General features: G+C 40.9%; 2 protein-coding genes and 1 pseudogene across 2 annotated transcripts; 1 reads left to right on the top strand and 2 right to left on the bottom strand.

Moving 5' to 3' along the window:
- Positions 1-13083: 13083 nt before the first annotated feature.
- LOC139457179 (uncharacterized) lies at positions 13084-25125 on the bottom strand (annotated as a pseudogene).
- A 2388-nt stretch (positions 25126-27513) lies between these two features.
- LOC139458251 (uncharacterized) lies at positions 27514-50541 on the top strand. The gene is made up of 8 exons (XM_071239620.1): positions 27514-27600; positions 33264-33446; positions 34419-34478; positions 36711-36836; positions 42479-42608; positions 45078-45178; positions 46993-47175; positions 48442-50541. The coding sequence occupies exons 2-8, from the start codon at positions 33264-33266 to the stop codon at positions 48481-48483; spliced, it is 825 nt and encodes a 274-aa protein (XP_071095721.1). The 5' UTR covers positions 27514-27600; the 3' UTR covers positions 48484-50541.
- Positions 50542-84736: 34195 nt separating this feature from the next.
- Positions 84737-107260, bottom strand: LOC139458253 (sodium-dependent glucose transporter 1A-like). The gene is made up of 4 exons (XM_071239622.1): positions 107129-107260; positions 88978-89152; positions 87257-87542; positions 84737-85999 (listed from the first exon to the last, which is right to left on the bottom strand). The coding sequence occupies exons 2-4, from the start codon at positions 89146-89148 to the stop codon at positions 84945-84947; spliced, it is 1512 nt and encodes a 503-aa protein (XP_071095723.1). The 5' UTR covers positions 89149-89152; positions 107129-107260; the 3' UTR covers positions 84737-84944.
- Positions 107261-144179: the final 36919 nt, after the last annotated feature.

Raw genomic sequence — 144179 nt, 5'->3', positions numbered from 1 at the left:
CTCGTTATACCATGAAATAATGTGAATGAATGAATCATAATGAGTGCGTCTTTTAATGTTTCGGCTCCAGCTCAGATGCGTGAAACCCTATCATGATCAGTTCGTCTCGTATGTTTTAGCTTCAGTTGTGACATCCCACTTCCTATACTAACGAGTTAGTCTTTTAATGTACAAGTTCCATTTAAGACGTGCCACTTCCTATTAAAATGAATTATACTTTTAATGTTTTAGCTTAAGTTGAGATTCAGCTAGATCTCGTTTTCAATTTTATGGTTCTTAAAATGAATTGGTCTTTTAATGTGTCAGTATCAGATGAGTCGCCCCATTTTGTATTAAATTGACTGCATCGTTTTTAGTTCCAGCTAAGACGCGTTACTTCTATAATAACTAGCTAGATTTTTTTGCGAAACGATCGTAGCCCTAAAATTAACGTTAAGTTATCGTAAAGGAAATCGTAGGCTATCGTAGCCTATTTTCGAAACTATGGTAGCCCAAAGATATCTTAAGTTTGTCATAAATCTAGGATAGCCCTATACCTGTCGTAAGTTCATATTATCTTCATCCAAGATGGCGGCATACTTTGCCATAGATATTTTTCAAACAAATAATCTGCTTTACGTTCAAAGATTGACATTTCATTTTGTTAAACTGTGTGATTCAAATTGATACTTCGAAAAGACGCGAAGAACGCATCGAAGATATTACGTTAGAAATGTTTTTAATCGCGACAGCGATCCACATAACTATGGAGTCGATAGCTTACAATATATTTCTATCCCAGTCCATGCTGAAGAAGTGTGAAACAACATAACTTTTCGATAATTTGGATTAAAACGGAAGGTGTCGGCAGGCTCTATAGTAATGATCATGACCTTATTGATAACTCAGGGGCAGCTAATCATATTGATTTAACAAGGAAATCCACGTGATCAAATATGCGTATAGTATATTTGTATAAAGAGTATAATTAATGTTTTTTTCTAGCAAAAGTAATTGTGTTTGGTTTCCTTCTCAAAACAACACCTGGGTTATTAATATTACTGAAAGACAAATATTTGACAAGTGATTAAATATGTCTATTGAATAATAGCATTCTTTAAAAACAGGTGATTAACGACATAGATGTATTCCATTTAATATAGCAATTTATTGATATTTTGAGAGCAAAAGTTAAGCACATTTTTTCGAGAATGTCGATTTGAAGAATCAAGTAAAAGATGGGTTCCAAATGGGGTTTAAAATGTCGTAAAGGAGTAACATATTTTGAACATTGTACACAATTCACTTTCCAATATATTTTCGCAGAAAATGTTTATTGAACGAAATTTACTGATCAATATGAAATAGACATTTTCACCACAATAATCCTTGAATTTTGCATTCAATGGACCGTCTTTAAAATAATAATTGATGTTGGTCTTTTTAAAATTTAAGTGTACATTTACCCGTTTTATATTCACAAAATATAGATACTCGAAATCATTCAAACAATAATATCATTGTAAAGGATAGGGTCACCGGACAAATGACTCTCAGCAATGCTGCATTGTCAGACAAGCCAAGCGTCTTGCAACTACGTTCTGGATTAGATTTTACACATTGACAATGCAGATATTTCGCTGCTCAGCCAGATTTGAATCAAATCAGACAAATCAGTTTGTTTATTAGCCCTACTTAATTTAAAAGGATAGAAAAGGACTACATTATATGTTTGTTTATGTTAACTTGTGGCGTGTTCCATGAGACAGCATAACTTGACAATTCCTAAATTATCTCCCTTTGTGAACGAAAGTGTCACTTTCAAATTTTGGTAAGAATTATGGATCTAGATAGGTTAAAAAAATACATCATCTAAAAACAAACAGCTTGATATTGTATTTGAGTCCTTTGTTTATTCGTGAAATATATTGGATATGTCAATAACAAAAGAAACTTACATTGTCATTGTAACTCGCTCGTTGGTGCGCTGCTTCCTGAACAATTTTTGTTTTGAGTGTTTCCAGGTATAATGTTATTGATTTCTCTATAAACTTGACTTTTGACATAAACACAAAAACAAACATTGTTCTGAAACTGACCCAGCATACATAACATAACATCAGACCTGAACACGCATCTTAAATGCTGAAAGCCAGCTATTAGATCATAGGTCTCGTGATTGTCATTTAGAATACCGTCCATTGATTACTTTCTTCTTTGTCTTTGTACGCGATGTGTTGACATAAAGCTCTGTTCTCTCGCGAGAGGATCATTAGATCATTCAATTCTAATAACTATTATGTGGTAACACTACACTTATTGATTATAACATTTATTGGGCTTCAAAAATGCCTTTGCATAGCACAGCGTTCGCTCGTCACGCCGAAGACCCGGGTTCGATTCCCGAAATGGGTACAATGTGTGAAGCCCATTTCTGGTGTACCCGCCGTGATATTGCTGTAATATTGCTAAAAGCGGCGTAAAATCATACTCACTCACTCACTTTGCATGGCACACGAATGCTATTTATGTTCGGGTAGTCATGGTATCATTTATCATAAGAACAAAACGTCTACATATTGGACATATGTAGCATTGAACGGACTGTCACTCAAATAGTGTCAAATTCCGTGTCACTTCTCCATGTTGTTATTGTCAGCAGCTGGGACATACCCGTGACATCACTGGAAAGCACCACTTTTTCAATCTCTAACAGAAATGAGTTCTCTGATAGAGATCGTAACTTTATACGATCTGCGACATATTTAAGATAGTTTCGAAAATGTATCTGATCTTAAATTTGAGATATCTTATCTTTGAACGCTACAGGCGTGACGTACCACTCCTAATAATGAGTTGGTCTCTAATGTTTCAGCTCCCGTTGAGACATCTGTTATTATGTGATGTTCTCTCATGTTTTAGCTCTAGTTGAGATATCTCCTGTCATAATGCGCTGTTCTCTAATACTTTAGCTCCAGGTGTGTGGCACTAGTTCATATAATAGGCTGGTCTCTAATACTTTAGCTTCAGGTGTGTGGCACTAGTTCATATAATGGGCTGGTCTCTAATACTTTAGCTCCAGGTGTGTGGCACTAGTTCATATAATAGGCTGGTCTCTAATACTTTAGCTCCAGGTGTGTGGCACTAGTTCATATAATGGGCTGGCCTCTAATACTTTAGCTTCAGGTGTGTGGCACTAGTTCATATAATGGGCTGATCTCTAATACTTTAGCTTCAGGTGTGTGGCACTAGTTCTTATAATGGGCTGGTCTCTAATACTTTAGCTCCAGGTGTGTGGCACTAGTTCATATAATAGGCTGGTCTCTAATACTTTAGCTCCAGGTGTGTGGCACTAGTTCATATAATGGGCTGGCCTCTAATACTTTAGCTTCAGGTGTGTGGCACTAGTTCATATACTGGGCTGGTCTCTAATACTTTAGCTCCAGGTGTGTGGCACTAGTTCATATAATGGGCTGGCCTCTAATACTTAAGCTCCAGGTGTGTTGCACTAGTTCATATAATGGTCTGGTTCTCTAATACTTTAGCTCCAGGTGTGTGACACTAGTTCATATAATGGGCTGGTCTCTAATATTTTAGCTACAGTTGAAATGCGCCACTTCCTAGTATAATGTGATGGTCGCTAATGTTTTAAATCCAGTTAAGAAGCGCCACCCCCTAGTTTAATGTCATGCCCTCTAATGTTTCAGATCTAGTTGAGATTGGCCAAATCCTATTATTATTATGTGTAGGTCAATTAATGTTTGAGCTTAAGTTAAGACGCGCCACCTCCAACTATTGTGAGCTGTTTTCATGATTCATATCATGTTTAGACGCATCACTAAGACGAAGCAGCTTATGGTTCCAGACAGAATCATTTTCTTCAATATAATGAGTTGGTCTCTATAGTGTTGTAGCTCCTGTTGTGACACGCCACTGCATATAATGACTTGGTCTCTAATGTTCCAGCCCCGATCGTGATGCGCCACTTCATAAGCTCGTTTCGAATGTTAATCTCGGCGCCACTTTACTCCATATAGTTTCGTTATAGTCACTGTTTGGTGACGTTGTACTTTTAATAATGTTTTAGCGCCAGTTATGACGCACCACTTCATATAATGTAATTCAGCAATATTAAGCGAAATGGCCCACTTGATAAATCTACCGTAACATATAATCTTAAATCTAATTCCAAGCATATCAAAGTATCCTATGTACATCATGTGTTCACTCTCATCCATCCATTCATACACCCGCATTCAACTTTACATAGTCACACTAAGTTAAAATCATAATATTAATCAATATTAATCAAACATTCCGTGATAACTTACCACCCTTCACTTTATGATACGCAACAAACACAACGAAAACACGTGGCCTTGTTGTCAAACAAATTCTTCCGCTTGTTATCGTCTTTGTTTTGTTTCTCAAGTGACGTCATAATACGTCATTTTAAAAACACTCACTTCGATCGCCATCTTGTAACTGCTACGGTACGGGATTATACTTTGATAACAATTAGGCCTAGTAGTAATCAGTACTAGATCTAGCAATGCCACCAAAAAGGAAAGCATCGTTAGCTCACAAGTAAGACAGCAGCCTGCAGCCAAGAAAACCACAACGGCAGCGGGGTGAAATGCAGCAGTAGCTTCAACAAATAACCACTCGGAGCTACTCAGTACGGGTATGTTGTCTCAAGGAGCAGGTGTAGATACAACAGTAAATATTAATCCAGACTTACTTGTATCAAGCTTACCACCGGTTCAATCAACCGGTGTGCACCCTACTACAAATAATGAGGTACAGCGCGCGTTAGCTGTTTTATCGGTGTCTAGCCGGTTGAGCCACATTTCTGAAATGACTATTGCCGAATGCGCCACATTTTAGCTGTGTGCATTTCACCAACTCTAGCCGGTAATTAATTAATCAGATTACCGATACCTTTAAACGAGTGTCCCACATTTAAATTGAGTAAACTCACCTCAATTAGCTTGTAGAGATTACTAAGCGTGGTGTTCTTTAGAGATCAATGGCGGTAACCTGTTAGAATCACAAAGCATGTTTTGACAGCATAGCCACGAGAGCCATATTCCACAATCACGCAACCGTAACCATTACCCTGCGAGCCACATCAATGTTGGCTATCTATTTTCGAAATGTGGCTTAGGCGGCCTGTAACCCTTTAACCACAGTTCGCGGCTCGCATTCGGGTAGCAATCCTTGCTTACTCACATCACTTCAGCTCAATTTGACAATAGCCCACTGCAATCAGCGCATAATGCAATTTAGGCGCAGCTACCGCGCAACCTGCTGGGTCTCACAACGCTGTTGATTCTCGTGGTGCCTGGCAAGATATCAGTAAATTCCGTAATAAATGTGAAAACGGCTTGCCATCTCGTCTCAGCATGTATTTCGAACTTGGCTGCCTCACTTAGACCTTTGCTCAAAATATACTTGCACGGTCAATCCTTGAAATACAACTTTTTGTTTCATATTGTTCTATAAATGCGACTTTAGAAGTGTAATTTACACCTAGGTATGTCCATGCACATTCAAAGACATTGGTGATAGTTTATTTCCAATACAGTTTTCTATTTGGTGAATGAAAGTAATGGAATTATTTGTCATATATTCTTGGTATTGAACTTCGAAAATATAACTAACACAATCTTTAATATTAATGGTTTTCAGCTATTATGGCTTTCTTTTTTTCTTTTGGCCTAGCTAAACTACAGCTAGGCCAAAAGAAAAAATATTAGAATCTCGCATGGTTCAAATTATAAAAAAAACAGTAAATATCATTAGATCTAGAATTGTGAAAAAAGAACCAAAATAATAATATTATTTGGAAACTGAAATCACGTGTATCCATTATACGACCACAACATTAGATCAGCTGTTTGACGTGACGTCATCCACGTCACAACGCGCGAGGTCAAATCACGCGCACCTGTCCAGACGGCAAAATTACAGCGGCGGGAAATCACCGACCGTCTATTTAGTCTACACAAATAAAATTGAAGATTGTAACGTCATTGAACGAAAATAATATAGCGTTTACTCACTGCTGACTTTTCAGATAACATATCAAATAAGAGTTGACGACTTGCAATAGGTTATCATACGTTAATCGAGAGTGGAGTCTACATCAATAATTTGTTAATTTAATATTAATTGGATCTAATATCCATGGCAGAATGTTGGAAATACGATCAGTCAGTCGTCCTATGATAATATATTCCATTTTCTGAGGATAATTATGTGTATTTGATGATGTATATACATACATAACTGATGATCAGTTATCTTGTACAATCACAGCATGTACCATGACTCACGGAAAATACCTTTTCAGCAAACCAATCATAGCGCCATTATCACAGTTTCAATGAAAGGAAAAACAAATCGAAATCGAACCTTACAGCACATTGTATCCATATGCGGTTAACCCAAATGCAAAAAAGGTATTGCTGTCATTATCTTAAAAGATCCGGGGTAAAATAGGTCTTCAGAAACCCATGCTTGCCGTAAAAGGTGACTATGCTTGTCATAAGAGGCGACTAACGGGATCGGGTGGTCAGGCTTGCTGACTTGGTTGATGCAAGTAATCGTATCCCAATTGTGTGGATCGATGCTCATGATGTCAATCACTGGATTGTCTGGTCCAGAATCGATTATTTACAGACCGCCGTCATATAGCTGGAATATTACTGAGTGCGGCGCTAAACAACAAACAAACATACACTTCATATCATGACTTTGGTTTCAGCACCAGTTGTGACGCACCACTTTACATAATGAGTTGGTCTCTAATGTTTCAGCTCCAGTTGTGACGCACCACTTTATATAATGAGTTGGTCTCTAATGTTTCAGCTCCAGTTGTGACGCACTACTTTATATAATGAGTTGGTCTCTAATGTTTCAGCTCCAGTTGTGACGCACCACTTCATATAATGAGTTAGTCTCTAATGTTTCAGCACCAGTTGTGACGCACCACTTTATATAATGAGTTGGTCTCTAATGTTTTAGCACCAGTTGTGACGCAACACTTCATATAATGAGTTGGTCTCTAATGTTTCAGCTCCAGTTGTGACGCACCACTTTATATAATGAGTTGGTCTCTAATGTTTCAGCACCAGTTGTGACATACCACTTCATATAATGAGTTGGTCTCTAATGTTTCAGCACCAGTTGTGATGCACCACTTTATATAATGAGTTGGTCTCTAGTGTTTCAGCTGCAGTTGTGACTTGCCACTTCCTACTAGTATGAGCTGATTTCTTATGATTCATATCCAGTTGAGACGCATCACATATACAAAGCAGATTATTTTTTCCAGACATCCAGATCATTTTTCAATATTATGGTTTAAACACGGTGCTGATTTAACTCCAAATAGTTTCTATAGTCACAGTGACTTTTACTGAATGTAAATATGTCTACTACAATATTGTAGGTTATACCTAGACGACCAAGGTGCCTGGACATGGGTTACACATTGCAACTGTCCGTGGTCATGTGGGCTCCATTCTGAGAAAGCCATGCTATGCTGGACTTTCCCTGTGAAGAATGTGGTCAGTAGATATAGGGGTGTATTTTGCTGGTCCGAATGTTCCGAGTAGTAGGGAAAGTATAACCTTCCGCATTCATGGTGAAGTGTAAGAATGAGTTGCGGGTGCTGTCCACACCCAATGATACCCCAGTTACCGTAGAAAGGCAGTTGTAGTGTCAGCTGAGGTCGTCTGGAAGCCTGATCTCTAGAGCACATATACTGATAGATATTTAAAAGCCCTCAGCTTCAGGTTCAAATTAACAGATACATTGACTCTGTTTGGCAATTATTTAGCACAATAGTCAATGCAAAGATTTCGTGTTATGGACCTCTGTTGTGCTTACCCATTCCGGCAAGTAACTTTTGTAGAGTTTTATAACGTTTTGGGTATCACTACCAGAGGATCATTTCGGAAACAAAATCAAGACTAATAGTCTATACTGAAATGTACCACATCCAGTTACGATGATTTAGTCTTTCAATGTTTCAGAACCGTTTGAGAAGCGCCCACTTCCTGGTATAATGGGCTGGTCCCTAGCGTTGTAGCTCCAGTTGTGATACGCCTCTTCATGTAATGAGTTGGTCTCTATTGTTTCAGATCAAGTTGTGAGCACCACTTCATATAATGAGTTGGTCTCTAATGTTTCAGATCAAGTTACTTACTTACTTTGGAGATTTAACGTGCGCTTTCCGACTGATGCGTATTTCGCACACGGGCCCGGCCAGGCCATTTAATGTGTTTCCGAAAGGGGCGAGGGTGGTCTGTGCAACCCAAGAGGGGGCTTTTGGGGTTGCTTATATAGAATTTGGGAATTTTGAGATTTGGAATAGATGCTGATGGGGTTGGGGAGGAGAACTAAGGGAGCTGGGTATGGTGGATGATTGTTTGTTTATGTGATTTTGATTTGGTAGGTTATTATGGTTTTAGATGCGTTTTATTAGTTCCGTTTTTATTAAGAATACGCCTAAGGCCTTGAAGTTTTCTAGTTTATTTTGTGGGTTTAGTATTGCTTCTAGAGTGAGAGCCTTGTTAAGATTGAGGGTGGTTTGTAATGCGGTTCGATGTGTTAGGTAGTGTGTGCAGTGGATGAGCGCGTGTTCTGGGGTTTCTGGTTGTTTGCAGTGTGGGCAGTTACCTGTAGTGTGTTTTTTAAATTTTTTTAGGTGGTTATTTAGGTTGGTGTGTCCTGTTTGGAGTTTAGTGATTACTCTGTCGATTTTTTTTGATGGATGGAGAATTTTTGGTTTGGTTAGTGGTTTGCTGAGCACTCTTTTGATTTTGCTATTTGAGTTTAGATATAGGTTATGCCATTTTTTTGTGATTTTTTGTTTGTTTACACTTTTAATTTCTGATTTTGAGATGGGTAAGTTTAAGCTTATTTCTGGGATTTTAAGGGATAGTTTAGCTGCTTTATCGGCGTTTTCATTACCGTATATTCCTACGTGGGCGGGTATCCACAAGAAGGTTATTTGTTTGCCTGCTTTTGTTAGGTCGTTGGAGCTTTTAAGTATTTGATTTATTAATTTAGGTCGGTTTTTGGTATTTTTGTTTTGGAGGGCTTGTAGTCCACTTAGGGAGTCAGTAAGTATTAGGATGTTTTGGTTGTTTTTGGATTCTTGATTGTGGAGGGCTGAGGCCATGCCCATTAGTTCGGCCGTGAATATTGATCAAGTTGTCATGCTCCACTTTATATAATGAGTTGGTATCTAATGTTTCAGATCCAGTTGTGAACACCACTTCACATTATGAGTTGGTCTCTAATGTTTCAGATCAAGTTGTGAGCACCACTTCATATAATGAGTTGGTATCTAATGTTTCAGATCCAGTTGTGAGCACCACTTCATATAATGAGTTGGTATCTAATGTAACAGATCCAGTTGTGAGCACCACTTCATATAATGAGTTGGCATCTAATGTTTCAGATCCAGTTGTGAGCACCACTTCATATAATGAGTTGGTATCTAATGTTTCAGATCAAGTTGTGAGCACCACTTCATATAATGAGTTGGTATCTAATGTAACAGATCCAGTTGTGAACACCACTTCATATAATGAGTTGGCATCTAATGTTTCAGATCCAGTTGTGAGCACCACTTCATATTGGTTGGTCTCTAATCTTTCAGGCCAAGTTGAGAGCACCACCTCATAGCAGTTGGTCTCTAATGTTACAGATCCAGTTGTGAACACCACTTCACATTATGAGTTGGTATCTAATGTTTCAGATCCAGTTGTGAGCATCACTTCATATAATGAGTTGGTCTCTAATGTTTCAGCTCCAGTTGTTGAGCACCACTTCATATAATTTGGTCTCTAATGTTTCAGCTCGAGTTGTGATGCTCCACTTCAGATTAGTTGGTCCCTTATGTTTCAGGTCCAGTTGTGAGCACCACTTCATATTAGTTGGTCTCTATTGTTTCAGATCCAGTTGTGAGCACCACTTCATATCAGTTGGTCTCTAATGTTTCTGCTGCAGTTGTGAGATGCCACTTCCTTCTGGTATGAGCTGATTTTGTACGATTCATATCCAGTTGAGACGCATCACATATACGAAGCAGATTAGTTTTCTAGCCATCCAGATCATTTTTTTCAATATTATGATATAAACACGGTGCTACCTTAACTCCAAATAACACCGTGTTTACATCATAATATTGAAAAAATGATCTGGATGGCTAGAAAACTAATCTGCTTCGTATACTTTAACTCCAAGTCCCGTGAAGATTCCGGGGTAGAATAGGTCTTCAGCAACCCATGCATGCCGTAAAAGGTGACTATGCTTGTCGTAAAAGGCGACTAATGGGATTAGGTGGTCAGGCTCGCTGACTTGGTTGATACATGTCATTGATCCCAATTGCGTGGATCGATGCTCATGATATCAATCACTGGATTGTCTGGTCCAGACTCGATTATTTACAGACCGCCGTCATATAGCTGAAATATTGCTGAGTGTGGTGTTAAAAAACCAACCAACCAACCAAGCAACTTTAACTCCAAATAGTTTCTATAGTCACAGTGACTTTTACTGAATGTAAATATGTCTACTACAATATTGTAGGTTATACCTAGACGACCAAGGTGCCTGGACATGGGTTACACATTGCAACTGTCCGTGGTCATGTGGGCTCCATTCTGAGAAAGCCATGCTATGCTGGACTTTCCCTGTGAAGAATGTGGTCAGTAGATATAGGGGTGTATTTTGCTGGTCCGAATGTTCCGAGTAGTAGGGAAAGTATAACCTTCCGCATTCATGGTGAAGTGTAAGAATGAGTTGCGGGTGCTGTCCACACCCAATGATACCCCAGTTACCGTAGAAAGGCAGTTGTAGTGTCAGCTGAGGTCGTCTGGAAGCCTGATCTCTAGAGCACATATACTGATAGATATTTAAAAGCCCTCAGCTTCAGGTTCAAATTAACAGATACATTGACTCTGTTTGGCAATTATTTAGCACAATAGTCAATGCAAAGATTTCGTGTTATGGACCTCTGTTGTGCTTACCCATTCCGGCAAGTAACTTTTGTAGAGTTTTATAACGTTTTGGGTATCACTACCAGAGGATCATTTCGGAAACAAAATCAAGACTAATAGTCTATACTGAAATGTACCACATCCAGTTACGATGATTTAGTCTTTCAATGTTTCAGAACCGTTTGAGAAGCGCCCACTTCCTGGTATAATGGGCTGGTCCCTAGCGTTGTAGCTCCAGTTGTGATACGCCTCTTCATGTAATGAGTTGGTCTCTATTGTTTCAGATCAAGTTGTGAGCACCACTTCATATAATGAGTTGGTCTCTAATGTTTCAGATCAAGTTGTGATGCTCCACTTTATATAATGAGTTGGTATCTAATGTTTCAGATCCAGTTGTGAACACCACTTCACATTATGAGTTGGTCTCTAATGTTTCAGATCAAGTTGTGAGCACCACTTCATATAATGAGTTGGTATCTAATGTTTCAGGCCAAGTTGAGAGCACCACCTCATAGCAGTTGGTCTCTAATGTTACAGATCCAGTTGTGAACACCACTTCACATTATGAGTTGGTATCTAATATTTCAGGCCAAGTTGAGAGCACCACCTCATAGCAGTTGGTCTCTAATGTTACAGATCCAGTTGTGAACACCACTTCACATTATGAGTTGGTATCTAATGTTTCATATCCAGTTGTGAGCATCACTTCATATAATGAGTTGGTCTCTAATGTTTCAGCTCCAGTTGTTGAGCACCACTTCATATAATTTGGTCTCTAATGTTTCAGCTCGAGTTGTGATGCTCCACTTCAGATTAGTTGGTCCCTTATGTTTCAGGTCCAGTTGTGAGCACCACTTCATATTAGTTGGTCTCTATTGTTTCAGATCCAGTTGTGAGCACCACTTCATATCAGTTGGTCTCTAATGTTTCTGCTGCAGTTGTGAGATGCCACTTCCTTCTGGTATGAGCTGATTTTGTACGATTCATATCCAGTTGAGACGCATCACATATACGAAGCAGATTAGTTTTCTAGCCATCCAGATCATTTTTTTCAATATTATGATATAAACACGGTGCTACCTTAACTCCAAATAACACCGTGTTTACATCATAATATTGAAAAAATGATCTGGATGGCTAGAAAACTAATCTGCTTCGTATACTTTAACTCCAAGTCCCGTGAAGATTCCGGGGTAGAATAGGTCTTCAGCAACCCATGCATGCCGTAAAAGGTGACTATGCTTGTCGTAAAAGGCGACTAATGGGATTAGGTGGTCAGGCTCGCTGACTTGGTTGATACATGTCATTGATCCCAATTGCGTGGATCGATGCTCATGATATCAATCACTGGATTGTCTGGTCCAGACTCGATTATTTACAGACCGCCGTCATATAGCTGAAATATTGCTGAGTGTGGTGTTAAAAAACCAACCAACCAACCAAGCAACTTTAACTCCAAATAGTTTCTATAGTCACAGTGACTTTTACTGAATGTAAATATGTCTACTACAATATTGTAGGTTATACCTAGACGACCAAGGTGCCTGGACATGGGTTACACATTGCAACTGTCCGTGGTCATGTGGGCTCCATTCTGAGAAAGCCATGCTATGCTGGACTTTCCCTGTGAAGAATGTGGTCAGTAGATATAGGGGTGTATTTTGCTGGTCCGAATGTTCCGAGTAGTAGGGAAAGTATAACCTTCCGCATTCATGGTGAAGTGTAAGAATGAGTTGCGGGTGCTGTCCACACCCAATGATACCCCAGTTACCGTAGAAAGGCAGTTGTAGTGTCAGCTGAGGTCGTCTGGAAGCCTGATCTCTAGAGCACATATACTGATAGATATTTAAAAGCCCTCAGCTTCAGGTTCAAATTAACAGATACATTGACTCTGTTTGGCAATTATTTAGCACAATAGTCAATGCAAAGATTTCGTGTTATGGACCTCTGTTGTGCTTACCCATTCCGGCAAGTAACTTTTGTAGAGTTTTATAACGTTTTGGGTATCACTACCAGAGGATCATTTCGGAAACAAAATCAAGACTAATAGTCTATACTGAAATGTACCACATCCAGTTACGATGATTTAGTCTTTCAATGTTTCAGAACCGTTTGAGAAGCGCCCACTTCCTGGTATAATGGGCTGGTCCCTAGCGTTGTAGCTCCAGTTGTGATACGCCTCTTCATGTAATGAGTTGGTCTCTATTGTTTCAGATCCAGTTGTGAGCACCACTTCATATTTGTTGGTCTCTAATATTTCAGGCCAAGTTGAGAGCACCACCTCATAGCAGCTGGTCTCTAATGTTTCAGATCCAGTTGTGAACACCACTTCACATTATGAGTTGGTATCTAATGTTTCAGATCCAGTTGTGAGCATCACTTCATATACTGAGTTGGTCTTTAATGTTTCAGATCCAGTTGTTGAGCACCACTCCACATAATTTGGTCTCTAATGTTTCAGGTCGAGTTGTGAGTACCACTTCATATAATGAGTTGGTCTCTAATGTTTCAGCTCCAGTTGTGATGCTCCACTTCAGATTAGTTGGTCTCTAATGTTTCAGGTCCAGCTGTGATGCGCCACTTCATGTAATGAGTTGGTCCTTTATGTTTCAGGTCCAGTTGTGAGCACCACTTCATATGACTTGGTCTCTAATGTTTCAGGTCCAGTTGTGAGCACCACTTCATATTACTTGGTCTCTAATGTTTCAGGTCTAGTTGTGAGCACCACTTCATATTTGTTGGTCTCTAATATTTCAGGCCAAGTTGAGAGCACCACCTCATAGCAGCTGGTCTCTAATGTTTCAGATCCAGTTGTGAGCACCACTTCATATTTGTTGGTCTCTAATATTTCAGGCCAAGTTGAGAGCACCACCTCATAGCAGCTGGTCTCTAATGTTTCAGATCCAGTTGTGAGCACCACTTCACATTATGAGTTGGTATCTAATGTTTCAGATCCAGTTGTGAGCATCACTTCATATAATGAGTTGGTCTTTAATGTTTCAGCTCCAGTTGTTGAGCACCACTCCATATAATTTGGTCTCTAATGTTTCAGGTCGAGTTGTGATGCTCCACTTCAGATTAGTTGGTCTCTAATGTTTCAGGTCCAGCTGTGATGCGCCACTTCATATAATGAGTTGGTCCTTTATGTTTCGGGTCCAGTTGTGAGCACCACTTCATATAGTTGGTCTCACATGTTTCAGGTCCAGTTGTAAGCACCACTTCATATCAGTTGGTCTGTAATGTTTCAGATCCATTTGTGATCACCACTTTATATCAGTTGGTCTCTAATGTTTCAGGTCCAGTTGTGAGCACCACTTCATATAATGACTTGGTCTCTAATGTTTCAGGTCCAGTCGTGATGCGCCATTTCATATAAGTTGGTTTCTAATGTTTCAGGTCCAGTTGTGAGCACCACTTCATATAATGAGATGGTCTCTTATGTTTTAGGTCCAGTTGTGAGGACCACTTCATATTAGTTGGTCTCTAATGTTTCAGGTCCAGTTGTGAGCACCACTTCATATAATGACTTTGTCTCTAATGTTTCAGCTCCAGTCGTGATGCGCCATTTCATATAAGTTGGTTTCTAATGTTTGAGCTCCAGTTTATGAGCACCACTTTATATAATGAGTTGGTCTCTATTGTTTCAGCTGCAGTTGTGACTCGCCACTTCCTAGTAGTATGAGCTGAATTTTTATGATTCATATCCAGTTGAGACGCATCACATATACAAAGCAGATTATTTTTTCGAGACATACAGATCATTTTTTTCAATATTATGGTGTAAACACAGTGCTACTTTAACTCCAAATAGTTTCTATAGTCACAGTGACTTTTACTGAATGTAAATATGTCCTTCTACAATATTGTAGGTTATACCTAGACGACCAAGGTGCCTGGACATGGGTTACACATTGCAACTGTCCGTGGTCATGTGGGCTCCATTCTGAGAAAGCCATGCTATGCTGGACTTTCCCTGTGAAGAATGTGGTCAGTAGATATAGGGGTGTATTTTGCTGGTCCGAATGTTCCGAGTAGTAGGGAAAGTATAACCTTCCGCATTCATGGTGAAGTGTAAGAATGAGTTGCGGGTGCTGTCCACGCCCAATGATACCCCAGTTACCGTAGAAAGACAGTTGTAGTGTCAGCTGAGGTCGTCTGGAAGTTTGATCTATCGAGCACATATACTGATAGATATTTGAAAGCCCTCAGCTTCAGGTTCAAATGAACAGATACATTGACCCCGTTTGGCAATTATTTAGCACAATAGTCAATGCAAAGATTTCGTGTTATTGACCTCTGTTGTGCTTACCCATTCCGGCAAGTAACTTTTGTAAAGTTTTCTAACGATTTACATATCACTACCAAAGGATCATTTCGAAAACAAAATCAAGACTAATAGTCTATACTGACATGTACCACCTCCAGTTACGATGATTTAGTCTTTCAATGTTTCAGAACCGTTTGAGAAGTGCCCACTTCCTGGTATAATGAGTTGGTCTCTTAGTGTTGTAGCTCCAGTTGTGATGTGCCTCTTCATGCAATGAGTTGGTCTCTAATGTTTCAGGTCCAGTTGTGAGCACCACTTCATATAAGTTGGTATCTAATGTTTCAGATCAAGTTGTGAGCACCACTTCATATAAGTTGGTATCTAATGTTTCAGATCAAGTTGTGATGCACCACTTCATATAAGTTGGTATCTAATGTTTCAGATCAAGTTGTGAGCACCACTTCATATCAGTTGGTCTCTAATGTTTCAGATCCAGTTGTGAGCACCACTTCATATATTGAGATGGTCTGTAATGATTCAGGTCCAGTTGTGAGCATCACTTCATATTAATTGGTCTCTAATGTTTCAGCTCCAGTTGTTAGCACCACTTCAAATAAGTTGGCATCTAATGTTTCAGATCCAGTTGTGAGCACCACTTCATATTTGTTGGTCTCTAAAATTTCAGGCCAAGTTGAGAGCACCACCTCATAGCAGTTGGTCTCTAATGTTTCAGATCCAGTTGTGAACACCACTTCACATTATGAGTTGGTATCTAATGTTTCAGAGCCAGTTGGGAGCATCACTTCATATAATGAGTTGGTCTCTAATGTTTCAGCTCCAGTTGTGAACACCACTTCACATTATGAGTTGGTATCTAATGTTTCAGAGCCAGTTGGGAGCATCACTTCATATAATGAGTTGGTCTCTAATGTTTCAGCTCCAGTTGTTGAGTATCACTCCATATAATTTGGTCTCTAATGTTTCAGGTCGAGTTGTGAGTACCACTTCATATAATGAGTTGGTCTTTAATGTTTCAGGTCCAGTTGTGATGCGCCACTTCATATAATGAGTTGGTCCCTTATGAACAGATACATTGACTCTGTTTGGCAATTATTTAGCACAATAGTCAATGCAAAGATTTCGTGTTATGGACCTCTGTTGTGCTTACCCATTCCGGCAAGTAACTTTTGAGTTTTATAACGTTTTGCGTATCACAATGTTTCAGGTCCAGTTGTGAGCACCACTTCATATTAGTTGGTCTCTCATGTTTCAGGTCCAGTCGTGACGCACCACTTCATATGATGAGTTGGTCTCTAATGTTTCAGGTCCAGTCGTGACGCACCACTTGATATGATGAGTTGGTCTCTCATGTTTCAGGTCCAGTCGTGACGCACCACTTGATCTGATGAGTTGGTCTCTCATGTTTCAGTTCCAGTCGTGACGCACCACTTCATATAATGAGTTGGTCTCTAATGTGTTGGTCCAGTTGTGACGCAGCACTTCAGATAATGAGTTGGTCTTTAATGTTTCAGCTCAAAGTTGTGATGTGCCATTTCACATAATGAGTAAGTCTCATATGTTTCAGCTCCAGTTGTGATCACCACTTCATATAATGGGTTGGTCTCTTTTTTTGCTTCAGCTCCAGTTGTGATGCGTCACTTCATATAATGAGTAGGTTTGATATGTTTCAGATCCAGTTGTGAGCACCGCTTCATATAATGGGTTGGTCTCTATTGTCTCAGCTGCAGTTGTGATGCCTCACTTCATATAATGAGTTGGTTTGATATGTTTCAGATCCAGCTGTGACGCGCCACTTCCTATTAATATTAGCTGTCTTTAATGATTTATGTCAAGTTGAGACGCATCACTTAGACCAAGCAGACAGAATATTTTTTTTAACATTATGGAGTAAACTCGGTGCTACTATAACTCAAAATAGTTTCTATAGTCACGGTGACATTGACTGAATGTAAGCAGGTCCTTCTACCGTTGTAGGTCATACCTAGACGACCAAGGTTTGTTGACATGGGTTACACATTGCAACTGCTCCATTCTGAGAAAGCCATGCTATGCTGGACATTCTCTGTTATGAATGTGGTCAGTAGATATAGGGTTGTATTTTGCTGGTCCGAATGTTCCGAATAGTGGAGAAAAGCAGTTGTAGTGTCATGTAATGACTTGGCCTCTAATGTTTGAGCTCCAGTTGTGATGCGTCACATCATGTAATGACTTGGCCTCTAATGTTTGAGCTCCAGTTGTGATGCGTCACTTCATGTAATGACTTGGCCTCTAATGTTTGAGCTCCAGTTGTGATGCGTCACTTCATGTAATGAGTTGATCTCTAATGTTTGAGCTCCATTTGTGATGCGTCACTTCATGTAATGGGTCGGTCTCTAATGTTTGAGCTCCGGTTATAGCGCGCCACTTCATGTAATGGGTTGATCTCTAATGTTTGAGCTCCGGTTATAGCGCGCCACTTCATGTAATGGGTTGGTCTCTAATGTTTGAGCTCCGGTTATAGCGCGCCACTTCATATAATGGGTTGGTTTCTAATGTTTGAGCTCCGGTTATAGCGCGCCACTTCATGTAATGGGTTGGTCTCTAATGTTTGAGCTCCGGTTATAGCGCGCCACTTCATGTAATGGGTTGGTCTCTAATGTTTGAGCTCCGGTTATAGTGCGACACTTCATATAATGGGTTGGTCTCTAATGTTTGAGCTCCGGTTGTGGCGCGCCACTTCATGTAATGGGTTGGTCTCTAATGTTTGAGCTCCGGTTATAGCGCGCCACTTCATATAATGGGTTGGTTTCTAATGTTTGAGCTCCGGTTATAGCGCGCCACTTCATGTAATGGGTTGGTCTCTAATGTTTGAGCTCCGGTTATAGCGCGCCACTTCATGTAATGGGTTGGTCTCTAATGTTTGAGCTCCGGTTATAGCGCGCCACTTCGTATGAGTTGGTCTCTTATGTTTCAGTTCCTATTGTGATGCGTTGCGTCATATAATGAGTTGCTCTCTAATTAGGATATAATTGCTATACATCCATTGGCTAATCATTCTGTACAGCCTTTATATTTTAGGGGGATATTCTCTCCAACTTGGTACACTCAAGAAGTCCTAGTCAAAAGGGGATGTAGGAGAGGGTTAGGGGAAGGCTCCTAGGTGAGGTGTTCCGGGAGCCACAAGATAGTGCCAGTCAGAGTGAACCCCGGGAGAGTTGGGTTACATAGACTGTCGGCAAGCCTCATATAGCTAGAATACTGCTGAGTGCGGCGTTAAACAACAAACAAATATTCATCAATAATCATCATTTGTCACCATGCATTTGGTGTCGTCTCTAGCCCGTCTAGCGTAAGGGCCAGCGCAGAACCATTAACTGGGATGCTGAGAACACCACAACCCATGTGTAAAAAGCTTTGAAATTCCCCCAACATTTGAGAGAATTACCGCGTCGCATCCGCATCACGCATTCATGCAAGGGGCTTTTGACATTCAATGTGTACAGTGTCGTACAGTGGAATATCTGCTTTGGACTTCATTGCGTCATTGTTTTGACATCCAGGCGAAATGAACGTTCTATTTGTTGTGGGGCCGAAAGTAAGTCTGATTTTTACAGAGGCCTGTATTTGGAATATAACGGAGGATAACAAATGTAAATAGAAGCAAGATTCAAAGAAGTATTATTATGAATCATAGTATATTCGGCATAATTGACATCGCCTTGTATTACAAATGGTGATTAGTCACAGTCCTATCTCGACAGATTCCACTGAGTACGATAATAAATTATGTGTGAAGGAAATATGTCCATAATAGCAGTTAGGTAGCCCATTGGCTCAATCACGTCTTCTGTCTCTCCGAAACGGCCGAGTTCGATTCCTTACATCTGGCTAGTGTTTCGTATGAAGCCCATTCCTTAGCGTATAACACCATACCCATGCATTTAGTGCACACACAGAACTCAAACTATGTGGAACATAATAACAAAGACATTTATATGATAACGGAATAATAAACACATATAATATATCCATTGTAATTAAAAGGGTGTTCTGGGTGCACTTGCTTCAAGTAGCTACGGCACCAGCAAATATTAACACGCTCGGGGTACTGTTACACAATCAACCAAGCCACCGAGTCCGATCACCCAATCCAAGTACGTCGCCTCTTTCGACAAGCACATGTTACTTCGGGCAACGCCTACTTCGGGCTCCCCGGGATCGGGTGGTCAGGTTCGCTGACTTGGTTGATGCATGTCAAGTGATGTGCCACTTCATATAATGAGTTGGTCTCATATGTTTCATCTCATGCGGCGTTAAACAACAAACAAACAAAACAAAGCCACTTCGGACTCCTCATAGGGTGACATCAATATTTAAAGCCATTGAAACATTTTTGTTTGTTTTTCAACGCCGCACTCTGCAATATTCCAGCTCAATGACCACGGGTCTGTAAATAATCGAGTCTGCACCAGACAATTCTGTGACTGACATGGTGAGCATCGATCACACAAATGGGATACTATGATATACATCCCGTTAGTCGCCTGACTCCAAGCATGGGTTGCTGAAGACCAGTACTAAAATTATATGAATGGATCACTGGAAAACAACAGAGATAAACATGCCATTGTAAAAGTTCCAACATACTACTATTCTGTTGTTGATGCATGCCAAACAAGACCCTTTAGTATTTCATGTCATCTAACTTAGACATGGCACAGAATGCATGCTAAATCACGCTGCATGCATATATGTTAGGTACATGTATATATATCAACATGTTAGAAATGAATAGTATCAATTTACCTTTTTCCTCTGCATTATCCATCTCTGGAAAGTAAAATGTCACTTTGGAAATGAAATATGACGCTTGTGCGTACGAACTGGCGTAAATCGTCAAAATAATATAAACCTATTATATTTTATTACCCATATGGGCAGGCTCGCTGACTTGGTTTATGTGTGTCATCGTATCCCGATTGCGTGGATCGATGCTCATGATGTCAATCACTGGGCCAGACTCGATGACTTACAGACCGCCGTCATATAGCTGGAATATTGCTGAGTGCGGCATTAATCAACAAACAGACAAACAAAACGTTAACCCATATGGGCGAAAATATGCAGTGTAATATCTTTTTTTATATCTGCACAGTGTGCAATTACTGATTCGAAGCTGATTGGTCAGTAAAACAGAGATAAATTTTCATTGGACAACGAGACTATTTCTCTCTCATTCCATTCATTAACAAATCCACGCCATTTATTTAAATGTTTTACTTCGAAAATCTTACTGATTCAAGATTTTTAAGACAAGAAACAGTTTCATATCAACAACATGCCTTTACATTATTTATTTTTCATTTATTTCACATGATTTTCTTTTTACAGTAAAACCCCAAAATACGTTGCGTCGTTTGTAAACAAACAGCGATGGCCATTTGACACCTGTCAAAGTAAATGATCTAGTGAAAGCGGACGGAAATCTGACTGACATGAAGAGTTATTCGTATTATTCAACCTCTGAACAAATTTAATGCCTTAAGCTTTGTTGTCAAAACTGCATATGGCCAGATAGAAGTTCCAAGATTCAGATTGCGAGTGTTGCCAGAAACTGTTTCTCGTGCGCCAAGATCAACACCACCAAGTCCGGGTTTGCGTTTGTGTTAGAGGACTTGCTGCTTGACGACAGGTTTGCCTTTTGTGAACGACGATGACATCGAAAAGAATCTTAACTGCAACTGAAAATGAAAACACAATGAAAAAGACTTAACTTGACAAGTTGACATGAACTTAATTCACAAAATTTATACAGGAAAGAAAAACACGAAAATTAAGACTACTCACACTTTCAACAATGGCATCAGAATGTAAACAAACTCATTTTGCAACAACTTTTAGACATTCCGAAAGACAATATTAAGATCTATTATTTCGTAGAATTGTGTAACGTTGTGTGAACAAATAGGCTGTGTGACGTCCAGGCACCATGAGGGTAAATGACACAGACAGTTCAGAATTCGAATTGTCTACTATGAAGGGAATCAAAGGTAGCATAGAGTGTTACCTTAGCGACATGATTACCAACATCTGCTCGCGAAATCGATGCACTTTGCTGAAGTCGGAGAGGTTGTGAAATAAGAACAAAAACACTTAAAAGTTCAAGGAACAGGAAACTTACCCGAACAAGCTGATCCTGTGTCCGATATTGAACTAAATAAACTTCGTGAATGCGGACAGCATGGCACCTTGTCTCCAGATACGGTGTTACTCTATCAACAGCTATTCGACCATTATGAATCACATCAAAATTTATCATACCAAACTGGCACCCATAGGAGATATCGCGTGGGTGAGATCAAGCGATATCTACATTGTAGATATATAGAACACTAAACGAGCTCCCGTGTAATACCAATTTTATGAAACGAGTGAATAGTCTGTTGTTGCGAGGATTGCTCTGCAGACGGAGGATTTACTCAGACCGTGGATATCGGCAATCTCACTGTAAAACCTTCCCTTGGAGAAGTATCTCAGAGCAATTAAAACACTAAGGTAAGGTAACCGCCTCCGTGGTCCTGTGGTAGAGCGTCCGCCCGGAGAGCGGAAGGTCCGGGGTTCGATCCCGGGCTGCGTCATACAAAAAGACGTTAAAAGATTGTACTTGTTGTTACCCTGTCTGGCGCTCGGCATTAAGGGGCTAAAACAAGGACTGGTCGGCTCGGAGTCAGTATACTGTGTCTGAGTGGGGTATTCATGTTAAACTGCGGCATGGTATCTCAGTGAGCTAGCACTATAAATCGGCATCAGTCCGGACTAGTACAAGCAGCCACACACACACATACACGTGCATGCACGTCGCTATATAAGTGCAATAATCTTGGACGCGACGTTAAACCCAATTTCACCTCACCTCACTAAGCGTGGGAACGCTGGGTTTGATGTTCAAGTCTGTCACTCACTTAACCAACAATAGAAAATATCATGTGTCGTATTATGCGGTACCTCTCGATGATGTCATGATCATCCAAATCGTCGAAGGGTTCGACCTGTCGCGGAAAACACGTTACATACTTTTTCGGCAATCTCGTCCGTGTTTAGATTGATCGCCATCTTTATCGCTTGTGTAAATATTTACACCACCCAAGACCACACGTAGAGTTTACGCCAATTTCACACGGACGTAATATTACACTAGCTTTGTGAAACGCCCCTAGTTCAGTATTTCCGAGTTACGCCAGTTTTACACGCACGTAAGACTTGCGACTACTTTGTGAAACGGTACCCTGGTATTTGGCGAGCGAAAGCGATTCAGATACCAGAACTATTCACGAGTTTCATAAAATTGGTATTACACTGGAGCTCGTTTGGTATTTTATTTATTATTTATTTACGATATTTATACTTACCATTTATAACTTTTTTTTAGAATATCACTGTCGTGTATGAATAGGCAGACACCTACACGATCCACAACGTAGTCCAATTGAGTTTAACAGAATAATACTTCAAACACGTAAAACATTGACACATATTAATTTAATACCTGACAACCGCCCACCTTTAGAATTCAGGCGTCCGTTACACAAAGTTATCGTAGCGCTATGGTTATCGTAACTCACATACTTTAACATAGACGTACGACTGTTGTTGCGCTACAGTACGATCGCTTTGTGGAACGGGGCCCTGCACCACAAAGTTCACAATCACGTCACAATATCCGATGACGTAATTATTGGATTTTTGTTGCAAGATCCATCGGCGAAACAATGCCATGCGACGTCAGCCTAGCAACAAGGTTGCTAGGGGTCATTGAGAGTGCATAACCTCTCTCGGTGATCTATCATTTCCAAACGCAATGTCGTTGAATAAGACAAGAGATGCTGATAGCTTTCAATGGTCGTTAGTGAAACTTGTTCCCGCAGTACATAAACACGCGCTTTGGTATTACACAATGTGTAATACAGCTGTATGTTTATAAACAGGTGATCTCTTCACGGGCAAGTAATAAACCGCTGCATTGAAATTTTATCACAATGCTTTGCAGACACTGTGACGTCATTGGTTACCATGATGTCACAATCAAATGACATCACTAATGGCTCTGCTACTAAAGCTGTGAGCAGTACTTTTTACACTAAGACACGGCTGAAATATTACTGTCTACAAACTGAAAAAGTTGGAAAAATGATGTTGGATGATAAATAAAATCTCACCCTCATGTCTTTTGATATCAAATATATCAACTCGTGCTGATATATTTAATATCAAAAGACACTCTGGTCAGATTCTCTATATCAACAAACTCCTGTCATCCACTAGGCTGTGTCCACTCCACAAGTGTGTTTGACAAGTCCTCCTAAAATCGCACATGCACATGTTCCCGTCAGTCACACTTGTCTCAAATTACACACGATGTTCATTAAACATGTCCGGATTAAACTGTAACGCCGGTTCTCTTGTCATTCCTGGTTTCGGCTGTCTCATATCGCGGGTCATTCATTCCGACACTATGACAGCAATCGTACTTTTCGTAACTTTCCGACACTGTGACAGCAATCGTACTTTTCGTAACTTTCCTCTAACAAACATGACTTCTGTACATTCCGTTTATGTTGTTCTTATGGGTTTTGGCATTTTTGTCGAATGACACATGAAAAAATTGACAGTTTTTCCGTGTTTCCTCTTCTCAATGTGAAATGCATGCCTTTGCTTATGCACGACGGGGGCTGTCTGTCAGTGACGAGATCTTGTCAAAACAAGCCTTGATTAAAAAACCCAATGAACCTTTATTAAAATTTGTCTTCTATTATCAATGCTAGATAGTTTACGCTGTGTAAATCAGACAGAAATATAACTGCAATAAGTGATCTTCAAAGGTATTTAACAGAACTATAATTTTCATGCGTAACAACACGTTAAAATTGGAGTGTGTTGGCATTGTTGACACAAACATCTGATTCTTGATCGGCGACACTTTTTTCCCCTTGAAACACGTCTTTAATATGATTATGGGTAATAAATAGAATAACCCACTCGGTACGAGTGATTACGGAAAATATGTCACTCGTGAAATTAATGTTTTAAGTTCCTCGCTGAAGCAATATTAATTTCACCTCGTTATTCTATACGTATTTCATTTCTCCATAGGGTCGGTGGGGTAGCCCAGTGGTTAAAACGTTTGCTCGTCACGCTGAAGACCAGGGTTCAATTCCCCACATGGACACAATGTGTGAAGGCCATTTCTCGTGTCCCCCGACGCAATATTGCTGGAATATTGCTTAAAGCGATACCATACTCACTCCTCCATAAAAGGTCAAATATGATCATGTCACAGAATGGCATCTATAAGTTCTTACCTGAAAGTTGCAGGCGACCAAACTTGTCAGGGCATTTTTCACCATACGAAATCTTTGTGTTCAGTTTTCCTTTAATTGCGTCTGTCATTTTCTTGCTGTTTCTTGTTTGTAGGACGAACACGTGGTTTCCGGGCGACATCTCATCCAGGAAGTAGCTGTTGCGGTTCATCTACCTGTGTAATTGTTCTTCTACTTGCGAATTTATTGTGCCTTTCATTTCGAGAACAAACGTTATACGCCTTAGCAGTTCCTCTTCCGATTTTGTATTTCCTTCATGAAATCTACCAAACAAACAACGTTTCCTTTAAGGGTGGCAAGTCAGTGTCGGAGTCAAGAGCATTGACTGGAGCTTCTGTTAGCCATTCTTTCATGCAAGGAATAAATACTCTTGGAAAATATCCCTTCATTAGCTTTCTGTGTTTTCAGCAGTTGTTTCGGCCAAGCGTTCCTCGTTGGGAGAGAACATGTTCTTCCGCTGCTTGTTTCCATGGCGTGACATCATAGGGGGTATTTACTTATGATGACTGGCGATTTTCTTGACATAGATCATGTGGTCTCTCACGCTTTCAGGCCTGTTTGTTTGTTTGCTTGTTTAACGCCGCAGTCAGCAATATTCCAGCTATATGACGGCGGTCTGTAAATAATCGAGTCTGGACCAGACAGTCCAGTGGTTAATATCATGAGCATCGATCCTACAATTGGGATCGATGACATGCATCAACCAAGTCAGCGAGCCTGACCTCCCGATCCGGTTAGTCGCCTCTTACGACAAGCATTGTCGCTGGGTTGCTGAAGACATATTCTACCCCGGATCTTCACGGGTCTATAAACGTCTTTTGGTATGACGCAGTAGGGGTTCGAACCACCGTCCTTCCGCTCTCCGGGTAGACGCTCTATCAACCAGGCCAAGCTTGAATCACTTTCCGAAGACTTCTGAATGCGGTGTTAGCCCTGATTCACTCAGGAGAATACACCTGAGGAGTATATGACTTTGTTATTCACAGGTGGCTGTCGGATAGCCTAGTGGTTAAAGCGTTCGCTCGTCACGCCGAAGGTCCAGCTTCAATTCCCCACATGGGTACAATGTGTGAAGCCCTTTTTCCAGGTGTCCCCTGCCGTGATATTGCTCAAATATTGCGGCGTAAAACCATACTCACTCACTCACTAATTTCATGGTAACAGCAGGGACAGAACAGGAGGGAAGTAGGTTACATCTTCCTGATGCACGGGAGTTAACTGACAATAAAAGTCCACTTTCAACCCTTGCCGAACTACGCTGGAATTCCGGATGTACATTTTGGCTGGACTAACGAGTCTGTACATAGTCAAAATCAAAATCGCCTAACGAATTAGACATCGTGAACAACATGGATTTCAACGTGCAGATTTCAGTCGACTACAGGATTTGCAAACTATGTGTTCAGCCAACTCGGCGTCAACAGATATTGTCCAAATCTTTTAATGTTTTTAGCCAAGGTGCTCAAGTGATTTTATGCACTTCGCGGGGAAAGACTCGTCTTATCACAATATAGATCTTGATTATCTATCAGATCGTGTTGACTGGGTGCCGCCATTTTGTTTGAAGCAAATGCAAGTGATATTATAGATGGAATCTGATTGGTAAATAGGAGGGACACAGAAGGGACATAACTCGTAATTGACACTGGACACCACGATCGAGCCTGGAAATTCCAGCCTAGTTCGCCAAGGTTGGAAACTGGTCTGGACTTATAAAGTCAGTTAACTCCCTTGCCTCTAGAAGATGGTATTAAATGTCATTTTACAACCCTGTGGAATCGAGTGAGTGAGATGGGTTTAACGCCGCTTTTAACAGTATTCCAGTTATATCGCGGCGAGCCAGCTTAATGTGGGAGGAAAGCCCCAAGTGATTCAGGTCTCAGACATTTACCACTTCGGTGAAACTCACGAGCACGGGTATGGTGCTGACAAACCTAGAAACATAATCGGGGCGAACCGGGATTCGAACCCACAATCATAGGTTTCTGACGTGCCCAAGGGACGCAACTCTGTGGAATGGAAGAACATGGTATTTTCACAGGGAAACTGTGACATATCTGAACAAGTAACCAAGTGCCAACAGGTTGATGAATCTGTAATAATTGATGGTAAAAACATAGAGGGTTCTCATGATATGGGACTCACCTCCAAGGCTTTTCTTAAACTCGAGGGGCGGTCGGGTAGCCTTGTGGTTAAAGCTTTGGCTCATCACGCCGCAGATCCGGGTTCGATTCCCGACATGGGTAAAATGTGTGAAGCCCATTTCTGGTGTCCCCAAATATTGCTAAAAGCGGTGTAAAATCAAACTCACTCACTCTCTCGCTTAAACTTGAAATGGGTGTTCCACTTCATCTTATCACAGTCAGGAAAGCAAGTAGAAATTGGGAGTCCAGTCCAAAGATGGATTTGTGAGAAGCAATTAGACTGGTCATTGTCTTAATCGTGATCATAGTAACAGGAGGGACAATTCCAGCAACAGCAGAAAATGTCCTTTTTTTATTTGACAAAATAATATTATAGCATTACATTAGTAAATGCTTGTCTTATATATCAATTTGTTACTCTTTATAAAATGATATATTGTAATTGCTCTCCAAGTGTGTGTTTTTTAAATTATAAATTCAATATTTGAAGTTTCTGCAAAAGTAATATTATTACCAAATTCTATTCTATAATCTATGATATTATTTATTACCCTCTGTTGGCAGAACGGGAATTCAGACATTTTCTGAGAATGACTCAGGTATCCTTGTCGATGAGACAAAATTGCGATTTAGCAAAACATGTTCTCATTTAGATGAAACAAATCGCTCAAACACATTCTTCTACACACCGACAAAAGGACTCGCTATGCTGTGTCAGCGCTTAAACGCAGTGAAAAGAGCTGCAAAAGACGGAAGTGTGTGACAATCCGTCATTCATATTTTCGATCAAATTCGTGCTTAATATTTCGTGAAAGGTGAGTTGTTTATTGCGTTTTCTAAATTCTCTGTTTGGTAATTAGTTCTATTCGCCCTGTTTAGTCTTAGTTTGAAAGTGAGATCTAACGACAGTCGAGACGAAACTTTGTCGATGTCTTGAAAAGTGTAGGCGCGTTGTCGCTCTCTGCTCAAAGTTGACAAGCTTTGAAACTGATCTCATTTTTGGCATCTGTTGAAACCTGTAGATTCCAAAGTAGTAATGTTGATAGATATGGGGTTTTTTTGTCTAAAAAGCGTCATTGACGTCCTTGAAGGAGCAAGGCCTACGAAATACAGAAAATCATTCATCGGCATGTATAGACCATGATAATGATTCATTGCTTGGCAAGGCCGATATATCATGTGTACAGAGAAACGGGTCAAGTGATCTCGGGGCATTATTGCGTGAAAAGGGATGGGTCAGGTGTGAGAAATGTAGATCCATACGATAAAGGTTATTTACATTACGGAGATCAGTGATCGATGTCATCACAGTATTGACAAGTCTTTTGGTGACATTTGTCTGACCTCCGGACCTTGTAACTAATAGGCCTTAGTAATAACAAACCAACTCGGAGACTTCGTCCTCGCCTTCAATTTTTGGGGCATTTTGTTTATTATTATTATAGTTACATGGTCCTGTGGTCTGTCTCTGAGATGATTCAATATTTGGAAGGACGAGGATAAGTTGCTTTCTCACAAAATCTATTCGATTCCTCATATGGGTACAAAATCTAGACATTTTAAATACCGTATTTGAAGTAATTAATGCCCCGCTCCAATAAGCGCCCACGGCGATATTTGCTAATATATTGGCTAGTGAACAATCCCAATTATCACCCCTTCTGATTGAACAATGTACACAAGACTTATTTATTCGTGTATAATATGCACTCGTGTGTTATATGCACCCTTAATTTTGGGCAATTAAATTCTGGAAAATATATCTGTCGTGTATGATACGCACTGACTTTTCTTTTGTATCATTTCTGGCTGTCAGCATAAACCATGAAATTTACAATCTTTCAACTCTGTTTTTTCTCTCACCAAAATTATATTCTAATAAAGAGCCCCCTATTTCTAATTTTGAGAGTGCTCCGGGTGCTTATTGCATCAAATACGGTACATCAAGAGTCTGTAATGAGCTGTGGACTAGTTGAATATGATCAGTGGTGTCTATAAGACAGTGTATTTTGCTTCTGTATTAACGTGATATTGTGAATATGTCCTAGAAAACTATACATTTGTTTTGTTTGTTTTTGATACATGTTGTCAGAGTCAGCAATATTCTATATATTCTAATAATCAGGTCAGGACCAGACAAACCAGTTGTTGACATTGCTGGAAATGTTCCATCCTGTCAGTTCACGATGACACACATTCATACAGATCACGGAGCCTGACAGCCCAATCCATTTTACTAGAGTCTTATGACAAGCATGCAGGTTACTGTTGACGAATTCTAGTAATAATGATGATGATAATTTATAATTGTGTCGTGTGTACATTTGTTTTGAAACATCATATCATATGTTAGTCAGACACAAAGTTGAATTTTATTACGTTGCACTTGGTGCATGTTGACATAAATATTAGGAAGCATTTTTCAAAAATAGGTTGCACTTGTGTATGTTTTATGTAACTAAATCAGGCCTTGAATGTACTATTGTTTAAACCATTTTGTAAAAGGTTTTGATTCAAACAGAGAATTAGTCAATGACTATTATGTATGTTTAATGGTGTTCTTGATGTTTGACTGAAAACACATCTGGTCAACCTCCCTGCAGTTCATAATCATCATTATTGATTTATTGATCAGCTTTTTAAGTTTTGGGCTGATACTTAGGCTACCTATAAAACCTTCATCCCGAGTGGTAATTTTATATGGCTCTGTCTTTTAATTATTTTATACATCCATGTCAGAGTGTTGAGATCTGATTGATTCATGTGATCAAATACTATGTATCTTGACTAGGAGGGAAAAATATTTTTGAGTGGGACAATAAATCCTTATACCCCGCCACCAAGAAGACAGGCTGCATGTGGATTTCTCAGCAGGAGAATAAATCCTTTATACCCCGCTTCAAAGCAAAAGCCGCACGCTTTTTCCGAGTAAATGAAAATCACGTGACATAGCACATGATAACTTCAGCTCAATCCAACTGCTAAATTTGTTTTAATTATTTTACAATGGAGAATTATAACCATTTGGTGAGATAAATTCATTGTTGTCATATCACTCAGGGTACATGTGGTTTCATGCGTCCCCCATTAGGTTTAATATCACGAGCCAGAGGCCACATGTACCCCCTGTGATACTGCTACAACTTGGAAGAATTGTCTTGAAAGATATAGACATGAAAAATTATAACGATAAATGGCCTTGTTTGAAATAATTTTAAAACCAACCAGACAAGACAGTAGGGCAGGTGACCCTTAACTGTTGTGGGGGCACGGGTGGCCAAGTCGTCTAAGGCGCCGCGATTTACTGTGTAGAGTTGCGTCCCCTTGGGCACGTCAGAAACCTATGATTGTGGGTTCGAATCCTGGTTCACCTCGATTATGTTTCTAGGTTTGTCAGCACCATACCCGAGCTCGTGGGTTTCACCGAAGTGGTAAATGTCTGAGACCTGCATCACTTCGGGCTTTCCTCCCACATTAAGCTGACACGCCGTGATATAACTGGAATACTGTTAAAAGCGGCGTTAAACCCAACTCACTCACACACCGAGGATACAGCTGGTAATATGTCCCATCAGGTAAGTGAGGAAACCATGGCAACCGTTGACTGACACTGGGAGACAAGGGGAGGCCCTCAGCAGTTGTTCTGCTCCCTGCAGAGTGTGGAGCTTTTGTCCGGCTGTGTCGTCATTCACCCCGCCCTGGCCTCATGTGGTCCCTATGCATGAAGGAGGTAGAGAGTCAGGTCTATTCAGAAAGTCAGTAAACCCGGTCATGATGAACAAATTTTGAAAGTCCTTGTATAATCATGATAATCAGTAGAGAACGTCTCGCGTACAAGTGACCACCTCAGAGGGGTCACTCGTATGCGTGATGGTCTGTCAGTGGACCATGGATTTCTGCATGTTGCACATAAATGTCTCTACAAGTGTTATTTGTGAAAATAATAAAACAAAATTGTGTGGAGTCATTGATCATCGTATAATCATGATAATAGTGCCAATTAGAACTGTTACGATTCACTCGCGTATTCTGTGAATCAAACCGTATCCATTGATGAATTGAATTCATATTTGTGGCCACTAGAATCGAATATTTATGAATATGCTATCATGTATATAAACATAGCCTGTACCTAAAAATATCTATAACAACATATTATATGCATAGATTTCTTTCAATGACATCACTCTAATAATATTTAATTTGACAGTAAAACTGTATTGTGGTCACTGGTCATTGTCGCTTAGAGCAGATACTAGTACCTTGATAAGTGCAGTATATAAATGTGTAATATATTAATAATTAACATGATTAACAAACCATGTCAAATAATTTATGTTCTTAATATTTCACTCAATGTAACAAATACATCAACTGCTGACCTGTTACTGTGTTCATGAATTAATATTCATATTCGTTACCCTATAATCGTGATACGAATCATATTCGCCTCATAGTGTATTCGTTGTAGCCCATTCGCTGTGCAGAGTTGCGTCCCTTGGGCACGCCAGAAACCTATGATTGTGGGTTCGAATCCCGGTTCACCCCGATTATGTTTCTAAATTTGTCAGCACCATACCTGTGCTCGTGGGTTTCACCGAAGTGGTAAACGTCTGAGACCTGCATCACTTCGGGCTTTCCTCCCACATTAAGCTGACACGCCGCGATATAACTGGAATACTGTTAAAAGCGGCGTTAAACCCAACTCACTCACTCACTCGTTGCAGCCCGAGTGCCAATAGTACAGTCTATTCACCACAAAGCCACAGTTGAAACTATTTCCTGGTGCCTGAAGGCCATATTTATTTTATTCATGTGATGATCTGTATTATTCCAAAGCCAGTGATAAATGTTCTTTCTTTAAAAATAACAAACGTGTTAATTAAACATTTAAACAGACTTTGAAATTAAGGGAGAGATTGAGGTCTTCTCCAATTTTAATTGAATGCAGGGATTGCTTAAATCTTAATCTTTAATTCAGCTTATTTAATATTTGACTTGTTAAAATGTAGTGAGTGAGTGAGTATGGTTTTATGCTGCTTTTAGCAATATTCCAGCGATATCACAGCGGGGGTCACCAGAAATGGGCTTCACACCTTGTACCCATGTCAAGAAGTGAACCCGGGTCTTCAGTGTGACGAGCGAACGCTTTAACCACTAGGCTACCCGACCGCCCCTACAATGTAGTAACTGAGGACTGCCTCACTTGGATTTAAATACTGGTATTGTAGCAGCAAGCCTTAGGGACCCCAGGAGCTAGGGCTGGGACGGGTAACTCGGGTACTCGGGTCAGGTGGGTACTGAGTCGGACACCGATACCCACAGGACTACCCGTGGTTGTCACGTGATATGTTGTTTAATGACAAAAATGATCCAGAACTATTCCAAACTCAGTGCCAATGGCAGGCAAATTGGGAAAATCGATTATTTTGTTCAAAATTCAAATGTTTTTAAAAGGTTCTTTTTTTCTAAACTCTGAGGTATTTTGTCATTAAATTTGAACTTTGCATTCACTGCAATCCTGTTAAAAATTGCATTCACTGCCATACTGTTACAATTGCATTCACTGTAATGTTGCTAAAATTGCATTCACAGTAATACTGTGAAAAATTGCATTCACTGTAATACTGTTAAAATTGCTTTCACTGCAATATTGTTAAAATTGTATTCACTGTAATCATGGTATTGTTAAAATTGCATTCAATGCAATATTGTTAAAATTGTATTCACTGTAATATTGTTAAAATAGCATTCACTGCCATGTTGTTAAAATTGCATTCACTGTAATACTGTTAAACTAAGCATTAAAACCTCTTCAAGCTTCCTCTTTCGTCCACTCATCAGTGAAATACAAGTCACCTGTAGTTGTACAAAGACACAATGTCAGTCGTAGCAGGATCACGAGGGGTACATGGGGATTTATGCGCCATGCGTTATGTTTTATACTTTGAACCTAACGAGGGACGCATAAAACCCCATGTACCCCTTGTGATCCTGCTACAACGAATTTATCTTACTGACATATTTTGATATGACAATGTAAAAATCTAAAAAAAAAAATCAAAATTGATAGAAAACAGCCGTTGGATAGAGCTGAGATTAACTTGTGTTATGTCCCGTGGCTTTCATTGACTCGGAAAAAGTGTGTGGCTTTTTGCTTAGAAATTAGGAAAGATTTATTCTGCCTCTCAGAAATCCATGTGCAGCCTGATTTTTTCTTGGCGGGGTATAAGTTTTTTTTCTCCAGCTGAGAAATCTATTTCTCTCCTAGGCAGAATGCATCTTATTTTCTCAAGATCACATGGGCCAATCAGATCTCATCATTCTGACGTGGAGGTAGATAACATTAGCAATTAGTTGTAACTACATGAATTGGGAAATATTTAAATCCAATTTTTTTTCTGGCATTTGCTTCAGACTTTGGTCCCTTGTCAACCATGTAAGTCCTCCGATGTTAATGTCACATCTTCTGTTACAGATGGCCGGCAAACAGCCTTACCCACCTCCTGGAAATTACCCCCAGCCTCCTGCCCCTGGCTACCCCCAGGGACCACCCCCAGGATATCAAGCCCCACCCCCAGCCTACCAGGCTCCACCCCCAGGCTACCAGGCTCCGCCCCCAGGCTACCAGGCTCCGCCCCCATACCAGCCTCCGGGTGCAGTAAGTATGTTTTTATGTATATTTAAGATAGATCTTGCATTGGATTTTCCAAATTCCAAGGTTCGGATCATCCCATCCTCCCGAGGCAAACGTGTCCACTAGCCTGTATCAAAGCCTGGTTTCTACCCTTTCCACATCAAGGCCATTTTTCTTGGCTCGATGCTGGCGCCACTTGCTTGGATCACGAGTCCTTCTGTCAACCTGTCCGTCACATTGCGTTTCCGGAGCACAACTCGGAAACAGTTTCATATTTTTCATGAAACTTTGCCTATGTATGAAACACATGCTGAACTGAGCCTTTTGATATTTTGGTATTTCTAAAAATAACTTTTTTTGTATCTTCCTTAGACGCAAATATGTGTTGCATTGGTTTCTGAAGCATAACTCGGAAACCGTTCAATATTTTATAATGAAACTTTGCCTTTGTATCAAACATATGTGCCATTTGATGTTTTGGTATTTCTGAAAAATATTTTTGTTTGTTTCTTGTTTTATTTAAATATGTGTGGGGCGGTCGGGTAGCCTAGTGGTTTAAGCGTTCGCTTGTCACGCCGAAGACCCGGGTTCGATTCCCGACATGGGTACAATGTGTGAAGCCCATTTCTGGTGTCACCCGCCGTGATATTGTTGGAATATTGCTAAAAGCGGCGTAAAACCATACTCACTGACACTGACTGACTTAATGTGTAGTGTCTGAATTTGGGACTTGCTTTCTCAGAGATTACTAAAGTTACGTGAATGAAACTTTCAAAATCATCTAAGAGATGAAATTAGTGTCATAAATATTATTTTTCCCAGAGTTACTTCCCTTGGGTTGTTACAGAGTTAAGGTCATTACATCAAGCTTTCCAATATTAGCCTCATATTATTCACTGCTATATGAACAAACTAAATTCGAATGTGCCAAATGTCGGGGATTATGATAACGCCGCTATTGTAGTTTCCATGGTAACAAGATATGTATTTTTGCAGACTCACCACACTGTCGTTGTGCAGCAAGTTCCCCAGAAGACCGTGGTGCAGAAACCCGCTGTGAGTTGAACTCCGCAGTCTGTTTATGACAGAGCTCCAGATAAACTGTGTATCTGCGTAAAATACGCATCAGAAATGCAGAAATATGCAGTAAAATAAAATCCAAGTGTATCAAATACGCAACAAACATTACAGATACGCTACAAAAATAAAACTTGTGCGTATCATCAAAATATTGTGAAGAAACCCTGCGTATTCGATTAGCAACTCAGCAACTTATTTTGAAATTATAAACGGGCATTCCGTCAGCCTTGCCAAACTCCACGATGACAGTTACGTCATGATCATTTGCCATCACACTTTCTTGTGGAAGTATCGTGATATTTTTGAGTCCTATAAAGCTCTCGAACCCACACGACACCAATTTGCAGGGACTAGATGAATAGTGTTTTTAAATATTTAACTTAAATACCCACATGTGTAAAATCTAGTGGGTAACAGAAATTTGAATACCCAGATAGAATTACTGATACCCTATGATTTTAAAATGCATGGGTAAAATACCCACAACACCAAAAGCTTATCTGGAGCTCTGAAGTACATACAACAGGCCTCAAAGTTGTGACTAAAACGGCCGCCAATGCAACCTTAAGTTGTCTACTGTCTAAATTTCAGAGGTAGCCAAATGAATACCTTGAAAAATATCTTGTGGTGACTAAATTCTATTGCTACACATCTGTAGACACAAAAACAAACATGTCTATTGTCTGCTACTAATTGTACTTGCAAATAATTCCTCCTCAAGTCAACAATGAACGGAAATGCATATATATTAATGTAATTAGTATTTTATTTTAGTTGATAGTTTATTGGATAAGCAAGGATATACCTATATAATCTAGTAACATAAATTGCATCGTTGTTCGATGCTGTTGTGGGGGCTTGGCTAGTAATGTCCAAAGCGACCTATGCTAGTTGGGACTTGGCTAGAAATGTCCTCAGCGACCTATGCTTGTGGGGACTCGGCTAGAAATGTCCTCAGCGACCTATGCTTGTGGGGACTCGGCTAGAAATGTCCTCAGCGACCTATGCTTGTGGGGACTCAACTAGAAATGTCCTCAGCGACCTATGCTTGTGGGGACTCGGCTAGAAATGTCCACAGCGACCTATGCTTGTGGGGACTCGGCTAGAAATGTCCTCAGCGACCTATGCTTGTGGGGACTCGGCTAGAAATGTCCTCAGCGACCTATGCTTGTGGGGACTCGGCTAGAAATGTCCACAGCGACCTGTGCTTGTGGGGACTCGGCTAGAAATGTCCACAGCGACCTGTGCTTGTGGGGACTAGGCCAGACTGGTCGGCTCGGAGTCAGTATACTATGTCTGAGTGGGGTATTCATGTTAAACTGCGGCATGGTATCTCAGTGAGCTAGCAATATGAATCGGCATCAGTCCGGACTAGTACAAGCAGCCACACAAATACACACACGTACATGCACGTTGCTATATAAGTGCAATAATCTTGGACGTGACGTTAAACCCCATTTCACCTTACCTGTGACTTGTGTTTGGGGGTCATATTACAACAACCACGTGGGATGCTGCTCAATATCAGTCTCTGGTTTGTCTGGTCTGGAGTCGATTATTTATGGGCAGCGGTCATTCAGCTGAAATATTGCTGAGTGTGGCGTTATAATCACTTGCGCCACTGCTTCAGATGGATAAATGCTGTTTCAGAGAGGCTTGTTGGGGTCGTTCATGAGGTTGAGATTTACGATTGTTGTATTGTTTCAGAGAGGCCTGTAGAGGTATTTGATGAGGTCAAGATATACGACTGTTGTATTGCTTTAGAGAGGTCTGTTTGGGTATTTCATAAGGTTGATATGTACAATTGTTGGTATAGCTTAAATATTGCTGAGTGTGGCGTTATAATGGACCCTTGAATAGAATAGGTCTTGAGCAACCCATGCTTGCCGTAAAAGGCGACTGCTTGTCGTAAGAAGCGACTAACGGGATCGGGTGGTCAGGCTAGCTGACTTGGTTGAAGCATGTCATCGATCCAAATTGCATGGATCGATGCTCATGATATCAATCACTGGATTGTCTGGTCCAGACTCGATTATTTACAGACCACCGTCATATAGCTGGAATATTGCTGAGTTTCGCGTAATAACAACAAAAAAACCCCTAAAAACAACAACTTGCGCTACTGCTTCAAATGGATCAATGCTGTTTCAGAGAGACTTGTTGGGGTCGTTCATGAGGTTGAGATGTAAGACTGTTGTGTTGTTTCAGAGAGGTCTGTTCGGGTCGTTCATGAAGGAGGTCGACCTCCTGGCCAAGCAGGCAGGACGGGAGATTGACTACTGTGCTGGCAAGGTCAACCAAGCAGTGGATCAGACGGCAAACAATCCTGTGCTGGTCAGTGTTGCTATGGAAACCTAATCAGGGCCCGACAAATATAATTATTCATCACCTGAACTTATAGTTTATGTGAGCGTATGTCGTGTGTCATTATCCACTGAATGCAGACATAGCACTATGTATGTGCTGATAAGAATGTATTTGGCATTGTTTTTATAGGTTACACACAACCAAATGTTTTCCCATAGACTTCTATAGTAACGTTATGATTTTTTTTTAAATAACTAAGCATTCAACAGCTATTACCTGTACGTGTGTGCACAGTTTGGCCTTAGAGCAGCAATAAAAAAAATAAAAATGACTAGCTTAGCCAGCTCCTTTTCCGAGTACCGGAAGCTAAACACACCACCCCCAGTTTCGCACCAAATGTCACCTACTTGAAAATAGCTGTGGTCACATTCAGCATAAGTCATCATGTTGAAAAAGACAGTACTAAATATAGAAAAACATGGTCAGTTTTAATAACTGGATGGATGTACATTTGAAAGACATAAAAATCTTACAGAATATCCTCCAATCACAGCCTGCAGATATCTCTCGATCTGCACTGAAGGCTCCCTACGAAAACCGCACTCTCCAAACTGGTACTGATTTGGTGTAGTAGAACCTGTAGACAAATCAGAATATATTTGCACTTGTCAAATCTGTGATTTATATGTTGTATATATATGTAGCTTCTCAGAAAAAAAATGGAAATTGGATTAAGCTTCACTACTTGTTCCTATCCAGCATGTCTATATGGCACCAGAATACATAGTTTTGATGCACAGAAAGAGTTGTGAGAGTTTAATGATGTACACTTCATCAATGTTTTACAAAAGGCATTTCTGTATTAATAAAGAAGATTTTACCTTCATGCACTGACCATGGAAGTTCATTTATATTTCATAAAAGATGGTGGTCAGGGGTCAATTCTATAAATGATTGAGGCTGCATAGATCATATCACCCTAAAATATTTTTTCGACTAAAAAAATTGAACAAATCTTTAAACCTCAAAACCAGTTACAATACATATTTAAAATTGAGTAGTGGTCTGTTGTTTGCCTTCCTTTGCTGACATCATCAGAACATAGCAGAGTCTGCTACATTCATGGAATATGGTTTTGACACTCATGACATGATGCGATTGATATTGTTTGAGATTGCTCGAACTTACACCATCCATTGTTTATATAATTAAACACTCAAATGGCTGTCAGCATTTGGTAAATCATCTATGGAGGGGCTATCACAAATGTTTGTGCTTTCATATACTCCAAAAATCAAAAGTATAATCCTCTATGATATAGGCTGATGACATAAGTACACATGGAAAGGAATCAGAAAAAAAATCTCAAAATTGGACAGAGAGCATGGAATTCAGGCCAACAATAAGCAAGGGACACGTTAAGCAGCTTTAAAGTCATCATATATGTAAGGCTGGATAATGAACTTTACCAGAAAATAGGAAATAAAGGGGTGCATTGTTAACAGCAATCTCACACACTGACCAGTGAACCATACCGCCTATTAAAGCCGAGAAATTGAAATGGACCCTCAAGTAGTAAAAAGCTTTTTGAAACCACAGCATGGAAGGAAATTACACTTAACTCTATTGATTTATTTAGTTAAGACTTTAAAATACTCACAGGACATCAAACATTCTTACTGTTTAATGTTTCAAGGTGGCTAAACTTGCTTATTTCAGTTATTTGCCAGTTTCAATGAAACAAAGTTAAAATTCCATATAATTTTGAAAATGTACAGCTTATTCTGACATAAATGTAATTCTTTTTATTCACAATTAACAGTGTCATGCAATACCAGCTTAAAATAGTGTTTCTCTCCAATAATTTATGGGTTTATAGGGGAATGAAAGATACAATGCATTTTACTAAACAGGGGAGATAATTTAGTTTTGTCGAACACTATCACATTCTTTACAGATGATTTCAGAACCATAATGTTACATTCCAAAAGAGCCAGTGGGTATTATTTTCATCTAAGCAGGTTCTGGGACTGGTGTATAGCCCTTACTTCATGTTTGCAAACTAAAAAACTGCACAGTGAGGCATTAAGGGAGCACTGTCAGAAATGTCTAGTGCATGAGGGTCATCTTATTATGGCACTTGATAGTGAGCAACAGAGGGGCCTCAAGTGGACTGGGGTTCTTAAATGTACTTACTGTACCTACATGTCCAAGTTCCACAACTTCTACAAGGTAATAAAGCGCAGCGAGGCAAAACAAGGGTTGTCGATCACACACTGCCAACACCGGACTTCGGATCAGCTTCTCCAAATGCCAAATTCGATGTCGAAACTCCTACTTCTTCTGCATGAGTGCACATATACCTCCCCAGTCAACATCAGGCATGTGAAAAGCTGAAAAAAGTGTTCAGACAATATCAAATGGCAAACCAGTTTGGATATAACAGCCAGGAGTCAGTTCTTGAGGGGACAAAATAATTATTTGAAAGTTATATGAGTGAAAAATAAGTCTGTTTTAAGAAACTTAATAGAAAAATAGCATCATTCATTCACACAAGAGCACCTAACAGAAAGACATATTGGTATGCTACATTGTTTACTATAAATAAGGGGATGTTTGACATATTCTGCTGTCAGCAGTGTACATGCTTCATATTCAAGATAACGGCATCGCGTAACTTGACTGGCAAGCGATTGACACAAGGCAGAAATTGTTGTGGCAGTGGTGACTTTATCCTAATTTGTTGTCAAATTCATCAGTTTCAACAAATTCAGAAGGCAGGAGGAGGGTTTGTTGGACAGAGGTACCCTGGGGGGTCCATGCTGAGATCGACCACAATGCGAAGCAACATTCATTTCCAGCCCATCCAAATGCTCCATTCAACCCAAAATGTCCCCAACTTCACTGTCATTATTTTTAAATTTGCCTCCATGGTGTATCCATGGTGAAATATAAACAGAAAAGCATGTAAAGTATGAATTACTGAAATGTGCACTCACCCTACAGGTTACACACAACCAAATGTTTTCCCATAGACTTCTATAGTAACGTTATGATTTTTTTTTAAATAACTAAGCATTCAACAGCTATTACCTGTACGTGTGTGCACAGTTTGGCCTTAGAGCAGCAATAAAAAAAATAAAAATGACTAGCTTAGCCAGCTCCTTTTCCGAGTACCGGAAGCTAAACACACCACCCCCAGTTTCGCACCAAATGTCACCTACTTGAAAATAGCTGTGGTCACATTCAGCATAAGTCATCATGTTGAAAAAGACAGTACTAAATATAGAAAAACATGGTCAGTTTTAATAACTGGATGGATGTACATTTGAAAGACATAAAAATCTTACAGAATATCCTCCAATCACAGCCTGCAGATATCTCTCGATCTGCACTGAAGGCTCCCTACGAAAACCGCACTCTCCAAACTGGTACTGATTTGGTGTAGTAGAACCTATAGCTACAGTCAAGTCCCGTTAATCCGACATTGTTCGTTGCATATGATTATGTCGGATTAACGAGTATGTCGGATAAAGGAAATTAAGAAGTATATACGTCTGTGATTGAAAACTGGACAACTACACGATAGATAAGGATTCAAACACGTAATAAAAAATATAAAATGAATATTCATATTGTTATGTTACATTGTTGGCAGTAGGGCTGGGACGAGTCCAAATTTACTACCCGGGTACACATCCCCTTATTACCCGTCCCTACCCGGGTACCCACTGTAGGTCTCAGGAGATAGGTTTAAAATGTCCGATTGGGATTTTTTTACCATAGCCCTGGCAAAATGTATTTAGATACATGTGTTAAACGATAGGTCATGCATACACTGAAGTTGACTGAAGTATTATCTTTATTCAACCATATGAATAGTCAGAAGGAATGGTGCATAGTCAGAAAGAAAATTAGTGACTTGTAGTGTAACCATAGAGTTCTAGATAATCTTTGTCATTTCAAAATATCACGTGACTAACCAAGGGTCCGGGTAGTCATATGAGTACCCGGGTCCGACACAGTACCCACCCGACCCGAGTACCCGAGTTACCGATTCCAGCCCTAGTTGGCGGAATATGTTTTCTAATCATGCAACCTCTAAAGTTTAACACAAAACTACTGTTACGGACTGTATGACTGATTCAAAATTGACTGATTTTTAAAGCATGGTCTGGAATGGAAGTCGCTAATTTGAAACTAGTGCCGCAATGCTTAAGAAAGCTGCTTTCTTAGTGGCTAATCGTCTAAGGCGCCGCGATTCACTGTGCAGAGAGTTGCGTCCCCTGGAAACGCCAGAAACCTATCATTGTGGGTTCGAATCCCGGTTCACCCCGATTATGTTTCTAGGTTTGTCAGCATCATACCCGTGCTCGTGGGTTTCACCGAAGTGGTAAACGTCTGAGACTTGCATCACTTCGGGCTTTCCTCCCACATTAATCTGACATGCTGTGATATAACTGGAATAATGTGAAAAGCAGCGTTAAACCCAACTCACTCAATCACTCACTCTTAGTGGCTAATGTTGACTTCCTGTTAGTAATTTCATTGGTCGGTCAAAGTTCGCTTTGTTTAACAATTCTCCAACCCAAATGTTATGAACCAGGAAAGTGGAAATAAATATTTACCTTTTGAATTATTGTATAGTGACGCAGAGCGAGATAATAATGCTTTGTTGCCATTGTTGCCTTAGGACAGCGGTTCTGTGACCTGTGTTCGGTAAAAAACTCCAAACTGTGTGGCTTTTTTATAGGGCTGGAACGGGTAGCTCGGGTACTCGAGTCGGGTGGGTACTGAGTAGGACCCCGGGTACCCACAGGACTACCCGGACCAATGGTTAGTCACATGATATATTGTTTCATGACAATAATTCACTAATAGTATATGGTTACACAATAATTTTAAGTCTCTAATGTTCGCATTTCTTCATGTCTATGAACATGTTGCTTCTGACTTATGTGTGTTTGAACAAAGCTAAAACTTCAGTCAAATTCAGTGTATGCATGACCACATCGTTTGATACTTGTATGTAAATACATTTTGCTTGGGCTACTGTCAAACTATTCCCATTTTGTACCTATCTCTTGACACCAACAGTGGGTACCTGGGTAGTGAATTTGGATTTGTCCCAGGCCTACTTTGTTGCCATGGGAACACATAAAATCTTTCACAAATATGTCAGAAGGGAAGTAGATAATTAAAAATAGAAATTCTCATCATGCTGACCTTATGTTCTTTCAAAAAAGTATTGAAGGTCTAATTGTATTTGTGTTTTGATTTCTACCGCCGACCAAGTAAGTGAGTGAGTTAGGTTTAACGCCGCTTTGAACAGTATTCTAGTTATATCGCAGCTATCGGCTTAATTTGGGGAAAAAAGCCGGAAGTGATGCAGGTCTCAGGCATTTACCACTTCAGTGAAACCCACGAGCACGGGTATGGTGCTAGAAACCATACCTAGAATTTAGAAGAAACTTAGAAACCTAATCGGTGTGAACTGGGATTCGGACCCACAGTCATAGGTTTCTTGCATGCCCAAGGGACGCAACTCTGCACAGCGAATCGCGGCGCCTTAGACGACTGGGCCACCCATGCCCCCTGCGGACCAAGGGTTTGAGAAAAAGAAATCTGTTAACGTATTACAATAAATGAGTCCCTTATATTTGTTCCAGAACTACTTCCAGACAGGAAATGTGGTGCAGCTCATATCGCGCGTGAGCGGCCGAAGTCTGCAGATAGTGGCGACCCCTGCTGGACAGCTGGTCGTGGACGGATGTGGTCCCACTGACCACCAGCAACACAGTAAGTTTGTTTGACAATCCGCAACAGACAATCCAGTGATTAACATCATGAGCATCGATCTACGCAATTGGGATACGATGACATGCATCAACCAAGTCAGTGAGTCTGACACCCAAATCCCCTTAGTCGCCTCTTACGACAAGCACAGTCACCTCTAATGGCAAGAATGTTCCAACAAGTAACTGAACTTTTATTTGAAAATAAATATGATTAACCTTGCTCATGTACAATAACTAGGTATGTTTGAGTGGAAATGAATGAAACTTGTGATGGCTAAGGTATGGTCTCAACTTAAGGCCTCTGGAGGTCAAATTGTGAAAACATGGTGAAATTTTTATGAAATATTGTATTAAGTGCTGAAAAATCAAGGCAATTTCCAATCGGTTATGGTGGCCTTTCAATGGATGATTTTTAAAGTCGAGGTCAATTGGTATGAAGTGACATCCCCAAAAGCTTGTGAATACAGTATCCTGATCATTTATGTTATTTGACAAAACTTTACATACATGATCTCAAACTTACCTGTCTCAGATGTACCTAACACCAGGTGTCACCCTTGTACTCTCCCTAACCCCAGGTGTCACCCTTGCACTCTACCTAACACCAGGTGTCACCCTTGTACTCTACCTAACACCAGGTGTCACCCTTGTACTCTACCTAACACCAGGTGTCATGGGTATACTCTACCTAACACCAGGTGTCACCCTTTTACTCTACCTAACACCAGGTGTCACCCTTGTACTCTACCTAACACCAGGTGTCACCCTTTTACTCCACCTAACACCAGGTGTCACCCGTGTACTCTACCTAACATCAGGTGTCACCCGTGTACTCTACCTTAAAACAGGTGTCACCCTTGTACTCTACCTAACACCAGGTGTCACCCTTGTACTCTACCTAACACCAGGTGTCACCCGTGTACTCTACCTTAAAACAGGTGTCACCCTTGTACTCTACCTAACACCAGGTGTCACCCTTGTACTCTACCTAACACCAGGTGTCGTCCTTGTACTCTACCTAACACCAGGTGTCACCCTTGTACTCTACCTAACACCAGGTGTCACCCGTGTACTCTACCTTAAAACAGGTGTCACCCTTGTTCTCTACCTAACACCAGGTGTCACCCTTGTACTCTACCTAACACAAGGTGTCACCCGTGTACTCTACCTTAAAACAGGTGTCACCCTTGTACTCTACCTAACACCAGGTGTCACCCTTGTACTCTTCCTAACACCAGGTGTCGTCCTTGTACTCTACCTAACACCAGGTGTCACCATTGTACTCTACCTAACACCAGGTGTCACCCGTGTACTCTACCTTAAAACAGGTGTCACCCTTGTTCTCTACCTAACCCCAGGTGTCACCATTGTACTCTGCCTAGCACCAGGTGTCACCCTTGTACTCTACCTAGCACCAGGTGTCACCCTTGTACTCTACTTAAAACCAGGTGTCAGGGGTATACTCTACCTAACAGAAGGTATCAGGGGTATGCTCTACCTAACACCAGGTGTCATGGGTATACTCTATCTAACACCAGGTGTCAGGGGTATGCTCTACCTAACACCAGGTGTCATGGGTATACTCTACCTAACACCAGGTGTCAGGGGTATACTCTACCTAACACCAGGTGTCAGGGGTATGCTCTACCTCACACCAGGTGTCATGGGTATACTCTACCTAACACCAGGTGTCAGGGGTATACTCTACCTAACACCAGGTGTCAGGGGTATACTCTACCTCACACCAGGTGCCAGGGGTATATTCTACCTAACACCAGGTGTCACCCTTGTAATCTACCTAACACCAGGTGTCACCCTTGTAATCTACCTAACACCAGGTGTCAGGGGTATACTCTACCTAACACCAGGTGTCAGGGGTATACTCTATTTAACACCAGGTGTCAGGGGTATACTCTATCTAACATCAGGTGTCACCCTTGTACTCTACCTAACACCAGGTGTCAGGGGTATACTCTACCACCAAGTGTCAGGGGTATGCTCTATCTAACACCAGGTGTCAGGGGTATACTCTACCTAATGACAGGTGTCAGGGGTATACTCTACCTAACAGAAGGTGTCAGGGGTATACTCTACCTAACACCAGGTGTCAGGGGTATATTCTACCTAACACCAGGTGTCAGGGGTATATTCTACCTAACACCAGGTGTCAGGGGTATATTCTACCTAACACCAGGTGTCACCCTTACACTCTACCTAACACCAGGTGTCAGGGGTATATTCTACCTAACACCAGGTGTCACCCTTACACTCTACCTAACACCAGGTGTCACCCTTACACTCTACCTAACACCAGGTGTCACCCTTGCTTTTTTTACCAGACACAAGAAGGAACTCGTCGTTTTGATTCCATAAAAAGACTGGAGAAAAAATCTACCAATTTCAACCAGTTAGCAGTAACCAAGTTACGGAGTTACTTATGTCTGACCTGGCCATGTCTTTATGTCTTCAGCTCTGTGGACTGTCGTAAACGAGGGAAGTAACCAAGTGCGTCTCCACAACAACAACAACTACTTGACCATCGTCAACAACAACACAACACTTGTAACCATGGTATGAGATACATTTTATTCATGCAGAATTTCAGTGTGTTCTCTCAGTTTATATATGTATAAAATCCTTATAAACCTCCAGTGATGTTAAACCTCACTCGGATTTTATGTAATATCCTGGGGATTGTATCAATACAATTTCCATTTATATTGTAACATATGAATGTTTCTCGCCAGAAATTCATTTTGCATTTGAACACAATGTAATGACATGTAAAATCAAATGACAAATGTTTTCTTTATATTCCCGACGATTGAACACGCAACCTTCATATCTGTAGCCCAGTGAGTGTACCAAAGGCTACAGAGGTGCTGATAAATCACAATGTTTTTAGGATGTCCTTTTCAAGTACCCTCAATCTCATTAAAATCAGATCTTAGTCCTCGCTACCGCTAAACAAAGATCTGAGGACATCCCATTACGGGTCACGTCAGCCCGACCTTGCTCAAACTTTCACCGACCAATGGAATGACCAATCAAAAGTCAGCTTTCTCATGCTTTACGGCACTAATTTGAAATTGGCGACTACGCTTCGAAACATATTTTGACAAATTCTTGATTAAAAATTTGAAACCTGAACAAAAAAACATTCTGGAACAGGTAATAGATAGTCTAGATTGTATGGATTCAGTCGTTTAACCCGTAACTATCGTTGGGAATACGCGTGTTAAAGTTTTCGAGGATGCATGATTAGAAAGCACATTCCGACTAATTTTCATGATCTGGAATGTGTGATGTTCTGATTGGTCGGATGAAAGGTCATTCTGATGTGACCTCTACTGGGATGTCCTCAGATCTTTGTTTAGCGGTAGGGAGATCTAAGGTCTGATTTTAATGAGATTGAACTACCGTATGAGAGCAACAGATATTTTACACCCGTTTCCTAAGGTTCATGGAAAGAAAATTTGAAACATAAAAATGTTGTTAAATATTGTTTTAAGTTACTTTTTTAACTTTTTAAGTTAGATAAAACATTTCCCTTCGTGTATTTATGATATTTAAAATCCTTATCCTTGGGGTAAAACCTCGGGGCTGACACCCCTCGGTTTTATCACGCAGATGCAGGGCTTTTAAGTATAGGAGAAACCATTTCTACGAGGGATTACCAGCGATTGTAAACCCTGACATGAGGTGACATCTCGAGGAGAAATGGTTTGTTCAACTTATAAACCGACTCATCGCATAGACAACGTTTTTAATTAAATAACTGTAATATAAACTCTCAAATATATAACCTGTATCGGAGATGAAATATCGCCTGCAGTCGTGAACTCGGTTCAATGAAACTGGTGACCTCAGCATGTGGGTTTCGCAACGGTGCGAAATCTGCATGTGCGTCTCGCAATGGCACAAAATCTGCATGTGCGTCTCGTAGGCTCAGACTATTACACGTTTTGCTTTGACTAACGCGCATTCATTGTACAGCCTGTTGCTGGCGTACGGATCTTGAAAAGGACATTCTAAAAAGCAGTGCTGCTTATGAACACGTCTGTAGCCTCGTGGTACACTCACTGGGCTACAGATATGAAGGTTGCGAGTTTGATCCTTGGGAATATAAAGAAAACATTTGTCATTTGATTTAACATTTCATTACATGTTACAATCTGAACGGAAGTTATAATGATTGTAAGCCCTCCTGCGAGGTGTTACAATTGTTGTAATACCTCCTGCGAGGTGTTACCGCAATTTCAAAAACTCCATATCGAATTACACAAACAGCCAGTAGGTTTATAAATATTTAAAAAACCCTCGGCCGCGTTTTGTCCTACACATACAAGCGGAAACCCGCTGAAGTCAGTTGTTAAATATTGCAGCCCCCCGGCAGTGTCCATGGGGTGGAGACAAAGCTCCAGCTGGGCGTCGCCCAAACCCAGTTTGTCATCATGCAGTCTGTGAAGGACCCTCTCTGTCATGTCGGAGTACTCCCTACAGGGTTGATGAAGCCTGCCAGAGCCACTGGCAGAGAAAACAGTGCACAGTTTGGAGTTCGACTTGTCGTAAGTGCTGTATCACTGAGTTGCGATTTGGACTTGATGACTTATGTTTCTTATGCATGTTCTTTTTGGAGATGAACATATGTTTTATGTTTGTGTCACATATTTTTTGAAGATTTGAAACCTCCAAGTGACAAATATTCAGTACTTTTCATGAATGAAAGAGGGGAACAGGTCACAGTCATCTAAGAGTTTTGCCCCTTAGATATGTCTGGATCCTATGACTGTGGGATCAAATCCTGGATCCGCCCTGATTTTGATCCTTTGGTCAGCAATGAGGATTTTTGTATGTCCCAAATTTGTATTGTATGTGTAATCACCAAGTAAAGACCTGTGAATATCTGGGTTGAAGTTGATCTTAAGCAACCCATGCTTGCCTTAAAAGGCGACTATGCTTCTTGTAAGGGTCGACTAATGGGATCGGGTGGTCAGGCTCGCTGACTGGGTTGATGCATGTCATCGTATCCCAATTGCGTAGATCGATGTTCATGATGTCAATCACTGTATTGTCTGGTCCAGATTCGATTGTTTACAGACCGACCTCATATAGCTGGAATATCGCTGAGTGCAACATTTACACTTGGCACTATCTCAAAGTTCAAAGGGGTGGTGGGGTAGCCTAGTGGTTAAAGAGTTCGCTTGTCATGCTGAAGACCCGTGTTTGATTCGCCTATTTCTGGTGTCCCCCCGCCGTGATGTTTCTGGAAAATTGCTAAAAGCGGCGTAAAACCATACTCACTCACTCCAATTCGAAGGTGTGGTGGTAGCCCTGTTTTTAAAATGTTAGCTCATCATGGCACAGGCCTGGGTTTGATTCCCTAACTATTTTATATGCAATTCTTACTGTTCTTCCGGCTCTCTACTCACGGATGTTGATAGTTTTACCGTATTCTGGATCGAGGCGAGGGTCATTTCGACTTTATTTGCAGAAAATATTCAACTTTATTCAAGGAAAACAGATACAAATCATGTTTATGTATGGAAATAGTTATTGGAACAGTTATTTAGGACGAAATGCGAAGTATTATTGTCAAATGCTGGGCCGGCTATCGAACACCGGCTGACATCGCCAGTGGAAGCTGAAAGTAAAACACCTGGAAAAAAACGTGAGATCTTCGACTCTGTGTATAAGACGACCCCCGTTCTTAAGCCCCTCATTCTAGGTACGAAAAACTTGCCTTATACACAGCGATATATGGTATATTATATCCTGCTTGGATATTCGTGACAATATACCACCTATCATGTGACCTCTGAATCTTGTTTCAGTACACTCCATACGGGCAACAAGTGACAACAGTCAAGAAATAGTTGTCTCCCTTTGAAGAAGGATATTTTGGAGTTATCTCCCATGTACAGCAATATGGAAAAAAGAGTAGAAGCTTGAACAGGAATACTCCAGAATATTTGACTGTAGAATATCTCGTATAATGAGATATCTTTCTGAAATAAGAAGTTACTTCTTATGTGATATTGACAATCGGTGTATAGTTTTTTGCAAAGTTTTAGCTTAATATACAGGCAAGTGTACCATATCTTTGTAAAGAAGTCAGATTTTGTATCATCACATTGTAACAATCAAATCATATTTCTGGGCTGGAACCATGGATTTCTTAATTTAAGTCTCTCATTTCTCAGCTTTTTATCAACAAAGATGTTTATTTGATACCACTATAAAATTCATAGACTTAACAAGAACTGATGAAACAATTTGAAATGTCTACCATATTTACTCTATTATTAACAAATGGGCTCGCTTTATAACACCATTCACAACAGAAGCTTGTCAGGGCGCTTATAAAGAATACTTGAAGTTAGTCAAGGCGTGCTTGATGGAGCAGGGTGTTTAGGCCAGCGAATACGGTATGTCAGAGACTACATGTTTTATTTGCCATAAATACAAATTCAAACAAAAATCAATAAAAACTCGAAATATTTGAAAGGGTTTTTTTAAAAATAAAAATCCTGTGGTCCTTGAATCTAAATATTGATGTTTGAGCACTAAGGGCCCGTTTCACAAAGCAATCGCAGCGCTACGACTACCGTAACTCCTATACTTTAACATAGACTTACGACCGTCTTAGCGCTACGATCTCTTTGTGAAACGGGACCCTGGTTCTTATACAGAGTATGTGTTGAAGATCTGATTTATTTCTCAGCCAAAACAAATTTCATGGAAATGTTTATGTACACAAAGCAGCGTTAAACCCAACTCACTCACTCACTCACTCTTTGACATCAGACTTCAAGTAAATAAGTCACTGACATCAGTCGTTAGTATTTCAGTCTCATTATAATCAGATCTTAGTACTCGCTATCGCTAAACAAAGATCCGAGGACGTCCCGTTATGGGTCACATCAGAACGACCTCCACCCCTGCAAATATTTCCTATGATGTATATATGACATGCATATCGGATTGTTATACTGTTGAATTGAAAAATTCCGTATTCAACGTAATAATCGCCCAGGGCGCTCTTGAAATTAGAGATAGGGGGCTCTTATTAGAATAATATTTTGGTGAAAAAAAACAGAGTTGAAAGATCGTAAATTTCGTGGTTGAAGCTGATAGCCTGAAATGTTTATAAGCGACAGATATATTTTTCCAGAACTTAATTGCCCATAATTAAGGGTGCATATAACACACGAGTGCATATTATGCATGAATAAATAAGTCTTGTGTACATTAGGGGTGCTAATTGGGATTGTTCACTAGCCAATATATTAGCTGTGGGCGCGTATTAGAGCGGGGTGCTTATTATGTCGAATACGGTAGGTGTTACTCATTTATTTTCCAGGATTGTGTGCTCTTGATAGCCGGTATGCTTCCTCCTTATTTATGGTTGATGACTTTTGATTTTGAAGAATGTTATGTTAGAGATGAGAAAATGGAGGTGTTAGGGACCCATATTCAGGCACTTTACGAACAACGGGTGGTACAGTCGTCTAAGGCGCTGCAATTCGCTGTGCAGAGTTGCGTCCCTTGGCCACGCCAGAAACCTATGATTGTAGGTTTGAATCCCAGTTCGCCCCGATTATGTTTCTAGGTTTGTCAGCACTGTACCTGTGCTCGTGGGTTTCACCGAAGTGGTAAACGTCTGAGACCTGCATCACTTCGGGCTTTCCTCCCACATTAAGCTGACACACCGTGATATTACTGGAATACTGTTAAAAGCGGCGTTAAACCCAACTCACTCACTCACTGACATGTATAAATTATTGCAAACCAGTTTTGGAAGGATGATCTGCCATCTATGCTGAAGGCTTTTTCCAGTTTGGGACATGGTGATAATGAATCTATTTTTTGTTCTTATTTTACACATTTTCAAGGTCAGTGTATCAAGATGCAGTATAAATCAAAACTATTAATATTGTCAGGGTTGATTTTAATATTCATTTGCTATGAAGTATATGAAATATGACATCAGGTAATTTAGGCCAATCACATTAATATCAATCACTGGATTGTCTGGTCCGGACCCGATTATTTTCAGACCGCTGTCATATAGCTGTTAAACAACCAAAAAACAAAAACAACATTGCTCTGATCAGTGATATTAGCCAATCCCTGCTCACTGAATGTAGTTTGTGTATCGGCAACAGAATACACACACATATACACATCAACAGCAACAAGGATATTTAAACCGAGTCATTTTTCAGTTTTTAAGCATTTCTGTATTCGGACAAAAGTAAGATGTTTTGCACCCTGTTTCAAGTATCGTAAATGGATGGTGACTGGGATTGAAAACCACCCACTTTATTTTTTAGATGTCTTAGGGACCTACCATTAAATGTTCTGGAGGGCTGGGATTATTGTTTTGAGACAGGATATTTTTCCAGTCAGCGTGACGAAACCATCTTCCTGAGGCAAGGAGGGGTGGGGAGCACGGGTGGCCCAGTCGTCTAAGGCGCCGCGATTCCCTGTGCAGAGTTGCATCCACTGGGCGCGCCAGAAACCTGTGATTGTGGGTTGGAATCCTGGTTCGCCCCGATTATGTTTCTAGGTTTGTCAGCACCATACCCATGCTCGTGGGTTTCACCGAAGTGGTAAACGTCTGAGACCTGCATCACTTCGGGCGTTCCTCCTACATTAAGCTGACACGCCGTGATATAACTGGAATACTGTTAAAAGCAGTGTTAAACCAAACTCACTCACTCACTCACTCCTGAGGCCAGGGAGTTAACTGACTGTAGAAGTCCCGTTTCCACCCTTGCTGAACTATACTGGAATTCCGAAGTTACATTTTGGCTGGACTAACATAACTAGTTAAAGACACGCACACACGCAAACACACACACACACACACGTCGCTTTATAAGTGCAATAATATTGACCGTGATGTTAAACCTCAATCCTCCTGACATTTTCCCATACTAAAGCATGCAGCCATTCACGGGAATTTTTATTGTTGAAAACGTTTGTTAACCTTATGTTACGGTATGAAGTCGAACTCGAGGATATGTTAACCTAATGTTTCGGTATGAAGTCGAACTCGAGGATATGTTAACCTAATGTTACGGTATGAAGTCGAACTCGAGGATATGTTAACCTTATGTTATGGTATGAATTCGAACTCGAGGATATGTTAACCTAATGTTACGGTATGAAGTTGAACTGGAGGATATGTTAACCTAATCTTATAATATGAAGTCGAACTCGAGGATATGTTAACCTAATATTACGGTATGAAGGTGAACTCGAGGATATGTTGTTATTGTTAAACCATTGTTTTAACTGCACTCTTTACGTCTTTCATGAATATCTTGTGATTGACCCAGTGAATCAGTGCCTTGCATACATTACCTGTTTCTGTGAAATTTCAATGAAAAGAATTGGAAATAATTTAAATTTTCTATCTTTATGGATGTCATTTTGTTTAAAGGAAAATACAAATCTTCTGAAAGTCATCAAAGTTTTGTGTTAACTTTTGAGTGAGTAAATACCCATATTTGGTCATATATCAATATTCATACGCAACCAGATTTTGCAACCGGTTTCAGTTTGGTCTGTCAACGAACAAAAGTTGTTATGTATTTACACTTACATACATATTTAACGTGGGTAATAAATAAAATACCACACTCATTCTCGAAAGATACCGTTGTTACGAAACTCGAAACTTTCTATGTTATCTGACCTCACTTTCAGATACCATATAATGTCCACTCGTTTCGTAAAAATGGTATCTAACGAGAATTTGTAGTATTCTCTATTTATACCGGAATACTGTTCAAGGTGGAATATATGTACAGAGAATACTACACACATTCTCGTTAGATACCATTTTTACCAAAACGAGTGGACTTTATATGGTATCTGAAAGGGAAAGCGAGAATCAGATAACATTGAAAGTTCACGAGTTTCGTAAAAACGGTATCTAACGAGAATGAGTGTGGTATTTTATTTATTACCCACGTTAAATATGTATGTAAGTGTAAATACATAACAACTTTTGTTCGTTGACAGACCAAACTGAAACTGGTTGCCAAATCTGGTTGCGTGTAAATATTGATATTTGGGGTGCGGGCTAAAACGGCACCTCAGCAAAACGTCACCGATTTCTCTGGCGAAAACGGCACCGCATTTGGCGAAAACGGCTACTATGTGCTATATGTTCCTGGTTCCTATCAAAACAAAGGAGAGGATGGCTGGTGGGAAAATCCTTCCGCATCTGAGGGAGAGAACATCCCGTCACTGATAAGGCCAACATATACATGTACACCAAGATTTTACATCCTTGTTTTACAGGATCCTTTTTTTTTTTTTTGTTTAACGCCGCACTCAGCAATATTCCATCTATATGACGGCGGTCTGTAAATAATCGAGTCTGGACCAGACAATCCAGGAATTAATATCATGAGCATCGATCCACGCAATTGGGATAGATGACATGCATCAACCAAGTCAGCGAGCCTGACCACCCGATCCCGTTAGTTGCCTTTTACGACAAGCATAGTCACCTTTTACGGCAAGCACGGCTTGCTGAAGACCTATTCTACCCCGGAATCTTCAAGGGTCCCTTGTTTTGTTAGTGAGAATATATCAGAAAGAATGTTTCAAAGTCCATGTTTGTGTCAGATGGCTACAAGGAAGTTCTATTTCATCCCTGCGAGTGAGTGTTTTGACGACGCAGTCAACAACGTTCAAGCCAGATCAGGAATCGAATCGTAGAAGTGTGACAGAAGTATTCCGGTCGTGGTAGTTCTCTTGCACACCTGGATTTTGTTCAACAAGTTATAAGAGTGAGTGAGTATGGTTTTACGCCGCTTTTAGCAATATTGCAGCCATATCACTGCGGGGGACACCAGAAATGGGCTTCACACATTGTACCCATGTCGGGAATCGAACCCGGGTCTTCGGCGTGACGAGCGAACGCTTAAACGACTAGGCTACCCGACCGCCCCACAAGTTATAAGAAGATCGTTAGACTCACTGAGAGGGTCCTCGCCATATCGCTCCGAGAAATCCACACAATATCGCGCGACAAAGCTATGATACGAAACACAATGACAAAACAATAGAATTAGACATGCAGCGATAGTACGACACGACAAGTTGATAGCGTGACACGACTGAGGGACAGAACATGTTAAGGTGATAACATGACATGTATCACAATGAATTCGAAGCAAAAAAGCCATAAAGCGATATGGTCACGCGATACGATGATATGGCAAAAGAACAACATGGTAATAGAGGTGGCGGTCGGGTAGCCCAGTGGTTAAAGCGTTCGCTCGTCACGCCGAAGACCCGGGTTCGATTCCCGACATGGGTACAATGTGTGAAGCCCATTTCTGGTTTCTCCCGCCGTGATATTGCTGGAATATTGCTAAAAGCGGCGTAAAGTCATACTCACTCACTGGTAATAGAGTAATATTTTGATATGACAATTTGATGGTATGACAACAGACCGATATTGTATAACAATGTGACGACATGACAAAACTTTTAACTGAAACTGAGGCTGATTGGCCAATTGCAAATGCAAGGAGCATAAAATTATAAAATTAAATATGGAAATGACCCAAAGTAGTGGCAGACCGACATCATTACCAGAACCATAAAAATATACATGATACATTTCATACCTTGTTGTCTTCATATAAATACTTAATGATTAAATTGTCATTGTTTGAATCGTTCAAAGCGCACCAACGACCACATGCATATTGCAAAAGTAAGAATGGTCACACCACATTACAATAGGATCAATGCACGTTCATGGTCGGGTGGTTTTGACTGGTAGCTACTGTTTCACCTGTGACGTCGCGCCACGTCTCACTGAATCTCAACGGAACAACCTCGTAGGTCGATTGGAAACAGGAGACTTGCAGTCAGTTGCAGCCAGGATATTGAAATGTGTGCAAAGACACCATCAATTCCTCTAGTATCGATACGAAAAGCATGGCACGTCAACTGACTAACCCAGGTCGAGCCGTCCCCGTGTTACAATGGCTACCAAGGTCTGCTTCATACGGCTACGTTATTTGCAATTCTCAAATTGCGAAAGATATCTGACCAGACTGCGTCGAAACACCTTCGTAACGCAGGTCTTAGAGCTCGACGGCCTGTGAGACAAAAGTGTTGTTTTGACGTCAACTGAGCCGCAAGCAGTATATGCCTCAAACAGCGATGGAACATTGTTCAGCGACATTTGGGGAAGCGATTTATGCCGCACTGAGAATATGGGTAAGCAAGGGTGCACTGACATCGGCAGATCGACAGATTTGGCTTCTGCGGCAAAATAACGTAGGCAAATTTCTCTCACACTGGTAGAATATACCTAGTGCCAGGCAACTGAACGACCCAACGCTATTGTGATGAAACTCTTCAGCCGCATGTTGTTTCCATCAAGTTATCCTTCAACACGACAATGCTAGTCTGCATACAACATGTGTAACTGTTGATCTAACTTCTATGAAATCAAAAGGCAGGAGAAGTATTCTCATCATTCAGGAAATAAAACATGAAAGAGAAAGAGTTTGAAAGAAAAAACCCGCTCACTTTTGAGAATTTATTTTTTGCTGTCCCCAATAGTACATAGTGCTTTTTGACGATATCTACTTGTACTTTAGGGAACAAAAAAAATTGTACTTACCGCGAGCTCCCACTTTGATCTTGTCACTTCCGACAACGAATCGTAAAAGACAAATCCTGTATATAAACGGACATACGTATTATGTTAACAGACGCGTTGTACATGAATAGCGAGTGAGTGAGTATGGTTTTACGCCGCTTTTAGCAATATTCCAGCAATATCACGGCGGGGGACACCAGAAATGGGCTTCACACATTGTACCCATGTCTGGAATCGAACCCGGGTTTTCGGCGTGACGAGCGAACGCTTTAACCACTAGGCTACCCGACCGCCCCACATGAATCCAAAAGAAGGCGTCAAAATCATTATATTTACAACCTCGATCAACTTCTATTCCCTCTTATCAAAAAAGATTCCATACATATATCTTACATAATACACAAAACGTGGACTGATAATTTATTTTTAACAATTAACTATAACCAAGCAATGATTATTTTCGACGTTTTTCCATAGAGCTTGGGGGGCGGAATAGGTACCAGATTTGGGCACAGCATCATTGTTGCCCTACTAACTAGTTTAAATCAATCAGACGTAGCATTTAATGCTATTTGGTTGATATCTAAGGTACATGTGCACTTGCTGCACATGATTTGGTTATTATGTGAGACTGATACCCTACATAACATGTTATTTTAATTACAGCCCTATCAAGTTAGTGAGCACATATTGGTGGCAAAAATTCACATACACGGCTACAATTACATTGTAGAGTAGTAGTAGTAGTAGTAGTAGTAGTAGTAGTTACTGAGCTAGAGTTTCATTTCATTCCTTTTATATTAATGTGTATTCTTTGCAAACAGACAGGCACTATATTCGTAGAGTGAGTGAGTGAGTATTATTTTACGCCGCTTTTAGCAATATTCCAGCAATATCACGGCGGGGGACACCAGAAATGGGCTTCACACATTGTAACCATGTCGGGAATCGAACCCGGGTCTTCAGCGTGACGAGCGAACGCTTTAACCACTAGGCTACCCGACCGCCCCTATATTCGTAGGTCATGATGCCCACAGTACAATTCACACTTACGACTAATTAATAAACTATCTAAGAACAAAGGAAATGTTTTTCTTCTTTTATCCATCTAGTGCCCACTAAAATGGTTGTGTTGTCTCTAATAACATTGTCTTATTTACCATTACTTAGAATGAGACCGTGATATGACAAAACCTATCCGCTCACTGGGATACGCTACAGTCTCTGGTGCAACGAACCATGACCAGTGTTTTTAAAACTTTGTTCTTTGTTCTTACATGTATGTTGTGAAAGAACACTATTTATCACCAATACTTGTTTTGCTGTCAGATGTGGATCTATGCCACCATTTTAATTATTCGAATACCTTTTGAGGGTTTTTCGGTAAAAAATACAGAGTTTATGTAATTTTATAACAAGGTAAAGATGAAATATGATTTGTTTCAGCATCTTGTGGTTGCTCAAACTGTTGAACAGCGAATACAACTCAACCGTCAAAGTTCATATGATCATCTCTCTACTCGTTACTCGAGAGAGCAATGTCCTATCGAAGCCAACCACATTTCAATAAACTATTGCTGACTTCTTGAACAGAGCGTGTGCCATTGTATGGAATACCAAGACCATGATTAACTCCATGCAGACGCCAATCTATATGTGTTGAAATAGCGAATTCACCACACATATGTTCATATGCCCGCTGACTGTATTGATTATTTGATGGATTCCATCCTGTGGTAATGGTTGACTTATATCTGCAAGGATACGTCTAATCTGATAGTATATATGAAAAAAGAAAAAGAAATTTCTGTGCCTGTGATTTCGGTATAGTCTGTTAAGGTATTAGAAAACCAAGATGCATTCGTGCATTTACTCTAAAGATATTTCTGTCATGTTTCCCGTTCAAGTAATTAGTGTTTACAGGAGTACAATAAACAATCTCAGTCTTGTAACTATTTCGGTCTGACAGTACCAGTATAATATAATACGGATTTTTAAACCGAATCAACATATTGTTGCTGTGAAATTCGTCATTATTAATAAATAGGACAAACTGAATAGGTTATTACAGACAGGTGTTCTAAAGTCCCAATGGCCATGGATACTCGTTTTGTGTTCTATGTCACGTTCATGTCGTCATTTATGTCAAGTAGGCAGCACATTCTTGGTATCAATAATCGTGTATATGCTCAAACAGTTTTTGTTTTCACATTGTCAGTTCAAATTGAAGGAACATTATCACGGCCCCAAACGCGAACGTTCACTTCTGTCTCCCAAGTCTGTAGACACATTCTGGTTCTACTAGACGGTTACTGTAAAATAACTTGGTTTATCAGGGTTGTGTTATGTACTCCAAGTTGTGGGGAAAACTGATGAAATATATGGCTGACATAATGAAAGCTTGCTGATCCTTTGTTTGTCATTGTAGACCGCCTCCGTGGTCTAGTGGTAGAGCGTCCGCCCGGAGAGCGGAAGGTCCGGGGTTCGATCCCCGACCGCGTCATACCAAAAGACGTTAAAAGATGGTACTTGTTGTTACCCTGTCTGGCGCTCGGCATTAAGGGGCTAAAACAAGGACTGGTCGGCTCGGAGTTAGTATACTGTGTCTGAGTGGGGTATTCATGTTAAACTGCGGCATGGTATCTCAGTGTGCTAGCACTATAAATCGGCATTAGTCCGGACTAGTACAAGCAGCCACACACACACACACATACGTACATGCACGTCGCTATATAAGTGCAATAATTTTGGACGCGACGTTAAACCCCATTTCACCTCATCTCACCTTTGTCATTGTACTAATGATTCACTGATTGTGGCCAAATGTACTAACAGTAGCCTCTGTCCCGCTCAGAGACAAACATCAACTCATGGAGGTCAGGAAGTTATGTAACCGTCAAGGCAATGAGAGACATGAGGTGGAAGGAAAAGCCTTGCTGTGGACTTACTGACCTCATGATCAGTCTGACCTGTATAATTGGAGCGCCATTTTATCTCATTTTGCTGTTAACATTCCGTTTAAATATGTTTGTCCTATGAAGTAGGACGACTACGTCACTATAATTTACAAGCTTCGGGTAATCGGGCCACAATAGGTATATCTCATGTGTTAACAATATAGACCATACACGGAGACAGTCCTTGGTTAAAGAATAACACCCGCTGCAAAGACCTTGACGTGCAACTTGTGTGCAGATGTTTCTACCACTACATATTCGTGTAACACGCATTTAAGAAATAAAATCATATCTGGAAGATTATTTCGGTATGAACTGCATGTCACCTTATGAAAAATCGTCAAATTATATGTGCGCATAAAGTTAAACTGAAGCAATTTGAAATAATACCACAGATATTGTTTAGGTTTTAAGTCTATGTTGTAGTTATGAATTTAGGACACTGAAATATAAATAATCAGTCAGCAGTTGCGAAGGGTAAAATAATTTGGAACAAGAGGTATTTCACTGGATTTTGTTTCCAAGATAATTAATATGATACCTCACAGATATTGTCATAAGGACAAAAAAAACATTTTAGCCAAATATAGGAAGAGTAATCCATGTCAGCATCTGTGCTGTCGGTGTTTCTGTAAGTTGTTACAGTGGATTTGTATCACAGCATGAACTCAACAGATCATTATTATATCCCAGTGTTTTTTTAGACTTATTCAATCTGGTGTTCCTTTTTAAAACTTACAAGGTTCTTGTAAACTCAAACACACATACAAACACATACACACACACGCGCGCACATACACACCAAAATTTGAACATAGCACAGCACCATTGGTAGATCCCGATTGCAATTTTAACTAAACCTATATATTAAGTAAGCACAGGTCGTTCACCCGAAATTCCCATATACGACTACAATCACATTGCAGAAAAGTGTTAGTTTGCTAAAGTTTGATATAATTTCTTTTATATTGATGCATATTCGTATCAGACAGACATGTATTTTATCCGTAGAACAATTCACAGTTACAATTAATTTATAAACTACCTCAGAACAAAATGAAAAGTTTCATCCTTTAACCTTTCAAAATTGAGAAGCCCCCATGACGTAAATATTATAAAAATAGTTCTCTTGTCTCTGTCCAATAATTAAATTGTCTTATTTATCATTACTTAAATTGAGACAATGTTATCATAAGGCCTATCTGCTTACTGGGGTAGATTACAGCCTCGGATGAAACAAACCATGACCGGTATTTTCAAAAATTGTAGTTCTTAGTTTGTATAGCCTCAAAGCAGTGGTGGGGTGGGGGTGGGGTGGTGTGTGGGGTGTGGGGTTTGTGTGTGTGTGTGTGTGTGGGGGGGGGGATATATCAGTAATACGTGTCTTGGAGTCAGATATGTATCTACGACAACGTGTTATTGTATTATCGTATGGTAATATAAGATATTATTCTTTTCATATCGAAACCAGAATGATTTTGTTGCTATATTAGTATCAAAATAATTTAGATATTAGTATCAAAAATAATTTAAATGTAATGAAGACTTATTCAATCACAAATCTCTTGGTGTTTATAAATATAAGATAACTAACATAGGAAATGCTAAATGTGTCATATGTACATTAAAGAATGTCACCAATTGTAAAATCATGATTAAAGTAAGCATCAGTTCTAAAAGTTTGTACTAATATACATTCGAGCATAAAAAGTTTAGTATCTTCAAATGGGTCTCCACATGGACAAGACGGATCGGGGAAGATTTGCCATTTGTATCGCCGTACCTTATTTCACAATTGCAAGTTGTCTGTTAAGATACTTCAATTATATGAACTATATGATCGCTTATGATACTGTGTTATAGACTACATGAACACACAACAAATGTTAAGTAATTATATGAAGGTGATTTCATGAACATCATTTTATCCACAGCTTATTCTGACAGTTAGTTTAATTCCAACGGAAATGTTCATGCATCAATGTTTTATGAAGTTGTGTACAAACGTAGATTTGTACCCTTGGTAAATGCATATAGCTGTACATCTTCCGTCTTTGCAAACAGACAAAACGATTACTTGTTACACTGAAGCAGATGACATCTTTACTACCTTTGCGTTACAAGAGAAACTGAGCATATTCTATCCCAGTAGATGGTGAAGAGGATCCCATTGTTGTTCGTTCAATTAAGAGAGGGGCGGTCGGGTAGCCTAGTGGTTAAATAGTTCGTCACGCCGAAGACCCGGGTTCGATTCCCGACATGGGTACAATGTGTGAAGCCCATTTCTGGAGTTCCCCGCCGTGATATTGCTGGAATATTGCTAAAAGTGGCGTAAAACCATACTCACTCAATTAAGAGAACTGTTACATGAGAATCATTTGCCAGACATTCTCATTCACAACAAACCAAACACGAATTTAAATATTATATTTACTAGATAATGCAGCCATAATATATGATAAATACGTCAATTAGAAGTGAGGCGCTCTAACAGAACAGGACTTTGGTTAATGAAGACATGAGTCAGCAATCTACGTCTTGTTTTATTAGATGCAGAACACACAAACACAAATATTAGTATTCGTCACCGATGTCTTTTAAACCACATAAAGGCATATTATTTTATTATGTAGGGTACATTGCCACCAACCTACTCTAATTGGCATATAAAAGTCAGCCAATGATTCATCGATCGCGACGTCGATGTTACTTTCCTTCTTTCAGTGGCATTTAGAAGTTGGTGTGATGAAGAAAGACAAGTTCTATGGATGAACAACTTCTTTACAATTAGTGCGACGTTTCGGTGTACATCCTAACACCTTTATCAAGAAAGTGATGGGGAGAGAGAGAGAGAGAGAGAGAGAGAGAGAGAGAGAGAAGAGAGAGAGAGAGAGAGAGAGAGAGAGAGAGAGGAGAGAGAGAGAGAGAGAGAGAGAGAGAGATTTAGTGATTTTACGACCGCTTCAGCCGTCGGCTATTTTGCAGTCGGGGCCAGACGGGTTAAAGATAAAATTTAATAATGGGGAATAAGAAAAATAATCGGCTGGCCCAAAAAAATGTGAATTAGGGGAGGGAGGGGGGGGGGGGGGGGGGGTGCATAAAGATAGAAATAATTATAGTAAAGGGGGTAGAATGGGATAAGAGAACTTAGTGGAAGTTTTTTGGAGCTGTATAGAAACCTAGGCTAAGGGGAACAATAATGGAATAGAGTTATAAATAGTATATGATCAGTTAGGCTGATGTAGTAATGTAATAGTATATCTTATAAAAAAGAAAGAAACAGTGGGGTGGTGGGAAACCTACTCTAATAAACATTGGGCTTATGCGGCGAGGCTTGGGGAGGCGCGTGTCAGGGGTGAGTGCCTCATTTCGCCTACAATAATTCAAATGCTTAATTGCCTCACCCCTGTTTTATATGAATGGGCATTGTCCATCTCAGGCTGTTAACTAATCCAAGCTCTAATCTAATCCAAGCGGCATAGAGGTTCAAAGTGAAGTGACTCTGACAGTTTGTTTATGGATGATACTTTTTCTGTTTGTCCTAGCTTGTGGCTCCAAGTGTATATGATTCATTGTCTTGTAAATGGGAAAATGTATCCTGTTGCTTTTTCGCTGCTTCCTAACAAGACCAAACAGACATATGTTAGACTATTTAGGTTGTTGAATGACACAGTACGAACCAGAACTGGCACTGAACTTTCTCCAGAGGTGTTTCAGACTGATTACGAGTCAGCAGTCATAAGTGCCATTGCAGAGGTTTTTCCTGATAGTTATGTGAGGGGTTGTCTGTTTCACTATTCACAAGCTTTGTGGCGTCAGGTAGTTGAGAGAGGTCTTGTGCGAGAATACACGAACAATCCAGCAATTCAGTCCCATGTTCGACGTGCTTGGGTGAGCGGCTGGTTTTTAGTGGCAGGATATGAGTGAATTTTTCACGCGCGGACGTCGGAGAAGACAATCCGCGCTAGGAATTTGGATCCCGATCCTAAATTGAAAAAGTGTGGTTTTTAGGGTTAGAAGTTAAGCTGGTGATTTGTTGGGATTGTTCTAAAGTTTGTTTATGAGGTTTGTTGTTTTAAGGAATTTTATGAGGTTTGTTGTTTTAAGGAATTTAGCTATATGGGGGTATTTGGAGGGGTTATTTGTTGGGTTTAGTAGTAAGGTCTCTAACAGTATCTATACTACCACAATGTTCACATTCATTACTTTCTTTAATGTTAATTCTATTTAAATACTGATTACAAGGAATGATTGAGTGTAGAATTTTGAATTGCAGTTACTTATACTTGTTTCCAATTCTCATGTCCATTAAAATTTTCCATTTAAAAACATCTTCATTAGCAACTTGGAACACATTATATTACACCAAAATTTACTTTTACAAGGTGTGTCAGCAAGTCTGATTCCTTTAACATCAGGATGCGGTTCAATTTCTATAAGACCCTCGTTTTGGAAACTAAACATGTTCTGCCCTATTGCCTGCCTTCCTAATAGCATTGACATACCTACTATATTTTCTTGGTGTTATGTCAATTCCATATTTCCTAGCAATTGTTTCGCGTTGAAAGAAATCCCCATTTTTTTGTGCTAAATAATTAGATGAGTATTATTGCTTTAAGCAACTCAAACCCAAATATAAAAATATAAACCCTGGTATGCCAGTCCACGTGGCAATGTACAGGGCCATGTAAAATAAAATCGTGGACAAATAACATGAATAAATGATTATAATAAATAAATAAAAAAACAGTAGTAAGGTGATGTTGTTTTTGAACTGGGGGTGGGGAGGTGTGTGTGTGTGTGTGGGGGGATTGTATAGTTGTGTTTGTTGTTGTTTGTTTTGTGGGCAGTGGTTGAATATACGTTCTAGGTTTTCTGGAATGTTACAGTGGATGCAGTTTGGGTGTGGGTGTCTGTTTTGTTTGTATAGTGTTTCGTTTAGATTTAGTTGGCCGCTTAACATTTTATCTGTTAGAATAGACTTTGTGAAGTTGCGGCATTTTGTAACTGGCTTACTGAAAAGGGATTTTGTCCATGTGGATTTACAATTTTGAATATTAATTTTGAAATTTTGAGATAGGATGTTTTTTTCTGATTAGTGATTTGGTTTCGGCTTTACTGGTGGTGAAGTTTATGCATGGGGATGGTTGGGTGGTGGCTAGTTTGGCTGCTGTGTCTGCTAGTTGGTTTCCTTGTATGCCAGTATGGGCAGGTGCCCATAGGAGTGTTATGGTTTTCTTTGTTTCTGTGATGGTAGTGTGAATATCTATAATATTGTTAATGATGTCCTGGTGCGGTTTGGATTTTTTGTTATGAATCTGGGTTAATGAGCCTAATGAGTCTGAAATTATTAAGAAATTTGTATCATTTGATAGTTTTATATAGTGATAAGCACATTGGATGGCAAGTAGTTCAGCTGTGTTGGTACGTGTGTAGTTGGTATAGTGAAAGTTAGTGGTGATTGATGAGGGTTGTGTAATCTGTACGCCTAGTCCTGTTATATTATTGATTGTTTGGGATTCATTGGTATAGATGTGGGTGTGTTTTGGCCAGTTTTGATGAATGTAGTTATTGGTTATTGATGTTTTGTCTGAGTTTTTGGTACCTGGATGGAGTGTGAATGTTTTATGTAGAGTGAGGTCTGTTTTTGTTGTTGTTGTTTTTTTTGTTTTTGTTTTTTTTGGGGGGGGGGGGGGGGGGGGGGGATGATGGGTTTGTGTAGATGTGCCAGATATGGGGCTAGATTGTGATTGTTTTTACATTTTTTCAGGGTGGCGGGTCTAAGGTTTTTGTATTTGTCTGTAATCTGCTTGAATATTGGGTTGTGTTGGGCCCCAGCCCAGTAGTTTAGAATGGTTTGGTTGCGTCTTAACTGTATGGAGGTGGTGCCAGATATAAGCTGAAGTGTGTTTAATGAGGTACCGGTTCTGGTACCCAGGGCTGTTTAAAGGGCTTTATACTGGTTGGAGTTAAGTTTTTTGTCTAGTTTTTCTGTGATGGAGTGGAGGACCGGAGCGGCATAGTCTATTTTAGGTTGGATAAGTGATTTATACATGTCAAGTAGTGTTTGTTTGTCAGCGCCCCAATCAGAGCGCCTGATGATTTAGATTTAGAACTTCTTGACATGAGGTGACCAAATTATGAATATGGGGGGGGGGGGGGGGCACTTTAGCTGTTGGTCAAGGTGATTCCCAGAAATTTTGCTTCCTTTTTTTGAATGATATTTTGGTTGTTTAGGGTGAGTTTGGGTGGATAATTTGGCATGTGTCTGTTTTTGAATAGTAGGCCGATGGTTTTTTGGGTATTAATTTTGAATCCCCACTGGGCTGCCCAGTATTCTAGGTCACTAAGTAGGGGTTGGATTCTTTTTTGGATTTCTTTTAGTGAGGTTGACGACGTCCAAAAAGAAATGTCATCAGCAAATTTGGCAGTAGTTATGTTTTTAATTCTGGGTGGAAATATGAAATCATGAAGTTAAACAGAGTTGGTGATATGATACTTCCCTGTGGGGTGCCATTCTCTAAATAGTGTGGGTCTGATAGGGTGTTGTTTGTTTTTACTGTGATATTTCTGTCGCTTAAGAAAGAGTGAATGAAATTTAGAATTCTACCATCTATGGCTTGTTCTTTAAGTTTTTGGAACAGGCCGTTATGCCAAACCATATCGAATGCTTTACTGAAATCTATGAAAATGGCCACAGTGTATTGTTTTTGGGCGAGTGCTGTTTTGACGTCGTGTTCCAAATGTAAAACATGGTCTAAAGTTTGGCGGTTAGACATAAAGCCACTCTGGTCCTCGTTAAGGAGGTTTGGGAGGAAATTTGGAATTTTAATCTATTATTGATGATGGATTCCATAATTTTACAGATATGGGAAGTTAGGGAGATGGGGCGGTAGGAATCCGGTTCTCACGGGGGCTTGCCTGGTTTCAGAACCAGTACCATTTGTTTTTTTACATGATTGGGGGAGGGAGCCGGATGTCCAAATCTGATTAAATAATTGAAGGAGTAATTTTTGAATTTTGAGGGGAAGGTGGTTGAGGATGATGTAGCTGATGTTGTCGGGGCCTGTGGCTGGGGCTGTGTTCTTGTTGTTGATTGCAGTTTGAAGTTCGTGGATGTTGATTATTTTGTTTAGTGGCATGTGTGAGAGGGGTGGTCTGTGTGAGTAGGTGGGTGGTTTTTTTTATATTGTGTTCTGCATGTTTGGTGTGTGATTGGTGGAGCTGCTGGTAGCCGAAAAGTGAATCGCCATGGCATTAGCCTTTTCTTTGTCAGTATTAAGGGTAGGAAAGGTGGGGGCTGAGAAAGTTTTGTAGGTACCTTTAATGGCCTTAAGTTTTTTCTAGAGAATTTTGGTGTTTTGTTTCCCCATTTTCAAGGTGCTGGTAAAAGTTTCCCAATGTTTTCTTTGGACTGCTCTTATGAGTTGCTTGATTGAGTTTCTAAGGTTTCTAGCCAAGGGGAGTTTGGTTATGTCCCGCTTGGCTTTATTTAGTGCTTTTTTCTCATTTTTCTAGATTTTTCAATATCTGAGCTCCATCAAGGGACAGGTGTGTGGTTGGGTGAGATTGTGACTGTACGGATGCATTGGGTGGCTATTTTGTGTATAATTTTTGTTAGGTTTGAGTTGAAAATGTCATTGTCATTGTTTTGGATGTGGTGAATATTTATTTTGTTGCAGAGTGTTTTGAATGTTTTCCAGTTTGCCTTATTGAAGTTGAATTTGGATTGCTGGGAGGTATAGTCTAAAGGAGGCTTGTTGGGGGATGGGGTTGGGGATGAATTTGGAATATGGGTAGGGAATGAGACAGATATTTTGATGGGCATGTGGTCAATGCCCCAGGTGTCCGAATGTACCTCCCAGCTTAATTGTGAATGGAGTGAGGGTGTGCTAATGGTTAGGTCAACTGCTGTGGGGGATTGGAGATGGTTTAGGGGGATTCTAGTAGGTTGGTTATCGTTTAAGCTGAAGTTGTTGGTGTCTATCCAATCATAAATTAGTTTGCCAAATTTGTCAGTAACGTTTTTTGTGCCCCACACTGGATGGTGGTCATTGAAGTCACCTAGGTGTTTTGGTCAATAGACTTGGTTAGTATTTCTAAATCTTCACCTGTGAAGGGTTTTGTTTTTGTATGATATACATTTATAATAGTAATTTTGGTTTGGTTGATGGTGGTTTTAATAGCCAGGCATTCGAGGTTTGGGGTTGGGATATCTATTGTTTCATAATTGAGATGTTCCTCAATAAATATGCCGAGGCCCCCATGTGGTGGTCCGGGGAAGTTAGTGGGACGGGGGTCTATCCTGCCGAATGAAAATATAGCCTGGGATTTTGAAGGCTTTTTTTCGAGATATTTTGGTTTCCTGGACTGCGATTATTAATGGTCGAATTTTTTCAAGGGCTATGAGTGCCTTAAGTTCATGCCCATTGGAGGTGATCCCGTTACAGTTCTACTGTATGAAGACGATTATAGGGTTTTAGAATAGAGGGGAGTTTAAGTCTGGATGGTATGGTGTTCTTGGGCTTAATTTGGAAGAAAGATGCTGGGTGAGGTTTTTCTTTTAAGTGCCCTGATGGCTGCTTGGAAATTTTTAAAAGTTTTTTTGGTAGAGGTTTGGGAGGAGGGCCAGGGAGTGGATTTTCTTGGGGGTGTTTTTTTTTAGGAGGATCTCTGCTGACAGGAATTCTATCAGTTTGTTTGTGATTGAGTTCTTTGGGGTAACTATCAGTGAGGGGGCTGTTTCGAGTGTTTGTAGTTTGTAGTGCTTAATGTTCCTGATTAAGCGCAATGATATAAACTCTCACTGACTGCTCAGTAACATTTATGTAATATTAGTAATATTCAAATAAGTGTACTTGTTCTTGGTGTGTGTGACGTGGATACATATATATAAGCAACCAATGTATTATGATCAGGTTCCATTGGTATTCCTTCAGCAAGTGCGAATCAGGTCCTAACACATCTGTTTTGTCATGTATCACGCGCTATACAGTCGAACCTCGCTTATCCGGACAATTGCTTTTTTAAAAATGTTTCTGGATATCTGAATACCTTGTTAACTGACGAGAAGTCCTTCCCCTACCTCAATTCTACCGATGCATAATTATGTGAAATGAATGGCAAAAATATGATTTATGAAGGGTCGACCAATTACTAATAAAATACATTGTGCTGTACAGACCTACACAGCATGTAGCCTCGTTTAGACAATGCATTTGTTTTGTGTACAGATGTGACGGCGAGGTTAGGGTAACCTGACACACATGAGCATTAAATAGCCGTGTTCACCTGTACTAGTTGACTGCCAAGGTTGAACGCATTCATGTGTGAAAAATGTTGTCGAGGCATCTGTACATCTTCTTTGTCGAATTGCATTATTAAAGTACATCAAAATGAGGCATCATATACATTCATATATATTTGTTGAGAATGAAACCATGAAGTGTAGCCAGGACATTTCCTCGAAACTATGGGCGGCCATGTAGCTTCAATATCTTAATGAGTTATATCACTGAACATTGGTGTATTCAGTAAACAAAGATCTGAGGGGCTGTATTTCCTTCATCGAACAGACGCTGCGTTCATCGCAGTTTGTGACTTTCTAATCTTATTGGGAATCATGCAGTTGGTGTCTAGCCGGTTGAGCCACATTTCAAAAATGACTATTGCCGAATGCGCCACATTTTCAGCTGTGTGCATTTCACCTATTCTAGCCGGTAATTAATTAATCAGATTACCGATACCTTTAAATGAGTGTCCCACATTTAAATTGAGTAAACTCACCTCAATTAGCTTTTAGAGATTACTAAGCGTGGTGTTCTTTAGAGATCAATGGCGGTCTTAATTAACATTGAGTTAATCCTGCTATTCATAACATATTTAAGTGAAATCACCAAAAATGGCATAACCTATATATAAACTCAAATAGCCAAATCAAAAAAGTACTCAGCAAACCACTAACCAAACCAAAATTTCTCCATCCATCAAAAAAATTCGACAGAGTAATCACTAAACTCCAAACAGGACACACCAACCTAGATAACCACCTAAATTTAAAAACAAAACATACTACAGGTAACTGCCCACACTGCAAACAACTAGAAACCCCAGAACACGCACTCATCCACTGCACACACTACCTAACACATCGAACCGCATTACAAACCACCCTCAATCTAAACAAGGCTCTCACTCTAGAAGCAATACTAAACCCACAAAATAAACTAGAAAACTTCAAGGCCTTAGGCGTATTCTTAATCAAAACGGAACTAATAAAACGCATCTAAAAACAAAATAATCTACCAAATCAAAATCACATAAACAAACAAACATCCACCATACCCAGCTCCCTTAGTTCTACTCCCCAACCCCATCGGCATCTATTCCAAATCTCAAAATTCCCAAATTCTATATAAGCTACCCCTAAAGCCCCCTCTTGGGTCGCACACACCACTTTCGCCTCTTTCGGGAACACATTAAATAGCCTGGCCGGGCCCGTGTGCGAAATACGCATCAGTCGGAAAGCGGACGTTAAATCTCCAAAGTAAGTAAGTAAGTAAGCACTCCATGTGTCATATCACCGTTGTGTCACAGGTCCCGTACTGTACACAACCCTCCGCGCCTACCAAGCTCGGTTCGCTCACCAGCTTAAACTGCACGGTTGTCAATCACCCAGGTCCCTGGGACTGACAAATATGAATTTGGAAATGGAGATGGCGGACGTATGTCCAGAAATTACAATTGTTGAGAGTTCGCCCAACTCTCAAGAGAACCAGCCCAGTTCGCGAAAGGGTCGGCCCAACCCAAAATCCCTTCACTCCGGTCACCAGAAAAACTGCCCAAAAACCCAACCAACTTGACTTATAGTCAAGCCGCGCTAAATGTCCCTGACCGTTTTCAGGACCGATTCACGTTCTCAGGAACTAAAAACAAAGAAAATATCGATAATAGTGCCGTATGGGCTCAAGGCATACTTAAACGTAAACATCCTCAATAATTCATGGTGACTTTAAGGCCCACAACCCTCTTTGGGAAGACAGGAATGATTCATGCAAATACGGCAAAATGGTAGAGAAATGGGTTGAGGACGACAATCTCATAACTCTGAACAACGGCAGTCACACACGTTATGACCAAGTCCACAACACGTGGAGTTCAATTGATCTCACAATTGCCACTAACAACCTGGCCTCACATTGCCAATGGCAAGTCCATGACGACACTTGGGGAAACAATCACCTTCCTATACTCACCTACATAGGTAGCCCACCCCAATTAGAGGAACAGCCCAATCCTCAGCCCACATGGGACTATGCAACGGCTGATTGGCCTAAATTCAGGAAGGAATGTATATCATTCAAGTCCTCAGAAATTGCCTCGGATAATCCTGATCTTTTTTGCCGAAATCTCACCTCAGCAATTATTGCCGCAGCTGAAAATTCAATTCCAAAATTTTGACCACAAAACTGGCAAAACTCAGGTAACATGGTGGAACAGGGAAATATCAAAAGTTAGGAGAGTGAGAAAGAAAGCCCTTAATATGTCAAAAAGGGATAAATCAGCCTTCGCCCAAGTCTGAGCAGCCAGGACAAAAGTAAGACAACTCATAGACGATTCTAAAATAGAGTCATGGCAGACCTTCTGCAAATCCCTGAGAAAACAAATGCTAAAAATGAAGCAACATACACGCAATCAGGGGTAGGCATAAACCCACACAAAATCCCAAGTTAGCCAAGGCCCATACAGTCAAAGAAAAGACCAACATTCTAACTGAGCACTTCTCATCTGTCAGCAGCAACACAAATTTCAGCAAAGAATTCAAGCAGGAAAGAGTCAAGACCATGCCCCAGCCCGGGCTAGGTTAAAACAAGAATTGCAGTTAGATCCGCTATCTGTCATAGATCTCCTAAAGCCAAGAGATGCAATAGGGAAGGCCAAACTAACTCTATTTCTGAGAGATGGACAGCTACTCGAATGTATATAAACTGAGCAGCCAAGGATAAAAATGAAATCATATCAATATACGAAAATAGAAATCATATCAATACAAAAACAGAAATAATGTGAATACCAAACTCACAATAGATATGTGTACCCTACTCAAACACAGGAGTCCCAAAGAGGGATAGGTCAGCCGAAATTGCTTAGGCAGAAGGCGACCTCTTAAACACTTAATGCAACAACAACTCCATGTCAGAACCATGGTAAATGCACAAGTTCAAATAAAGTTCATTGAACGTGGCAGAGGAGGCGTCATTTTGTACTATGATGGCTTTAAGTTTCGGTGTAAGAGCAGTCGTGGTGAAAGAAGATACTGGTCCTGTATTGTCAAGGAGTGCACTGCAAGGATCACTACTCAGGGTGAGTTGCTCCACGCCATTGAGAGCATTCGAGTTTGAGGATGATGCCTTTAAGGCTAGACTGATGGAGAGAGCGAAGACAGAAACGAGCCCTATACCCACTATCTACGGAGAGGAGATATCCAGACCACGCCAACATCTCGACATCGTCTAAGAAGCAAATACCTGGAAGCAAATACCAGCCCTGAAGTCTCTCACCACTATCCTCTACCGCCAGAGACACAAGACCTTGCCCCGCCTTCCTGACAGCAGACCCCAGATCCAGCTGGAGGAGAAGTACTCCCAGACTGACGGAGGCGACCAGTTCCTACACCGTGTTAGTGACGACATCCTCATCTTCACTACAGACCAGAACATTGAACATTTGTGTGCTGCAGGCATTGTATTTTGTGATGGTACATTTTATGCCTGTCCAAAGTTGTTTGATCAGATTTATTGTTTACATGCTGAGGTGTTTGGCCATATGTTTCCATTAGTATACTGTTTGTTGTACACTCGAACAAAAGAGTGTTATGTCAACATGTTTCAGTACCTGTGCGATTTTGTTAGTAGGCGAGGCCTAGAGTTTGCCCCACTTACAATTCAGTTGAACTTCACCTACGCCCACCACTCACCTCTATAAATACATACCTCCATTCCTTCACCTCCCCCTCCTTGCCACCGCTCACCACCTACAACCGCAAACATCAACACATCTCACCTCACCCAAGCAACAACACCCCAACAACATAACAGACACACGCATCATCACACACGCAGACATCCCCGATCCTAACTCACCCACACCTGCGGGAGCACACAACACTTCCGGGAGGACAATCGAACACATCGTCCCGGGCGAGTATGGCAAAAACACAGAACAAACCACCCACACCAAACCAGCCAACTCGCCTCCACAAACCGTTAACCCGAAAAAACGCAAACTTGACACTTCTACTCCACCATCATCACCCACATCCACCCCGTCTGCCTTCCTCACCACCTTCGCCCTCTACTTTTTCCGTAGGATCAGCAACCACACTTACACACGAACTCTCAGCAGACAAAATAGGACTATGGTTTAAACGAGAAAAAATACACTACAAAAGCATCAAAAAGCTAACAAAGGTTACCAAATAATATTCCCAAACCAAGAATCCTTCAACGCAGCCAAAAGATAGTCCAAATTTTCCACGTTACCGTAACTAAACAAATTCCAAATTGGCAGCAATTCACCTGAGGGGTATAAAGGGTTAATCCTAGAGAATCAACCGTAGATTTAGAACTTTACACCCAAGAAGCCAATACCAACCAAGACTTAAACCCCCAACCTCAAATCACAAGCACCCGCAGAATAAGCTCAACAAGAAACGGAAAAACTGTCCCCACCTCAATCGTTATCATAAACTTACAAAAGCGCTAAATTTCCTGAAGCCCCTGAACACATCTCCTTCGGAGCCCACACTAACTTAGAAGTAAAACCCAAAAGGTCAAACAATGTTCAAGCTGCCTTAGGGGCGGTCGGGTAGCCTAGTGGTTAAAGCGTTCCTACATGGGTACAATGTGTGAAGCCCATTTCTGGTGTCCCCCGCCGTGATATTGCTGGAATATTGCTAAAAGCGGGGTAAAACCATACTCACTCACTCACTCAAGCTGCCTTAGATATAATCACACGGCCTCCCAATGCACATTAAAAAAAAACTAAATGTAAAAAGTGCGCCCAAACAGACTGCCCAGGCATATGCTCACCCTGGTGCATCCACTGCAAATGCATTGAGCACACCTCACTCTCAAACCAATGCCCTCACAGACACACCCTCACCCAGCAGGCCAACAAACACATCAACATAGAAACGGCCAAAATCCAAACACGGAAATTTGCACCACCGACGCCCAAACCACTCCTCTCCACACCACACCCAAACACCATCCCTCCAACAAACACCACACCGAAACTCCCGGACTCTGTCTGGGGCAACTACATAGAAACCGCACCCACCTCATACACACACCCAGCAACACAACCACCCACCAACTCCCCCATACCTCACATAGCCATAACCTAAACACCCACATGCAAAACAAACCATAAAATGACCGCCATACCACGACCCTCATCTAAACACTCTACAGCCCAACATCACTCCCCCACAAACAAGCACAACAAAAAACCCACAAACACTAAAGAATCCACAGCTACACCCACCCCTCAAGCACAAACACAACCCTCTACACCACAAACACCCTCACAAGCCACCCCTATGGAAACACAAAACACTAAACCTAACCTAACCGACGAACATGAGTACTCTACCACTGAAGAAATACATGAAATTACTACCACTCTCAGCCCCTTAAACAAACAAAAACTTCCCTAACTAACTAGCATCAAAAACCTAAATAATCTCACCTTACTTCTAGCCTACATGCATAAACAAAATTCACCAAATGCTAGCATTAAATCATTTCACAAAGTGGCAGACAAACTAAAATTAACAACTCTCCCTTTCGACCTCTTCGACCACCAACTAAAAGAAGTTACCAATTAAAATAAAACTAAATTAAAAACTACCAACCACCCATCCCCAAACATGGAGGGACTAATCATCCTTCAATGGAATGCCAACGGACTTGCCTCCCACGGCCATGAACTAAAAGCAAAATTTAAATTAGACAAAGGTCCACACATTGCCTGCATACAAGAAACTAAATTCTCTGCCAGAACTAAATTTACCATACCAAATTATAACTCAGTTAGAACCTACCGAGGCAAAACAAACCCAGGTAGTGCCGGAGGCGGCCTAATCATTTACGTCAGGGAAGACATAAATTACGAAGAAATCAAAATAAACACACTAAACTTAGAAGCAAATGGCATCCAAATTACAATCAAAAACAAAAAAATAAATATAATAAATATATACCACTGGGCAGAAAAACAAGTTAAATCAGAGGATCTAGGCACGCTAATCCAAATTGGAAATAAATCAACAATCTTCCTAAGAGACTTCAATGCCCACCATCCCACCTGGAGCATTGGAGACAAATTAGATAAACATGGCAAACTAATCTCAGAATGGATAGAAGAAAACGATTTAATACTTCTAAATTACAACCAACCCACTAGATGCGACAAAATCCACCACATTAGCATTGTATTGTGATTTTGATTTTGATTTTTGTAAATATATTTCCGATTATAGTACTTGTTGTTCATGCATATGTTCTAGCAATAATCACTTTGATAAATATTCGGTTTGCTTAATTTCTACTTTGAAAAGCTTCGTTGGTCTGTATAATTTAGCACGCGCATGGTTGGGTGCAAACCAAATTATGTTTATTTCTCATAAATTAAACCACCAGCGGCGGTACTGGAGCATAATTATATCTAATTTCATACAATACAGAATGTTACGTAATTCGTATTAAATCAAAAGTTGACTTATAGGTTATAACATATTATTGCGCTTTTGAGGATAAAAGTGAACTTTTGTTTGCGGATGAAAGTACAAAAAAATACCCTTAAAAAGACATGATTAAAGAATTTCAGAATCAACTGTATTTATGCACGACTTCACACAAACTGAAAAAGTATACATATGTTTATATAACTATATTTACATGCATGGCACAAAGATTAACATGAAATAATAATGTTGGTCATGCTTGTTAATTTCTACATTTTATTGTTATTGGTAATCTGAGGATGTTGTAATTATACACGGGTTCTGGTCTTTGACGTAGAATACATGAACTGGTTGAGTGACCTTCTGCAAATATATACAATAGTTTGTTGGCTCGACATGCTATGCTCCATAGTTGAAGTTATAATGTAAAAATAATAGTGATTTTGAATTATATTAAAACCTTTTTATACATTTATGTATTTGACATGAGAGGGGTAGCGACACACATGTATAAACATGCTGTATTTTATAATTATGATTGTACAATTTGGATTGCATTAAACCTGTTTCGTCAAACAAATATAGGATTTGATGTTGTCATATCGTGAATCAATATATTTAATATTCACTTAATGACTTTGTTGTGTACTAGTCTTGTAAGTAAATTTTATTTCTTCCAACTGTTCTATTGCGAACACATATAGAGTCAGCGCTCATGATCGTCAAATCTATTGCATGAATGAATGAACATATCATCATTAATAAACTTGCCTGAGCTCAATGTGTGTTCTGAAGTAAAATCTGTGTAAGGCATTCTGCACGGCTTCGTTCACGTTCACCCTCAAATGTACGATAGAAAATTGTTCGACTGCATTTTTGTGAAAAAAACTAGACTCAATCCAGTATCAGGCCCTAAAACTGATCACACGAACTCAACATGGCACCTCCTCCACCTCACTCCAGGCCTTAACAGGAGAAATGCCACTTAAACTACGTAGGGAACAACTTACCCTAAACTTCTGGGCCGCGTCCTAATCAAACTCTCTAATCAAAAACTTAATAAAAAACCATATTAGCCCTTGAAACCAAGCCCTAGGCCGGAAAAATCCACTACTTACTCCAATTTTCCAAAGAATAACCAATTACCTCAATGAACACAAAACAATAATTTTAAACAAAACAATATCTTCATTCCAAAACTTAAAATACCAAAAATAGAAACAACACTAGCCGATACACTAAATAAACAGACCGATCCTTACATCGCTAAAACCACCACACTAGCATACATACACGAAAATTGGCCAAATTGGTGTCACATATCCACAGACGGATCCTCAGATCCGATCTCAAAACACACAGGTTTCGGAGTCCACATCTCACAACCAACCCAAAACACCCAATCTTACCGACTCCCAAACAACCAATCCATATTCACGGCCGAACTCATGGGCATGGCCTCAGCACTACACAATCAGCAATCTAAAAATCACCAAAAAATCCTCATCCTAACCGACTCCCCCAGTGGACTACAAGCCCTCAAAAATAAAAACACTAAAAACCGCCCCAAACTAATAAATCAAATACTCAAAAGCTCAAACAACTTAATAAAAGCAGGTAAACAAATAGAGTTCATTTGGATCCCCGCCCACATAGGAATCTTTGGAAATGAAAACGCAGATAAAGCAGCAAAATTATCCCTTAAACTCACAGAAATAAGCTTTAACTTACCCAGCTCAAAATCAGAAATCAAAAGTGTCACTAAACAAAAAAATCAACAAAAAATGGCAAAATATATACCAAAACTCAAATAGCCAAATCAGGAAAGTACTCAAAAAAACCCCTAACTCAACCAATAATACTACACCCATCCCAAAAAATCGACAGAATAATTACTTAACTACAAACAGGCCACACCAAACTGAATAATCACCGTAAAATAGCTAATCTACACACTACAGGAAACTGCCCACATTGCAAACAACAAGAAACACCAGAACACGTACTCATTCACTGCACACACTACCAAACACACCGAACAACATTACAGACCACCCTAAATCTTAAAACCGCACTTACACTAGTATCAATCCTAAATCCACAAAATAAATTTTAAAAATTCAAAGCCTTAGGCATATACCTAATTAAAATAGGACTAATTAGTCGCATTTAAACCCCAAATAAAATATTAAAACCAAAACCACCTAATCTAACAACCACCCAACACACACAGCTCCACCCACTCTTGGCATTCAGTCCAAATCTCAAAATTTCAAAATTACTTTATAAGCAACCCCTAAAGCCTCCCTCCTGGGTTGCACAAACTCACTTTTCCCCTTTTCAGAAACACATTAAATGGCCTGGCCGGGCCCGTGTGCGATATACGCTTGCAGTCGGAAAGCGCACGTTAAATCTCCAATATAAGTAAGTAAGTAAGAAAGATGGACTGTGCATACAACTGTTTGTCAAACAATATCAAGCAAAAGTTTAGATTCAGAATCACCATAGCAGGACATAACAGAAACATATATATTAAATTGTATATATTCATATTTGCCGCTATTCACGATAAATTTATTTTACCGTCACTGTTTAAAACTACTCTGAACTAATTGTATGTATAGATCATCTTTTTTGTAAACAGTAGGCGAACGTATTATATATCTAACTGTTACAAAAGTCTATTTATTTCTTTATTATGTAAAATGCTGTCAACATGAATACATGCCAATTATTTCATAACACTCCAAATAAAGTTGTCATAAAGAACATAGTTTTAAAGTATATTTGTCACATGCAATAATACTGTCCGGTATTATTAGTAATATTTTCAATATCAACCACATACTGTGAGGATCCAGTAAGAAGAAACTGAGTGAAGCAGTGGTAAAATCTATCCATATATACAAAATTGTATATTGTTGGGTATACCTTGTGTAAATTAAACGCGAACTCTTTGATGTTAGCAAACATTCTGAGTGAAGCAGCATGGGTTGAGTTCAGTGTTTTGAGTGGGTTATCAATCTGAATTACGGAATCACCAACAAAATATAGCGCTGTATATATTCAAGCAGTTTGTTTACACCGTAATACTTCACTCGAACATATGACAGGCATTGAAAGCATATAAGCACGGCAACTTGGTCAGCTAACATGAGGTGGGCATCCCTGAAGAAAACAACAAGCTTTGCAAGGCTTTCCCTCTACATCGCACGTCACCATTATGACGTCATATCGCTCATTGTGACGCAAAAGATATGACGTCACAGTCGTATATAGAAAAGCGCCAAATTTCCAAGCTCTCTGTTGTCTCCAAAACGTAAATACATTCCATTTGTAGATTTCTATCGTGTTTTCTGCATGAAATGTATTGCCACACATCCTTGTGTAGTAAACGCTTCTGTGCATTTTATAACCTGTAATTGTAGATATAATTATTTAAATATGCCTACCGATAATGACTGAAAAAAGTACTATTCTATGAATAATAGTTTCCGCGGTGATGCGTCAAACCAGCTGTTTCAATCAGAGGGGGTTTATTGTGATTTAATAGCCTCTGACTGACCAATCAGAATCGAGTAAATTCCAAATTCATGGTAGAATGATGTTTATGAATACAGACTCACAAATTGTTTCCCTGTCTGAGACAAATTTCAGATGCTCAATGCCATTTAGTTGTTTGCTGAAATACTATTCAAACAGTGTTCCAAATAGACATATACAGGCCCGAGGCCGACAGATTTTTTCTTGGGCTGATAGTTTTAAATTTCAGCAGGCCCTTACGGCCTACAGTTTATTTAAGTTTATTTTTAAGCATTATTTAAGGAATGTGATAAACATAACTTTCATATTTATTTACAGTAGGATTAGACCATTCAAATGACATACAGTCCTAAAGATGGTTTACAAGCTGATAATTTCCTTGATAAATGTTGGCTTCACCTATCAACATGGAGTCTCTCGGCTGGTTGTGTTTTGAAATTTATATTGCAAGAGTATGTCTGCCTGCTTCAGCTCAAAATTTTTGGTCTCCAGTTTTTGTCCTCTGTGCCTACAAGTTTTGAAAGATGCTGGCCCTTAAGGCTCTCTGTTTACTCTGCTGAGTTTCAGACACTGATATTAAAAGCCTCACCTGGACTCCAACCAGTGCAGGGGCGGTCGGGTAGCCTAGTGGTTAAAGCGTTCACTCGTCACGCCGAAGACCCGGGTTCGATTCCCGACATGGGTACAATGTGTGAAGCCCATTTCTGGTGTCCCCCGCCGTGATATTGCTGGAATATTGCTAAAAGCGGCGTAAAACCCTACTCACTCACTCACTCACTCAAACCAGTGCAATACCTGTCAAATGTAAAACTATAGTCTTTACGAACAACGGGTGGTCCAGGCGCCGCGATTCTCTGTGCCGAGTTGCGTCCCTCCGGCACGCCAGAAACCTATGATTGTGGGTTCGAATCCCGTTTCGCCCCGATGATGTTTCTAGGTTTGTCAGCACCATACCCGTGCTCCTGGGTTTCACTCAAGTGGTAAACGTCGAAGACCTGTATCACTTCGGGCTTTCCTCCCACATTAAGCTGACACGCTGTGGTATAACTGGAATACTGTTAAAAACGCCACTAAACCCAACTCACTCACTCATTTCAACCAGAGACCAAATGTTCATTCCACAGGGACAACCACCGGCAGTCCTACTGACAGAAGCGCGCTAAAAATGTCTCCCAAGTGCCGTCTCTGAACGTGTGGCTGGGAAAGTAGTCGCGGAAATAAAAAGAAACAGATTTTGTCCTCTTATTGTCAAATGAGGTCATTCTTTACTATGTCCCCTAATTATGAGTTCCATAACGCTAGCTCTAAATAGGGATCTAAAAATGGTTCAGTATATAAAAGCAATGATACTCGGTTCAATTTACTTACCAATTTTTTAGTTGGTTTTGTTTTTATTGTTGTTTGACGCCGCACTCAGCAATATTTCAGCTATATGACGGTCGTCGGAGCATCTATCCAAGTAATTTGGATAACATGACATGCATCAAGTATTATTATTTTAAAAAATGGCAAAGCCGCAGGCATAGACAATCTCATTAAAATCACATATAAGTTCTCGCTGCCGCTGAACAAAGATCTGAGGACATATCATTACGGGTCACGTCAGTACGGGAACTTTGACCGAGAACTGAAATGACTAACGAGAAGTCGACATCAGCCGATAAGAAAGCAGCCTCCTCGAGCTGTATGGCACTCATTTCAACCTGTCGACTTCCATTTCAGACTACGCTTGAAAAATATGTTGACACAGTTCTCGATTAAAGTTTTGAAAACTGAACAAACAAACATTCCGGAATGTCTAATATATGGTTGAGGTTGTATGACAGTGTTTCCCACGTACTGTGCAACCACATTATTGGCAGTAAATAAAAATATATACCCCCTATATGTAAGTAGAGAAAAGGAGCGTCACTCGCCATCTTGCCGGTTAGTTTACATTCGATATCCAAGGCGAATTTTTTAAAATTACGCCTTATTAACAAGCGCCTTTCTGGCCGTAGATTGATCGATAACACATTTCTACACATGTTCAAGTCATCTTTATTCGATTAATGTCCCTTACTTACCGAAATATCGACAGTTTATTTCGCGAGCTGGGAAAATGTCAGATATGCGCTGGTCAATAAGCGTAATATAAAAAAAATCGCCTTGGATATCGAATGGTGTCTAAAGTGGATCAGGTAGTCAGGGAGTTGGTAATTGTGTCGAAAGTGGATCAGGTTGTCAGGGAGTTGGTAATGGTGTCTAAAGTGGATCAGGTAGTCAGGGAGATGGTAATGGTGTCTAAAGTGGATCAGGTAGTCAGGTAGATGGTTATGGTGTCTAAAGTGGATCAGGTGGTCTGGGAGTTGGTAATGGTGTCTGAAGTGGATCAGGTAGTCAGGGAGTTGGTTATGGTGTCTAAAGTGGATCAGGTAGTCAGGGAGTTGGTAATGGCGTCTAAAGTGGATCCGGTAGTCAGGGAGATGGTAATGGTGTCTAAAGTGGATCAGGTAGTCAGGGAGATGGTGATAGTGTCTAAAGTGTATCAGGTAGTCAGGGAGTTGGTAATGGCCCTCTTAAGTGGATCAAGATCTATATTTCAATCACACTGCTTCCAAAGCTATTGTCAACATTAGCCACCCAGTAAACAGCATCCTTGTTGGTTTAGATGTGTTAGTAGCAGGGTTTGGTCTTGGTCTTGTTTTAAGATGACAAAGGTGTCGTCTACGTTTTTGTACCAGCAAATAGGTTGGATTGGTGGTCAGGCGAGGGCTTGCTGTTCAAAGAAGGTCATGTAGATGTAGGAAGATGAAGTGTTTGTTTTGGTCGGGATATGCGACAAATGGGGGGTAGTTAAAAGGGCTTACTGTATCTTGGCAATTTTGTGGACCATTTGAAAGATGCACCTTTTTGCAGAGGGTTGTATTGAAGGGAGATGATGCCAGAATTTCTTGCTACAAATTGTGATTATACCAGATCGACCTAAGATATGAGCATGTCATGGACATTTTTATAGGGTGTGACCTGTTTGACTGAATCTATTTTTGAAGGATCAACATGAATTTCATCTTTGCTGAAGATATGCCTTAAGTAGATGACTTGTTTTGTTGCAAATTTACATTTGCTTGGTTTAAGAGTGAGTCCTGCTTCTTCGATCTTTTGGAGTACTGCCTTGAGGTGATTCAAATGTTCCAAACATGTTTTCGAAAATATTATGATGTCATCGCCATTTCTTTAGTGCCTCTGAAATGGTTTGCAGAAATGAAATGCCATTGAAGCATTTTTTAGACCGAAAGGGAGGCGATTCCGACCCAAAACACCATCGGGTGTAATTTAGGCGGACTTGCGTTTTGCATCTGGATGGAGTGGTATTTGCCCAAAGCCACTAGCACAGTCAAGCACACTAAAAATAGTACATTCCTCCAGTAGACGCGAGTACAAACATGTCCAGTTGACTGTTGTTGTAAAAATTGGTCTTCTATTTTATAAAAATGATTCCTAATACTGCTATTTTCTGTACCGTTACTATGTTTTAATGAACAGTGAGAAAATTTTAACAATCTCTCCACAGGTTGAATTTGAAATGTGCCGTAAAAAAATCTCAGCCCTTTTTTTTTATCAGAAAAACTCAGCCCCATAAAATGAAGAAAAAAACATGACTCAACCAAAAAACCTGAATACCAAAAGTTACTCAGAAGAAAGTAACGTGTATATTCATCCCAGAAGGCATTTGTTTATCTTGACCCTGAAGAGCTAACGAACCACTTCAGGATTATTTTACCAATGCTGTCAAAGGTAAGATACCGTAGCGATTGGCAATTGGTAAATGAACAATCAAGTCAGCGAGCTTGACCACCCGATCCCGTTTGTCTGCATGTGATTCTGTGCCTGAGCAATGTGGGTTGTGTGGGTCAAGCAGGTAAACCCTGTTTGTTTATTGAACCTGATTCTGTGGCTAGTTCCAGGAGGAGTTTCTTGAGGGTGGGATGTGTCATACAAATTACTGGATAACACTTGTACTGCTTCTGTGAGATTCTATAAGATAGGCACTTTTCCTGGGCTTAAATAAGGTCGTGTTCAGTGACGGTAACGGGTTTGGATTATACCTCTGCCAGAGACCTTAACCTGGGGATCGAGCGATCATCGCGAGCAGTTCTCGACCCCATCGCGCACATGTCATTTCATTAATGTCAGGTCGAGGCCTAGCTTATTTGTGTGAGGGTGGAGGGGTTGATGGATGGGTAAGGATTGCGTTCTCGCTATGCTTTGTTTCGTGTTGCCTTTAGAAGTGTGGCTAATACTATACAATAACCATTCAATTGGATCTGCCCTTTAGAAACGTTCTGCAACAGACAATCATAAGGATATAGATCCGTTACTTGCAGGAGCTGACTTGGAGAATACAGCAATGTGATAAAACATTGTATGTAATTTGTATAGTTGCTTATATGAATAATTTCTAATCATATTTTGTTCATTATTTATTAGCACGCACACGCACACGCACATACGTACACACACACACACACACACACACACACACACACACACACACACACACACATACATACATACATTCCAAATATCTATTTTCAATTTTTATGTATTTCTTAGTCTTTGACAATTTCGAACTCTGTATGTACCGATTTTAACTAAAGTTATCGCCTTTGATTATTTGGGCAGTAGGGTAGCCTAATGGTAAAAGCGTTGGATCGTCACACTGAAGATCTGGGTTCGATTCCCGACATGGGTACATTTCTGGTGTCCCCCGTCGTGATATTGCTGGAATATTGCTAAAAGCGGCGTAAAATCAAACTCACTCACTCACTCAATGTAACAAAACTGTCTGCGAAAAAGCTTGCATGTACAGCACGGCAAATGTTTATAATCGGGAAGATGATTTCAGCACAGAAGTACACATTCCGCGAGGTCAAGTATGCAAATTTTGTAGGCCCAGTATCTTATATTGAGGGAAATATTCAATAATTGAATTTGACATTACATCTTTTAACTACTTTTTCCTGACTTGAAGTTATATGTTAAAACATAAATATGCGGGATACTATGTAGTATTCTGTTACACTGGCATCTGACTATCCGTCGTAATTAGGAGATAAACATACTGTGTTTTCAATTTGGAGCCAGGTTACCTATATTTTTAAGCCCGCTAGATTGAATTTGGAACCAAAAGAGCAGCTTACAATGCCTCTTACTGGATGTCATACCGTACTGAATCTATGTAAAACGGGAACATGTTGAACTTCTCTGTAGGGAAAAGATGATAAGAGCAGTCATTTGCCAAAATCCACACAAATGATCTGAGACCATAAACTGCATATTATTAGATATTCCCCAGGCACACACAGGCAAAGGAAAGAGCTTTTCTCTTCACTTGATGAACTGCACCACACCCGGGCAAATAACCACGTGGCATGTGTATGTCCTCAAACAGGACGTTAGTGTGTACAGATGCCGTGAACAGTTTGTTCATACAAAATATACTCTGCAAAAAAGAAACGCAAAAGTAGTAAAAGTGTTGCCGACATCCATTAAAAAATTAATACCAAAAAAAGTCATGGCTACATGGATTGGGATTGATTTGTGTGGAAAGAATGAGGTAGTGCAGAAATGTGGTGAAAAGATGAAAAATCGCAAAACACAACCACCTGAGATCCTGGCGCCGAAACACACAAACATGACACGCACAGGCACGTGCAACATCACTTTAGGCTATAAGTTGGGTTTTCATTTGCATGTCATCACAATCGTACAGCAAGTGAACAGTGAAACCATGCCACGACTGGCGGAAGCCCAACGTAACAACGCCATTGCGACGTCAATGGTGTTAAGGTCACAGAGTATGGCCACAACTGCGATGGAGACATTTTATGCTTTGCCTTGCGGATGGTAGACGTCATGTTTATAGGCGTTGCGGGGAACGTTATGCACGAAACTGCACACAGGTAATAGTGTGATGATGTGGACAACCATCCCCTACGCTGGTAGAACAGACTTGGTGCAAGTTCTGTAGAATTTAACGGCACAACTTTACACGGATGAGATTCTTCAGCCACACGTCCTTCCCATTATCTAATTTGATGCACTGGATCAACGAATGCGAGCACGTCAGAAACATCCACAGAACCTCCGACAGTTGGCACTTACACTGCATGGTGGGAGAACATTTTCCAGGCCACAAATTCGGGATCAGTTTTCTTCCATAGACCGACGATTGCAGTCAATTTTGGACTGTAATGGTGGCCATACAAGAAGAGAACAGATGACCTTCACCTTGAAAATCTACTGTTCCCTGGGTTAATGACAATGATGTGTACCAATATTGAATAATCGATTATCAACTGTTGATTATTTTCATGATATATAGAATATGCATCTAAACTCAATTTTGCGTTTCTTCTCTTTGCAGAGTACATGAAGTGAAAAGTATAGCATGCCTCCCCTCACATTGTTATAAACAATAAAGAATACCTAATATTTATTGTAGCGAAAGGGGAATAAAGACAACAAAAACATTTCCATAATCATATCAAGTTTCATCTTCCAGAAGCAAGAGGGTTAACTTGGCTGGAATTTTGGAGTTATACTATGGCTGGACTAGCGATTCTATGCGCAGTCCTTTAAAAACGAAGTTTACATTTAGTTCGTAAACTGCAGATTTCGGTTGATTGCAAGATTTACAACACATGTATACCATAAACTTGGTGTAGACTGACATTTTCCAAATCTTTTCATGTTTAGTGCTAAAATAATTTGTTGCACTTTGCGAGGTAAGACCCGTTTTATTACAATATGGATCTTGATTATCGATCAGCTTGTCTTGATTGACCGCCGTCATTTTGTTTGAAGCAAATGCAAGTCATATGATTGGTCATTTGAAGGGACATAACACGTAATAGCCACTAGTGGAGCTACACTCGAGCCACGAAATTCCAGCCTTGAATGCAAGGGTGGTAACTGGAATTTTATAGTCAGTTAACTCCCTTCCCCCGGGAAGATGATTTCAGCATGGAAGTACACATTCAGCGAGGTCATGTATGCAAATGTGGTACGCCCAGTATCTTCATACAAGTTCATTGTACGATTCCGACTATATATCAAGCATGTGTTAATGAATCACTATGATATTGAGATAATGCTTGGTGTTCGCAAAAAGGTGAGCATCTTCTGCCCCACCAGTGCCATCCATCACAAACAATTACAAAGTCAAGTCACCTGAAACACAACATGGGAACATATGGTACAAGTCAACACAGGAAATTGCTTCGGACATAAATTTTAAGGCCTGGAGACAGGATTTCTTCTTTCATGCTCCCTGTTGGTTCACAGACAGGGTTGTTGTGGAAATTAGCAACGTTGGTGCTTCAGATGTTGTAGATAATGTTCTAATAAAAGTGTTCGAACACATTTCAAAGTTACTTGCGGAGTTGGCACCCTTGTTACTCACATCCTGACCACTTCAACAACTTGAGGTGGTTCCTCTTTGTGTTTAGAGAGTACCTTCTTAACAAACATCACCAGAATTAGGAAGGTGATGGAAAACAAGACGCTCTCAGCAAACAGAACATAACTGTACCACATAGGTGAAAACAGATCCATGGTGATGCCAATAATCTGAGGGTTTGCAAGTCCACCGAGACCTAGGGCAACATAGATGACACCCATCAGCTTCCCTGAGAGTTGGACAAGCTCCTTTTCTGTCCAGGTGAGACTTGCGGGGAACACGACTGAGATTGCAAGTCCTATACCAACAATGCTGATCCAGATACCAGTACCAAATCCATAGGTGGCTGACAGGAGGAGACCGAGCTGAGAGGCGCAGAGGACGACGCAGCAGATGGTGAAGAACTGGGCGTGTGTTACGAAACTGATGAGGACGATGCCAACCCCCCTCCCAGCTGTGTAGGATGCCCAGAAAGCGGAGGACAGGCGTCCACCATATTTCTTGGTCCAATTCATCTGCTTCACGACAAACACAGCCAGGAAAGATGGGGAGGTGTCTTCCACCTCGTCCAGGAAGAAGTAGAAGAGGGCAAAGAGTGCCAGTGTGATAATGAGAAGACGTCGAGGGAGAGTTCTCTTCTTCCTCACTGGACCTTCTTCTTCATCATGGTCCGTGGTGTCCCTCTGTGCGTCCTTCTGTGCGTCCTTCCGTCGAATGTTACTTGTACCCTTGTTCTTTTCATGGAAGTATTTGATGAGGAACACGAAGGAAGACAACCCTGAAAGAATGGCCACGATGAGAAAGCCATAGTGGATATTACTCTCTGGTCTGGGAGGTGAAATAGCCGTCGTCATGTTGAAGGCTGTTGTGGTGAAGGAGGGGTCACTTGTTGTTGTGAAAGAAGTGTTTGTTGTACCCAACTCAGGTTCCTGGGAGAGGAATGGTTCAAGGACGAAGGGGGCGACGGTTGCCCCGAGAGAGAAGGAGAAATGCAGTGCTTGCATGAAGGGTTTGCCCTCGTCTCCCCACTCTTCCACGATCTCCACATTCGTACCTGGAACAGAGGAAGAACAATTCTCCTTAAGCTAATTGTTTCTTTCTTTCTTTATTCCGGCTAAATGATAGTGGTCGGTAAATAATCGAGTCTGGACCAGACAATCCAGTAATTGACATCATGAGTATCGATCTTCCCAATTGGGTTATGACAAAGTCTGCAAACCGGACCACCGATCCCGTTAGTCATCTCTAAAGACAAGCATGGGTTGCTGAAGACCTATTCCAATCAGGATCTCCACATGAGTTAAGCATGTTCTATGAGGTTAGCTTGAAAAGATTTTGCGCTTGGGGTATGACTGGTCGTGATTGCATCGTGATTGCATTCAGCGATTAAGACATGCTATTGGGTTCAGGGTGTACTGAAACCGTTAATTCTACGAGAAGATATTTGGAGGTTGGACGTGGGCATGGTGAGTGAGCTCATTTGTGGAATATCAGAAGAATCAATCGTGTATTGTCATAGAAACCCCAAACTAAAACATAAAAGTGACCTTTATAAAATTGATGAAATTGATATGCATTTGGGTCGAAACGAAGATTCTCATCACAATTAGTGGATCACAGAACGGCAAAGGAAAGCAGCTCTGGGCATTGTGACCTCCTAAACCACTTGACAACCCGTCCCCCCTGGGAAGGGTAAGGATGAGGGTAAGGTGAGGTGAGTTGAGGTGAAATGGGGTTTAACGTCGCGTCCAAGATTATTGCACTTAAAGCGATGTGCATGTACGTGTGTGTGTGTGTGTGTGTGTGTCTGCTTGTACTAGTCCGGACTGATGCCGATTTATAGTGCTAGCTCACTGAGATACTAGCTGCAGTTTAACATGAATACCCCACTCAGACACAGTTTACTGACACCGAGCCAACCAGTCCTTGTTTTAGGCCCTTTGTGCCGAGCGCCAGACAGGGTAACAACAAGTACCATCTTTTAACGTCTTTTGGTATGACGCGACCGGGGATCGAACCCCGGACCTTCCACTCTCTGGGCGGACGCTCTACCACTAGACCACGGAGGCGGTCGATGAGGGTAAGGAAAACAGCAGATGAGATACTCTGTGTTAGAGACATAACGTCTTACCTGACCTGGCAGCACCTGTAACCAGCTGAGATGTGCTGTTATAGAGGCATAGTGTCTTACCTGACCTGGCAGCACCTGTAACCAGCTGAGATGTGCTGTTGTAGAGGCATAGTGTCTTACCTGACCTGGCAGCACCTGTTACGAGCTGAGATGTGCTGTTGTAGAGGCATAGTGTCTTACCTGACCTAGCAGCACCTGTAACCAGCTCGTGTATCAGGAACATCATGACCATTGACCAGTACACAGAACACCAGGGAATGATTGCACACGTCACAGCATACAGGAAGGATGACACAAACAACACCACGTGACGGTTGAATCTGTCATAGAGAGCACCGCCGACCAAACTTCCAACTACACCCCCAACGGCTGCAGCTGTGAAGAAGGCAGCACCCTGGCTTGTGCCTACTCCAGTGATCTGCTGAAGGTCGAGGAAGGCTGGCCCCTTCAGTCCCACTATCCATCCCTGTAATTTATAACAACTATATAACGGAAGGCTTGGTGCAAAGACACCACACAGAATAACACACATCTTCCAGAGGTAAGAGCGTTGACTGACTATAGCAGTCCAATTTGCACCGAACTAGGTTGGAATTCCGGAGTTAAATTTGTTTTCAAATACTCGTGATTACAGAGGTGGCATCTGATTGGTCAATAGGAGGGACATAGCAGGGACGTAACTCGTAATAACCACTGGTGGTGCTCCGATCGAGCCTGGAAATTCTTTTATAGTAGTTAACTCCCTTCCCTCGGGAAGATGATTTCAGCACGGAAGTACACATTCTGTGAGGTCATGTATGCAAATGTTGTACGCCCAGTATCATCATACAAATTAACCCCCTTGCCCCGGGAAGATGAATAACTCACAACTGTGCGGAAATTTGTAACAGGGACATCGATCTCGGGTATAGTCTAGGTGTGCTTACAGAAAAGAATAATGTTAGATTTCACTTCAAAGATGTACGTTCAGAGAAGAAGGATATGGGGGTGCACATCAAGGGTATTGTCAAGGTGTCCTTACAGAGAAGGGTGTTGGGTACACTTCAAGAGTATGGTCTAGGTGTACTTACAGAGAAGGTTGGTGGGTGCACTTAAAAAGTATAGTCAAGGTGACCTTACAAGAAGGGTGTTGGGTACACTTCAACAGTATAGTCAAGGTGTCCTTATAGAGAAGGGTGTTGGGTACCCTTCAAGAGTATAGTCAAGGTGTACTTACAGAGAAGGGTGTTGGGTACGCTTCTAGAGTATAGTCAAGGTGTCCTTACAGAGAAGGGTGTTGGGTACACTTCAAGAGTATAGTCAAGGTGTCCTTACAGAGAAGGGTGTTGGGTACACTTCAAGAGTATAGTCAATGTGTCCTTACAGAGAAGGGTATGGGGTACACTTCAACAGTATAGTCAAGGTGTCCTTACAGAGAAGGGTGTTGGGTACACATCAAGAGTATAGTCAAGGTGTACTTACAGAGAAGGGTGTTGGGTACACTTCAAGAGTATAGTCAAGGTGGTCTTACAGAGAAGGGTGTTGGGTACACTTCAAGAGTATAGTCAATGTGTCCTTACAGAGAAGGGTATGGGATACACTTCAAGAGTATAGTCAAGGTGGTCTTACAGAGAAGGGTGTTGGGTACACTTCAAGAGTATAGTCAATGTGTCCTTACAGAGAAGGGTATGGGATACACTTCAAGAGTATAGTCAAGGTGGTCTTACAGAGAAGGGTGTTGGGTACACTTCAAGAGTATAGTCAATGTGTCCTTACAGAGAAGGGTATGGGATACACTTCAAGAGTATAGTCAAGGTGGTCTTACAGAGAAGGGTGTTGGGTACACTTCAAGAGTATAGTCAATGTGTCCTTAGAGGGAAAGTGTGGGGCGCACTTTAAGAGTATTGTCACGATGTACTTACAGAGAAGAAAGACGAGAGATACAGGCCCATAGTGTAGTAGAACTTCTCTCTGTACACAGGACTCGCCATTTTCAATTTTATTCTTTTTATCCATGATGTCTTCTGCTGTGTGACAACGGGAACCGGATGTGCCTTCTCGGACAGGCCAGATGTGTTTCCGCCGGACGACATATGGCTGTCAAAAAGGATTTTATGAAGTTATTTCATTTAAAAAGGGACGATACTTAAAGGGTAGTTCCACGGGGAGAGAGGTGTGAAGGACTACATGTATTAAGAAGCTCATTTTGAAGCACTAGTTTTGAGGACTGTAAAGAGACAGCTATGGAATACTCTGATTCATATAAAAGCACAATCCCCATGAGTGGCTATGGTGGGTTTCAGGAGTTATTTAAAAGCACAATTAAAGCATGGATACTGCATTGTGTTATTCAAAAGCATGGACACTGCATTGTGTTATTCACAAGCATGGATACTGCATTGTGTTATTCAAAGGCATGGACACTTCATTGTGTTATTCAAAAGCATGGATACTGCATAGTGTTATTCACAAGCATGGATACTACATTGTGTTATTCACAAGCATGGATACTGCATTGTGGTATTCAAAAGCATGGATACTGCATTGTGGTATTCAAAAGCATGGATACTGCATTGTGGTATTCAAAAGCATGGATACTGCATTGTGGTATTCAAAAGCATGGATACTGCATTGTGTTATTCACAAGCATGGATACTGCATAGTGTTATTCAAAAGCATGGATACTGCATTGTGGTATTCAAAAGCATGGATACTGCATTGTGTTATTCACAAGCATGGATACTGCATAGTGTTATTCAAAAGCATGAATACTGCATTGCGTTATTCACAAGCATGGATACTGCATTGTGTTATTCACAAGCATGGATACTGCATAGTGTTATTCAAAAGCATGGATACTGCATTGTGTTATTCACAAGCATGAATACTGCATTGTGTTATTCACAAGCATGGATACTGCATTGTGTTATTCACAAGCATGGATACTGCATAGTGTTATTCACAAGCATGGATACTGCATTGCGTTATTCACAAGCATGGATACTTCATTGTGTTATTCAAAAGCATGGATACTGCATTGTGTTATTCAAAAGCATGAGATACTGCATTGCGTTATTCACAAGCATGGATACTTCATTGTGTTATTCAAAAGCATGGATACTACATATTTTTATTCAAAAGCATGAGATACTGCATGGTGTTATTCAAAGGCATGGACACTGCATTGTGTTATTCACAAGCATGGATACTGCAGTGTGTTATAAAAAGTCATGGGTACTGCATGGTGTTTATTTCAGCACGATTCCCAACAAGGATAAGTTGTGGTTACTACATGAGGGCTGTTAACGAAAGGGTTACTGAATGGAGTTTATGTCTAAGCACCATTTTCACGTTGATAAAGCCAGGTAACTGAATGGAGTTTATGCCTAAGCACCATTTTCACGTTGATAAAGCCAGGTTACTGAATGGAGTTTATGCCTAAGCACCATTTTCACGTTGATAAAGCCAGGTTACTGAATGGAGTTTATGCCTAAGCACCATTTTCACGTTGATAAAGCCAGGTTACTGAATAGAGTTTATGCCTAAGCACCATTTTCACGTTGATAAAGCCAGGTTACTGAATGGAGTTTATGCCTTAGCACCATTTTCACGTTGATAAAGCCAGGTTACTGAATGGAGTTTATGCCTAAGCACCATTTTCACGTTGATAAAGCCAGGTTACTGAATGGAGTTTATGCCTAAGCACCATTTTCACGTTGATAAAGCCAGGTTACTGAATGGAGTTTATGCCTAAGCACCATTTTCACGTTGATAAAGCCAGGTAACTGAATGGAGTTTATGCCTAAGCACCATTTTCACGTTGATAAAGCCAGGTTACTGAATGGAGTTTATGCCTAAGCACCATTTTCTCGTTGATTAAGCCAGGTTACTGAATGGAGTTTATGCCTAAGCACCATTTTCACGTTGATAAAGCCAGGTAACTGAATGGAGTGTATGTCTAAGCACCATTTTCACGTTGATAAAGCCAGGTAACTGAATGGAGTTTATGCCTAAGCACCATTTTCACGTTGATAAAGCCAGGTTACTGAATGGAGTTTATGCCTTAGCACCATTTTCACGTTGATAAAGCCAGGTAACTGAATGGAGTTTATGCCTAAGCACCATTTTCACGTTGATAAAGCCAGGTAACTGAATGGAGTTTATGCCTAAGCACCATTTTCACGTTGATAAAGCCAGGTAACTGAATGGAGTTTATGCCTTAGCACCATTTTCACGTTGATAAAGCCAGGTTACTGAATGGAGTTTATGCCTAAGCACCATTTTCACGTTGATAAAGCCAGGTTACTGAATGGAGTTTATGCCTAAGCACCATTTTCACGTTGATAAAGCCAGGTTACTGAATGGAGTTTATGCCTAATCACCATTTTCACGTTGATAAAGCCAGGTTACTGAATGGAGTTTATGCCTTAGCACCATTTTCACGTTGATAAAGCCAGGTAACTGAATGGAGTTTATGCCTAAGCACCATTTTCACGTTGATAAAGCCAGGTAACTGAATGGAGTTTATGCCTAAGCACCATTTTCACGTTGATAAAGCCAGGTAACTGAATGGAGTTTATGCCTAAGCACCATTTTCACGTTGATAAAGCCAGGTTACTGAATGGAGTTTATGCCTTAGCACCATTTTCACGTTGATAAAGCCAGGTAACTGAATGGAGTTTATGCCTTAGCACCATTTTCACGTTGATAAAGCCAGGTAACTGAATGGAGTTTATGCCTTAGCACCATTTTCACGTTGATAAAGCCAGGTTACTGAATGGAGTTTATGCCTAAGCACCATTTTCACGTTGATAAAGCCAGGTTACTGAATGGAGTTTATGCCTAAGCACCATTTTCACGTTGATAAAGCCAGGTTACTGAATGGAGTTTATGCCTTAGCACCATTTTCACGTTGATAAAGCCAGGTTACTGAATGGAGTTTATGCCTTAGCACCATTTTCACGTTGATAAAGCCAGGTAACTGAATGGAGTTTATGCCTAAGCACCATTTTCACGTTGATAAAGCCAGGTTACTGAATGGAGTTTATGCCTTAGCACCATTTTCACGTTGATAAAGCCAGGTTACTGAATGGAGTTTATGCCTAAGCACCATTTTCACGTTGATAAAGCCAGGTTACTGAATGGAGTTTATGCCTAAGCACCATTTTCACGTTGATAAAGCCAGGTTACTGAATGGAGTTTATGCCTAAGCACCATTTTCACGTTGATAAAGCCAGGTAACTGAATGGAGTGTATGCCTAAGCACCATTTTCACGTTGATAAAGCCAGGTTACTGAATGGAGTTTATGCCTAAGCACCATTTTCACGTTGATAAAGCCAGGTTACTGAATGGAGTTTATGCCTAAGCACCATTTTCACGTTGATAAAGCCAGGTAACTGAATGGAGTGTATGTCTAAGCACCATTTTCACGTTGATAAAGCCAGGTTACTGAATGGAGTTTATGCCTTAGCACCATTTTCACGTTGATAAAGCCAGGTAACTGAATGGAGTTTATGCCTAAGCACCATTTTCACGTTGATAAAGCCAGGTAACTGAATGGAGTTTATGCCTAAGCACCATTTTCACGTTGATAAAGCCAGGTAACTGAATGGAGTTTATGCCTAAGCACCATTTTCACGTTGATAAAGCCAGGTTACTGAATGGAGTTTATGCCTAAGCACCATTTTCACGTTGATAAAGCCAGATAATTGAATGGAGTGTATGCCTAAGCACCATTTTCACGTTGATAAAGCCAGGTAACTGAATGGAGTTTATGCCTAAGCACCATTTTCACGTTGATAAAGCCAGGTAACTGAATGGAGTTTATGCCTTAGCACCATTTTCACGTTGATAAAGCCAGGTAACTGAATGGAGTTTATGCCTAAGCACCATTTTCACGTTGATAAAGCCAGGTTACTGAATGGAGTTTATGCCTAAGCACCATTTTCACGTTGATAAAGCCAGGTTACTGAATGGAGTGTATGCCTAAGCACCATTTTCACGTTGATAAAGCCAGGTAACTGAATGGAGTTTATGCCTAAGCACCATTTTCACGTTGATAAAGCCAGGTTACTGAATGGAGTTTATGCCTAAGCACCATTTTCACGTTGATAAAGCCAGGTAACTGAATGGAGTGTATGTCTAAGCACCATTTTCACGTTGATAAAGCCAGGTAACTGAATGGAGTGTATGTCTAAGCACCATTTTCACGTTGATAAAGCCAGGTAACTGAATGGAGTGTATGTCTAAGCACCATTTTCACGTTGATAAAGCCAGGTAACTGAATGGAGTTTATGCCTAAGCACCATTTTCACGTTGATAAAGCCAGGTAACTGAATGGAGTGTATGTCTAAGCACCATTTTCACGTTGATAAAGCCAGGTAACTAAATGGAGTGTATGCCTAAGCACCATTTTCACGTTGATAAAGCCAGGTTACTGAATGGGGTCACACAATTCGCACAGCTAAACAGAATCATTTATGAAAAGGGACAAATTATTCCTCAAGCAAGCAATTACAAAGCTGCAATTCAGCAGCACGAACGGAATCGTGTTGAAAGCTGTAAATCGAAGGAAAGAAGATAGTTGACCCATCATTGACGACAATAATTGTTTAAAAGCATAATCGCAACCTTCACTCTTCGGTATTTGAATAATCTTAAAAAACGGGGTTTTATTCGTAAATAACCAAACACAATTGGTTTACGTGACGTAACACAACGGTTAGTGTGAATGAGTGAGTGAGTTGGGTTTAACGCCGCTTTTAACAGTATTACAGTTATATCGCGGCGTGTCATCTTAATGTGGGAGGAAAGCCCGAAGTGATGCAGGTCTCAGACGTTTGCCACTTCGGTGAAACCCACGAGCACGGGTATGGTGCTGACAAACCTAGACACGTTATCGGGGCGAACCAGGATTCGAACTCGCAATCATAGGTTTCTGGCGTGCCCAAGGGACGCAACTCTGCACAGCGAATCGCGTCACCTTAGACGACTGGGCCACCCGTGCCCCCACAACGGTTAGAGTGATGATGTATGGCAATGTCTTCTTCTGTTTGTCCTATTTTGTTTTAATCCAAGTCATGAATAAAGTTTTGGAGTTTCTAAGCACTATACATGGGCTTCACCAAAGACGGAAACAGCTTAAGCCTGCATTCCCTGGTTAATGGCGTGTGGTGCTGCTCACAGAATCAATCACTAGTTTGACTCCATTGTTTACAGACCACCGTTATATATAAGGAACACAATTTATGGATGTCAACTTCATTATTATTAGGAAAACAACGTTTCGGAGCATATACTTCCTCCTTCAACCGTTATATGGATGGAACGATTTCTACAAAGATGTATACACCCGCTAAGATCCGGGGTAGAATAGGTCTTCAGCAACCCATGCTTGCCCTAAAAGGCGACTATGCTTGTCGTAAGAGGCAACTAACGGGATCGGGTGGCCAGGCTCTCTGACTTGGTTGATGCATGTCATCGATCCCAATTGCGTGGATCGATGCTCATGATATCAATCACTGGGTTTTCTGGTCCAGACTCGATTATTTACAGACCGCCGTCACATAGCGGGAATATTGCTGTGTGCGGCGTTAAACAACAAACAAACAAACATGTATACAATGGAATACAAACCTGTCGTATCCCCTAAGGAGTTGGACAGACTCCTGGCACGGCGTGCTGTGCCTCTCCTTCACGTCAGAATGTGAACTGCCTGACACTGCCATCGTCAGACTGAGTCTTGACAGATACACTATCGGGTCTGTTAAATCCATGTCAAGTAAACCGTTAACCACGTGTCTAATTATTATAAGTTTGAATGTTATATCAACTATCCATGGTAGGGGCCTATGAATGTGGTATTAGTGGACTCCTTTGGCTCGGAATAGGTATAATATATAATTCAGTTTGCACAGTGTTTGATACGAACATGAGTGGGTCGGATTGAACAAGCTCCACAAAAATCAATATAAAGAAAGATAATGACATATTGCTGGGAACAGCAAATGTACCACTAAATTCTTCTCTCAAAGAGTAAGAATACTCCTTAATGCAATAAAGAAAGGACTTTCTTTACATTTACAGAAGTTGTGAGACAAGTGGAATTAATCTTTTTTTAATAATTTATTATGTTTGTTGCATTTTACATACGTTGTGCATACATATTAGACTTGTCACTACATTTTCTAAAATAGTAAATGACAGCTTGACCAAAACTGATTTAACATGTTAACATTCGAATTCAAAGTTGCTCATATTTAGTTAAGTTGTAATAGTCGGAAAGCTCCCGTTGGATGTCTTTGAAATCTGGCTTTTTATGTTGTATTCTTTCATTAAATATGCGATATTTTAATATAATCATCATTATTTTGAGAGGAGAATTGTTTCTTTGGGTGTAACCCAGATAAACTATGTCCTCAGATATATTTGTATTTATCTGAGCGTCCGAAGAAGGCCAGACTTTCAATTCGTTCCGAAGAGGGCGAACACAGGAGCATCCCCAAAATAAGTGAAATCAGACTCTTTCTCTTTAGAACAGTAACTGCACAAATCACTATCCACGTATCCCATTTTATAAATACGTGAATTTGTGGGTAAAATGTGATGTAAGATTTGATACTGAAACCATTGGAATTTGGTGGCATTGGTGCATTTGAAAGGCACTAGGTTATAGCTAGCACGTTGTCTTTCACCTATGTCATGACCAAATATGTGTTCCCATTTCTCGAAATGTTGATTTCCACCCTTAAGTGGGATTAATGCATCGTGTATTCTCAATACTTCTAAGGATTCACTTGAATTTTTGCAGTTTTGCAAGTTTTATTTTTCAACTTTGAACACACCATGACCATATGACAAATTCCTTGATCCATGGGTCACTTGTCACAAAACGTTGTGACAGATTAACAAGGTTATAGCATTCAGGGCCTTAGTAATTAAAGATGTTTTATTGCAGTGATCTTGGGGGTATTTCCAAATTTGACCCATCAGTAACAAAATGATGTCTGATGCAATTCCCTATTTTCACTTGTGCCATATGTTCCCCTGTTGTTGTTTTTCCAAGCGAGCAATTGACTTGTTTTTGCATGTGTTTGTGACGGATGACACATGGGGAAAGCAGGATACGCTCACTTTATCACGAACACCTGGTACCATCGCTATTTGATTGTGATACATATTTATCATCCAAAACTGGCTCCCACAGGACACTGTAGACATCGCTGCAGTGAAATTACATCACTGGTTACCATGACATCACAATCAAATGACATCTCTCTGCTACTGAAGCTGTTAGCAGTATTTTTTACACTGAAGACACTGCTAATTACTGTCTACAATTTGAAAAAGTTGGGGAAATGATGTTGGATGATAAATAAAATCTCACTCGTTGATAAAAGTGGCAAAAATCCTCGGCTAGCCTCGGAATTTTTCCACTTTTATCAACTCGTGTTGATATATTTGATATCGAAAGACATTCGGGTGAGATTCTCTATATAGTCGGAATCAGACAACGGATTCTGCTTTTAGCAGAGATTTCTTATGATTTTGGAATGGTTTCGTCGCTTTTAATTAAACAGCATTTCTGTATTGTCACAGCGGGTTGTGGACATGTGTCACTGTGAAAGTGACCCGTGAAGATTCCGGGGTAGAAAAGGTCTTCAGCAACCCATGCTTGCCGTAAAAGGCGACTATGCTTAACGTAAAAGGCGACTAAGGCGATCGGGTGGTCAGGCTCGCTGACTTGGTTGATACATGTCATCGATCCCAATTGCGTGGATCGATGCTCATGATATCAATCACTGGATTTTCTGGTCCAGACTCGATTATTTACAGACCGCCGTCATATAGCTGGAATATTGCTGAGTGCGGCGTTAAACAACAAACAAACCAACCAACCAACCACTGTGGAAGTCCCCTTGAATTGTGCTGACAAACCGAGGGCCGTAACTAGGCGAAATGTGGATTCGAACCCACGTTCAGCGAACAGTTAATTACAACGTCTTTAACCACCTGACCCCCCTGGCTTGACTGTCTGTGAGACAGATGCTCCTTTCAGCATATCAGACAGGCCATGTTTTCAAGACTCTCTGATTCTGCTCAGAGATTAACTAACACCATCTCAGCAGCCGTCAATGACAGCACGTGGTTAGGCCACACACTTCCCCTGATTTGATGTTGAGGTGCGCCTGCCCCTATTGTTGCAAGGTGTGAAGAAAAAAAAATAGTTCCCACGTCGATTTAAATATGTTAGCTGTAGGATATATCCGACCGGTTGTATTTAAGAAAGTATAAATCTTAAACAACAGTGAATAATCAGTCTCGAGCATGTACGAAAATAGTCAGATGTCAGGCACAGGACAGTCAGATGTCAGAAAACAAGACTTCGGATGTCAGACACAAGACAGTCAGATGTCAGGAAACAAGACAGTTAGATGGCATAGACGAGGGAGTCAGATGTCAGACACAGGATAGTCAGATGTCAGAAAACAAGACAGTCAAATCGCAATAACAAGACAGTCAGATGTCAGACACAAGACAGTCAGATGTCAGACACAAGACAGTCAGATTTCAGACACAGGACTGTCAGATGTCAGAAAACAAGACTTCAGATGTCAGATACAAGTCAGTTAGATGGCAGTGACGAGGAAGTCAGATATCAGACACAAGACAGTTAGATGGCATAGACGAGGCAGTCAGATATCAGACACAAGACAGTCAGATCGCAATAACAAGACAGTCAGATATCAGACACAAGACAGTCAGATCGCAATAACAAGACAGTCAGATATCAGACACAAGACAGTCAGATGTCAGACACAAGACAGTCAGATGTCAGACACAAGACAGTCAGATGTCAGAAAACAAGACTTCAGATGTCAGATACAAGACAGATGGCAGTGTCGTGGCAGTCAGATGTCAGAAAACAAGACAGTCAGATATCAGACAAGGCAGTCAGATGTCAAACAAAAGACAGTCAAATCGCAATAACAAGACAGTCAGATGTCAGACACAAGACTGTCAGATGTCAGAAAACAAGCCTTCAGATGTCAGATACAAGTCAGTTAGATGGCAGTGACGAGGAAGTCAGATATCAGACACAAGACAGTTAGATGGCATAGACGAGGCAGTCAGATATCAGACACAAGACAGCCAGATCGCAATAACAAGACAGTCAGATATCAGACACAAGACAGTCAGATCGCAATAACAAGACAGTCAGATATCAGACACAAGACAGTCAGATCGCAATAACAAGACAGTCAGATGTCAGACACAAGATAGTCAGATGTCAGAAAACAAGACAGTCAGATGTCAAACAAAAGACAGTCATATCGCAATAACAAGACAGTCAGATTTCAGACACAGGACTGTCAGATGTCAGAAAACAAGACTTCAGATGTCAGATACAAGTCAGTTAGATGGCAGTGACGAGGCAGTCAGATATCAGACACAAGACAGTCAGATCGCAATAACAAGACAGTCAGATATCAGACACAAGACAGTCAGATCGCAATAACAAGACAGTCAGATGTCAGACACAAGTCAGTCAGACGTCAGAAAACAAGACAGTCAGATGTCAGACACAAGACAGTCAGATGTCAGAAAACAGGACTTCAGATGTCAGATACAAGACAGGTAGATGGCAGTGACGAGGCAGTCAGATATCAGACACAAGACAGTCAGATCACAATAACAAGATAGTCAGATATCAGACACAAGACAGTCAGATCGCAATAACAAGACAGTCAGATATCAGACACAAGACAGTCAGATGGCAATCACGAGACAGTCAGATGGCAATCACGAGACAGTCAGATGCCAGTGACGACACAGTCGGATGGCAATCACGAGACATTCAGATGGCAATCACGAGACAGTCAGATGGCAGTGACGAAACAGTCAGATGGCAATAACAAGACAGTCAGATGGTAGTGACGAAACAGTCAGATGGCAATAACAAGACAGTCAGATGGCAGTGATGAAACAGTCAGATGGCAATCACCAGACAGTCAGATGGCAGTGACGAGGCACTCAGATATCAGACACAAGACATTCAGATATCAGACACAAGACAGTCAGATGGCAGTTACAAGAAAGTCAGAGGTCAGTGACGAGAAAGTCAGAGGTCAGTGACCAGACAGTCAGATGGCAATCACTAGACAGTCAGATGGCAATCACAAGACAGTCAGATGGTGGTCACGAGATAGATCTAATGAACGGTTTGGTTGGCATTCTAATAGTTGGTTAGTAAATAATAAAACAAAACGTTGCTGAATGCATTAAAGCAGAAGTTGTTATTCATAAAGTTGTATTTTTTCTTAGAAGTAGATCTGATGGTCACTCAAATAATAAATTGAATCTAATTCTATGTTACTTGTGAACTCGCAAAAATAATGTTGTAGCATGTGTCTATTGTGAGGTGCAAAGGTCACTGTGTTGAAATATGTGGCTAATTCAATAACTAGGCTTTCTCGAACCGTCCCCGTGTCTCGCATCTTAAACCACCAGTGAGACCGCTTCATCTGTTTTATATTTAGATATGTATATAAAGATTCAGTGACAGAACACCCTCTAAAAGGCTTTAAGACAAGAGGGATGACTTGAACTTATCAATAGTCATCTTTCCCTTTATGTCGAGCAATATTCCTGCGACTCATACGACTCCTGCTCAGAAGTTGTTTGATCAAGGTTAACAGGACCTCAGTAAAGCCCCAGTAAAGCCTCAGTAAAGCTTTCATTCTTATGGTATACATGTGGTTTTGGTTCCAAATTTGACGCATCAGTGACAAAAATTATGTCCGATGCAATTCCCTATTTAGACTTGTACCCATGTTCCCGTGTCTTTTCATGTGAACAATTGACTTGCCTTTTCATGTGTTTGTGGTTGGTGCCACCGGTGGGACAGGATACCCTCACCTTTTCGCGAACACCTTGTGTCATCACTATACTCGAGTGATTCATAAACACATGTTCCTGATATAGTCGAATCCAACAATCGACTATTTTTGACGATGACTTCTTATGAATATTGAAAGGGTTTTGTCGCTTATATTTTATTACAAATGTCAACTGAACTGGATATTAATTGCGAGTTTAGACTTAGGTTCGTGGGCTCTTGTGACACATGAGCTGACAATAACACTCTCAGTTTGACAGGCCTCACTATAACACTCATTGATAAAATATTTGCCTGACATTATCATCCATTTATTAAATTAGGAACGGTGTATTCGGTTCACAAGAATCACTGACCACTGGATATAGTATTACTACCACTGAATTAATAAAAAAATTCGATCTTAATTAGTTCAAAATGACAAATATACAATGATGTCAAGTAGTGACAGTATTAATGAAGTTGTTATCCATAAAATTGTGTCTACCTTGTCATCCGTCATCTTCTAAGTAATGCCTTTCAAACAATTTAGGGGGCGGTCGGGTAGCCTAGTGGTTAAAGCGTTCGCTCGTCACGCCGAAGACCCGGGTTCGATTCCCAACATGGGTACAATGTGTGAAGCCAATTTCTGGTGTCCCCCGTCGTGATATTGCTGGAATATTGCTAAAAGCAGCGTAAAACCATACTCACTCACTCACTCACTCACTCAAACAATTTAGGAAGATACTTGTAAGGTCAAAAGACATGAATTAACAATGTCATTTCAGGTTACGCCGTGAGAATTAGGTTGGCCGAAAATGTATCCTATTGCAGTTTGTGATGCATCAGTTGTGAGGATGAAGATTTTTAGTCGGGATATGCAAGGGTTGGAGCTGTTGAAAGGGCTTCCTTCAGCTTTTCGAAAGCCTGTTGACAATTGTAGGACCACTGGAAAGACGCGTCTTTTTTGAGAAGGTTGTACAGAGGGGTTGGGGTTGGGGTTGGGGTTGGGGGGTGGGGGGCATTTTACATTAAGGAATGCGGGTTCACCCTTGATAGAACTCTTAATGTAAAAAATATTCTTAATGTTGTTTTTTTACTTTAAGGGTTGAAGTGATAGATAATTTTTTTCACAATAAGGGTTATCACTATGAAATAATACTTATCGAACTCTCATGAAACTTCGCAGATTTAATTGATCGTTACTTTGTCTAGATGTGCAAATGACTAATCATTTTTAGATTCCCTCTCTACAACGACCACCTGGTTGTTATATTCAGGCTTCATAAAAGGGTTTTTGGCCCCCAACCCTTTAAACCGATTTTTATCAAACTTACTGTTTTACAAAGGTTATTTCTCGACACTCTGCAAGGTAACCTCGTCACTATCCTAATACCGTAACGGCGGAAAGGAGGACTCAGCCCAAGCAGATCAGACCAAGTTGTAGATGATGTTGGGTTGTTAGAATGGTCCAATAACAGAGTTTTACGCATTAAGTAATGGACATTTTGTTGCGGTATTACGGATATGACAGTTAAGCATACACCAGAATCATATTCTATTACAAACGACAGGGATTCCAATGCAATGATGTTTGGTATAAAAAAAATCGTTGGTTTCCCAAATGCCGAGTCAAATATAGGCCCTTAAAGTTTATATTTTTCGGATATGAAGTCTATACCTTTTCTATGGCAGTTTTAGCCTATACTGAAGTAAGACCATTGATGATTGAAAATGGCGAAAAAGAACATTAGGCATACGGCCTGTAGAGTATTTCATGTCAGTTAGGTACCGACCATTCGATCTTCTTGGGGAGCTGACATAAGCTCACCACGGAACTTCGTACCAGGTGAGCTATAAATGCTATCTTTCGAGATATTTTATGAATTAATCGTATTGGATTTAGAATAGATTTCATGACGGATGACGCCATACAACGACAGATGACAATACGTCACATAAGCCTTTTGGACATCTTGCATGTAGGGATAAAAATTAAGCTAACTAGAACTGTCCTATGGGGAATTAATGAAGGCATGTCGTACAGTTTCCGTAGCTACACCTACGTACATATCTGAAAGAAATCAATGTAGTAGTTTAGAGTGAGTGAGTGAGTTGGGTTTAACGCCGCTTTTAACAGTATTACAGTTATATCGCGGCGTGTCAGCTGAATGTGGGAGGCAAGCCCGAAGTGATGCAGGTCTAAGACGTTTACCACTTCGGTGAAACCCACGAGCATGGGTATGGTGCTGACAAACCTAGAAACATAATTGGGGCGAACCGGGATTCGAACCCACAATCATAGGTTTCTGGCGTGCCCAAGGGACGCAACTCTGCACAGCGAATCGCGGCGCCTTAGACGAGTGGGCCACCCGTGCCCCCCCTTTGCATAATACACCATTTGAAATGGTTTGCACTAAAACACGCCGTGGAGCTTGGTCCGCAAAAGCATTTTGAAAATAGTGACAATATCGAAAGTACCAGTATACAGTAACATGCATGTTACATCGATAGGTGACCCGTGAAGACCCGGGGTAGAATAGGTCTTCAGCAACCCATGCTTGCCGTAAAAGGCGACTATGCTTGTCGTAAGAGGCGACTAATGGGATCGGGTGGCCAGACTCGCTGACTTGGTTGATGCATGTCATCGTATCCCAATTGCGTGGATCGATGCTCATGATATCAATCACTGGATCGTCTGGTCCAGACTCGAATATTTACAGACCGCCGTCATATAGCAGAAATATTGCTGAGTGCGGCGTTAAACAACAAACCAACCAACCTCTAATCATATGCCCCCTCCGGGAAGGACCCTTAATCTCCTGGCTATCTAGAAATGTCATGTCGCCGCATTTTACGTATGTACACGCACGTGGGTCACTGAACTGACCCTGGAATGTAACCATTACATATTTACTCTATGACTATATGTAATGTAAGAACGTGCTGAGCAAACACGATGTTTACCATTCTCAACCAAAGCTGTGTTTGCATATGTTCGAATTAACATGTGTCAGGTTGTGCCGTGGACCCGGTCCTGTCCGTGTGATGAACAGCAATGGCGACGTGTTTGTTCAAGGCCACTGCCCCATATACCCGATCAGGTTGTTTATGCACAGTATTTGGTCGCGGGGTGTATGAGAGGTGAGGTGAAGTGAGGTGAGATGAGGTGAAATTGGGTTTAACGTCGCGTCCAAGATTATTGCACTTATATAGCGACGTGCATGCACGTGTGTGTGTGTGTGTGTGTGTGTGTGTGTGTGTGTGGCTGCTTGTACTAGTCCGGACTGATGCCGATTTATAGTGCTAGCCCACTGAGATACTATGCCGCAGTTTAACATGAATACCCCACTCAGACACAGTATATTAACTCCGAACGGTCCAGTCCTTGTTTTAGCGCCAGACAGGGTAACAACAAGTACCATCTTTTAACGTCTTTTGGTATGACGCGGCCGGGGATCGAACCCCGGACTTTCCGCTCTCCGGGCGGACGCTCTACCACTAAACCACGGAGGCGGTCGAGGACTGAAAGTAACAACAGAGGACAATAAGATTAGTCGACATACATCTGGGTCGTGCGTCTCACAATGAGAGTTGCACGACATTCACCTTGTCCCAGAATAATACGAGTAGGTCACGAATGTAAGTCGAGGTCAGTAGGGCGAGATATGTCGCCTCACGTGTCTCCCATTATGTATTTATGGGACTTATACGGTTTCGGGAATAAATATATTTGTCTGTCACTTGATAGTTATCGTTTTCACATTAAAATGAAAAGCCAAATGAAGTAGGTCAGCTATTTGGTCAAATAAATATGTTGCCAAGCGAAAGCTGGCATTTTGAGCTTTGGGCGAGTGAGCAGAGTGCGAAATTATGTTTTAGCTGGATAATCTTTTACTAGCCAATTTCAGTTTAGAAGGAGCCTGGTTTTGTCTCCTACCAAAAACACACTGGAATTATCTCCCTTGCCTGACAAACAAAACACCCGGACAAAACACGGACGTAATACTCCGAACAGAGCCGGTATTTCAGATACACGTACTCTTAACATTTTAAGGGGGCACGGGTGGCCCAGTCGTCTAAGGCGCCGCGATTCGCTGTGCAGAATCCCGGTTCGCCCCGATTATGTTTCTAGGTTTGTCAGCACCATACCCTTGCTCGTGGGTTTCACCGAAGTGGTAAACGTCTGAGACCTGCATCACTTCGGGCTTTCCTCCAACATTAAGCTGACACGCCGTGATATAACTGGAATACTGTTAAAAGCGGCGTTAAACCTAACTCACTCACTCACTTAACATTTTAAGGTTATAAGACGGATGGGTATATTCGCCACAGTTGGGACAGCTGAATAACAATATATACATTGCATTACTGTTTTATATAATGATATTATTTTTCAAGTGAACATTCTCTTTTTGAAATGGACAAGAGGATTTATATAACAGTGTGTGTGAGTGAGTTTTACACCGCGTTTAGCAATATTCCAGTAGGGGACACCAGAAATGGGCTTCACACATTGTACCCATATCGGGAATCGAACCCATGTCTTCGGCGTGACGAGCGAACGCTTTAACTACTAGGCTTACATTTGCACATCCATTTTGACAGGCTGACTCCCCCCCTCCCCCACCCCCACCCCCACCCCCCACCCCCCAAAAAAAAAATTATAAAAAAAATAAATAATTATAAAAAAAAAAAATATAACCCAAACAAAACCGGCTAAATGCAGCTGCTCGCGCAGGACAGTGACGTCAATGTTTAGAGTAAGAATGCATTTATTTAAGAGTGAGTGAGTATGCTTCGCAATATTCCAGCAATATCACAGCGGGGGACACCAGAAATGGGCTTCACACATTGTACCCATGTCGGGAATCGAAGCCGGGTCTTCGGCGTGGCCAGCGAACGCTTTAACCACTAGGCTACCCGACCGCCCCTGTTCATTTAAGAAGCAATCAATTAAGGATTAACAACATGCGTAGCTGCATCAAATCATTTGAGCAAATTGATTAAAACCATGAAAAGATTTGCAAAATATCTTTCAACCCCCAGTTGGCTGTACGCATGCTTTGCAAATCCTGCAGTCGACCGAAATCTGCACGTTGAAATCCATGTTGTTTACGAACCAGATGTCTAGTTCGTTACGCGATTTTGATTTGACTATGCATAGACTCGTTAGTCCAGCCCAAACTCCGGAACTCCAGCATAGTGCGGCAAGGGTGGAAAGTGGACTTTTATAGTCAGTTAAATCCCTTGCCTCGGGAAGATGATATCAGAGGACCAGAGATTTTGTGCGGAGATCGCAAGATAATGAGAACATGAGACTTGACGACTTCGCGTTAAATTGTATATACTAACGAAAAAAAGTAACTGTGTTTCATATAAAGTTCAATAAAAATTAATTTATTCTGAAATAAGATTTTTTTTCAATACATTTTCCTGAGGACATCACCATGAGTGCATGTTCGTTTAGGCGCGCGATTTGGATGTTTGCGTGTTGGTTGGGTGCATGACACTCGCACACATATTGTTTTTAATGTAAACAGCACACAATGATTGTTTAGCTAACAGGTTCTCATAAAACCACTCATGTTTAACCGTAAATAACGCTTACGCAAAGGCACGGCTTGGTGAAACCCAACGCCAAAGCGCCGTGGGTATGCTGCAAACAGGAATGGCACAAAACAAAGTTGCAAGATATTCTAATGTCCATCAAACACAATATCATCTCTTTAGAGACGTTGTCTACTCATAACCGGGACAGTCGGGTAGCCAAGTGGTTAAAGCGTTCGCTCGTCACGCCGAGGTCCCGGGTTCGAATCCGGACATGGGACAATGTGTGAAGCCCAATTTGGTGTCCCCCACCGTGATATTGCTGGAATATTGCTAAAAGCGGCGAAAATCCTAACTCACTCACTCACTCATAACCGGGCAACACTCATGACTTACCACGGGCCGTTCGCCCACGTGTGGCGTCACGTCAACCAGACAACCATATTCGGTTGGTGTATCTACGGAATCGATACAAAACTGTCACAATAACAGCTCGGACAATTTCTGGTTTTAGGCCCATTAATGTCAGAGGCCCATCCAGCCTCGACGTCCAATGTTTCTTCAACGTCACCGACAGTCAAGCCAAGCTTGATGTAGACAGCATCTGAGGTTTGGAAGACAAGCCTGGGACAGTATACTGAATCCGGGTTTCATCTTGACAGCTGTTGGTCGTGCAAGGGTAATAAAAAATGTTTTAAGTCGCAAATGTGGGGACTGAAGTGTATGGTATGTGGTGGCATCACAACTCATGGGAGACGCAACGCGTTGTTGAATGGCGCACGCTATAAGGACGACATCGTCCAAGATCATGTTCTACCCTTTGTGCAGATGCAGGGACGTAACGTCAGGGGGTAGCAGGATATTGCCCGCCCTCATGTTGTACGTGTTGTAAAAGACTTTTACAGGCAGCATAACATTGCTGTACTGACATGGCAGCTGTTTCTCCTGACCTCTCCCCCATAGAACACGTCTGGGATGAGATAGACCAACGTCTACGACTGGACCAGAATCGACCAGTAACGCTTTCTCAGTTGGGCCAATCTTTGGTTGACATTAATTTTGGAACAATATTCCCCAGGCTGTTTTCAATCATCTGGTGATTCAATGCACCGCCGCTGCCTCGCCTGCATCAACGCCAATGGTGGTCACACCCGTTATTGACATTGTTGATTGAGTTTTCACACCACCCCTCTTTTAGGGCGTTACGCTGTCTCTGTTACGCGTGAACCTCGTTGTTAGTTATGACAGATTATATCAGAGAACTCGCAAGGTCGATAAATTGGTTATGATAAAACATTAATCAGACGCATGACCACATATTATGTTATTTTCAATAACATAACATATATATGAAGCACAGTTACTTTTTTCCGTCAGTATATATGCGTGATGCAGTTTTATCAAAAGCATTATCTGAAAAATGAAGGCCACAGTTTTCAAATAAACCCAGAGGTTGACATCATGAGCATCGATCCATGCAATTGAGATCAATGACATGCATCAACCAAGTCAGTAAGCCTGACCACCCAGCCCGTTAGTCGCCTTTTACGGCAAGCATAGTCGCTTTGTATGGTAAGCATGGGTCTAACCGAATCTTTACAGACTGGTAGATGACCTGAGAATTGTCTTGCCTTAAATCACGTACCTGCGTGAGTATTATCTGTGTTTCGGCAGATATACTTTGATGGACAGGATTCTGGACACCTGCTCCTATATGGATGGTCTGTTCTGTCGTTGTCAGTGTTCTGTTCTGAACACTCCACTCGGGTCGGTTAGGTTGACAGGGTTAAGGGTTGTGAGAGTTAGGGCGGCCCCGCTGTGTAAGTATATACACCAACACAACTCCGTCCAATACATGCTCACATCAAAGGTAATACCCGCTGTCGGCGTCCTTTGACGCCCGTGTAAACACTTACCATCATAAAGACGACAGGGTGAACAAACGTCTTTCACACATTGTAAACATCACAGGGGCACTGTGCTGTTGACAGGGGCTCGACTGTCCATTATGTATAGCTCTACCGAATCGATGAATAAAATTTGATGAAATAAGGATAGGATGGGATGGGATGGGATGTGATGTGATGGGATGGGATGGGATGGGATGGGGGTTGGATGGGATGGGATGGGATGGGATGGGATGGGTTAGGGTGGGGTGGGGTGGGGATTGGATGTGATGGGATGGGATGGGTTGGGATGGGATGGGTTAGGGTGGGGTGGGGTGGGGATTGGATGTGATGGGATGGGATGGGATGGGTTGGGTTGGGGTGGGGTGGGGTGGGGTGGGGTGGGCTTGGGGTGGGGTGGGGTAGGTAGGGTAGGGCAGGGTAGGGTAGGGTAGGGTAGGGTAGGGTAGGGTAGGGTAGAATAGGAGAGGGTAGGGATGGGATGGGGTGGGGTTGGATGGGATGGGATGGGGTTGGGTGGGGTGGTATGGGGTAGGGTAGGGTAGGGTAGGGTAGGGTAGGGTAGGGTAGGGTAGGGTAGGGTAGGGTAGGGTAGAATAGGATAGGGTAGGGATGGGATGGGATGGGGTGGGGTTGGATGGGGTGGGGGTAGGGTAGGGTAAGGTAGGGTAGGATAGGGTAGGGTAGGGTAGGGTAGGGTAGGGAAGGGTAGAATAGGATAGGGTAGGGATGGGATGGGGTGGGGTTGGATGGGGTGGGGGTAGGGTAGGGTAGGGTAGGGTAGGGTAGGGATTGGATGGGATGGGATGGGGTGGGGTTGGATGGGGTGGGGGTATGGTATGGTATGGTATGGTATGGTATGGTATGGTATGGTAGGGTAGGGTACGGTAGGGTAGGATAGGGATGGGATGGGATGGGATGGGATGGGGTGGGGTTGGATGGGGTGGGGGTAGGGTAGGGTAGGGTAGGGTAGGGTAGAATAGGATAGGGTAGGGTAGGATAGGGTAGGGTAGGATAGGGTAGGGTAGAATAGGATAGGGTAGGGTAGGGTAGGATAGGATAGGATAGGATAGGGTAGGGTAGGGTAGGGTAGAATAGGATAGGGTAGGGTAGAATAGGATAGGGTAGAATAGGATAGGGTAGGGTAGGATAGGGTAGGGTAGGGTAGGGTAGGGTAGAATAGGATAGGGTAGGGTAGAATAGGATAGGGTAGGGTAGGATAGGGTAGGGTAGGGTAGGATAGGGTAGGGTAGGGTAGGGTAGAATAGGATAGGGTAGGGTAGAATAGGATAGGGTAGGGTAGGGTAGGGTAGGGTAGAATAGGATAGGGTAGGGTAGAATAGGATAGGGTAGGGTAGGATAGGGTAGGGTAGGGTAGGGTAGAATAGGATAGGGTAGGGTAGAATAGGATAGGGTAGGGTAGAATAGGATAGGGTAGGGTAGGGTAGGATAGGGTAGGGTAGGGTAGGGTAGGGTAGAATAGGATAGGGTAGGGTAGAATAGGATAGGGTAGGGTAGGGTAGGGTAGGGTAGGGATGGGACGGGATGGGATGGGGTGGGGTTGGATGGGGTGGGGGTAGGGTAGGGTAGGGTAGGGTAGGGTAGGGAAGGGTAGGGTAGGGTAGAATAGGATAGGATAGGGATGGGATGGGATGGGGTGGGGTTGGATGGGGTGGGGGTAGGGTAGGGTAGGGTAGGGTAGGGTAGGGTAGGGTAGGGTAGAATAGGATAGGGTAGGGTAGGATAGGGTAGGGTAGAATAGGATAGGGTAGGGTAGGATAGGGTAGGGTAGAATAGGATAGGGTAGGATAGGGTAGAATAGGATAGGGTAGAATAGGATAGGGTAGGGTAGGATAGGGTAGGGTAGGGTAGGGTAGGGTAGGGTTGAATAGGATAGGGTAGGGTAGGATAGGGTAGGGTAGAATAGGATAGGGTAGGGTAGGGTAGGGTAGGGTAGGGTAGGGTAGGGTAGGGTAGGGTAGGAATAGGATAGGGTAGGGTAGGATAGGGTAGGGTAGAATAGGATAGGGTAGGATAGGGTAGAATAGGATAGGGTAGAATAGGATAGGGTAGGGTAGGGTAGGGTAGGGTAGGGTAGGGTAGAATAGGATAGGGTAGGGTAGGATAGGGTAGGGTAGGGTAGAATAGGATAGGGTAGGGTAGGATAGGGTAGGGTAGAATAGGATAGGGTAGGGTAGGGTAGGGTAGGGTAGGGTAGGGTAGGGTAGGGTAGGGGTAGGGTAGGGTAGGATAGGGTAGGGTAGGGATGGGATTCGGATGGGATGGGGTGGGGTTGGATGGGGTGAGGGTAGGGTAGGGTAGGGTAGGGTAGGGTAGGGTTAGGGTAGGGTAGGGTAGGGTAGGGTAGGGTAGAATAGGATAGGGTAGGATAGGGTAGGGTAGGGTAGGGTAGAATAGGATAGGGTAGGATAGGGTAGGGTAGGGTAGGGTAGAATAGGGTAGGGTAGGGTAGGATAGTTTAGGGTAGAATAGGATAGGGTAGGGATGGGATGGGATGGGGTGGGGGTAGGGTAGGGTCGGGTAGGGTAAGGTAGGGTAGGGTAGAATAGGATAGGGTAGGGTAGGATAGGGTAGAATAGGATAGGGTAGGGTAGGGTAGAATAGGATAGGGTAGGGTAGGATAGGGTAGAATAGGATAGGGTAGGGTAGGGTAGAATAGGATAGGGTAGGATAGGGTAGGGTAGGGTAGGGTAGAATAGGGTAGGATAGGATAGGATAGGATAGGATAGGATGGGGTGGGGTAGGGTAAGGTAGGGTAGGGTAGGGTAGGGTAGGGTAGGATAGGATAGGATAGGATAGGATAGGATAGGATAGGATAGGATAGGATAGGGTAGGGTAGGGTAGGGTAGAATAGGATAGGGTAGGGATGGGATGGGATGGGGTGGGGTTGAATGGGGTGGGGGTAGGGTAGGGTAGGGTAGGGTAGGGTAGGGTAGGGTAGGGTAGGGTAGGATAGGGTAGGATAGGATAGGATAGGATGGGATGGGATGGGGTGGGGTGGGGTGGGGTAGGGTAAGGTAGGGTAGGGTAGGGTAGGGTAGTATAGGATAGGATAGGATAGGATAGGATAGGGTAGGGTAGGGTAGGGTAGAATAGGATAGGGTAGGGATGGGATGGGATGGGGTGGGGTTGAATGGGGTGGGGGTAGGGTAGGGTAGGGTAGGGTAGGATAGGGTAGGGTAGAATAGGATAGGGTAGGGATGGGGTGGGGTTGGATGGGGTGGGATGGGATGGGATGGGACTGGAATGGGATGAGATGAGATGGGGTGGGGTTGGATGGGGTGGGGTAGGGTAGGGTAGGGTAGGGTAGGGTAGGGTAGGGTAGGGATGGGATGGGATGGGATGGGATGGGATGGAAAGGGAAGGGATGAGATGGGGTGGGGTGGGATGGGATGGGAAGGGATGGGATGGGATGGGATGGGATGGGGTGGGGTGGGGTGGGATGGGATGGGAAGGGATGGGATGAGATGGGATGGGATGGGAAGGGAAGGGATGAGGTGGGGTGGGGTGGGGTGGGGTGGGATGTGATGGGATGTGATGGGATAAGGGATAGGGATGGGATGGGAAGGGATGGGAAGGGATGTGATGAGATGGGAAGGGATGAGATGGGATGGGATTTGATGGGATGGGATGGGATGGGATGGGATGGGATGGGATGAGATAAGGATAAGGCCTGGATAAGTTTTATTCCATACTGAAAGGCCTCAGGCCCATAGTACAATTCTGTTTGAGGGTGTGGTTACAGATCAGTTTAACGGGTCATATTCTAATTAAAATAGCATGATGAACATTGATAGATTTTTTAGAGTATCTTTATCAGTTGTTGACATGATCGTTGTACATTTTTGTAGAGTGGGATGTACATAATAAGTAAGATCAATATATTTTCTTCTAAGGTGGTCGTATTTTGGACAAACTAACAGAAAATGAAACTCTTCAATCACATTTAAACCACATTGCTCACATATTCTCAATTCTCTGGCTATGTTGCCATGCCTGCCTGCTTTGATCCTAAGTCCATGAGAGCTGCGTCTAAATTGTGCTAAACTTATTCTAAACCTTTTAAAGTTGATGTCAAACAAATAGTATTCTGGGGAAATTGTTATCTGGAAAAGCTTGTAATAATTGCATTTTTCTGAACTTAAAACATGCGATGCCCATTTTTGCATTACGGGTGTGGTAATTCCACGATAATCTGCCTGTAAAGGTTACCCCCAGATATTTATAAGAAGCGACAGTTTGTAAAAATACTGAGTTGAAGAACCATTTTCCCTACTTGATAGTTTATTTCCCTTTTTAAAAAAATTACACTTTTTTCAGTGTTCACTTGGAGTTTACAATTAGAACAGAACAGCTCCAGTTGATCTATCAAATTCTGTAAAACTTTTATCGTACTAGAGAACAGGACTATATCATCAGCAAAAAGCAACAGAAATATCTTAACAATATCTGGATGCAGCTGTATACCATCCGTACAATTTTCCTTAATTTGTGCAGCCAGTTCAGTGATGAAAAAACAGAACAGGAAGGGGCTAAGAATACAGCCTTGGCGTACATTAATGTTACATGTGAAGACATCAGAGTATATTCCCCGATTTTTAACACATGACTTTACATTTTGATAAATATTGCATAATAATTTACCAATTTTATTACTCCCACCATTTGAAAGAAACATTGACCACATTATATTTCTGTTTACAGAATCAAACGCTTTTTTGAAATCTACAAAAAATGCATATAATTTTTCACCTATTCTCTGCATGTATTTGTGAATAATCGCATTAAGTACGAAAATATCATCCGTGGTTGAGTACCCTTGTCTAAAACCTGCTAGTTCTTCCGGAATTTTATCTAATGAATCTAACGAAAAGTGAGCATTTTATTAATAATAGAAACAAATATTTTGCTAAAAACACTCAGAAGGGTAATTCCTCGATAATTTTTTGTATCGGTACGTGATCCTGATTTATGTAGTGGAACAATCACACCGACAGTCCACTCTTTTGGGGAAATAAGACGTTTCTAAAATCATATTAAACAGAAATTCAAGGTATGGGAGTAAAATATTAACAGAATGTTTAAAGAACTCTGGAATTAAAACATCTATGCCGGAACTCTTGCTGTTTTTCAAATCGTAGATAGCTTTTTGAATTTCCTCTCTTGCGATTGGCGAGTCAAGAATTGTAGCAGTTATGTCAATTCAAAAAAGGTATCATCCTTAACACCATTACCACTAAACATATTTTTGAAATAATCATACCATTTATCAATTTCAATATTATTTTTAAACTCATAATGTGGTTTAGCTTTCGGAGGGTTGTCCAAAATTCTTTCGACGACTTAATGTTATCATCCAAATATTGTTTTTTCTTTTCAAGAAATATAATCTTCTTTTCCCTGCACGCGGTTTTGTAAAAATTTCTTATTCTTGTATATTCCCTTAACGACTGTAAATCTTTATCTCTTCTGAATTTGTTGAGGCATGTACATCTCTTTTTGTTTAGTAACTGACATTCCCAATCAAGCCATTGTTGTGTTTTCTTGTCCAAGTGAACCACTTTCTTCATTTCGTTCCCAGCATAGGAGAGTGCCTCTCTAATAAACTCTGATTTCATCAATATTTGTGAATACGGCAGCAACTGCTTTTTCAACCAGTGATACAAACTTGTCTGAAGCTAAGTTACAAAGAAATATTTCTTCTTTATCAATTCTCCACATAAATCAAAATGTACTTGCATATTTGATATCATCATAACCCTCGATGACTGAGTGAAGCGTACACGTACGTAAAGCCATTGTTAATAGAAAACGTTGAGTTGCGTTGTCGAATGTTTTACAGAGTTCAAACATTTATACGGAGGAGATAATATAGTCATTTACGCTTGCCCCTGTACTACTAATGAATGTATAGTCCCGAATACCAGCGACACTGCCACAACGACCATTCATAATATGAATATTTAAGCAACAAACATTTACCAAACTTAATCAAAATAGTGTCAGCAGAGTATCTCTGCAAATCAAAATGATCTATAAGTTATTACGCCCTTCAAGATAATCCAAAATGTCGTCTTCCACAAAGTCGGGTTCTGTCCTTGTTCTGGAGTTAAAATCTCCCCCCAAAATACATGAAACGTCATCGATCTGATTTAAAACATCCAGGAGCTCGTCTTGAAACATCAATACACCATTTCTAGAAGTAGCACATTTATCATAATAGGTTGGGGCCTTCCGGGTGTGTATATGCACAACAGTATAGCACATCTGTTACAGTACAAAACAGTAATTTATCTAATAGAATGTGAATACCACTTTTTTCACCCAATTCCGCTTAATATATTTTTTCAGCTGTTTTCTAACCATAACTATGATACCGCCAGAGAGTCTCCCTGCTTTTGTTAACTTACCACCTGGTCTATTATAAGATAAATAATCAGCAAACTTGTTCTGGAAGTCTAACTTCTGAATCCACGTCTCTGTGGTGCCTACAATGTCAAATGAATGTATATATGAAACAAAGTCACAGTCATCTAATTTAGATTTCAATCCAGATATATTCCAATACAAGAGTTTTATTGTAGGAGAGTCATCACTTTTTAAATCCTCTGAGTCTTGGTATGGGCCCCGGCCACACCCCTTGGTAGTGAGGTCCTGCTGGCTGCCCCTAGAGCTGGTAGCCTGACTGCGGGGAGTAGTGGGGCGCGAACTCCCCTCGTTCCTGGGTGAATTGTTGATTCTGTCAGAGACCTAACATCTTCTCCCATCCGAGACACTGATTGAAGCATCCGTAACCTGTTTGGGTGCTGACACAATTTTACCACCTTTATAAAAATAATGTTTAGATTGGTCTTCATCTTTACATTTCTTGAATTCTTGCCTCTGTTTTATAGTTAAGTCATTGGAAATGCCATATCCCTTTGACCTAAGGAAATCTCTCAAACTTAGAGACTTCATCTTATCCTCCCAGTGCACAAGTTTAGCGATCACAGGGCGTGGTCTACGTTGTCCTATTCTATGTGCCCATTCAATGTCTCTTGGAACAAGCAGATCTATGTTATTGGCTTCCCTGGCATTGTTCAACACTTCCAAAGTTTTGTTTTTGCTCGCTCGGTCCCTCTGGAATACCATACAAAATGATATTATTTCTTCGACCCCTTCTCTCTAGATTCTCTAGACGTGTATCAACATTGTCAAAGTCATTATATACATCTTCTAGTTTTTGACAGACCGCATCCACATCAAGCCGAATGATATCTTGTTCTCCCTTGTTCGTACTCACTTGATTTCGTCACACCGTCATGTTTGTAATTCTTCTTTCATTGTACCAATTTCCTTTAATAGTTTGTCTTCGGATGCCTTGATTTGTTGAATAATTGCCGATTTCATATCATCCAAATCCTTACTAAATTGGCCAGGGTTCGATTCAACATCACCTGACAGTAGTATTAGCTATTACACAAGGACAAAACAGTCGCACCCCGCCTTGGTCCGGAATTCGATATGTAAGACAATGTGTTATAGTATGACCAGAAATTATTGAGAATTTAAAGCTTGTAATGTTTTTCACTCATTATTAAACGTGAATATTAGTACAACATAACTCCAGCTTCAAAGACAGGTGAACACTTAGTATTTTGTCAAGTCACCATGGGCAGCAATGCAGGCTTCAAGGCGGCGGGGTATACTACTGATCAAAGAAGAAAGTCGTGGTTCATGCTGTCCCAATATCGGACCACCTCTTCTTTCATTTCAGCAATATTTGTCAGATTTTTTTTATTGGCACCTTCCTTCATAAGCCCCCAAACATTTTCTATTGGATTTAGGTCAGGGCTGTAGCTTTGCCAAACTAATAATGTCATATTTTGGGTCCGAAACCAGGCCTGAGAATGCTTTGAACGATGTTTTGGGTCGTTGTTTTGCTGGAAAATCCATGAATTTCCATAGAATACTTGAGCAGTTGGAAGTAAATGTCCCTCGGGAATATCTGTGTACCGCTCACCGCATATTCCCATCAAATACACACAGGGGGCGTTGCAAAGGGGATAACTCTTGACAAACTAATGAAATAGGATTAACTGAGTTGTCTCTTTTGAATGAAACCAAGCACTTGATATCTGGTCAGTGATTTTTTATACTAGATATCCACTAAAACATATCCCTAAAATTCTCAATAATTTCTGGTCATACTATACAATCCGTGGGACAAAGGTTCGCATCCATGATACTGAGTGGTGGATTTTGTCAATATATCACAAGTATACTTCATCTTATCTTTGATGATCGTACCTGAGGTATATATTGAGAGAAGAAGTACTGTGCTCAAGAGTAGTCGATAGGCCATGTCAGTCCCGGGTGTCCATCCTGATGTCGTCGAATAGGGTTTGCTTTTCTCTATCTGCCTGTGTCCTCGGGGCGGTACAAAACTTACGATCCTGGCTCTCCTATAGAGACACCCATTTTGTCCCAAAGTGCTTGATTAGGTTGGCCTAGGCTCCGATGTCAATATTTTTCATTTTTTTTACGAGAGACAAAGCGAAATGCAACCGCTCCCCAAGGGAGCTAATAAAATAAGGAAACACATAACAAAGTTTCTGATCACTTTAAAAAAATCCATGAATTTCTATATCACAAGCAGACAATATTTTGTGACAAATGGCGGCCACATTTCAGATGTTAATGTGGCTAATGTGTTTTTGTTAATACACATTCCAGCAGGAGTAGAAGTATACCGAGATAAAAGTATGTTTTGAAATCAATTATTATTTTGTCATTTTGTGAAATATGTAGTTCCCAGGTCACATTCGTCAGGACTATCTTTGTGCTCCTTGAATAATACCCAAAGTGTTACAGTTTGTGAGGCATCTGTCATACTCTGTAACTATCTGTTACATTATTAACTAGTTGGATAACTTACACATTTTATAATGCTATTCATTGTGATGATTGTATTACACATGAAACCCTACATAAATGTAGTGGAATATGTATTGATTCAAATAAACATATCCAAGTGACTCATGCGATATGAGTATTGTTTTACGCCGCTTTAGCAATATTCAGGCAATATCACGGCGGGGTACACCAGAAATGGGCTTCACACATTGTACCCATGTGAGGAATCGAACCCGGGTGTTTGGCGTGACGAGCGAACGCTTTAACCACTAAGCTACCCGACCGCCCCAAGTGACCCATAGGACATACATGTATAACCTGAAGGAGCTAAAACTGAAAAACTTCAGAAATAATTGTTCTCACATTTTACCAACCCAAACAATTGTTTGCGCGACATGCTGGTTATCCTGTGTTGTGAAGAACAATTAATTGTTCGGTTATTCATTTCATTAAAAAGGGCGTGTGTTGTGAAGAACAATTAATTGTTCGGTTCTTCATTTCATTAAAAAGGCGTGTGTTGTGAAGAACAATTAATTGTTCGGTTCTTCATTTCATTAAAAAGGCGTGTGTTGTGAAGAACAATTAATTGTTCGGTTCTTCATTTCATTAAAATGTGTTGTAGCAATGACCTCAATATATATACTGTCTCTATGCAAAAGTACAGCCTCCCTCACCCCCAGAATATTAAATGATCCCTGAGGTGCAGACGAAGGCCGAAATTTCACAAAATCTCCAATTTGTCAGCACGGGTAACTCCATGACACACAGGATTGACCCGATAATGTATATATGCTCCCGGAATACATGTATATTGATTCAGATCGTGTTGTAAGCAGACCTGTCTCTAGAATACGATCAATCTCCATGGCCCCTGTTGCTTCACTGTGCTGTGATTTGTTTACCTTCTAACATGTCGGTCAGTGACTGAGAGCGGGACCAACGATTCAGGTCATTACCGTACCACGAGGTCACCAATCAGTCACTGACTGATCCACTTGACATTGCCAACTCCCTGACCACCTGATCCGCTTTAGACACCATTACCAAATCCCTGACTACCTGATCCACATTAGACACCATTACCAACTCCCTGACTACCTGATCCACTTTAGACACCATTACCAACTCCCTGACTACCTGATCCACTTAAGACACCATTACCAACTCCCTGACAACCTGATCCACTTTAGACACCATAACCAACTCCCTGACTACCTGATCCACTTTAGACACCATTACCAACTCCCTGACTACCTGATCCACTGTAGACACCATTACCAAATCCCTGACAACCTGATCCACTTTAGACACCATTACCAACTCCCTGACTACCTGATCCACTTTAGACACCATTACCAACTCCCTGACTACCTGATCCACTTAAGACACCATTACCAACTCCCTGACAACCTGATCCACTTTAGACACCATAACCAACTCCCTGACTACCTGATCCACTTTAGACACCATTACCAAATCCCTGACTACCTGATCCACTTTAGACACCATTACCAAATCCCTGACAACCTGATCCACTTTAGACACCATTACCAACTCCCTGACCACTTGATCAACTTTAGACACCATTACCAACTCCCTGACTACCTGATCCACTTTAGACACCATTACCAACTCCCTGACAACCTGATCCACTTTAGACACCATAACGAACTCCCTGACTACCTGATGCACTTTAGACACCATAACCAACTCCCTGACTACCTGATCCACTTTAGACACCATTACCAAATCCCTGACTACCTGATCCACTTTAGACACCATTACCAAATCCCTGACAACCTGATCCACTTTAGACACCATTACCAACTCCCTGACCACCTGATCCACTTTAGACACCATTACCAACTCCCTGACTACCTGATCCACTTTAGACACCATTACCAACTCCCTGACAACCTGATCCACTTTAGACACCATAACCAACTCCCTGACTACCTGATGCACTTTAGACACCATTACCAAATCCCTGACTACCTGATCCACTTTAGACACCATTACCAAATCCCTGACAACCTGATCCACATTAGACACCATTACCAACTCCCTGACTACCTGATCCACTTTAGACACCATTACCAACTCCCTGACTACCTGATCCACTTAAGACACCATTACCAACTCCCTGACAACCTGATCCACTTTAGACACCATAACCAACTCCCTGACTACCTGATCCACTTTAGACAACATTACCAAATCCCTGACTACCTGATCCACTTTAGACACCATTACCAAATCCCTGACTACCTGATCCACTTTAGACACGATTACCAACTCCCTGACTACCTGATCCACTTTACACACCATTACCAACTCACTGACCACCTGATCCACTTTAGACACCATTACCAACTCCCTGACAACCTGATCCACTTTAGACACCATTATCAACTCCCTGACTACCTGATCCACTTTAGACACCATAACGAACTCCCTGACTACCTGATGCACTTTAGACACCATAACCAACTCCCTGACTACCTGATCCACTTTAGACACCATTACCAAATCCCTGACTACCTGATCCACTTTAGACACCATTACCAAATCCCTGACAACCTGATCCACTTTAGACACCATTACCAACTCCCTGACCACCTGATCCACTTTAGACACCATTACCAACTCCCTGACTACCTGATCCACTTTAGACACCATTACCAACTCCCTGACAACCTGATCCACTTTAGACACCATAACCAACTCCCTGACTACCTGATGCACTTTAGACACCATTACCAAATCCCTGACTACCTGATCCACTTTAGACACCATTACCAAATCCCTGACAACCTGATCCACATTAGACACCATTACCAACTCCCTGACTACCTGATCCACTTTAGACACCATTACCAACTCCCTGACTACCTGATCCACTTAAGACACCATTACCAACTCCCTGACAACCTGATCCACTTTAGACACCATAACCAACTCCCTGACTACCTGATCCACTTTAGACAACATTACCAAATCCCTGACTACCTGATCCACTTTAGACACCATTACCAAATCCCTGACTACCTGATCCACTTTAGACACGATTACCAACTCCCTGACTACCTGATCCACTTTACACACCATTACCAACTCACTGACCACCTGATCCACTTTAGACACCATTACCAACTCCCTGACAACCTGATCCACTTTAGACACCATTATCAACTCCCTGACTACCTGATCCACTTTAGACACCATTACCAACTCCCTGACTACCTGATCCACTTTAGACACCATTACCAAATCCCTGACAACCTGATCCACTTTAGACACCATTACCAACTCCCTGACTACCTGATCCACTTTAGACACCATTACCAAATCCCTGACTACCTGATCCACTTTAGACACCATTACCAAATCCCTGACCACCTGATCCACTTTAGACACCATTACCAACTCCCTGACTACCTGATCCACTTTAGACACCATTACCAACTCCCTGACAACCTGATCCACTTTAGACACCATAACCAACTCCCTGACTACCTGATGCACTTTAGACACCATTACCAAATCCCTGACTACCTGATCCACTTTAGACACCATTACCAAATCCCTGACAACCTGATCCACATTAGACACCATTACCAACTCCCTGACTACCTGATCCACTTTAGACACCATTACCAACTCCCTGACTACCTGATCCACTTAAGACACCATTACCAACTCCCTGACAACCTGATCCACTTTAGACACCATAACCAACTCCCTGACTACCTGATGCACTTTAGACAACATTACCAAATCCCTGACTACCTGATCCACTTTAGACACCATTACCAAATCCCTGACTACCTGATCCACTGTAGACACCATTACCAAATCCCTGACTACCTGATCCACTTTAGACACGATTACCAACTCCCTGACCACCTGATCCACTTTACACACCATTACCAACTCACTGACCACCTGATCCACTTTAGACACCATTACCAAATCCCTGACAACCTGATCCACTTTAGACACCATTACCAACTCCCTGACTACCTGATCCACTTTAGACACCATTACCAAATCCCTGACTACCTGATCCACTTTAGACACCATTACCAACTCCCTGACAACCTGATCCACTTTAGACACCATAACGAACTCCCTGACTACCTGATGCACTTTAGACACCATAACCAACTCCCTGACTACCTGATCCACTTTAGACACCATTACCAAATCCCTGACTACCTGATCCACTTTAGACACCATTACCAAATCCCTGACAACCTGATCCACTTTAGACACCATTACCAACTCCCTGACCACCTGATCCACTTTAGACACCATTACCAACTCCCTGACTACCTGATCCACTTTAGACACCATTACCAACTCCCTGACAACCTGATCCACTTTAGACACCATAACCAACTCCCTGACTACCTGATGCACTTTAGACACCATTACCAAATCCCTGACTACCTGATCCACTTTAGACACCATTACCAAATCCCTGACAACCTGATCCACATTAGACACCATTACCAACTCCCTGACTACCTGATCCACTTTAGACACCATTACCAACTCCCTGACAACCTGATCCACATTAGACACCATTACCAACTCCCTGACAACCTGATCCACTTTAGACACCATTACCAACTCCCTGACCACCTGATCCACTTTAGACACCATTACCAACTCCCTGACAACCTGATCCACTTTAGACACCATAACCAACTCCCTGACTACCTGATGCACTTTAGACACCATTACCAAATCCCTGACTACCTGATCCACTTTAGACACCATTACCAAATCCCTGACAACCTGATCCACATTAGACAACATTACCAACTCCCTGACAACCTGATCCACTTTAGACACCATTACCAACTCCCTGACTACCTGATCCACTTTAGACACCATTACCAAATCCCTGACTACCTGATCCACTTTAGACACCATTACCAACTCCCTGACAACCTGATCCACTTTAGACACCATAACGAACTCCCTGACTACCTGATGCACTTTAGACACCATAACCAACTCCCTGACTACCTGATCCACTTTAGACACCATTACCAAATCCCTGACTACCTGATCCACTTTAGACACCATTACCAAATCCCTGACAACCTGATCCACTTTAGACACCATTACCAACTCCCTGACCACCTGATCCACTTTAGACACCATTACCAACTCCCTGACTACCTGATCCACTTTAGACACCATTACCAACTCCCTGACAACCTGATCCACTTTAGACACCATAACCAACTCCCTGACTACCTGATGCACTTTAGACACCATTACCAAATCCCTGACTACCTGATCCACTTTAGACACCATTACCAAATCCCTGACAACCTGATCCACATTAGACACCATTACCAACTCCCTGACTACCTGATCCACTTTAGACACCATTACCAACTCCCTGACTACCTGATCCACTTAAGACACCATTACCAACTCCCTGACAACCTGATCCACTTTAGACACCATAACCAACTCCCTGACTACCTGATCCACTTTAGACACCATTACCAAATCCCTGACTACCTGATCCACTTTAGACACCATTACCAAATCCCTGACTACCTGATCCACTTTAGACACCATTACCAAATCCCTGACTACCTGATCCACTTTAGACACGATTACCAACTCCCTGACTACCTGATCCACTTTACACACCATTACCAACTCACTGACCACCTGATCCACTTTAGACACCATTACCAACTCCCTGACAACCTGATCCACTTTAGACACCATTATCAACTCCCTGACAACCTGATCCACTTTAGACACCATTACCAAATCCCTGACTACCTGATCCACTTTAGACACCATTACCAAATCCCTGACAACCTGATCCACTTTAGACACCATTACCAACTCCCTGACTACCTGATCCACTTTAGACACCATTACCAAATCCCTGACTACCTGATCCACTTTAGACACCATTACCAAATCCCTGACCACCTGATCCACTTTAGACACCATTACCAACTCCCTGACTACCTGATCCACTTTAGACACCATTACCAACTCCCTGACAACCTGATCCACTTTAGACACCATAACCAACTCCCTGACTACCTGATGCACTTTAGACACCATTACCAAATCCCTGACTACCTGATCCACTTTAGACACCATTACCAAATCCCTGACAACCTGATCCACATTAGACACCATTACCAACTCCCTGACTACCTGATCCACTTTAGACACCATTACCAACTCCCTGACTACCTGATCCACTTAAGACACCATTACCAACTCCCTGACAACCTGATCCACTTTAGACACCATAACCAACTCCCTGACTACCTGATCCACTTTAGACAACATTACCAAATCCCTGACTACCTGATCCACTTTAGACACCATTACCAAATCCCTGACTACCTGATCCACTTTAGACACCATTACCAAATCCCTGACTACCTGATCCACTTTAGACACGATTACCAACTCCCTGACCACCTGATCCACTTTACACACCATTACCAACTCACTGACCACCTGATCCACTTTAGACACCATTACCAACTCCCTGACAACCTGATCCACTTTAGACACCATTACCAACTCCCTGACAACCTGATCCACTTTAGACACCATTACCAACTCCCTGACAACCTGATCCACTTTAGACACCATAACCAACTCCCTGACTACCTGATGCACTTTAGACACCATTACCAAATCCCTGACTACCTGATCCACTTTAGACACCATTACCAAATCCCTGACAACCTGATCCACATTAGACAACATTACCAACTCCCTGACTACCTGATCCACTTTAGACACCATTACCAACTCCCTGACTACCTGATCCACTTTAGACACCATTACCAAATCCCTGACTACCTGATCCACTTTAGACACCATTACCAACTCCCTGACAACCTGATCCACTTTAGACACCATTACCAACTCCCTGACCACCTGATCCACTTTAGACACCATTACCAACTGAGTTACACTCGTTATTGCAGAGCCTTTCTTATAACTGTAGTCTACATTTATCAGTCTACATATTTAGTCTAATAGACGAGTCGGTTGGTTGCCATAAACAGAGAGGCCATCGTTTTCTTTCCTTAATTCACATATAAGGTCATTTATGAAAACGAGAAAGAACCATGCTGACATAACGTGACCTTGCCCAACATATTGTTTAATGGGAAACTCATCAGATCTTTTCCTAATATAGGATATGAAGAACAGCTGTCCGTATAGCTATATGTAAAAGTAGGTTCCATAATTTTCCCTTCACACCAAGGTCATGAAATTTCACAAATATACCGTCGTGCCACAAACGATCGAAAGCCTTTTCATTACCTAAAAATGCAGATTCTACACGTAAAAATTAAATCATTCTAAAAAGGTGAGTACAGACATGATTGCTCCATGTTCTTTTCTGAAACCAACTTGTAAAACATCGGGGAGTGATTGGAGATTACTGGGTGTATATTTTTCTATTCTACTTAAAATGATTTTCTCTAAGTGTTTAGATAGACGCGACATAAGATGTTTTGCACTTATAGTTAGATGTGGATCATGTTTGACGTTTTTGCCTTTATGAATAGGTATTATCATACCTTGTCTGAAGGCACATGGATAATACTGGGATGCAAGTATTTGATTGAATAGGTGTTTGTGGGTTACAACAAGTGTCTCTCCTCCAAATATTAGGTATTCATTTGTGATACCATCAGGTCCTGGAGACTTTTTTTGAAGGTTGTGTATATGTGATCATATTTCTGTAAAAACGATATCTAGTGGATTATGATTATGAAGGTTTTTGTTCCATAATATAATGAAGCTTTGATACAAAGGTGCGTTTAAAGTTTTCGTCAAAGTCATCAGATTGATGAGGTTTCGTCAAGTGACCCCACAGATTACATATACCAGCGGGTTTATTGATAACTAGACTCTTGCGTCTCAAATTACGAACATGTTCATAGAATGTATTTATATTTGCTTCACATGTCTTTTCTAGTTCTGTACTTATGTTTTTGCACTGTTTACGTTTTTATTTTTTTTATGTAAATGTCTAAAATCTGTTTTCCTTTTTAATGTATAATAGGCGCACCTTGCCTGAAGCGGCCCAGTGACAGCTGTGTTCACTGGCTCTGCAAAGTGTCTAGATCGAATCCCACACCTGACTCATGCTCCTTTCCATTGTGTTTTATGTGATGGTAAATGTGTGGTTTAACCGTGAGTCAGCTAGCTGGGGACACTCCTGTGAGATTCTGTATTCTGGTCCATGCATCAGGCGGGTGAATAAGTACAAAAAGGCTTGTTGAAAATAAAATGAATTTTTAATATAACACATGTAAGATGTTTAACGAAATAAAATTAAGAAATCCAACAATCATACGGAAGCAGGCCGTCTATTATTTACTATCTATTTAAAGAAAACGAGTTACAGTCAAAACGTGAGTAATAAGAGAGATAATTGACTACAAGATACATACAACTTTCAGACATACTTACATTAATTTTATAAGATATTTCTTATTGGTTCTAAAATTAGCCACCCAATGTCCCTTTCCCTATGATATTATGCTATAGTATGTGATCTCCTACAATAGGATTTGTATAATTTACTGTTTCCTTCCCGTGGTCTATTATCTGCTATCCATTCTCGTCTGGCCACCCTCTTTTCATAGTGGGACTCATTTTACCCATCATTTTTCCAATAGGGCGTCAAATGGGATCTATATAAACTTTGGGGAATATGGTTAGAGCTGGCCTTCATAGCTCTCCGTTAAAATGCTCTATGGCCTCAGGTTGAACGTGATGAGATGCTCCACATACGGAGGAAGGAGGGTGTCAACTTCTGTTGTATACATACTTATGTGTATTTCGTCTGCTTTGTGCCACTTTGGAACATAACCAAATGTGTATTCCGTTTAGGATTGAAACACAATTGATGAGCGATACTTCTTTGTTCTGGATTTACTTGCCTGGTACCGGGAACGCCAACTCTCGTGTCAGTGAACCGTGTCTGAGCCCTTCCTAGTCCCGGAAACGCCACGAGGAGTTTTCCTCCTAATTATCAAATTTGGCACTTCCGGGCCGACACCAGGCTGACTGACAGTAATGTACACTACAATGGTGTTGAGGATTTACAATGAGGTTTAACGTCTTTTAAGGCGAATAAGTGTTTCTTTGAAAACATTTTTTTATGGATATCAATTTCTTTCTTCTTTGTAACAACGTTTCTTCTACTACTCTTCTTCTAACGACTACTTCATGTCCCTTCATCATTCATGTTCTTCAAACTTCTAAATGCCAATCAAAGACTTAATTGGTTCGAGAAATTACTTAACATGGCTACATGGTAACTTGCCCTTTGGTAAACAGTTTTTGAGGTATGAGGTAGAAACGATCGTCCCTACCTTCGTTGACCTGAAAATGCAATATAAAAACCCCTGAAAACTGCCTTTATTAATATAATTAGGTTACAGTAAGGAAACGGAAGTAGCTGTAGTATAAGGTGTAGTATAAGGTGTAGTATAAGGTGTTCGAACCGCATAATACTTGAATAGAAAACACAAATCAGCCTGCGAGTTCGCAACGTATTATTGTGGGCAAGGTGTTTAGTGCTAAACTCCCAGTTCCATACTGCCCAGCTCGCGGCTGGTTTACATGCATACACCTTGTAAAAGTGTTAATAATATTCTTAATAAGGTAAGACACCCAAACCGTGTAGTATCTCGTCCACAACCCACATGCCCCCAGTGCTGTGGTCGTCCGGGTGACTTACTCTTGGCCTCAATAGACGAGGTGAGATGGGAGATTCAAATTCACAAGTATCTATTTGCATAACATGTGGCGATGATATAGATAAGCTCTTTACAATGAAAATCCCGGCAACTCCCTAAACGTGAAGATGTCCTGAATAGTTTATACTGAGAGAGTGTTATACAACCTTTGTGTGTTATAGGTGCATCAATTTAGTGACAAGAGTATGTGAAAAAGTCAATCAGCTCATGTCAATGGGAATACCTCAGTAATCTACAGGGCACTGAACTATAGCTTCAATATTGATGTCTTAGATGTCATATAGCATGCACTCGCTCACATGCCCAAACATCAGGACGTAGGTAGGCACATGTATGTAAAAAGCAAACTGAATTACTGTACTATTTTGAAAACATTTAAAATATACTGAACAATAAAAGTTCCTGTGACATTAAATAAGATTTAATGCAAAGTTATGTTTTTTACTAAATCTGAAATTTTTTTGGTTTACAACAGATAAAAGACTCTTATAAGTGATCAAATGGTTTAATTTGCCATACTGAGTTCAGAAAATGCGTGATTTCATAAAAAAAACCATGAACATGCCAAAATGTTAATTTACAAATCAATAACATGTGTGTCCACCTCTGGTTGCGATGCAAGCAACACATCTTCGTCACATGGAATGGACCATGCGTCGCTCCAAGTCCTGTGGGATATCTGTCCATATATGTGCTGGATCATGTTTCGAAGTTCCTGGAGTGTCTGTGGAACACGTCGTTGACGTCGAAGGCGCCGATCCATCTCATCCCACATGTGTTCGATTGGTGAGAGATCAGGGGAGCGAGCCGGTCAGGGTATGACATTTACGTTGTTTTGTTGAAGAGAATCCTGAAGAAGTCGAGCAATATGAGGCCGGGCGTTGTCATGTTGAAAGGTAATGCCTGGGCCATGACAACACAAAAACGGTAGAACAAAAGAGTCGATGATCTCGTCGCGGTAGCGCTGTTCATTGAGATCTCCCTCTACCACTATCATACGGGTCCTATGTCTTACTGTAATCCCACCCCATACCATAACACTACCGCCCCCGAACCAATCTTCTTCCATGACACAATGATTGACGTAACGTTCACCTTGGTACATTCGAATCCGTCGAAAACGAGACTTGTCAGTGAATAGAAGTGGCCGTCTGCAACACTGTTGACGTGCTTGACGGTGGTTTCCTGTCAAAATGGGACGTCTGGCGGGTCTTCTGGCGACAATCCCTGCACATTTGAGTCGACAACGTACAGTTTGTGAAGATATTCATCGAAGGCCAGGGATGCTTGCAGTAACTGTTGCTGGCTGGAATCTAATTCGTAGCCGTGTTGTTTGAATCCAGTTGTCTTGTCGATTATTGGTTACACGTGGCCTGCCACTCTGAGGATGGTCTCTGACTGAATTCGTCTGTTGCCAACGTTGCCATGGAATGCATGCTTTTCTGTAGCTGTTGCGTTTTTTTACTTTATTCCATACATGTACTACACTATTGAAAACCAAACATTACTTGGCTATGTGCTGGCCATTACGAAAGACCATGCCACGTGGCCATAGCTGATAATTAATGACCAACAAATATAACTCTAGCACTCATGGTGGGAATGCTTGGGACATGAAGAAGCTTGACCTCGTAGGTATGGACCCAGTATTCAGTTGCAAAATGGACTTGAGTGGTTGGCTTAAAAACTATTCCATAGTTGAGTCTCTGAACAAGGCTGGTGCCGAGGGTAGGGCGAGCAAACAGGGGGTTACCTGGACTCTCCACCAATTGAGACAATCCGTTTAAACGGACCTTTTATGCCTAGAATTGTTACGGGTAATTAACTCCAGGATCTCCTTCAAAAACAGACAGAAAGGTTCTCAAGCGAAATGCAGGAATTCTTTATTGTTTATGGTCTCTGAGGTAACAAACATACATTCAACAGCATCTTAGTATTCAATTTCATAGTTAATAATTAAGACATCATAATGAGCATTTAACTAGTAAAGCATTAAGATATTGAAATCAATAGTTAAGAAATGATAATGAGTTACATAAGAGTGGACTCATTAAGATACCATGTTATAAACGCCATAGTCACTTACACCATTGTGCTCAGTGAATGTCAATCATATTCACAACTTACATCATTCATAAATTCAGTTAAATTGGGTCATAAGGATGATCTTACCATACTCTTCTTGTACAATGAGTTCATCATTATAATATAGTAACGTACTTTCACTTAATAATTCATTCCGAATATTCTTAAACTTAAGTACCTCAAAATGGAATTGAATTGATAAATAAGTAAAGTACATTACTGGTGCCTTATGAAATTAACATATTGTAGCCAAATCGTAGATTTCGAACCATACTTTTTGATTAATTGTAACATAAGTTCATTGTACCAGCATAGTAACAAAGTTAGAATTGTTTACAGAAAGTTTAACAAAAATGTCAAAGTAATAAGTAAAAGTAATTTACCTTCAAAAACAGACAGAGAGGTTCTCAGGCAAAATGCAGGAATGACTCAATGCCAAGATACCCATGCATTTATACCCGAGACCTCCAGTCCAAGTTTGAAAGCATGTCACTACCCATCTGTCCAGTTTGGAATTGATAACAATGGCTTCCCACATGGTGGTCAAATTGTGCAAGTTTTGATGTGCTGACTTGCTTAGTTCATTGTTTATAGGCTGGTCGGCTGTGTCTGAAACTGGTCAGCCGGGTCTAGAATTTCAATACTTGGAATTGATAACAATGGCTTCCCAAATGTTGGTCAAATTATGCAAGTTTTGATGTACTGACTGGCTAAGTTAATTGTTTATAGGCTGGTCGGCTGTGTCTGGAACTGTTCAGTCGGGTCTAGAATGTCAATAGCGCTAGCTGATTAACATCCGCAGCTTGTTTGACTGGTTTCGACAGCTTGCATCTCCAAGCGTTATGTACTATAATACAAGTCCTGTAAACTATGTAACCTTAAAGTAGTAGAATATACTTGATTTTGATACAACTTGAAGAAAAATATAATGATTTTCGCACAGTTATAAAAGAGACAAAAAAGATTAAAACAAACAGATCTACTCACATTATATATATCTGTATCATTTTAATACCCAACATCAAGATTTCAAATTGCATATATCAAAGCTAATTAATTTCCTGAAATTTTATTGTAACATTTATCCTTCTTGTTCGAGGTTTATTTTGGTTCCTACTTCCAATCATATTTGCAATTTACTTATAAGAAATGGTCCCATTTTTAATCGAAGATCAGCATGCACATTTTGCTGTGTGTGATTCCATTTTCTGCTGTAGGGAGATCCGGCCAAGTGTTAATTACACACAACAAGTGGGAGCTTGCTCCTCCTGCTCCCTGTCTCCCCATCGCAGGCCTTTCCCCTTTCTCTGTAGTTAGCCTTGCTCCAAGGCTGTTCTGCATTATATGTCTATGGGTGTATAGTAGTTCTGTACTTATTGTAGGCAAGTCTAGATAAGCGCGATCATCACCTCTTGCATGTTGGGAGTTCTGAAAACTGGGCTATTTCGTTCTATAATATGAGTTAGCGAATGTGTCATAGTCGATGATGAGACATGAAGACAGTGTCTTAATCAAGTTGTAGAAATAACCCTTATCTAAGTTGATCAGATTTATTTCATGTTAATACAAACGATAATATCACAATTAAGTATATGAAACAGTTCTTATCACCATGCACATCGTTTGTTTAATCTGCGCGCTTTTTCCTTTCCTCAATCTGCATCTCTTCAGCAAACTTCAAGCTCTCTGTGACCAGCTTCCTAAGCCCTGTATCATAATGGGCGATATGAACGGGGCATAATCCACTTTGGGGTAGTGATCATACAAACAGTGAAGGCAAGATGATAGAAGATTTTATTTCCAACAATACTCTATCCTTTCTTAAAGATGATTTAAAAACATATTTACATTTACATTTACGTGCGTGGGTGCGGATCCCCCCTTTTTATTTCGAAAAAAATCTTTATTTCTGTATAAATTACCACCAAAGACAATAAATAGATCTTAATTGTGCACCCCTCCTTTTCAAAAAGGCTGTATCCGCCCATGTACATTCATTACCAACTCCTGAAACACTTACCAGAATCATCTTTAGAAACACCATTAAATAATTTTGGGGAAATTTGGAAGTCTGTGAACTTTCCCCCTTCGTGACGTGATGCTATAGTTGTCCCAATACACAAACCTGGACGAGATCATACTGATCCTTCGAATAACCAACCAATAGCATTGACAAGCAGCGTTTGCAAAACCATGTAACGCATGATAAATAATCGACTAGTAGTTAGAAACCAACAATCCAATAACTGACATACAAGGTGGTTTCCTGAAGAAGAAGAAGAAGACACAAACCTCACAAAGACCCAGAACTATTATTAGATAACACCCCTTTTAAAGTTGTAAAAGGAGCCAAATTGTAGGTATAATTTTCGATCATCATTTAACCTTTTTACCCCACATTAAATACTTAAACAATAAATGTCTGAAGGCCCTATATTTAATAAAAGTTGTAGAAGCAATTTATAGTTATTAGATATCATTCATCAGGAAGGACTGAGGCTTTGCCTTGGAGCCTTCCGAACTTCGCCTATTCACAGTCTGTATGTGGAGGCTAATTAGCCATCCCTTAATCACCGTCACAACTAATTATCTTTACAGAACATCTCTAAATTACGTTCTACTAAATACAATCCAGAATATGACTGTTTTTAATCCACTTTACGAAAATCTCTATAATAAAAAATCTTCTGTTATTCCGCCATTTGGAATAAGAATACAATCTGATATATCTGCTGCGCAAATCAATCTTGAAAACATTGCCCCACTCAGCTGTTCTCCTCTCCACCATGGAGGTTAGTGAAGCGAGAGGTTGACCTGACATAAACTTAACTAAAGAAATCTGATCAAATCAACTAATTTATCAACAACAATACTATGAACTACGAACCACATATGATACTTACAAATCTCTATTTACGTTTGGACCCAAGATGGTGACGCTGTTTCCAGCGCCACCGTCATTGCATCCAGGACTATCTCATCCAGTTTATCTGATAACTGTTCTATTTTTACAGCAGAAGCAAATGCTATTTTAACAGCACAAAAATATATCAACAGCCAAACGAAACATAAACGATTCATCAGCTTTCCAGATTCTCTTTCTTTTGGGCTATTAAAACGTGTCTTCCACACACCCACTTTTAATAGAAATTATTGAATTGTTCAATCATCTCGCAACTGGCCAATACGACATCGTTTTATTTTCGTTTGGTTACCAAGACATGTTGGAATCATTGGTAATACAATGGCCGATGCTGCTGCTAAAGCAGCACTCAAATTATCTGTTAATGTGACACCACTTCTTGTCCCATACAGCGAGATCAACCCTGTCATCCAATGAGACCTCATGCAGAAGAAGTGTGACGACCAAGTAGGTATCAATACATTTCATGGAATTAAACCGACTATAGGTTACACCTACTTGGGTTGTCAGTCCAGATTTGAAGAGGTCATTAAGCGACAAAACTATTTCCATATTCATAAGAGTGAGTGAGTGAGTGAGTATGGTTTTACGCCGCTTTTAGCAATATTCCAGCAATATCACGGCGGGGGACACCGCAAATGGGCTTCACACATTGTACCCATGTCGGGAATCGAACCCGGGTCCTCGGCGTGACGAGCGAACGCTTTAACCACTAGGCTACCCGACCGCCCCCCCATATTCATAAGAAATCTCAATTGTACGATTCCTACTATACTTTGATCATGATTTTATGAATCACTATTAAATAGTGATGAAACCAGGTGTTCGGGAAAAGGTGACGTATCCTGCCCAACCGGTGTCACCTGCCACACACACATGCAAATGCAAGTCAATTGTTTACCTAAAAATACCACGGGAAATGTAGCGGACATAATTACTTGTCACATATTTTATTGAGGCCTTGAATGTTGCAACCTTGATAAAACAACTAAGTTTAGCTATATTTAAATAATTTCTGCTCTTTTAACTGAACCATTTTTTGCAAGTATAAAAATTACACAGCTGTGAGTTCCTGCTTATGAATGTTTTTTGGAGGTTTCAAGAAGCGATTATACATACTGAACAGCAAAAGAAACGTCACCATGGATAGATATGTGAGAAACCTGATTTGTCCAAACAATGTGAACATACTTTGAGACATATTGAAAAGATGAAACTTGGCAAAACTGGTTGAAATTAAAGTGTCAAATGTTCTTAAAGTGAAACACAACACTAGCCTCTGAGAAAATGGCATCACAAGTCAGTATCTCGTGTGTCCGCCATGTGCAATGATGACTGCCGTGCAACGTCGATATATGGAATATGGATGAGGCGGTTGATGAAGGCCATAGGCACTTAAGCCCACACTCTGAGGAACGCCTGACGCAGTTCAGCTGCAGTGGTCGGCCTTGGTCGGACGTCATTCAACCGTCTTTGAATCTCGTCCCACAGGTGCTCAATGGGATTTAAATCGGGACTGAGGGCAGGCCACTGCATGGTTCTTATGATATTCTGCTGGAGGAAGTCCCTTGTTGCTTTAGCATTGTTGGTACGGGCGTTATCATGTTGAAACTCGTGACTGCGGCGATGTGCCAAATGAGGTATGGTGTGTGGTCTCAAGACTTGATCAATGTACCGAGCTGCTGTGACACCATTGCCTCTCCCTGGAACGATGTTCTGGAAGACCACAGGGCCGATCCTCTGTGCGAGACCAATTCAACCCCACACCATGATGCTCGGACCACACCATGATTCTCTCTCAACAACACAGGCATCCGAATAACGTTCCCCACGGCGTCGCCAGACTCTCTCTCTGCCATTTGCTGTTGAGATACACGGCTCTCGTCTGATAACAGGACTCTTCTCCACTGCTGGTGGCGCCAATGCTGGTGCTGTGTTGCCCACTGAAGACGGTCCCGGCGATGACGTGGTGTCCGAATGGGTCCTCGGTGTGGCCTGTGACAGTGGAGGTGTCTGCTCGTCAATCGTCGACGCACGGTGTCCGCACTTATGTGTCGCTGGTGTGTCCCCATGGTCTGTCGAGCAGTTTCCGCAGCAGTAACAAAGCGATCTTTAAGATGCTGTCGCACAATCTGACGACCCTGACGTCGGATGGTGAACCTTAGTGAACCACTACGTGGTCGGTCATCTGTAGTGTTGGTGGTCTGTCGTAGTGTTGGTCATCTGTAGTGTTGGTGGTCTGGTACCGTTGCTGGAGCCTGTATATGGTCCTTACGTGGACTTGAAATGCATTGGCTACTTTCCGGGCGGTTTGTCCAGCTTGCAATCGTCCAAGAACTTGGTGTCGCTGATTTCTTGTCAATTTTGGCATGTGGTAGCATTTTAATAACACATGAATGTTATCCGATCCTGGTGGATTTTTCTAGGGCAAGAAATGGGGTAACGCATGTGCATTTCAATTTGCACGGAACTCACGTGAATCGGGTTACCATGGCCGTTCCCATGATGCGTTTGGGCGATCGGTTTTATTGTTATTTGCTTTGTTTTTTTTATCATCAAATTTCATTTTTCCAGACAAGGTAATGTTAAATTTTGGAAACTTTTGACAAAACATACCCAGATATTTAAATGACAACTTTTCATGCAATGTTACTTGGGGTGACGTTTCTTTTGCGGTTCAGTATATTAACATTAGAAAGTGTTTAAGTCAAGCTGGAGCGGTCGGGTAGCCAAGTGGTTAAAGCGTTCGTTCGTCAAGCCGAAGACCCGGGTTCGATTCCCGACTTGTGTGAAGCCCATTTCTGGTGTCCATCGCCGTGATATTGCTGGAATATTGCTAAAAGCGGCATAAAACCATACTCACTCACTCACTCACTTTAAGTCAAGCTGATTGTCTCCAGAGATGCAGGTACAAACTGTTTACACATATGGTAAAGAAAATCTTGGGTCACTATCATGTCAGGAGTTCAAGACTTGCAAGTGTCAAAAGACAAAAAAAAGAAAGTTCCGCTACTTAAGAATTTGGCATTTCCAGTTGGTCTCATCCCACCTCCTCATTTACTGGTACTGATGAGGCCAAAGGCCGATGGTACTTTATCTGGGTCGTGTTACAAATTCATACATTTTCTTGGTTTTATAGTAAGATAAATGAACATTGATAAATTTCTCATAGTTTCTGTACAATCACAAGTCATTAATTTACAAAATTTGTTACCGTTTGGGTTGTGGTAGAAATATTTATTTAGATAATTTGCTCTTAAATCAGTATATACTGGACATTCACATAAAACGTGATATTCATCTTCAATACAACCAGTGTTACAAATCCTACAAAGTCTATGTACCTTAATATCTGCTTGTTTCAATTAATATATCATGTTAGCCACAACGAAATCGAGAAAAAGCTGTTCTAAACTTATGTAAATTTACACTGAATAGCGCTAAGATGATCGTAACCGCCCATACTTTAACATAGGCTTACGGTAGTCGTAGGGCTAAAATCGTTTAGTGGAACAGGGCCGTGGTATGGCGAGTAATGGCGAGAGCAAGACGTGTCGTCAGGTATGGGAGTAAATATTGAAGTTTATAGAGCCCGTATAGGCTTACATACCCAGCCTGTTGGGTCGGGAACTGAACTACACCACGGAGTCAAGATATGTGGTGGTTTATGTTCACGCCAGCTCCAGATGTTGCTGATAATTGGAGTTTTGCTACTCTTGAGTGGAAATGTTGAGCGAAATCCGGGGCCCCGACACACACGACAGAGTCGACTATCTCTCCCCACGTCAGGAGTCCAGGTTGACAGAGACACACAATAGGACACGCAGCATGAAGATGAAGACAGTATACAAGTTGGTGCAATACTGCAGAATATACAGAGAGACCTGAGGTCTTTGCACAGTAATTTCGACAACTTTGAAAAAACTCTAAACGCACTGAAATCAGAACATGATAACATGTGGTCAGTAGTCGATAAACTTGAAGAAGACAATAATATGCTAATGAACAGACTCGAACAACTAGAATCCCAATCACAGAGAGAAAACTTAGTCTTCTTTGGAATAGAGGACGATGGTAGAAGGGTTGGTTGGTTGGTTTGTTGTTTTACGCCGCACTCAGCAATATTCCAGCTATATGACGGCGGTCTGTAAATAATCGAGTCTGGACCAGACAATCCACTGATTGACATCATGAGCATCGACCCACGGCCTTGGGATCGATGACATGCATCAACCAAGTCAGCGAGCCTGATCACACGATCCCGTTAGTCGCCTTTTACGACAAGCAAAGTCGCCTTTTACGGCAAGCATGGTTTGCTGAAGACCTATTCTACCCCGGATCTTCACGGGTCTGGTAGAAGGGAAAGCTAGAATGAAAGTGAGAAGAAATTGAGAACCTTTATATTGAAAGAGCACATAGATTACCCACTAAGCGGAATCCACGTCCGATTATCGTAAAGATCTCCTTTTACAAAGAAAAGGAAAAGGTGTCTGAGTCAGCTAGAAACACACTGCAGCGACATGGGAAGTTCCGTGTCTCTCCGGATTACACACAGAGTGTGTGAGTGAGTGAATTTGGGTTTAACGCCGCTTTTAGCAGTATTCCAGTTATATCACGGCGTGTCAGCTTAATGTTGGAGGAAAGCCCGAAGTGATGCAGGTCTCAGACGTTTACCACTTCGGTGATACCCACGAGCACGGGTATGGTGCTGACAAACTTTGAAACATAATCGGGGCGAACCGGGATTCGAACCCACAATCAAAGGTTTCTGGCGTGCCCAAGGGACGCAACTCTGCACAGCGAATCGCGGCGACTTAGATGACTGGGCCACCCGTGTCCCCTCACACAGAGTGTGAGAGAGGTGAGGCGGGTGCTTGGTGAGTACGTGAATGAACATCGAGACAAAGGTGACGATTGCTATCTTACATACGACAAGCTGGTGGTGAATAATGTGTCTTACAAACACGTTTGGGAAAAGAAAACCATCGTCCCGATGGAAAAGCGACGATACACCCGCCAGCACGACACCCCTGTCGCCGACCCACCCGACGAAGCTTCCCACATCCGGGACCCCAGAGCTAGCAGACGACGTGGTGACAGCCACCCCGAGAGACAATCTGGCGAGCGTAACAGTAGCACGGGACAATCCAGATAGGAATCTGGTCGAGGCCAGTGTCATAGTAGAGATGTGTGCAGATCCACCACTAAATTCAAACATGAAGAGAGATATATTCCGGAAATAAAATTATCCTTCATAACATGGAATGTAAATGGGCTTTATTCAAAACTCAAAAAAATGATTTTTTGTGAAACCTTCGATGTCATTACCTTTATAGAAACTTGGGCCAAACATACCACGGATTTTGAACATATTTTCTCAGACCATCAGTGTCGCCAGTGTGTTCGAGAACGCACATGTACTGTGGGCAGATATAGGGTGGAATCGCCGTATATATAAGGAAGTCTGTCAACCAGCTGTTCACCCGATTGCACAACGAATGGACAGATTGTGTTTTCTTCCTAACAAACGTACTGGGATTTGTATATGTGACTGATGCAACAATAGCAGCTAAAAAAAAAAAAGTACTCACGGAAATGAAAAAAAAAAGTTTTTTCGATCTCAGATTTTAAATAAATGCAGTTGATATACAAAATATATAAATATTCAAACAACTCAGTTAGTACTTATTGGGCCTTGGCACAAATACAGCGTATCAAAGGTTTTTATGTCTTTTTACACGTAAACGTGTGTAAACATATGAACAAAACAGACTATTGTGAAACTGAGCATAACCAGGTGTTAGTAGATCAAGGTGAATGTCCATGACCTATGACACCTTGACGACAGGTGAAATCAGGTGCTTGAAACCCACGTGCATGTGATTTGTCAGTGGTTAGTGACTTGTGAGTGGCATTGTGGGATAGTGAATCATTGAACGTAATATCAGAACGTAAAATTAACATATTCCCTTCTCAAACAACAACTTACATGTCATTATTATTATGTACATAAACATAGCTGTTATTTTTATTGTTGTTTTGATAACTTTTTTGCAGGCTAAATTGCATAATGCCTATAGCCTGTTTCTGCCATGTCAATTTGGACTTAGTTTTATTTTTGAATGTTGAAAGTGCCTACAAATTACCTCCTGTAAAGTACATTTTGAGAAGGTGATAAAGAGATAAAACTAGCAAATCCAGACTAGTACTTTTCCAGTTGTTTAGTTATTTCGTATTTACATCTACGTAATGCTTTGTCTCAATTATTAAATCCAGCAAAACAGTTTTTTTCCGTTTCCATGAGTACTTTAGTATGCGAGACTGCACTGGTGTAGAACTCTTAGAGACAAAACTGTATACACTGTGTAATGAATATCCAGGTACTGCAATAACTATTTTTGGTGATAAGAATGCCCGTATAGGATTAGAACAAGGTTTCATAGAAGATAACGCCGTCGATTATCTCCCGATTGATGATTTTAACTATGAATATGCATGATGACTTTGCTATTCCAAGAAAGTCCAAAGACAGTATTTTAAATACCCAAGGTACAATCTGTTTGATTCCATCTGAGGCCGATGAATTGCTCACTAGCTCAAAATCTTATAATTGCAACAAAACCAAAATCAAACCGACTGTAAACAGTTACTCGATATGTGTGTAAACATGAACATGCATGTACCGAACGGCAGAGCGGGTTCAGACGTAGAGGGGGATTTTACGTTTATTGGCCATCAAGGTAATAGTGTCGTATATTATTGTATTACGCCCTCTTCTGTGTATAAATGCCTTAAAAACTTTAAAATAGTTACTAGAACAGAATCTGATCATCTTCCCTTACAGTCGACTTAGCCTTATCACATGATGTATCACGTGAACAAGCACACCCCCCCCCCCCCCCCCCCCCCCCCCGCAGGCGCTCGTGCTGCATGCATCTCATGTTAACAAACTACATCAAAACCAGCCGCGTTGGTTTGATAGGGAATGCGAGACACTGAAACGTACTAAATTTGTCCTTCTAGATAGGTTTAGGATTATGAATGATAGTGAACATTGCAGTGAGTATTTAAACGCCAAGAAACGTTTTAAAGAAAAGCAAAGATTGTAAATTATTTTGGAAAACAATTAAGAAATATCGCATAGACGTGAGTTGGGATCGTCATCCATCACTGCTGTTGATTGGTATGTCTACTTCAGAGAACTTCCAAATCCGCAAGTAAAACCAAATCACTCTTTTGATAAAGATGTCGCGGATTTCCTAGAAAACCATTCTATTGTAGACTTGATGACTGTAGAAACTGCGATGAACTGATCAGTGGGGAAATATCAGAATATATGCTATACAGCATTTGAAAACTGGAAAATCACCGGGACATGACGGGATCCCAACAGAAGCTGTGAAGGAAACCCGTTCCCTGTTGTTACCCTTCTATAAACGTCTTTTTAACCATATTCTTGAGACAGGTAAATTCCCGGAATCATGGAATCTTGGAGTTATTGTCCCATTGCATAAATCCGGCTCGAAGGATGACGCAAATAAATAAATAAATAAATCTCGAATAAACTTTTGGGTCTCCACACAACTGATACTGTCAGAATGCCAAGCAGGGTTTAGAGAAGATTACTCAACGATTGATCACATATTTACTTTATATTCACTGACACATAAATATATTAGAAAGAAGCGTGTAAAATGTAACTGTATTTTTGTTGACTTCAAAAAAGCATTTGACACCGTGGATCGAAATAAACTTTTATATACGTTGCTCGGTAAAGGTATACATGGTAAGATAAGTACACTACTAAGAATTATATATGGAAATGTAAAAGCAGCTGTAAGATATAGTAAAAATGCTATGACTGATGTATTCAATACAAGTGCAGGTGTAAGACAGGGATGTATATTATCACCACTCCTCTTTATCTTGTACATTGACGAACTTGTGAAGGATATCGTGAACACTGATTGTAGTGGAATTTTTGTAGACGAAGTTGTACAGGCATTATCGATTTTACTATTTGCGGATGATGTTGTAATATTTGCAGATATTGTTCTAAATTTACAGAAATAGATAGATGTTCTTTATAAATATTGTGCTAAGCGGGGAGTATCTGTAAATACTAACACAACCAAAGTTGTTGTTTTCAAGAAAGGGGGAAAGATATTTAAACATGAGAAATGGTTCTTCGGTCCATGAAAGACTAGAAGTAGTATCGTACTACAAATATCTTGGCTTAACAATTTCATGTCGAAATCTATTTACAAAAGCATGTGAAGTACTTTCAAGGCAAGCAGATTAAGCAATGAATTCAGCGAAGCAGTTTATTAGTAAATATGGAAATATACCTGTTGAAACGCTGTTTAGGATGGTAAAATACAGCCAATACTGACGTACGGCTCGGAACTTTTAGCAGAATGCGGAAGGCATTCGATATATACACTATCAATGTAGGGTTATCTCATACTGACAACCAGATACACGATACTCTAGACGATGCTATTACATGCTTAAGCGCCTTGATGACTATGGGGATATAAACTGGGCTTCAGCTGTTAGAGAAATTCTTTTTTTCGGATGGATTTGCATACGCGTGTATATACCAGGATGTTGGAAATAAAATAATGTTTAAAAAACGATGTAAAGATATGTATTGTCAAGGCTGGTCAAAATCGCTGCATACCTATTCAGTGTTTAAGATGGAAATAATACCAGAAATGTATTTAACAACAATTCGATCTTTATCTTTACGCATATGTTTAACGAAGTTCAGGTGTGGTATACATACCCTCAATATACAATTATACAGACACTCCAAAGATAATGATGTTTTACCATCGATGTGTCCGTTTTGCAAATATTACCAAGAAGATGAATACCATGTTTTATTGATATGTCCAGGATATGACGATATAAGAATCAAATACCTGCCTAACTGTTATTATACGTTTCCAACACAAAGAAAATTTGTACAGTTAATGAGCAGCAAAAAAAGCCATATTCTTCTCAGACTTGCAGTTTGTGTTTATAAGATATTTGAAAGAAGGATAATACATTGAATATAATTAAACTGTGTACACCATATTTAGCTATAATCTAATCAGTATACAAGTGGTGCTTCACGACGAATGTTCTTTACAACAAAATGTCATTGTACTATTGGCCTCATGGCCACACATACGACATACATCTGTCTGTCTGTCTGTTCTGTTATAACAGTAGTCTTAAATATAGTGTAGTAATTTGCTTTTCTAGAACTGGACAAAGAACCATGCCATTTTTGGCTGTACATATTTTTTAAGGTCTGTATCAAACGGGTGAAGAAATGCTGTGGCATATCTACATGTTGCTGTAACCAAATATAACCATTATCCACATTCGTATAACATGTTTTTAACTTTGGATGCCCAAATTTGTTTCCCATGGTTGTCGTAGAGAAGCATCATATTATAACATTTTCTGGGGAATCTTGAAGATAGTATATTTAATAACTTGACCCAGTATTTAATAACTTTAAAATAACTATTGATATAATTGGGACACCTTCCGCATTCAACACATACCCTTGCGTTTTCTGTGCTAGAATTTACATCCAAGAACTTTTTACATGCATATAAATGTATTTTTTTTCAATAACATCCAAATGTTCTAAGCCCTAAATTTCTGATCCATACGCTAGAATCGGGCTTATTTTGTATCAATTATTTTAAAGTAAATATCATATGTGATATTGTCCAGAACTCTAAAACTTTTTGATAAACCTACAAAAATGTTCTTGGCTTGCAAAGAAATGCTATGTGCATTCCTTGACAAAGTTAATCTACTTGTAAAACACACGCCTAAGTATTTATAAAATGGAACAACTTCTACAGGCTTCCCTCTGTAAATCCGTTTTTCTTTTCTGGATACGTTACCACCATTTTTAAAAGGTACAATTTTGGTTTTATCCACATTTAAAGTAAATTTTGACCCGCCACAATAACTCTCTAAGACATGTATTTGCCTTTGCAAGCCAGATATTGTGCTCGAGAACATGAATATATCGTCTGCGAAAAGAGGCAGAAATAATTTAATAGTTTCGGGATGTAGTTGTATTCCTTCAATGCAATTACTTTGGATTTGATATGCTATTTCATTTATGAAAAATATGAAGGACTTTATATACACCCTTGTCGGACACCCATGCTAATTAAAAAAATATCCGATATAGCACCATTATTCCGGACACACACCTTTACATTTTTATATAGAGATCACAATAACTTTTCAATTTTGCTACTTAGCCCATGTTTTAGGTAATCCTTTTCACAGAGGCAAAATCTACGAATACAAGATATAGCTTCCCTCGTTTCACTGATAGATATCTCTGTCTTATAGAACATAGGTTAAAAACATTGTCAGTGGTGGAGTATCCCTCTCTAAAACCTGCTCGTGACTCACTTATTTTATTATAAGAATCCACCCAGAAAACAAGTCTCTTATTAATAATTAAAGTAAATATTTTACTGAATGTACTTAGGAGAGTTATGCCTCTATAATTATTAACATCGATGGTTGCGCCCTGTTTGTGAAGAGGGACAATAATGCCAACTGTCCCATTCTCTGGAAAATATGATCTCTCTAAAAGGATATTAAAAATAAGTTCCAAATATGGTATTGAAATATCTGAGGAATGTTTAAAAAACTCTGCTATCACATTATCATTTCAATATGCCTTATTATCTTTAAGGTAGGAGATGCTGTCAATAACTTCCTCTCTAGATAATGGACATTCAGGAATATCAGCTGTTCCACTGTCACCTTTATCTTCGTTGAATGCCATGTCAAATAAATTGTTGGAACTGAAAACAAGTCCTGGAAATGCTCAAACCAGTCTTGAATAGCAATGTCATTTTTGCAATATCTATTTGGTTTAATGGCTTTTAGCGATGACCAAAATGTATTTAAACGTCTACATCGTTCCTTTTTTAAGTAGCTGGCATTCCCTATCAAACCATTGTTGATCATATTTGTAGCCTTATAAATTTTCTTCATATCAGATGCAGCGATAATAACAGCTTCAGTAATATACCCAATACTTTCTTCAACGTTAACAAATGCTACAGTAAATCAAGCGCAGTCCCAGAAATACGGTTGGTTCTAAACTGTTCAGCCTTCTCTTCGAACCACAAAATTTTTAAGGAAGCATTGCGTGGCGTAGGGTCACTTACTAGAATTGTACGTAAACTAGTCGTGACAGGAAGGTGTGATGGCTCGGCTCGAGACGGTATGTCAAAGCCATGGCACAAACAACTCGGACGAGGTAATAACATAATCCACCACACTCGTACCCCGGTTTCCTATAAAAGTAAAATCTCACACACCGGCGTCTGACCCGCACCTTCCACCGCTTGATAACGGTGTTAGAACCTACACCGAAACGTCGCTCTTAATTGTAATAAAGAAGTTGTTCATCCATAAATTTCTTATCCTTACAAAGATAATATCAACTGAAAATCTTTTAAAACTGAAATTGACTTACAAAAATCCCCATACACTGTTATCATGTCCCTCGAGATATTCAAGGATAAAATCAGATTCAGTGCTAGGTCTGGCATGCAAGTCTCCCCCAATCATCATATAAACGTCATCACAGTGTGCTAATATATCAAGTAAGTCATTTTGTAATATAAATGTATGTATACCATTTTTGCATTGCCTCAATGGGTTTGTGTCATTTGAGTGAGTGAGTGAGTGAGTGAGTGAGTGGGTAGGTGAGTGGGTGCGTGGGTGAGTGGGTGAGATGGTGAATGGGTGAATGGGTGAGTGGGTGAGTGGGTGGGTGTGATGTTGCTCCGATTTTACCAATTTTCGAGCCATATCACGCGGGGAACACCCGAAATGGGCTTGACACAGTGTATCCATGTTGGGAATCGAATCCGGGTCTTCGTCGTGACGAGCGAACGCTTTAACCACTAGGCTACCCCACTGCCCCCATCGCTGTGGCGTTACCACAGTTGATATGTGCACTTGTGTAAACTACACATATGGAGAGACATAATAATTAGTGTGGCCACATAGTTAAGGTTGATAACAATATGAAATGCATTACAATGATTATCTATAACATATATTAAATCAGCTATCATTGTAATATTTTATGTATATATTAAGTATAGTTTTGTCAAAATCATGTATGTGCGTGTGTGTTTGTGTGTGTCCGACTCTCATTGTCTGCGTAAAAATGTAGTAGATAACTACATAACATAACATCAGAACGCACAGAATCCCTTTTCAGGATAAAGGGTGTTTTAATGTGCACAAACACTAGGAATGTGCTTGTATGTGAGACGCAAGGGGTGGACTTTGCTTATCAAATACAAGGGATGTACTTTGTGTATCAAACACACGGGATGTACTTTGTGTATCAGACACAAGGGATGTACTTTGTGTATCAGACACAAGGGATGTACTTTGTGTGTCAGACACACGGGATGTACTTTGTGTATCAGGCACACGGGATGTACTTTGTGTATCAGACACAAGGGATTGACGTTGTGCATCAGAAGTAAGGATGTACTTTGTGTATCAGACACAAGGGATTGACGTTGTATATCAGACACAAGGGATGGACGCTGTGTATCAGACACAAGGGATGTACTTTGTATATCTGACACACGGGATGTACTTAGTGTATGATGTACAATGTTCAACAGACACAAGGGTCGTACTTTGTATATCTGGCAAAAGAGATGCACAATGTTCGACAGACACAAGGGATGTACTTTGTATATCTGACAGAAGAGATGCACAATGGTCGTTAGACACAAGGGATGTACTTTGTATATCTGACAGAAGAGATGCACAATGGTCGTTAGACACAAAGGTCGTACTTTGTATATCTGACAGAAGAGATGCACAATGGTCGTTAGACACAAGGGATGTACTTTGTATATCTGACAGAAGAGATGCACAATGTTCGTTAGACACAAGGGATGTACATTGTATATCTGACAGAAGAGATGCACTATGTTCAACAGACACAAGGGATGTACTTTGTATATCTGACAGAAGAGATGCACAATGTTCGTT

Source organism: Haliotis cracherodii, unplaced genomic scaffold (genome assembly GCF_022045235.1).
Source record: "Haliotis cracherodii isolate W230 unplaced genomic scaffold, xgHalCrac1.p SCAF_12, whole genome shotgun sequence".
NCBI lineage: Eukaryota > Metazoa > Mollusca > Gastropoda > Lepetellida > Haliotidae > Haliotis > Haliotis cracherodii.
Note: the sequence above shows the minus strand (reverse complement) of the source record. Positions and strands in the feature narration are given on the sequence as shown.

Coding starts and splice junctions, on each gene's coding strand:
- LOC139458251 (XM_071239620.1), top strand. CDS start 33,264: ATGGCCGGCAAACAGCCTTACCCACCTCCTGGAAATTACCCCCAGCCT. Junction 42,609..45,077: donor CACTGACCACCAGCAACACA/GTAAGTTTGTTT, acceptor TTATGTCTTCAG/CTCTGTGGACTGTCGTAAAC. Junction 45,179..46,992: donor ACACAACACTTGTAACCATG/GTATGAGATACA, acceptor TAAATATTGCAG/CCCCCCGGCAGTGTCCATGG.
- LOC139458253 (XM_071239622.1), bottom strand. CDS start 89,148: ATGTCGTCCGGCGGAAACACATCTGGCCTGTCCGAGAAGGCACATCCG. Junction 87,543..88,977: donor ATCTCTCGTCTTTCTTCTCT/GTAAGTACATCG, acceptor TATAAATTACAG/GGATGGATAGTGGGACTGAA. Junction 86,000..87,256: donor TACAGGTGCTGCTAGGTCAG/GTAAGACACTAT, acceptor CCTCTGTTCCAG/GTACGAATGTGGAGATCGTG.